The sequence below is a fragment of the Bombina bombina genome, chromosome 2, assembly GCF_027579735.1.
Source record: "Bombina bombina isolate aBomBom1 chromosome 2, aBomBom1.pri, whole genome shotgun sequence".
Classification (NCBI taxonomy): Eukaryota; Metazoa; Chordata; class Amphibia; order Anura; family Bombinatoridae; genus Bombina; species Bombina bombina.
In genome coordinates, this window is record NC_069500.1 from 424,305,321 (window position 1) to 424,449,499 (window position 144,179).

Consider the following 144,179-nt stretch of genomic DNA (forward strand, 5'->3'; position numbering starts at 1 on the left):
TTCTACCAGATGGAGGACCTCTTCTTGTCCCACTTGGATGAAGACTTCTACTGGATGGAGTACCTCTTGTTGCTCCGCTTGGATGAAGAATTCGGCTGGGTGAAGACGACTCAAGGTAGGGAGATCTTCAGGGGGTAAGGGTATGTGGGTGGTGGGTTTTAATGTTGGGGGGTGTATTTTTATTTACAGGTAAAAGAGCTGATTATTTTGGGGCAATGCCCCACAAAAAGCCCTTTTAAGGGCTGGTAAAATAGCTGATTACTTTGTAATTTAGAATAGGGTAGGGCATTTTATTATTTTGGGGGGCTTTTTTATTTTATTAGGGGGCTTAGATAAGCTGTAATTAGTTTAAACTTGTAAAAAAAAAATATTTTCTGTAATTTAGTGGGGGGGGGGGTTGTATTATAGATTAGTTTATTTAATTGTATTTTAGTTTAGCTAATTGTAGGTAATTTATTTAATTAATTTATTGATAGTGTAGTGTTAGGTGTATTTGTAACTTAGGTTAGGATTTATTTTACAGGTAATTTTGTAATTATTTAAACTAGGTAGCTATTAAATAGTTATTAACTATTTAATAGCTATTGTACCTAGTTACAATAAATACAAAGTTGCCTGTAAAATAAATATAAATCCTAAAATAGCTACAATGTAACTATTAGTTATATTGTAGCTATATTAGGGTTTATTTTATAGGTAAGTATTTAGTTTTAAATAGGAATAATTTATTTAATTATAGTAAATTTATTTAGATTAATTTAAATTATATTTAAGTTAGGGGGGTGTTAGGGTTAGGGTTAGACTTAGGTTTAGGGGTTAATAACTTTATTATAGTAGCGGCGACGTTGGGGCGGCAGATTAGGGGTTAATATTTGTAGGTAGGTAGCAGAGATGTTAGGGAGGGCAGATTAGTGGTTAAAACAATATATTATAGTGTTTGCGAGGCAGGAGTGCGGCGATTTAGGGGTTAATACATTTATTATAGTGGTGGCGAGGTCCAGTCGGCAGATTTGGGGTTAATAAGTGTAGGTAGGTGGCGGCGACGTTGGGGGGGGCAGATTAGGGGGTAATAAATATAATTTAGGTGTCGGCGATGTTAGGGGCAGTAGATTAGGGGTTCATAGCTATAATGTAGGTTGCGGCGGTGTCCGGAGCGGCAGATTAGGGGTTAATAGTATAATGTATGTGTCAGTGATAGCAGGGGCAGCAGATTAGAGGTTCATGTTAGGGTGTTAGGTGTAGACTTAGGAATAGGAAACAATGGGGCTGCGTTAGGAGCTGAACGCTGCTTTTTTTTTTCAGCCAGCTCAGCCCCATTGTTTCCTATGGGGATATCGTGCATGAGCACGTTTTTCCATCTTATCGCTACCGTAGCTTGGACGGCTGAAATTGATAGTATCCGAGAGCTTACCAAGCAAACTAGCCATCAACACAATGTGCCGCAAGTTTCCCTAGAGAAATATGCAGAAGAAGCTATCTCCCAAGTACACATCTCAAACTCACCAGACCCCTCGCCACAGGCTCAGGCCCTGGCGGAGACGGCTCAGCATCGATCTCTAAGTACTCCGGTGGGTAATGCCTCAGCTATGGACAACTCCTGCAATCACTCACCAAGCCTGAGATCACCAACAGGAGGTTCCTTCACAAGGCGGCCGAATGCAGGGAGAACTGCGAGCATAGCCAGAACGGAGTCTCATGTTGCTTCCTCCGGACTTAAAGGGCTCTTTAAGGAACAGATTGATAGGTGGAAGATCAACTCAGGACTCTCGCTATACCCGATGTCAATGAATGACACACTGGGGACACTTGTCTTGCCTAGATCTGCAGGCCAAAGCCATCGCACTCAAACTTACACGCCAATGAGGAAATTGTCTGCACCAGATCTCCACAGCACAACCAGCAACGAAATTATGCAGCGCAGTCCTCTGTTTTTTGGGTCTCAATCCCTGAGCTCCGGTAATGAAAATGCAGTAAGGAGAACAGGCATTGGATAAAATGGTGTATAATGTCCTACGCTGCTCTCTCTGGTTTGGATACAGGACACCCGGACAGACTGGTATTTTAGCACACACGTAGACCTTACTTTAAGGATCAATAGGCATATTTAATCCCTGCCTATATTATATCTGTGGTCATCTCACTAAGCCCTTGGATGGTTGCTTCTATTGTGCAGTTTTCCTTATTGCTTTTTATTTTATTTTATTATTATTATTATTTTTTCTTCTCTGTATCACTTGTAATATGTAAGCTACGCATTAGTACTACTAACCCTGTCTTGATGTATGTTTTTTCTCCCCCTTTTTTCTCCCCCTTGGCTCAATACAGGGTAACATAATGAACATTAACTGACAGCACAATGTAATGCCAGATTAATTTATAACGCAGGTATCATAATATATTTGTTACAGGCTATGGCTATGCTTCTTACTTTCACTCATGTGATTATAGATATGTTGTATCTAGTGATGTCGCGAACATAAAAATTTGGGTTTGCGAACGCGAACTTCCACAACTGTTCGCGAACGGGCGAACCGGGCGAACAGCCATAGACTTCAATAGGCAGGCGAATTTTAAAACCCACAGGGACTCTTTCTGGCCACAATAATGATGGAAAAGTTGTTTCAAGGGGACTAACACCTGGACTGTGGCATGCCGGAGGGGGATCCATGGCAAAACTCCCATGGAAAATTTCATAGTTGATGCAGAGTCTGGTTTTAATCCATAAAGGGCATAAATCACCTAACATTCCTAAATTGTTTGGAATAACATGCTTTAAAACATCAGGTATGATGTTGTATCGATCAGGTAGTGTAAGGGTTACGCCCGCTTCACAGTGACAGACCAAACTCCCCGTTTAAAGGGACTGTCTACACCAGAATTTTTATTGTTTTAAAAGATAGATAATCCCTTTATTACCCATTTCCCAGTTTTGCATAACTAACACAGTTATAATAATATACTTTTAACCTCTGTGATTATCTTGTATCTAAGCCTCTGCAAACTGCCCCTTTTTTCAGTTCTTTTGACAGACTTGCAGTCTAGCCAATCAGTGCCTGCTCCCAGATAACTTCTCGTGCACGAGCACAGTGTTATCTATATGAAATACGTGAACTAACACCCTCTAGTGGGGAAAAACTGTTAAAATGCAATCTGAAAGAGGTGGGCTTCAAGGTCTAAGAAATTAGCATATGAACCTCCTAGGTTAAGCTTTCAACTAAGAATACCAAGCGAACAAAGCAAAATTGGTGATAAAAGTAAATTGGAAAATTGTTTAAAATTACATGCTCTATCTGAATCATGAAAGTTTATTTTGGCCTAGACTGTCCCTTTAACACACCGCAAACAACCACAAACAGTCCATTTGCACAACCGCAAACTCCCCATTTGCACAAGGTTGGATACCAAGCTAGCCATGTCCCGTTCTTTGTCCTCACTGATGTCATTGAAGGACTCTTCCTCCACCCAGCCACGTACAACACCAAGGGTCCCCGAAAGGTGACAACAACAAGCCCCCTGGGACGCCTGCTGTGTTTGGTCTTCCACCTCCTCAAAGCCACCTTCCTCCTCTGACTCCTCTTCTTCAGACTCCTCTCTCTGCGTTGCCTCTCTCTGCATTATTATAAGGTGTGTTAAGTAGTACTATTCCTATCAGTTTAATCCCTGTTATGTCCCCTATCAGGGGACGTGTATATGGCATCGATTTTAGGAACCGGGAGATGGAAAAAGATGCTTGGTCGGACCTCCTACTTCAAATTTGGGGCACTGCGTGTGCAATCTAATATGCCACCAGATAGGAGTGGTGTGTTAAGTAGTACTATTCCTATCAGTTTAATCTCTGTTATGTGCCTTTTTTTTGGTTTGGTTTTTGAAGCCACAGTGCAGCACCAGAGGCCAGAAAAATTAGGCATGTAAAATATCAAACAGAGACAGATGCGCCACATGGCCCAATATTGTAGTTTCCAAATGTATGTAGATTTTACTATATAGTTGAACTCACATGTATTGAAGCACCTCACTTGGTGCAAATGACACAGTCTGGGATCTATAACAGTCACCCAGCAGACCGGCCTCTCGAGTTGTTCAGGGTCTATGTAAAATAGAAAACACAAAAAAGCCTATATGGCCTAGTATTGTATGACTAGAGTGATTCCACACCAGATAGTAGTATAAGATTTTGAACTCACATTTGGTGAAGCATCCCCAATGATGCTATAGAGACAGGCTGGGATTAATTCAGTCACCCAACAGACTTAACTCGTGGCATACAGCATGCAATAGTCCTCTCGGTGGTCTTTAGGTCAGTTATATCCTCAGATAAAAACCAATTCATAGGTAGCAAGTGTTTTTAGTAAAAGTTAAAATCACTTTAATAAAATAATAATAGATTGCGACGCGTTTCTCAGTCTCAGACTGTTTCCTCAGGCATAATAAAATAGTTTACAAACACTTGCTATATATTCCTAAGCAAACCACTTAACATAATTGGTAACACTTGTTGTGGGTGTGGTTTATGACATCATCAGTATCCTAGCTACTAATATGTTTTAGCAACAAATGTGACACAGTATTGTATACTTTAAACAATGTACATCAGAATTTACATTTTATGGGTCAAATGAAACAATCTACCTCATACTTTGTAGTACAAATATTAATCACAAAATTGGTTTAAACACATAAATAAATACAATATTGTAGCAATACATATATTTCCCATGCTACTCAGTCATATCTGATTCCTATCTCTATTTCTATATAATGTCTACACTGAGTCTGTTTTATATCTGAACATCTTCTTTTGTTGTATTGAGGCATGTACACATTGCTGAAAAATTAGGTATTGTTGCAGCCGCTGCTGTAGCAGCGGCCAGAAAAATTGATGTTTGTTTCCCAGGCAGAAAGTGCCCTAAAACATTGCGGCTTGAACCCTAGTTGGTGGCGGATAAGTCACGCAAGTCATCGGAATTCAGAGATAAAATACAGCAGCGTGTGGACCATTTTTAGCCCAAGGCAGCTCATCTCATCAGGCCTTTTTTAGTCGAATGTATCGCACACTGTCAGTCCCTTCGGGATCCATCCCTCATTCATCTTAATAAAGGTGAGGTAATCTAGACTTGTTTGACCTAGGCGACTTCTCTTCTCAGTGACAATACCTCCTGCTGCACTGAAGGTCCTTTCTGACAGGACACTTGAAGCGGGGCAGGCCAGAAGTTCTATCGCAAATTGAGATAGCTCAGGCCACAGGTCAAGCCTGCACACCCAGTAGTCAAGGGTTTCATTGCTCCTCAGAGTGTCGATATCTGCAGTTGAGGCGAGGTAGTCTGCTACCTGTCCGTCGAGTCGTTCTCTGAGGGTGGACCCCGAAGGGCTGTGGCGATGCGTAGGACTTAAAAAGCTCCGCATGTCCTCCATCAACAACACGTCTGTAAAGCATCCTGTCCTTGCCGGAGTGGTCATGGGAGGAGGAGGATTACTTTCACCTCTTCCCCTGTTAGATTCCCGTTGTGCTGTGACATCACCCTTATACGCTGTGTAAAGCATACTTTTTAATTTATTTTGGAACTGCTGCATCCTTTCTGACTTGTGGTAATTCGGTAACATTTCAGGCACTTTATGCTTATACCGGGGGTCTAGTAGCGTGGACACCCAGTACAGGTCGTTCTCCTTCAGTCTTTTTATACGAGGGTCCCTCAACAGGCACGACAGCATGAAAGACCCCATTTGCACAAGGTTGGATGCCGAGCTACTCATGTCCCGTTCCTCATCCGCAGTGATCTCACTGAAGGTATATTCTTCCCCCAGCCACGTACAACACCACGGGTACCAGATAGGTGCAACGAGCACCCTGGGATGCCTGTTGTGGTTGGTCTTCCTCCTCCTTCTCAAAGCCACATTCTTCCTCTGACTCCTCTTCCTCACAATCCTCTTCCAGCGTTGCCGCAGGTCCAGCAAGCGATGCTGATAAGGCTGTTTCTGGTGGTGATGGTGACCACAACTCTTCCTCTTCCTCTTCACGCTCATCTATGGCCTGATCCAGCACTTTTCGCAGGGCACGCTCCAGGAAGAAAACAAATGGTATGATGTCGCTGATGGTGCCTTCGGTGTGACTGACTAGGTTTGTCACCTCCTCAAAAGGACTCATGAGCCTACAGGCATTGCGCATTAGCGTCCAGTAACATGGCAAAAAAATTCCCAGCTCCGCACCCCGGTCATACAAATAGTCGTTAACGGCTTTTTCTTGTTGGATCAGGCGTTCGAACATTAGGAGTGTTGAATTTCAATGTGTCGGGCTGTCGCAAATCAATCGCCTCACTGGCATGTTGTTTTGCCGCTGGATATCTGAAAAGTGCGCCATGGCCGTGTAGGAACGCCTGAAATGGCCACACACCTTCCTGGCCTGCTTCAGGACGTCCTGTAAGCCTGGGTACTTATGCACAAAGCGTTTTACGATCAGATTACACACATGTGCCATGCACGGCACATGTGTCAACTTGCCCAAATTCAATGCCGCGACCAAATTTCTTCCGTTGTCACTAACCACTTTGCCGATCTCCAGTTGGTGCGGAGTCAGCCACTGATCCACCTGTGCGTTCACGGCGGACAGGAGTGCTGGTCCGGTGTGACTCTCTGCTTTCAGGCAAGTCAACCCCAAGATGGCGTGACACTGCCGTATCCGGGATGTGGAATAGTACCTGGGGAGCTGGGGGGTGCCGTTGATGTGGAGCAAGACACAGCAGCAGAAGAGGACTCAGCCGAGGAGGTTATGGAAGAGGATGGAGTAGGAGGAGTAGAGGAGGTGGCAGCAGGCCTGCCTGCAAGTCGTGGCGGTGTCACCAACTCCTCTGCAGAGCCACGCATTAGATGCTTGGCAATCGTCAGCAGGTTTACCCAATGCGCAGTGTAGGTGATATACCTGCCCTGACCATGCTTTGCAGACCAGGTATCAGTGGTCAGATGGACCCTTGCCCCAACACTGTGTGCCAGACATGCCATTACTTCCTTTTGCACAATCGAGTACAGGTTGGGGATTGCCTTTTGTGCAAAGAAATTTCGGCCGGGTACCTTCCACTGCGGTGTCAAAATAGCTACAAATTTTTGGAACGCCTCAGACTCCACCAGCTTGTATGGTAAAAGCTGGTGGGCTAAGAGTTCAGACAAGCCAGCTGTCAGATGCCGGGCAAGGGGGTGACTTTGTGACATTGGCTTCTTACGCTCAAACATGTCCTTGACAGACACCTGACTGTGGGCAGATGATCAGGAACTGCTCAAGGCGAGAGATGGAGTGGTGGATGGTTGAGAGGGGGCAAGGAGGACAGCAGTGGTTGACGTGGCTGAAGATGCTGGACCAGGGGGAGGATGGTGGCTTTGAGTTTGTGTGCTGCTTGTACTCATGTGTTGATCCCATAGGCGTTTGTGATTGGCGATCATGTGCCTTCGCAATGCAGTTGTACCTAGGTGGGTGTTGGACTTCCCACGACTCAGTTTCTTTTGGCACAGGTTGTAAATGGAATCGCTGTTGTCAGAGGCAGACACACAAAAAAAATGCCACACTGCTGAGCTCTGCAATGACGGCATTCTGGTGGTGGCAACAGCATGCGTTGATTGGCGTGCTGTCTGGCTGACCCCGGGTGCCGATGCATGCTGTCTGACTGTGCCACTAGCTCCTTGCGATGACCTCCCCCTCCTTCCAACTCGTCTCCTCCTCTCTGTCTCCCCATCTGAACTGTCCCCCTCTTCTTCTTCTCTTCTAGCGGGCACCCACGTGACATCCACGGACGCATGGTCATCATCAACCGCTTCACTTGTATCTGACAACTCAACAAAGGAAGCAGCAGCGGGTACAACATCATCATCATCACACTGTACGTCCATGTGTGTAATGCTGCCTGACTGAGACATATCCCTGTTATCTACATCCTCTGGCAATAATGGTTGCGCATCACTATCACTCATTTCTTCCAACTGATGTGTAAATAACTCCTCTGACAGATCAAGTGAAGCGGCTGTGGTGCTAGTGTTGGTGGTGGCGGCAGGCGGGCGAGTGGTAACTTGAGAGGTGCCCGAAGCTAAGCTGGAGGAGGATGGTGCGTCAAGGATCCGAGCGGAAGCTGTAGAAGATTGGGTGTCCTGTGTTAGCCAGTCAACTATGTCCTCAGAACTGTTCGAGTTCGGGGTACGTGGCCTCTGAACACTGGGCATTATTCTAGGGCCAAAGGGAATCACAGCACCACGAACACGATGGCCCCTGCGGGGTGGCCTGCCTCTGCCTGTCATTTTTTTTTCCGATTAGTGGTAATATGCGTGCAAGCTACTGTGACAACAGATACTGTGCACTGGCAGAAGTTGGCAGAGTTGATGCTGTAGGCCTGACACACACGCTTGCAGAGAACTAACTGCTATTCAATCTATTACAGTCAAAATTGTATTTTTTTTTAAATGTACACTACTGTTACACCAGATATGAGTTGCACTGGTGTGACACTGTGCCCTGGCAGGCACTGAAACGCACACGTGTGAAGGAAACTGACTGCTATTATTTAACACAGTAAAAAAAGTGTTGTTTTTTTTAAATGTACACTACTGTTACACCAGATATGAGTTGCACTGGTGTGACACTGTGCCCTGGCAGGCACTGAAACACACACGTGTGAAGGAAACTGACTGCTATTATTTAACACAGTCAAAAAAGTGTTTTTTTTTTAAATCTACACTACTGTTACACCAGATATGAGTTGCACTGGGGTGACACTGTGCCCTGGCAGGCAGGCACTGAAACGCACACGTGTGAAGGAAACTGACTGCTATTATTTAACACAGTCAAAAAAGTGTTGTTTTTTTTAAATGTACACTACTGTTACACCAGATATGAGTTGCACTGGGGTGACACTGTGCCCTGGCAGGCAGGCACTGAAACGCACACGTGTGAAGGAAACTGACTGCTATTATTTAACACAGTCAAAAAAGTTTTTTGTTTTTTTTTAAATGTACACTACTGTTACACAAGATATGAGTTGCACTGGGGTGACACTGTGCCCTGGCAGACAGGCAGGCACTGAAACGCACACGTGTGAAGGAAACTGACTGCTATTATTTAACACAGTCAAAAAAGTGTTGTTTTTTTAAATCTACACTACTGTTACACCAGATATGAGTTGCACTGGGGTGACACTGTGCCCTGGCAGGCAGTCACTGAAACGCATACGTGTGAAGGAAACTGACTGCTATTATTTAACACAGTCAAAAAAGTGTTGTTTTTTTTAAATGTACACTACTGTTACACCAGATATGAGTTGCACTGGGGTGACACTGTGCCCTGGCAGGCAGGCACTGAAACGCACACGTGTGAAGGAAACTGACTGCTATTATTTAACACAGTCAAAAAAGTGTTGTTTTTTTTAAAATGTACACTATTGTTACATCAGATATGAGTTGCACTGGGGTGACACTGTGCCCTGGCAGACAGGCAGGCACTGAAACGCACACGTGTGAAGGAAACTGACTGCTATTATTTAACACAGTCAAAAAAGTGGGGGGGGGGTTTTAAATCTACACTACTGTTACACCAGATATGAGTGGTGGCACTGGGCAAGTGGGCACAGTATACGCTGTGAGCCTGACACACACGCTGGCAGGCAGGCAACTGCAATAAGATTACACAGGGAAAAAAAAAAAAGCAGACTAATGTTCTAGTCCTAAAAAGGGCTTTTTGGGGTGCTGTCCTTACAGCAGAGATCAGATGAGTCCTTCAGGACTGTAGTGGACACTGAATACACTAGCCTAGCTATCGATTTCCCTATTAAATCAGCAGCAGCTACACTGTCCCTCCTCTCTCTAAGAATGCAGCTTCCAAATGAATCTAAAATGGATGCTGTCCAGGAGGTAGGAGGGTCTGGGAGGGAGGGTCTGCTGCTAATTGGCTGGAATGTGTCTGCTGACTGTGAGGTACAGGGTCAAAGTATTACTCAATGATGACGAATAGGGGTCGGATCGAACATCGCATATGTTCGCCCGCCGCGGCGAACGCGAACAAGCTATGTTCGCCGGGAACTATTCGCTGGCGAACTATTCGCGACATCACTAGTTGTATCACTACGAGACAGTAATTGATATGCTAGCTTCTATTGCTTGGACCTTAATGTAAAGATTCTGCTCTACTCGGTTGCACCCACTTAAGTGTTTCCCCTTGCAAGCTACCTATATGCCACAAAATAATTTATCTTAATGTTAAGTGTTGGGGGTAAGGTCTTGTAATTTCCCAGAGCGGGGATGGGCACTGTTACATTTTTATATATGTCCTGCGACAGAGGTGCGTAGCTGAAAGGGAGGATAGGCTCATCTTCCTCCATCAAAATGAGAGATATTAATTTACTTTGGTGACGTGCGGAGGAAAGATATTTAGTCATGATAGCGCCCCCCCCCACCACAAGTCACTGCTTTCTTCTAGGTAGTTATGTTAGTTGAACTGGAGGTTCGCTTAGAGCAAGGACTGTCTACCAGCATATTTATACACATGTCCCCTATAATTGATTACTATCCCCGCTTCCTATACCTTTAATTTGACATGGCAGACATAGGAACATTTTACTTTGTTGTACTATTAAGCTATACGGTCCAAAAGTGACTGTACCTATTATCTACGTCCCCCTATTGAGTTTTATGTTTCCATGGGCCCAAGAGCGGTCTTTTGAAGTGTTGGGGACACATACCTTTTATTAGTATATTACAGTTGTTCTTCATAAAGTTATCATATTATTTCAATTTTTAGGCCCAAGAGTGGCCTATTTGTTATTTTATCTCCTCCTTAAAGTCCCCCAGCATGTTTATAATGCAGTCCAGGATGTCCAAGAGAGGCCTCGTTAGTTCTTTGGGGGAAACAATTTAACTCCATATTATATATAATTATACTTCAGGAGGTCACTTTATACTAGAAAACTGAGGTTCATTGCTTAAATTGTATTTATATCTTCAAGCAATTTGTATGTTAAAGGACAATGTTCTACGATGATTTGTGCAATAACTTGGTTGTATCACTTATTTTATAACCTCAATAAAAAAAAAACTTAAAAAAAAAAAAAAGCAGCGTTGGGACCTCTCAACACTGCTTTTTAAGGCTAACGCCAAACTCGTAATCTAGGCGAATGTGTTTCCCCCTCACTCACTGGAAGCTGCAAAGCATATTCTGCAACACACAAATGCTGCAAATAAAATAACTGGTGCAGGCAGCATGTTGAAAACATAAGTACCAGATTTTGCTTTTTAGTTCTTTAGTGAGTGTAGGACAAAGCATAATTTTTACTCAAAACCAAGGCCTCTTATGGGTTCATACATAAAGGAGTTATGAAAAACTTGTGTAATTTAGTTTCATTATTAATTTACATCATGGGATTGTAGAATATCTTTGTATAATTAAGGTCTGTGATTCTGTTGACACTTAGGTTCATTACCGTGGTCTTTTCCTGATGATTAGTATCCTTGGCATTGGTGGCATGTTTCAGTATGGCTTCCATATTTCTGTCATGAATTCTCCATCACCTGTAAGTGTGACGTCTACTTTTCTCTTATGCATTATGGTAAACTGTTATGATCTAGTTTCCTGCACCTAGAGTTGCCACCTTTCCTCCACACAAAAACAAAACACTGGACAATCTGTCATTAACTGGGCACCATGGCAGGTTAAAGCTCTGCCCTAGCCTCCACAAAGTATATTTTTTACAACTAAGCCATCATTTTACATTTTGGCTGCCAACAACATAACATCAATGTCTTACCTCTTTGGCTGCCAGTAACATACATACACAGAGGTGATTTGACTCCCTTGACTACCCCTTACTTTTTTCTGCTCCGTAAGTTAATAAGACATAGGAGTCCTTTTACTTTTGGGTAACACTCAGAGACTTTACAAAAACAGGACATTTAAGTGAAGTTAAATACAGGTTACGTGACAACCCTACCTGCACCCTATCCAGATACTTGTCTTTCCTACACCCCACAATGCTCTCTCAAGGCATCTACTTATCTTGCACATCCAGAATCCATTATTCTGTTTAGATATAAACTTCAGCCTTAGCTTCAGGTCCTATGTTCTTTCAGTATATATTTTCTCCTGACAGTTACTTCATTTTATCCAAATACAAGAATAAATTACAATCTCAAGTCTCTAGAACATTGTTGATTTCATAATTCACTGGTCATTTTGTTGATGCTGTTGAAAGTCCATTTGTTTATCTTCCAGTACATCAAACAATTCATTAACCAGAGCTGGATAGAAAGATATGAGACCCCAGTTCCTGAGAGAACCCTCACCTTCATCTGGTCAATGATCGTATCTGTGTTCAGCATTGGGGGTCTAATAGGGTCAACAGCATCTGGATACCTTATGGGCATTGCTGGGAAGTAAGTAGATATGGATTGTACTAAATAACTTATCTTGCAGGGCATCCTGGTTCATTCTCTAAACCAGCGATGGCCAACTTTCTAGGACATTGGGGCCGTAGATCAATATTTTAGAAACTTTAAAGGGTGTATATAAATGTATGGCTATTAAGTACACAAACAATTATACATTTCCTAAAAAAATATCCAGTGGCACAGAGTTAGGTTATGGTAATTGTGCAGGGTAACTTTTGTTTGTTGTTCTCCCCTCCACATCACTTAGTTGAGTTATGGACACATTTCCCACTGCTTCCACAAAAACTATTGCGCACTTTGTTACTTCTGATTTTCCCAGGGGCTGCATACAATAGTAGACATGTAGCTTTTGAACTGCCAGTTAACCATGCCTGCTCTTAAACAAGATACCAAGATAGCAATAGTACGCCAGAAATCATTGAAAATTATTATTATGGATATATTTTGTGTTTTATGCATCATTAAACAAGATACATGGCATTCTCTATGATGTTAAAATATACAGAACACATTTCCAATATTACTGAAGTCTGAAAAACAAGAATATACAAAGATGGCTGCTAGGGTTTTCAACTGTCCGCCACAAAAATACTGTCCCTTATTTATTTTTGCTCCATATGCATAATGTATTGAGGCATATGAGACCTTCTATATTTAACTAAAACCGACATTAAATGGATAGGAAACCCCAAATTTTTCTTTTATGATTTAGATAGAACATACAATTTTAAACAACTTTCCAATTTACTTCTATTATCAAATTTGCTTCATTCTCTTGTTATCCATAACTAAAGGAACAGCATTGCACTACTGGCAGCTAGATGAAGACATCTAGTTAGCCAATCACATGAGACAAATGTGTGCAGGCATCAGCAGCTAGCTCCCACTAGTGTAGGATATGTGTGTATTCTTTTTCAACAATGGATACCAAGAGAACAAAGCACATTTGAAAATGGATGTGAATTTAAAAGTGCCTTAAAATTACATTCTCTATCTGAATCATGCAAGTTTAATTTTGACTTTCCTATCCCTTTAAGTGTCCAGTATTTTTGTGAAGATTTTACTGAACATCCTGCTATTGCAACCCTAATGGCAGCCTGGTTATGCAGTAGTAATCTGTATAAATTATTTAATTTTAAAGAGTTACTTTAACACCAGTAGGACTGTGGTACAGTAGAATTTTAACGGGGAGGAGCTACCGGCGAAGCTGTGCATGCAGCAAGTACTCTACTTGATCACTTAGAGCAGGTCTAGGCAGGAACTCCTTGCTGCACCTTTTCTGAGTGATCAATGTTTAAACTGCCACAAATCAGAAGAAAAACACTTACATACAGCTCCTCCACATTAGGTTAGGAGCTGTGCTGATATTTTGTAAAAGAGGGACGATTACTTGGCTACTACTGTAGATAATTTAACACACAGTGCAAAAATATGAAAATTGCTGTAAGACTTAATAATTCAAAAATCCTATTGCCCCCATCAGCTCACCCAGTGGAGTGCTGTGCATAATCACACAGTAAGATCAGCTGCACTGAGTGTTTGCTGTGTCTCTTCTACTGTTTAAAGTAATTTGACAAACTGCAGCATAGCCCCTCCCCAGCACCTTTGTCCTCAGAGTGTCATAGGAGTCTAGGATAATTTAGGAAGCATTGCTGTTGGCTATTAGGACAATGGATCTAAGGTAGTTTTTTGTCACTTCAGTTCTGTTTGTCTTTAAGCACTGAGCCCTGCCTAATTTCGATGCTGTGTTGTAACAATAACCATATGCCCAGAATGTGTTCCAGAGACTGGTATTGTCAATATTATGGGTAAGGTAAAATAGCTTGGTGCTGTAATTTGTATAATAAGATAGGAATAAGTCTAAATTATACTATTACTATCAAATGGGTGTGTTTTAATCGCAGAACTGAGTGGGCAGAGCAGTTAAAGAGTAGGCCGTCAGTACTCCAGTAACCTGTTGGCAACTATACCTTTTAGAGGAAAAAAAAAAAAAGATTATGTAAACAACTGCAGACTAATTAGGCCAAGAATGATCCGTTCTCACTGTATATATATGTATGTGACAGCAATAATTAAATATGTCCTTATAAAGTCCTTGAAAGCATTTTTTTCATATAAGCAATGATATATAAAGTAACTATTTGTTAGTTTGTGTAGAAATCAAAGTGCAACTGTATAGCTTTAATATAGATTAGTTGTACAAACCCATCTGTAATTTGTGTATGCACCAATCAAATGTTATTGAGCTTTTTAAATAGCATGTGTTTTGAATCAAGCACTATGTCAGCTATGAGTACGGCATGTAGCCGAAACACGTAAGCTGTTCCCTGTTTTGTTTTGGTTTACATACAGAATGCTGCTATATGGATACCGCTTTTAATATGCAATAACAAAAGTCAAGTTTTACTTTTATCCATGGAAGTTGCTCCTCTCGTTCTTTGTTTCACATGTACCTTTTGGCCTTTGAGAGTTGAGCAATAGAAGAGTTAATGTTGAGAAAGTGACCCCAGAGGTTCCCATGATCGAAGTGCTTTTGCCAGGACCCATTGCCAGTGCGGTACGCAAAACCCTGAAGCTGGCCGGCGTTGATGACATCATCATCATCCTGAGCGGGGTGGCATGCTAGTTGTGAGAGAAGCAAACGGAGGTCCCGTGTTTGGCCCTACTAAGGAGAGGTTTGTTGAGTGGAAAAGGCTCCAGCCTACAGCAACAGAGGTAGAGTCTCATTGTTGGCTCACATACCAGAGAGTCCAGAAGTCCCTGCACACAGCATTGGACTGTGTTAGGAATGATTGGCTGCCAGTGGGGGTAAGCACGGATGCGTTTACTACTACACATATTGCTTAAACGGATCACGGTAGAAACTACATTGTCCCAATTGAGGGTTATGCTATGAACTATACTGATTTACTTGTGTTACGGGCTGGAGTGCATACACGGTCTCCCTAAGGGAAACGTTCTGTTATTGAGCTAATTAAATGGACTGCTGTCATACTTTAAATGAAACACTTTACACGTCACATGCATGTATTCTCAAATTACAGTCCAATCTATTGGCCATTATAACTCTACAAAATAAAACTATGAAAACATGTTATACTCGACCATTTAGGTATTTTTTTATTGTTCGATTATAAATATATTTTAAATAAAACCACCCAATCACCTACAGTATGTTATATAAGGTGAAAGTATCTTTGTAACTATTAGCCATTTCTATATGAGCTGCAAGACATCTCAATATCAATGCCATTGAGTATGAGTTAAATACATGGAGTTCAGCATAGCAGTGAATTAATATATCTCATTGAAAAAGTAGACTAGTCATCAATGTATTTATAGGAAAACTCTCTTCCCCCCATCTCTCTTTTTATCCCTCGCTCTCTTTCCCTTTCTCTTTCTGTCTCCCTCACTCTCTCTCCTGTGTAATTTTAGTACAGAATCTTGGTAAGATTTAAATTGGTGTAAAAAAAATGCTCTAGGTTACTATTAATAAATCCACTTTCAGGGGTCATATAACAACAACTTGGCTGGCTTTACATATTCATGGTCAGTCAGTGGGCTCCATTTATATAGCTACAGATGTACCTTGGAGCCCTTGCAACGCAGGCTGTCTCAAACGAACCTACAAACTACAAAAAGTATGGATACAACAATCATAAAACCGATTTATCGGAGATGATTGACAAGCTCTGCCCTAACACAAGTGGTTGCTCAAGAGCAGAGGGCAGGGCTGCACAAGAATTTGTTTGTGCAATATTAAATACTTTCATAAAATGCTGCTGACTCACTCTGAACCCGAGAAGACAGGATCCCTAGCTGGTAACATTATCTACCCAGAGTTTTATAAATGGGGGACAATATTCATGAGGAAAATAATATACCAAGCAATATCTAAAAATAAAATAAAGCTACCATTACAAACAAACACCTAGATTACGAGTTCTGCAGTAACAGGGGTGCGTTGCTAACACACAGTTTCCCCTCACCGCTGAGGTGACAACGCTGGTATTACAGTTTTTTTTAAACTCGGCGTTATCCGCAAAAAGGTGAGCGTAGAGAAAAATTTAGCTCCACATCTCACCTCAATACGGTAGCGGTAAGCAGGTAAAACGTGCTCATGCACGATTTCCCCATAGGAAACAATGGGGCAGATTCAGCTGAAAAAAAACTAACACCTGCAAAAAAGCAGCGTTCAGCTTCTAACGCAGCCCCATTGATTCCTATGGGGAAATAAAGTTTATGTCTACACCTAACACCCTAACATGAACCCCGAGTCTAAACACCCCTAATCTTACACTTATTAACCCCTTACACTTATTAACCCCCCCGACATCGCCCACACCTGCATTATATTTTTAACCCCTAATCTGCCGCTCCTGACACCACCGCCACCTAAATTATCCCTATGAACCCCTAATCTGCTGCTCCCAACATCGCCGACACCTACATACTATTTATTAACCCCTAATCTGCCCCCCCAATGTCGCCGCAACCTACCTACATTTATTAACCCCTAGTCTGCCGCCCACATCGTCGCCGCTACTATATTAAATTTATTAACCCCTAAACCTAAGTCTAAACCTAAGTCTAACACCCCCCTAACTTAAATATAATTTAAATAAAACGAAAGAAAATTACTACAAAAAATAAACCCTAAGCTAGCTACAATATAACTAATAGTTACATTATATCTATCTTAGGGTTTATTTTTATTTTACAGGCAACTTTGTATTTATTTTAACTAGGTAACAATAGTTATTAAATAGTTATTAACTATTTAATAACTACCTAGTTAAAATAAGTACAAATTTACCTGTAAAATAAATCCTAACCTAAATTACAATTACACCTAACATTACACTATCATTAAATTAATTACCTAAACTAACTACAATTAATTACAATTAAATTAAATAAACTAAAGTACAAAAAAACCCCCACTAAATTACAGAAAATAAAAAAAATAATTAATTTTTTTTTAAACTAATTGTCAGGTTAGGAAAAGTCCAGAAGAAGACCCAAATGCTAGGGCGAACTTAAACAACACCCTTGCACTCTGAGTTTAATCCAGGACGTGACCCCACGACAACCTCTAAAAAACAATGTACTCACGATATGGAGCAGGGTTAGCCTGAGTCCAAAGTAATTCAAGATATCAGCCAAATAGACATCTGAGTAAGGAACTGGTTACAGGAAAAGTCTTCCACAGAATCAGGAGAGCAGGGATAGTCACTTATACTCAGACAGAGGAAGGGTAAACAAGAAACAGTTAATAATGCAGGAGTAGGATCCCTAGAGTATAAAATTTCTCTGAGAGAAATAGATCCTGACTCTAGATACATTATTATACAAATTATTATTAATAACACAGAATTCACTCTTTGTAATATCTATGGCCCAAATAAATTCAAGATTGAATTTTGGGATAATGTTAAAGCCAAATTATTTCCTTTTATTCAACAGAATCTCATAGTGGGGGGTGATTTCAACTTGACTATGTGTGTTGATTTAGACCGTTTTTCGCAAAAGAATGTTTCAGAGAATAGGAGAGCCTCTAAGTATTTTAGAATCTTTTGTCGGAAATTACAACTGTGGGATATTTGGCGAAATCACAACCCAGATAAGCGACGGTTTACCTGCGAGTCTAAGGCTCATAGAACCTTTTCTCGGATAGATTTGTTTTTCATTTCGGAAGGTCTGTCTATCTGGCGATCTGAGGCTGGAATTGGAGAAATCGCTATTTCAGACCATGCTATTATCTTTATTGGGCTGGATTGGCAAGATAGGTCTAATATAAAAGGCCCTGTGTTTTTTTCCCTCGCTATCTCTGTAATAATCTGAGGTTTATACTTTGGCTAAAGCAGAAATGGAAGGACTATTGCCAATTTAATATTGCCTATCTACAGAAAATTGAAACCTTCTGGGAGGCATCCAAAGCTGTTTTGCGTGGTGCTATTAAGGCTTACTTGGTTAGACTCAATAAGAGAAAAAGGGCACGAGAATCTCAATTAACTAACCAAGTTAGGAACTCTTATAAAACATACTACTCGAATCGGTCGGTATATAATTGGTCTAAATATCTAGAAATGAGGAAGGAGAGAGACGTTTTCTTGTTAAAAAAACATCAGGAAGAAGAAAACAAGTTTAATCTACGGTATAGGAGTTTCTATGGGTGCTCTGCTAAAAACCTTGCTAGATTGGTTAAGTCTAGGAAAAGGAAGAATTTTATTCCTGCAATACAGGTTGATGATACTCGCTACAACGATACTAAAAATATATGTAAGGTATTTTTTGAATATTATCAACAGCTATATGCGGAGGTCCCGGTCGATGGGAAGAATCAAGAGATTTTCTGGTCTAAAACTAAGGTTCCCTGAATTCAACAGGAAAATTTGGAGCTATTGGGGCCTAGTTATCAAGCCGTCAACCTCAAATACGCTGGAATTCCGCAGCGTATTTGTGGCGAGGCTGATTCGCCTTAGTTATCAAAGGCTCGAGACCGGCAAAAGTAGAATTTTGTGACGTAAACTTCGATCCGCCGGACTCAGTCCAACACAGATCGATTCTTACGTCACTCCAGATGTTCCACACACAAGTGCGGCACAATCTCACTACTTTTGCTAGTTATCAAAAAACTAGCAGGTACGCTCGGCACTTTTACGGCCCAGCGTACCTGGTTTTCAAAGCGCCAGCCTGGAGGTGATCAGCCAATAGAATGCGAGCTCAATCTGATTGGCTGATTGGATCAGCCAATCGGATTGAACTTGAATCTGATTGGCTGATTCCATCAGCCAATCAGATTTTTCCTACCTTAATTCCGATTGGCTGATAGAATCCTATCAGCCAATCGGAATTGAGGGGACGCCATCTTGGATGACGTCCCTTAAAGGAGCCTTCATTCGTCGTAGTCCGTCGGTGAAGAAGGATGTTCCGCGGCGGCGGAAGGAAGATTCAAGACCCGGCTTGGAAGATGACATCGCCCGGATCGAAGACTTCTTCAGCGCCGCCTGGATGATGACTTCATCGGATGGAAGATTTCTTCAGCGCCCCTTGGATGATCACTTCTGCCGGTCCGGATGTCCACTTGGGTTCCATCGCTGCTCAGCTGAGTGAAGACGACTCAAGGTAGGATGATCTTCAGGGGATTAGTGTTAGGTTTTTGTAAGGGGGGTTTGGGTTAGATTAGGGGTATGTGGGTGGTGGGTTTTAATGTTGGGGGGGTTTGTATTTTTCATTTACAGGCAAAAGAGCTGAACTTTTGGGGGCATGCCCCCACAAATGGCCCTTTTAAGGGCTGGTAAGGTAAAAGAGCGTTGAACTTTATTTAATTTAGAATAGGGTAGGGCATTTTTTTATTTTGGGGGGTTTGTTATTTTATTAGGGGGCTTAGATTAGGTGTAAGTAGCTTAAAATTGTTGTAATATTTGTAAAATGTTTGTAACTTATTTTTTTATTTTCTGTAACTTAGCTTTTTTTTTTTTTGTACTTTAGTTAGTTTATGTAATTGTATTTAATTGTAGTTATTTGTAGGTAGTTTATTTAATTAATTTAATGATAGTGTAGTATTAGGTTTAATTGTAACTTAGGTTAGCATTTATTTTACAGGTAATTTTGTATTTCTTTTAGCTAGGTAGTTATTAAATAGTTAATAACTATTTAATAACTATTCTAACTAGCTAAAATAAATACAAAGTTAACTGTAAAATAAATATAAATCCTAAGATAGCTACAATGTAACTATTAGATATATTGTAGCTATCTTAGGGTTTATTTTACAGGTAAGTATTTAGTTTTAAATAGGATTAATTTATTAAAGTATAGTGTAGTGTTAGGTGTAATTGTAACTTAGGTTGGGATTTATTTTACAGGTAAATTTCTCTTTATTTTAGCTAGGTAAGCTATTAAATAGTTAATAACTATTTAATAGCTATTGTACCTAGTTAAAATAAATTGAAAGATGCCTGTAAAATAAAAATAAATCCTAAGATAGCTACAATATAATTATTATTTATATTGTAGCTATATTAGGGTTTATTTTAAAGGTAAGTATTTAGTTTTAAATAGGATTAATTTAGTTCATAATATAAATATTATTTAGATTTATTTAATTAATATTTAAGTTAGGGGGCGTTAGGGTTAGTGTTAGACTTAGGTTTAGGGGTTAATAAATTTATTACAGTGGCGGCGTCGTAGTGGGGGGCAGGATAGGGGTTAATAAATTTATTATAGGTGGCGACGGTGTAGGGGGGGCAGTATAGGGGTTAATAAATTTATTATAGGTTGCGGCGGGTTCAGGGAGCGGCGGTTTAGGGGTTAAACTATTTATTTAGTTGCGGCGAGGTGCGGGATCAGCAGGATAGGGGTTAATAATTTTATTATAGAGGGCGACGGTATAGGGGGGGCAGGATAGGGGTTACTAGGTATAATGTAGGTGGCGGTGGGCTCCGGGAGCGGCGGTTTAGGGGTTAATACATTTATAAGAGTTGCGGCAGGGTCTAGGAGCGGCGGTTTAGGGGTTAATACATTTATCAGAGTTGCGGCAGGGTCTAGGAGCGGCGGTTTAGGGGTTAATACATTTATCAGAGTTGCGGCAGGGTCTAGTAGCGGCGGTTTAGGGGTTAGTAACTTTATTGAGTTGCGGGAGGCTCCGGGGGTGCCGGTATAGGGGGTAGAACAGTGCAGTTTAGTGTGAGTGCTTAGTGACAGGCTAGCAATAAAGCTGGGAAAAAGCCAAAGAGCAGCGAGATCGGATGAGTGATAACTGTGACAGTCCGCTGCTCATCGCCCCGCGGCTTTTTGACAGCTTTATTTGATAACTTAGGCGTATTTTTTCAGGTCCGCGGCGGCGAAGGTAGGCGAGCTTAGGCGGGCGTATTGGGCCGGCGAAGCCAGAAAAGTAGACGGCTTGATAACTACCCCCCAGAGAATGCTCCGATTAGTACCGAAGAGGTTGTTAAAGCTATTGAAGCATCCAAAATGGGGAAAGCAGCAGGCCCGGATGGGCTTCCTGCAGAATATTATAAGCTATTAGTTGAGGAGATCACCCCTATTCTAGCAAAGCTGTTTAACTATTATTTTTCCTCCGATAATTCTATCTCCAATCTCTTCGCGGCGGCTAATATCTCTTTAATCCTTGAAAAGGTAAGGAACCTACGGACCCTGCTTCGTACAGACCGATTTCAGTTCTTAATGCTGATTATAAAATCTTGGCATCAATCTTGTCTTCGAGACTTTCGTGCTGTTTAGATAAAGTTATCCACCCTGATCAGGCAGGATTTATGACTACTCGGAATCCGACGAAAAATATTCGAAAACTAACTACGCTGGTGGATTTCATGTGGAATTGTGAGCAACCTAAAGACCTTTCTAAGTTGGAAGACAGGGCAGTGCTAACATTGGGTGCTGTTAAAGCATTCGACAGTATATCTTGGTCTCATCTTTTTATATCTCTCTCCAAGTTTGGCCTCTCAGATAATTTTGTCAAAATTATCAGGAAAATCTATCGGAACCCAAGCTCATCTCTGTTGATTAATCAAACGGTGTCAGCACCAATTGCTTTACAGAGGGGTACGAGGCAGGGTTGTCCACTGTCCCCCCTCCTATTTAATATCGCGCTAGAGCCTCTGGCAGTTCGCTTAAGAGAAGTGTTAAATGGGATTTCAGTTGGAGCTCAAAATGTAAAGCTACTATTATACGCAGATGATATGTTAATATTTATGCAGAATACTGCTTCTGCAATCCCACAAGTAGTTCAAGTGTTAGAAGAATTCAGCTCTTTCTCTGGGTATAAAATTAATATGAATAAGAGAGAAATTATGTGGCTTGGTAGAGATGACCATAGGGTAATTTCAACCAAGTTCCGAATAGTGAGTAGTATTAAATACTTAGGGCTTGAAATAAATAAAACCCCCAAATTTTGGTACCGGGAAAACTTTATATCTCTCTTTCAGAAGATTAGAGCTATGGAGGATTTTCCCACTATCTATCTCAGATTCTATTAATCTCATTAAGACTATAATTTTCCCACGCATCTTATACCTGCTTCAAAATTTACCATTATTTATATTAAATAAAGATTTAAGTAGGTTGGCGTCCTGGTTCTCCAAATTTATATGGAAAGACAAAAAGCCACGTCTATCATTAAATAGACTCTCTCATAAATTCTCAGCAGCCGGTCTGGCTCTTCCCAACATCAAGCTTTATAATATGGCAACCCTATTGAAATTTGCTTTTGATTGGATTGCCCAATCAAATATCGTTACTTCCTATGATCTTGAACAACATTTGGTTACCCCTTGGTCTTTGAGTGCCCTTTTGCATTGTCCACCTCAAACTCTTTCTTTAAATGTTAGAAGATTATGTTCATTTAAGAACATAATATCTGCATGGCATAAAGGTGGCCATGTTCTTAAAATTGATCCACTATTTACTGAATTTTTACCAATTCGGGGTAACCCTCTTTTTAGCCCTGGTATAGATCAGAAAGTGTTTGGAGAATGGCAGGACAAGGGACTCAAAGATCTACACCAATTGTTAAACGATGAACGACTAATTCTCCTATGGGCCACATTGCGTCAACTCTTTGCTCTTCCTCCTCGAAACCAATATGCGTATTTCCAGATTCGACACTTTGTTTCCTCTCAGAAATGGTATGCCTCCCCGCTGGTTGACTGGACAGATATTAAGATGTGCATACAGAAATTTAGAGCCGGAGATGCGTCAATATATCTTATCTATGATGTTATGCTCTCCAAACAAAGTATTCTATCCATGGAAAAACTATGTAACTTTTGGAGGTTGATTATTGCTACTGTTGACTTGGATAGGATTTCAGATAGCTTGTCTCTGGTTTCTAGTTATTCTATATCCGTCAGCTGGAAAGAATCGCATCTGAAATTGATTAACAATTTTTATCTAACTCCAGCTAAAATAGCCAGATTCTATCCAGAGCAAGCTGTAGCTTGTCGCAGATGTTCCAGTTGCTGTGCAGATCTGGCTCATATGTTGTGGTTCTGTCCAAAGATCCAACAGTTGTGGCTTAAAATCCAATTCTGGATAAATAAGGTTTTGAATGTGAGGCTCTCCATCTCCCTGGAAGATATTATTTTCTTAGTGTCTGATTCTAGATTGAACTTGGGTAGGCGTATAGTTAATACCATTATACTTACAACTAGACATTATATTTTTAAGAACTGGATGGCCATAAATGCTCCAAGTATGACATCTATTTTAAAAGGAATCAAAGAACAAATTATATATGAGTCCTTTCACCTGCAACAGGTAAAGGAGATTGGAATTAAAAAATTCTTGACGGGGTGGGCCCCTATAATTATTACTTATCCAATGTCAGTTCAGAAACAAATTCTGTTTCCGTTTCTCTCCTCCATTAGTTTTGTGGAACTAGTTATATTGGAAATATTCCCTCATACATGGATAAGAAATTAAGGCCTAGATTTAGAGTTCGGCGGTAGCCGTCAAAACCAGCGTTAGAGGCTCCTAACGCGGGTTTTTTACGCACTCCGGTATTTAGAGTTTATTTACCGCGACTCAAAATACACCTAACGCTCAACTTTCTACCGCCACCTCAGACCCAGTAGTAAACATATACCGCACAAAAAAACATCCACGAATCACAAAACAAATATTACACAAAGTACACTTACACTCATACAAACACAACACTATCTTTATTTTTCGGAATTGTTATTTTTTCTTTAAAATACAAAGGATTAAAGTTGCGAGATCTCGGGTGTTTGAAAAAAATCCACACAAATCCATTTTCCCATTGACTTACATGGACATACGGGAAAAGACCCTCATATACCTACATCTAACGAATAACATTATCACAAACATACACTCATCGATGCATACAAACAATATACACCACATTACATACACAAAATATTTATTTATTACAAAAAGAACACGATTTAGTTACTTTTTCACACAAGCTCATGACGTCACTCACTTTACGAGGAAAACCAGTCTTAGAAAAAAAAATATAGAAATCTTTGGAGCCTCCATTGACTTCTATTGGGAAGACGTGCTCGTGCACGCGAAACCCTCATTTCCCTAACGCACGCAAATAGCGTAGACGGAAAAACTCCAAATACCAGCGCTAGAAAATACATGCTTTTATGCGTTAGACACAGCTATGATAAATAGATCAAGAAATGACTATTTCCCTATGGTGGATTTATGTTTTTTAATATTAAATATTCACCACACCATAAATATTTTTAACACTTTTAGATTACATCAACTACAAATCCCCATCACTAGTAACACATTATTATTTCAATAAAATTACATTTACAATTAAAATATAATTCAATACACATTTCTGGATTCACAAACACTACACAATGGGAAACATCTCTCATTTACCTTTATTATTGCATTTCTGTTATTCAACTCATATGCTTGCAGCAACTGCATATCTACATAGGCTTAACACATGATCACTCATGGATGCACATACATTACTTTTAACATTCACTCATACATGTGCATTCAAATGATGGGGGAAAAACACATTACATTCTCTCGAGGAATCACAAAACACAACATATGGATTTTACTGTACTTTTAACATCATGATTCCATCACCAGAAACCATTAGGAATTACCTACAACAAGAACATCATTACACCAGATTACAGATGTCACTTTATGGGAAGGAACAACAATGCCAGACCGCTATATAGAAGTCAGCATATGTGGGACACAATCACAATATATACGTACATGTACATAACACGCATCACCCATCACGCAACCACAAAGCACACATTTAGATTTTATTCAGCACACAATAACAATGTAGCACAATACAACAACACAATGAGGATTTCACAACTACATAGGCAGGTTAATAATATCATGACGTCATTACAAGATTCAACCATACACATCACAGATTCACCACTGTACCGCCCCTTTAGGAACTTTAACACTCAATACTACAATACAACATATACGTAAAACACACTTTTGAACAGCATTATTATGGAGATTTCAATGGGACAATTCAGAAATATTGTCAGATCGCACATCAATTATATATATAATACTACAGATGGCAGCCGGAAGTTATTCAGTATTCGTGCAATTTTTATGGGACGCATACAATATCGTCAGATCGAAAATCACTTATATATATAATACTACAGATGACAGACGGGAAGTTCGGAATTATTATTGCGATTTTAAAGGGACGCGTACAATATTCACATCTCGGCAATCACTTATATATACAATACTACAGATGACAGCCGGAAGTTATTCAGTATTAGTGCCATTTGAAAGGGACGCATACAATATTGACAGCTCGGCAATCACTTATATATACAATACTACAGATGGCAGACGGGAATTTCGGAATTATTATTGCGATTTTAAAGGGACGCGTACAATATTCACATCTCGGCAATCACTTATATATACAATACTACAGATGACAGCCGGAAGTTATTCAGTATTAGTGCGATTTGAAAGGGACGCGTACAATATTCACATCTCGGCAATCACTTATATATACAATACTACAGATGACAGCCGGAAGTTATTCAGTATTAGTGCCATTTGAAAGGGACGCATACAATATTGACAGCTCGGCAATCACTTATATATACAATACTACAGATGGCAGACGGGAATTTCGGAATTATTATTGCGATTTTAAAGGGACGCGTACAATATTTTACAGCTCGGCAATCACTTATATATACAATACTACAGATGGCAGACGGGAAGTTCGGAATTATTATTGCGATTTTAAAGGGACGCGTACAATATTTTACAGCTCGGCAATCACTTATATATACAATACTACAGATGGCAGACGGGAAGTTCGGAATTATTATTGCGATTTTAAAGGGACGCGTACAATATTGACAGCTCGGCAATCACTTATATATACAATACTACAGATGGCAGACGGGAAGTTCTGAATTATTATTGCGATTTTAAAGGGACGCATACAATATTGACAGCTCGGCAATAACTTATATATACAATCCTACAGATGGCAGATGTTCCTTTATCATTTACAAACAATATTGCAGCAACATTGATCGATCACATTCGATGCACATTATACACAACTATGCACTTTCATTCATGTTAGCCTGGACGTGTGCTTGTTACTATAACATCGCGTTTAGGAAATATTGATTACGCATATGAACAAACATTACAAACATGCACTGTATGTGTGATATTTGACACTTTCACATTGAGAATCATTGTTTGAAACTAACATTTCAGCAAACAACAAATAAACGCCCACTGTGAAAGCATTCGCGCCGCTCACATACAAACAGGTGAATACAATCAGCAATCATTACAAACTCACTACCATTGGACTAATTGTACTATAAATCCCCCAAACAACATGGCCAATGCATCACTTGTGATCCACATCAGATCAAGTGCTTACCTTGTTACGCTGTTTTGAAAGATGGATGACGATGACATGGTAGACGCTGCTGGTGGTGCTATTGGCGAACTAGCTGTTGGTCGAATCAGGCAGCCTCGGCGGCTCAGACCGAGACGAAGGGGTCGTCTGGTTCGAGGTCCTCGTGTCTACAGGGTGAGACCCACCTTGGAAAACATGAGTGACTTTGAGGTTTTTGATAAGTATCGGCTCGATCGCGAACAGCTCATTGGCCTTTACGAGCTTCTTAAACCTCATTTGGAGCCACGTATACAAATAAGGACTGCTGTTCCCCCCATGAGTAAGATGCTAAGCTGTCTATACGTCCTGGCCTCCGGGAGTTTTCAATCCGGAGAACTGTACATGCATGGCCTGGCTCAAGGTACATTCTCTGGGGTGTTTGATAACTTTCTGAACGCCATGGTACGTATCAGTAAGCAATACATAGGATTCCCACAGAATGATGGTGATTGGAGGCGCCTGAAGCGGGAATTCTTTGATATTGCTCAATTGCCCAATGTCTTGGGAGCCATTGATTGTACCCACATTGCGCTGCGTGCTCCAATTGATGACTTGCCCTTCAGAAATCGCAAACATTTTCATAGCCTCAACGTGCAGTATGTTTGTGACGCACGGATGAGGATTATGCATGTGTATGCGAATTTTGGAGGTGCTTGTCATGATGCCCGCATCCTCTCTCTGTCGTCCCTGTGGAGACAGTTTGAGGAAAGACAAATGCCCCCTGGTTATCTCGTTGGTGAGTATTTGTGCACAACATGGTTAATTATTTTGACAATTGCCCCTGTATTTTTTAACTGTTAGCGTCATGTTCAGCTATAGGATTAAATTTAACCATTTGTTATTTACCGACGCTAATGTCTATTTTTATTGAAATGCAGATATGTAGCATGTCTTACCTTAAGTGTTCAGATAGAGAATGCAATGTAAACATGTAGTTAGCATTTTACACAAGGTTTGTTTTAGGAGAAATACGCATATGTAGCATGTCTTAGATGAAATGGCAAGATATTATCTCATGCAATTTAACCCTGTCATTGTCTTTTTCTGCTAATGTCTATTTTTATTGAAATGCAGATATGTAGCATGTCTTACCTTAAGTGTTCATATAGAGAATGCAATGTAAACATGTAGTTAGCATTTTACACAAGGTTTGGTTTAGGAGAAATACGCATATGTAGCATGTCTTAGATGAAATGGCAATATATTATCTCATGCAATTTAACCCTGTCATTTTATTTTTCTGCTAATGTCTATTTTTATTGAAATGCAGATATGTAGCATGTCTTACCTTAAGTGTTCATATAGAGAATGCAATGTAAACATGTAGTTAGCATTTTACACAAGGTTTGTTTTAGGAGAAATACGCATATGTAGCATGTCTTAGATGAAATGGCAAGATATTATCTCATTCAATTTAACCCTGTCATTGTCTATTTCTGCTAATGTCTAGTTTTATTGAAATGCAGATATGTAGCATGTCTTACCTTAAGTGTTCATATAGAGAATGCAATGTAAACATGTAGTTAGCATTTTACACAAGGTTTGGTTTAGGAGAAATACGCATATGTAGCATGTCTTAGATGAAATGGCAAGATATTATCTCATTCAATTTAACCCTGTCATTGTCTATTTCTGCTAATGTCTAGTTTTATTGAAATGCAGATATGTAGCATGTCTTACCTTAAGTGTTCATATAGAGAATGCAATGTAAACATGTAGTTAGCATTTTACACAAGGTTTGGTTTAGGAGAAATACGCATATGTAGCATGTCTTCGATGAAATGGCTAGATACAGATTTAGATATAATTTTTTTTTTTTTTTTTATGTTTCTGACAACTTTTAATATGGATTATGGTTTTTAAAAAATATATTTATACAACAATATACTAGTTTAAGTATTCTGTTTGAATTATGTTCTGTTCTAAATTTATAGGTGATTCTGGGTACATGAGCCGGCCTTGGCTCATTACCCCCTTGCGTAGCCCAACTGATGTGTCTGAGGAGCGCTACAATAGGGCTCATAAGAGAACCAGGGCGGTGGTTGAAAGGATGTTCGGGCTCCTGAAGATGAGATTCAGGTGCCTGGACCGTTCTGGAGGAGCACTCCAGTACAACCCAAAGAAGGTGGCTAAGATCGTTGTAGCCTGTAGCGTCCTGCATAATATTGCACAGCGGGCTGGGATGCTGCAGGCCGTCCCGGTGGACAGAGACCTCCTCAGAGATGAGGAGGATGATCCTGTTCTAGAGGGGGAATTCCAGGACGAGGGACTTGATGTCAGAGCAGACGTCATCAACCGCCACTTTAGACGGTAAATAATAGAAGTTACACTGGAGTATTTTCAATAGATGTGAACTCTAGGGAAATGACAAGTAGAGAATTGTGCAAACATGTTAGTATTGATAAAATGTTATAATAATATTTATTTCTCATAATATAGGTGATGCTCTGGGCATTGGGTCCTATAGCGAGTCTTTGCCACCTGGTTTTTATAGAGGACATCAGATGGTAAGTAGAAATGTATGGACTGTTGCTGGCATGATTTGTACACAAATACATAATATGGCATAAATTTTTAAAAATATAACTTTGTTTACACATTACTTATGTACATAATCAGAAAGGGATACTCTAGAATGACTATGGTTCAATGTCACACAGAGGTTTGTTCTGCTCAATATGACTCATCTTCACACTTGATAGAAAATAACACAGGTTCATACACAGGCTTAGTAAGCTAGTGATAGATATTTATTATGAAATGGGGGGTGGGAGAGGGGTACAGAACTGATTCACACACTTGTATGAAATCTTTATATATAATTTCTTACATTAGGGAGATGACTTAATATAAAGACTGAAAGGGAACAATTTGAAGCCTGACAGTGAAGATTTCCAAGACTGACAGTGGGGAAAAAGCCAAGATTGAAATTGAAGTATACCAATGGGATCATGTCTGGCATATTTAAATTCTGCTGACCTTGAAAACCATACAAAGACATGTTCACATGGTAAGTGCAAACTATTTGATAGAATAAGGCTGTGGAGACATCCTATTGGAGACACTTAGATGATTTTCTATTTTGTAGATGGTATTTCCCAGTCCTCTATTTAATGAACTGATGAATAAGACACCTATTGAAGATCAACTGTTTACCCCTGAATTGACATTCAAAGACCATGCATTGTCCAGGTTGGTGTACCAATGCATGCTAGTGAAGACTGTAGAATATTAGTAGCTTACATACATTAGTCATATTTAGTTCTTAATTAGATATTTAGGGATCACAATCAGACACTTAGATGATTTTACTTTTTTAGATGGTATTTCCCAGTCCTCTATTTAATGAACTGATGAATAAGACACCTATTGAAGATCAACTGTTTACCCCTGAATTGACATTCAAAGACCATGCATTGTCCAGGTTGGTGTACCAATGCATGCTAGTGAAGACTGTAGAATATTAGTAGCTTACATACATTAGTCATATTTAGTTCTTAATTAGATATTTACGGATCACAATCAGACACTTAGATGATTTTACTTTTTTAGATGGTATTTCCCAGTCCTCTATTTAATGAACTGATGAATAAGACACCTATTGAAGATCAACTGTTTACCCCTGAATTGACTTTCAAAGACCATGCATTGTCCAGGTTGGTGTACCAATGCATGCTAGTGAAGACTGTAGAATATTAGTAGCTTACATACATTAGTCATATTTAGTTCTTAATTAGATATTTAGGGATCACAATCAGAAAAAGGAATACATATTATAGTTGATATAGAGGTATTTGAATGGACATGAAATATTACATTTATGTTCAGCATACATATATTGTTTACATGTGATATACATTATTATGTATAAATTTAATTTTTGAAATTTAAATATTATTTTTAATCAACAATATAATGGTGTATGTATTTCATTAATTTAAAATGAATGTAATGATTATCTTTAAAAAATGTTGATCAAAGTTAGAGCATAGACACCATATGATTTTAAATGTATTTTATGAATATTTTACAACGTGTGTATTAACTTTGTTCCATTTTTATTATTTGTCATTTCAGATTGGCATCTGATGACTTCATGGAATATTTATTTATTTTCTATTAAATATATATTTTTTTTTTAGCAGATTCTAATATATATCAATATAATCTGTAAATAAATAAAACTTGGACTCCCATGACTGGTAGTTGGCTATTTGACAAGCACATGCATAAGAGAAAATAATGCATTAATAGTAGAAAATAAAATTCTTCAGAGAATATTAAAAGATATATTTTAACATTAATTGGGGAGTCATATTCTTCAATGCTTTTATATTGAAAAAGTATATATTAAAAATATTTAGGATATGTATTAATATTATGATTGTTTTAACATTTAATAAGGTGAAGTGGTTCAATTACATGAAAGTGACAGTGTTGTTGAATGTAAAAAGAATTGTATAAGATCATGTATCTTCCTTAGGTATCTCAAAACATTATTAGAAAATATTTTACAATTATTACATTTATAAATGGTAGGTCATTTAACTTTATAATTTTTAATAATTAGTTATTGGATGCCAGGTTAATCTATGTAATTTTCTAGTGGAGTCATTTAACTATACTTAGTAATATTATGTATTTATTACAATCTTACCTCTTGGGTTAGACATCAAATATCTATATAGAATGTAATTTCCCCTTTAGTTTATTTTGTCAATGTTAAATAAAAATACAATATGTTTGGGTCCTTAAAGGGGTCATTCAAAATGTATATTTTGTATACATTGTTACAAATATCATACAAGAATTTAAACATATTTAGAATGTACTATAGAATTACATTCAGTCTTTAAATATACTTGTTAAAATAAAAATAAATGCACATATCTTAGTGAATGATATAAGGCATCTATATGCAAACAACAATCAGCATCAAAATAGCCTATGTAGAGATGTATTTAATCCACGAATATATATAATTACAATATAATGATTGAATAACAAAACATATTAAGTTGGTCAAATATAAGATTATGATACAAAATGCATACATAACATATAGCTTAATGTCCCTCTACGCTGAAGGCTAAAAAATACCTCATTTAATAAATATATTTCAGTCAGTGTGTAAAACAATCTAGAAGTTAATCTAAATTTGCTTTACTCATATGTTAGACTCATTTAGCAAAAGGAAGGTGCCTAGGTTTATGATATATTAAGCATTATTGTGAAATGTTTATTTAAAGGGACATGAACTCAAAATATACTTAAAGGTAGCCATTTAAAAAAACCAATGATTTATACATTCTGAATGAGTATTCTATTTTAATCAACTTTAAAACTTGTCTCATATTATGAATGCTCATTGTGATGTTGCTATCATTACTTTAGAAATAAGGCAGTAAATAGCTAATTTATTTGCTTCAGTACTCTGGACAGAACTTGATTGTTTGGAATAATTGATGCAACAATCGTCAAGGACAACCCAGGTTTTTATTAAACAATTGTCCGTAATATAAAATATCATTATTGATTTTCAAAGAAACATAACAAGATAACTTAACATTTGATAATCGTATTAAATAATAAAGTTGATTAACATTTAATGCTCAATCACCAATGGTAAATTTGTTTGGACAGTGTCCCTTTAAGAGCTTGAAATAGTGTATTTACTTCTCTTCCTATCTTGACATACTTTGCTTGAAAAGCATATCGAGATAGGCTCAGTAGATGAAGATTGGTGGATGCACAGAGATGCCTTATGTGATTGGCTCAACCATGTGCATTTAAATTTCTTATGTTGAGGATATATAAATACTAAGAGAAAATGATTTACATTTTAAAGTCTAAACAATCTTCTATCTCTACAGATCATTTGATACAATTGTTTGTAATGTCTCTTTAAAACTAAAGACGCCATTGCACAATAACATATATGAGCACTTCAGAGAAATACAAGCTCGAGGTTTATTTGCGAATAACAAAGCTGTAGTTTAACATTTATAAACAGATTATCAAAGTTACTGACATTCTTCCCGGAATTTTAACATTAATAAATATTGCGTGGGAAACGCATCTTCAAACACCAGATTAGCATATTTAAACATTAGTGTAATGTCACGCAATAGCACACAATCAATGTGCATTATAAATACATTTAATAGAGCAATGTCAATACTTCACAATCAATTTATTTAAAGAACAATAAAGACATACAATATTAAATGTGTATTTGTATTAAAGAAACAGACCGTTATTAAACCGAGAAATGTCTACAACATTAATAATGTGACAGGATGAGATTTTAAAGAGTATTTAATCATTAATATTTCACGGATCACGGATATTAAATCTGCGTCACACATATCCGCATGACAGGCCCATGAGTTACAAATAAGTCTACATGAAAAATGAAGTTACAGCACCACCAAGCGGTATGTGTAAGGAAGTTACTAAGATATGAAACATTAAGGAACGGCCAATCAGAGTTCATCACACAAACACAACTTGAGTCAGGATGGTCTCACAGACATTATAACAATATTTCAAACTTTTATCCAATCAGATGTACAGATAAATTGTCCCATGGTGCATCTCATGTTTACTTCACCATATAAAAGTCCATTACACGTTGCCATCTTTGTCAGTTCTCTAATGCCTGCAGGCAGTCTTATATATTAATATTATTATAATATATTTAGTAGCCAACCGAGCAGGCATGTCAGTTCCCAGGTTCACCAAGGAGGAGAGCGCTGCACTGGTCCACGCCGTCAAGGACTTTTATCCCCAGCTGTTTGGGAACAAGAGGAGCTCGACAGATGCGCCTGTTAAGAAGGCCCTCTGGGAGTCTATCACCAATGCGGTTAGATTGGTGTGTGACGTCCAGAGGACCCAGGATCAGATCATGAGGAGATTCGGAGATATGAGGTTGCGTTTATCGAAAAAAGTCAACCTCATAAGGGACTGGGTACAAGCCCGTAAAAGAGGGGGCCAAAGAAAGGCCCCGCGGAAACTGTACCTACTCCCTTATGAGGTGACTTTATGCGAGCTCCTCAATCTCCGGGTCCCCAAAAGATTTAGATCCTCGCCATCCTCGGCCTCCTCTTCTTCCCTCCCAGCTGCGGGATCTGAAAGTCCTGACGCGGGGGACAGGGCAGATGCTTCTCCGTCCGGTGGCCTGGGAGGACCCGATAGAGAATCTGAACCAGGTAATTATCCAACTTCATATAATATTTATAATGTTAAAAATCCAAAATGTGTATTTAGTCAGATACTAAACCTATACAGATCTCACAACATACACTACATATGATGTTTAGATATCTGATTTTACATTAGTGATACATGAAATTGGAATGATGTTTATTGCGCTCTACAGAATATGCGTCACAGAGCGGAAATCTAATTTCGCATCCACGTTAACATGGGTTTGCGGAAAGTGGCATTGCTTTATACATGTTGGTCAAATGACGGATGCGTAATTCCGCTTGGAATCATTGCGCAATGATCGCGAAAATGGCATTTCTCATCCACGTTAACATGGGTTTGCGGAAAGTGGCATTGCTTTATACATGTTGTTAAAAATTAAATGGAAAATCTTAGATTAGTGAAGAATACAGTATTCTTATTTTAAATATTATATCTAATAAAAAACGAATAATACTAATAAATTATAACATATGGCCATCAATTGATGATTATGTAATAACAAGCATATATTCTTAAAGATACAGTAAACAACACAACTGATTGAAAATAAGAGTCCAGGATATATTTATCATTCATTTAATTTCGGAAACTATTAACTCATGGGACTACCAAAGGATTAATATTTTTCTATTGATTTGTTATTAATGTAAATATTTTAAACATGGCATGATTAGTATTAATGATATGCAATCCTCATTTAATATATTACAGATATGGATGTGGCTGCTGGATCCTCAAGCCAGGGCTTGTCACAGTATGGTATGTCTCATTTTAATTGACATTTGTCTTAGAAACATGGAATGAACATTACATACTAAATACACATTGTTCTATATTTATATGTAATGTCTATTTAATAGATGAAAATTATATAATTATTCGGATATACTTAAATAACATATTTGATTTTAATTGCATGCTCAATACCATTCATTACATCAACATATGGAGTAGATAATTCATTAACAAACAACAACATTGTGGAATCTATTTAATTTTAGATTAAAGGGATACTGAACTACAATTATTAATATTGTCTTTCACATACAGTATGCAATATTAATAAACATAAAATATAATACTATCATCATATGTGACATATTCTATTGCTAAATGTATTTTAAAATAAATAAAGTACGTTTATGTGCATCTAAATATTTGTTGACCAACCTGGGTTTATATTGATGATTGGTGGATACCTTCAACAAACAATATTTATTGAATCCAATATTCCTTATCTGCCTTTAAGATTAATATCGAACAACATTCGAATTATAATAGGAGTCAATGTTAAATCATTTTTTACAGTTTGAACATAGAAATCAATTATTTTAATTAATCATGTCAGTGTCCCTTTAAGACAAAATAGATTCATTCATCATTACATTATTTTTATTAAAAACTATTGATATATAAATCTAATTATCTGTTGGAGTTACTTTATATATATCTGCATACTCTAACAGCACCATGATTACATATTTGTAATAATAAAGTTTGTTATGTATTGTGATAAATATGTGTTGTGTCCTAAACAAGATTACTGTACATTGAAAAAATGGCTCGATGTGACACATGTTTGTTTAGATTTGTCAACAGATGCTCCTCAATATGTGGTTTGTGTGTATTCTTGTAACTTCTTAAGGACATATGACGGAATTATTCCGTCATAAAACAATTGAGCTAAGTGAAAGCTGTGTCCTTAAAGGGTTAAGAACATTGATCATTGGGTATATTTAGATATGCAATAGCAGCATCTGAGATGAATTTGATGTCTAATGTAGTCTGACATTAAACATATGTTGAATACAGATATGTTTACAGAATCCCCTTGATTCAATCAAGCATTTTCTGGTGTAATGACTGCTCTATTCTTCACATTTTAAAGTTGATTAATGTTAAAATTCTAGACAGATGTGATTTAGTGATATCCAAAATGTGTTTAATAATATATATCTATATCATTCATAGAGAGAGTTGGTGTGGGGAGCCCACAGGAATCCAGCAGTGACATAGAGCCGCCTTTGCGGTCTCCTGGTAAGTCCATTGACTCATTTATATGTAATTGAAGGTGTATTGCTAATCAATATTATGATCATGATTCCGATGAAGCATAACATTATAAAAAATCATAGAATTTATCTTCTGATTATATATTTATTTTTTATATTGAGCGATTAATAATTTCTACTTTATTATTCTACACATTTGTTATTCATAAGATGTCTAACATATGTTTTTTTTAATTTTTTTTTTTAACAACAGTCATCAAGTGATACACACATGAGAAATCTTAAATGTTCTATGTACTATGCTTTTATGAATTTAACATTAAGACAAACAATACATTAATATTCTGATTTATTGACAATAACAAATCTATTGTCATTGGTATGCTCCATCAAAATGATGTAAATCATAACTTTGTGTGTGTATATCTTTAATGCAACATTGATGTGCGTATTTGAGCAACAGTAACATATGTTATAATATCTGATCTTAAGGTGTACACAACATGTTATGTTTTACAGAGATTGATGTCACATGTGGGATGGAGGAGGAAGAGGCTGCCTTGGAGTCTGATGGTATGTGAAATATATCTATCATGTTTCCAACATGTTTCTTTTTTTGAAATCATTTTATTGAAGACATTCAAAGTCTACAGCTTTTTCCCTTTAAAAAGGAATATTATTTGTCTGTTCAAATACACTACTGCCCCCTTTCTATATCAGGCAGCATGAAAATCTGCTTGTATATATTTTTTTAAGAATATATAATTCATGCCATCATTATGTCACATGCATATTCCATGCCAAAACACAATAATAAGTTTCACATTGTACAGACAGTCATTGAGATTCATCTGAGTGCCTATATAGATACCATATCCTCATTTCAGAATAGTTTACAGATTCAAACACACTTCGAGGTATATTGAAAACATAATCAATTTTAAATGCGTTGATTTGATGTCAGGATGTATGAGATGTTAATATATTTATTTTACATTTTCAGATGGATCCACCACTTCTGGTCATCTGGATTCCGCCCCTGCCCAGTCACAGACCCCTCCCCGTGCACACACCCCTGACCATGGCCACACCTCTGCACACACCCAGAGCCCTTCCCATCACCAAACCCATGACCATGCCCCGACCACTGCCAGCCCTTCCCATATTTCATATCCTGTCCCTCCCAAAAAACGCCCATACACCCCCCTTCGCCGCTCTCCCCGTATTCTGGCCCGTACAGCTGCCCAGACCCAAACTCCCCACTCCCCAGCTGTACGGCCTACCCTGGAGCAGCAGCTCACCACTCCCCAAGCCATTCCCATCCCTCCCCGAGCCAATCCCATCCCTCCCCCCCTGTTTAAACCTTCATTGTCCTGGGTGTCAGATTGTCCTTCCCAGGCACAGCTGTAAGTATCATTCTAAATACACTTTATAAGATACTTAAAGGTACAGTGAAGTTAAATTGGTTAAATTGTGATTCAAATCCAGCATGCAATGTTAAGCCAATGTATAATAGAATACTCTTATGAATTATTCGTCATTCTCTTGATATATTAATTGAAAACAACTTATTCCTATAATTAGTTTAAACAATAAAATAAATGTGGCCATCATTTCTTTATTGTTGGATGAATGTATCCATCAACCAGCATGCACAAACAAGGTTCATCAACAAATATTGGCTTCCATAAAAACCAACATTCTTGCATTCAAAATATAGCTTGACAATTAAAACATATAATGAATATGTGTAATTTCTAAAGATTTGTCATGTCATGCTCTATCTGAATCAGTCCATTAAATATTTAGGTTCAGTGTCCCTTTAATTGGATATCACTACATATACCAAACACCACTACTTGGATACAAAATTTTATGTCCAAATGTGGATACATTATCTCTTGTCTAACCCAGTGGGAATGTAATTTCTTCTGGTTGCTATGTTTACACAGCTTGTCCTCAATGCCAAAATGTTTAAGGATATGTGTGCCTACCACAGTCTAAATTGAATTTTTAAATTGCTAATGTAAGTACAATGTAAATCCTTTAACAAGATTTGATACACTCAAGCTGTATAAGTGGATCATCTAAAACCAATTAAAGGGTTCAACATGTTTGAGTAACATGAGCCTTTAATGATTTCTGTCTGTCTGAATAACCTAATTCATGTGTAAAGAATATATGAAAAATAATTGATGTAAATAATTATTTGTCTTTATGATGACAATGTATGTATTAAAATCTTTTATTCTGTTGTGTAATTATCCTTAATATTAATTTTTATTTTATTTTAGGCTGTGACTCAGCATGGCTCATGCTAGAAGGGATAGCAAGAGTAGAGCAGGCCGTGTTGAGGAACGCAGCTGTCCTGAGAGGGATGAACGACACCATGCAGGCCCAGCTCCGGGTTCAGGACTTGACTCTGCGTGAAATTATGCAATTACGTTCAAGGCCTGAATCTGGAGCTGGACATGCACAGGACAATGAAGAGGATGACCAGTAAGTGGAGGATCTGGATATGCTCCATGGTGGCAGATAATAATCCTCTGTCCACATGTTGAATTTGTATTTATATTGTTGCCATTTGGCCTTTTTATCAGTTTTTTGTTGTGCCTGTTGCACTCTTTTACCTTGTCATGTGTCTCCAATGAGGCTATGCTGGCCCTTGGCAACTCTCTTCATGGACTGTGATGCACTGTGTTACCTTGCCATGTGTCTCCAATGGGGCTATGCTGGCCCTTGGCAACTCTCTTCATGGACTGTGATGCACTGTGTTACCTTGCCATGTGTCTCCAATGGGGCTATGCTGGCCCTTGGCAACTCTCTTCATGGACTGTGATGCACTGTGTTACCTTGCCATGTGTCTCCAATGGGGCTATGCTGGCCCTTGGCAACTCTCTTCATGGACTGTGATGCACTGTGTTACCTTGTCATGTGTCTCCAATGGGGCTATGCTGGCCCTTGGCAACTCTCTTCATGGACTGTGATGCACTGTGTTACCTTGTCATGTGTCTCCAATGGGGCTATGCTGGCCCTTGGCAACTCTCTTCATGGACTGTGATGCACTGTGTTACCTTGCCATGTGTCTCCAATGGGGCTATGCTGGCCCTTGGCAACTCTCTTCATGGACTGTGATGCACTGTGTTACCTTGCCATGTGTCTCCAATGGGGCTATGCTGGCCCTTGGCAACTCTCTTCATGGACTGTGATGCACTGTGTTACCTTGCCATGTGTCTCCAATGGGGCTATGCTGGCCCTTGGCAACTCTCTTCATGGACTGTGATGCACTGTGTTACCTTGTCATGTGTCTCCAATGGGGCTATGCTGGCCCTTGGCAACTCTCTTCATGGACTGTGATGCACTGTGTTACCTTGTCATATGGCTCATATATTCCTTATTTTTACAAGATTATTTATAAACGTTGTGTATGTTTTCTTACATACTAATAAAATAAATTTTATTTCACAAATCTTTGTCCTCATTCTTCCTGTTATTTTTTGCAAGCTCTAGTTTATGTTGTTTATCCTTAAAGGGACCTAACAAATCTATTTGTTATAATGAAATCATATATGTAAGACAATAGTAAATGACTTTAAGATTAACATCTCCAATGTAATCTTATTATTTGTGTTTATATTATTTTCTCTTAGCTCTATCATTGCCTGATTATGATTAGCAGAGTAATTTCTTTATATATGTATATATATTTTTGTATTTGTGTATATATGTATATTTAAATGTTCATATCCATGTGTGTATTTATAAACTCTGCATGAATTGATGCACCTTTACCAAATGATCTGAGTATTGATACAATGATATAATCCCTGTAAAGTGTTCATTTTATTTAAATAGTATTGACTATGTGTATGCTCTTTTTAAAAACAAAATAATGTCCCTTTAAGTGATGTTGATCACTATTGTAAATGAATGTATTTCCATTTGTAAAGCGTTTTTGTCCTTTTTACAAGAACAAGGACATATAGTTTTATTAATAAACAATCTTATTGTAATGTTGACAGCACCTGTATTTCATTTTCAAATCTATATTATTGTCAAAGTGTAACCAAATCAATCTCTGTGTGTAATACAAATAATGTAGATGATGAATATTAGTTAACTAATATGTTAACAAAATACATCTCCTCCCATATATGGCTATAGGTAGGCTGACCATAATTAAACTTGAATAAATGACACGTTTAATCAATACATGTATAACTATTGTTATTCAACAACAATCCAAAGATATCTTAAAACATCAATGGCATATGTATTTCTCATGTGTATCTTTTAAATGTTAAAGATATACACCATAGCTATAGTTCAAGGGACAGTCAAGTCCGAAAAGATGATTCATAATTTGGTGACATTCCTAGATAGCAATCTACACACATACTAGTTCCTAAAATATAAATACGTTTCTTAATGATATGCCAAGATGTCACTGAGTCCTTGTATTGTCTGCGGTTTTTCAGCGATCTCGGATGCGCCATGTTGCTTAAGACGTCACCTGCCAGGCTGTCCAATGATTCCTTGTATTGACTGACGTTCTTACGTGATCAGGAATATGCCTTTTATTGGATTGCGTTTTGACGCGATCAAGGATGCGCCTTTTTTTTTTTGGGCGTTCTTACGTGATCAATAATGTGCCTTTCATTGGATGGCGTTCTTACGTGATCAAGGAAGCGCCATGTTAAGACGGCACATGTAAAGTTAAAAAAACGTGTGATTGGATTGCGTAGTCCCGCAATATTTGTGCACGTTAAAAACGTTTGTGACTGCATGCAATTTTAAAAAGCTTGCGAATATGTATTATTTGCATCATGTTACATTGTTGACCCGTAGCTGATAAAGACCAACACATTCTCTTTTGCTGGATGTCTGGTTGAATCAACGAACGAAAGCAAAATGTTTTCATGCATAGGATATTTCTAGGCAAGTGCAAATCTCTACAGTCCATGTTTAATATGTTTGTCAACAATGTTCCTTTTTCTTAAAAATTAATGTTGTGTTTAATGTTGAACATATCTAATTAATAAATATGCGCTATTGTGTTTGAATAAAGTAATCAATATGCATTTATCATATGCTAAATATATGATGCCGACTTCTTCTAAATGTAATTTCGTTGTATATTTTATGAAAGGTTCATTAGACACTCACATTATAAATAAAAATATTTGATTTTGTCTCTAGTTAGATAGTCCATTGTTTAACCAATAGGTTTATTTTGTCTTGTGTTGTAAGAAAATGTAAGTAATTTTCTTACTCCTCGCAAAGCCAATGAGTTTCATGTGAGTACCATCTCCAGCTTTGTCCAGTTTGTGTAAAGGTTCTTTTCATATGTTAATGATGGGGTATTGTGTTTTACGGTTGTAATGGTGGTTCATCTATATTTAAAATATAGCTAACCCTATTTTATTTGCAAGTGTTTGAAGCTTTTTAATATTGCTATCAGTATATGTTAATCTTGTTGTTTGTAGTAGTGTCTATTACATACAGTTATGTAAAAAATATAGGATACTGTCCCTTGAATGCAAATGTTGTTTTTTTTGTATCATGTATGAGATCCACATAGTTTAATCTTCAAATATATTTTTGTTAGCATATTTCACCCCCCCACTCCTAAAAGGACTTTAAACCATATTCATTGTTAAAATATAAATAGTTACAATAAAATATTAACACAATAATGTCTCTTAAAGAAAATAGACTTTATTTAACACGTCAATATAAATGTGATTTTCAAATATTTTTTTTGACAAAGTACATGTAGATATAGCAACAAGCTTAAAATGTGTTAGCATATGTAATGTTGTTAAAGGGACAGTTTCGAAAAAAAATATTTTTACATTATTCGAAAAGTCAATTCTGTAATAACAAGGATATCAAATGTTTCTCAACAATTGAACATTTGCTATCTAAATTTGCTATCTAAACCTATGAGGTTGGTGTGCTCATTTCTTAAATCTTGAAGAGTGCTTGTAATCATTATACAATTTGAGCACTAGAGGGCATTTGGATAGCATTTGTATATGTAAAATCTTGTGCTCATACAGCATATTATTGACCATGTATTGATCATTGATATCTAAAATGTTGTTATGTCAGAACAACAAATAAGTGGTCATTTTTCATAGTCATAGATACAAGGGTAAGCACATAAGTCACACATGTATTTCTCCATGTTTTGTTGTTTCAAACTTTATAATGCGTAATACAGTGTTTTCTTTGTAATCAATAATTTTCTGACTGTCCCTTTAAGCTGTGTTATTGGCATTCAAACAGTAATATGCCATCATGGATAATTGTTATGGTAATTTAGTTAGCGATTCGGGAAACAGTTTGGACATCACATCACAGAAACCAATCAATATCATGAACAAGGATAGGTATGTGATGATGTGGTTTTCACACACTTATAACCCACACTCTGCAAAGAATCTTCCTCCATGGACCCGGTCCCATAGAAGTCGATTATATACAGAGTGTGGTCCACAAGTGTATGAAAACCACATCATCACATACCTATCCATTACACAAAAAACAAAATTTAAGATGGAAAAAAAAACTTACTTCCTCTTCCTTCCCCTCTTCCCACGGGGCTGAGGCTCTGGGAGAGGCAACTGCCGACTCCGAAGAGTCCTCCTTGGAGCTGTTGTGGGAGGAGTGGAAGGAAGAGTACTGGGACGACCAAGGTGAGGAGTAGATGGCTGAGGAGGAGGAGGAGAAGATGGCTGAGGAGGAGGAGGAGAAGATGGCTGAGGAGGAGGAGGAGTAGATGGCTGAGGAGGAGGATGAGATGGGCCGGCAGGAGGAGATGGCCCAGCAGCAAGAGGCCCAGCAACAAGAGGCCCAGCAACAGGAGGTAGACCAGCATGCGCCTCCCGGAAAAATGTGAACATTTCCTGATGAAGATTGAACATTCTTGTTTGTCCTTCTTGTATTGTATTCAGTATACTGATTATTTCGTTTTGGCCTTGAATTATTTGATTCTGCCCATCAAGTATTCTGCGTCGTCCTTCTATGTTTTCTATCCGGGAGGTACGCATCTGGTCTATGTACTCCAGTAGAACCCGCACCTCCGCTATTTCTTCTTGTTGTGCCTGTTGAACCCGTGCACGGCGGGGTGCCCGTGCACGGCGGAGTGCGGGTCTTTGAGGGACCTCGGGTTCCGCGGCTTCAGCGGCATCCTCCTGTGCTTCCGGGGCCTCTTGATCATCTCCCGTGCGCTGTTCGTCACGGGGGGCCTCTTCCCTCCGAAGTGGGAATTCCTCACCACCACTCTCATCCCGGGGAGATGCAGGAGGCTGTGCTGCCTCGTCCCCAGACTCTGTATATTAAAAAAAAAAGAAAAAAAGAAATGTATATATTAGCATATTTGCAAATAAAGGTTTAAATGACTTAGCTTACGATACAATTACAAATGCAGAATCATTAATCCACTTTGAAATCTAACAAACAATCAATACGATTTCCGCTTTTTCTAAACAGTGTTTGTGATATCTGGTCAATGTGAATGTTTTTGCGTTTGTTTTCAGTCTGTTTAAATGCACACCTAACCTATAGCCTAGATACTGATGTAACCGCTAAGTAATAGAATGCGTGTAAACAGCGTAATAGCATTAATCTGATCCTTAACACATGAAAGCCAATGTTTTATCTTTCATGATTTATAAGCATACATTTAGTATCAACTTTCGAATGTACTTTTGTTATCTAATTAGCTTCATTCTCTGGATATTCTTTGCTGAAAAGCATATCTAAATATGTTTATAAGATTCTGATTGTTAGCTGAATATAGCTGCCTCCTGTGATTGTTTCACCGTGTGCATGGCTATTTCTTCATTAAAATATATCTCAAGAATGAATCAAATTATGTAATATAAGTACATTTGAATGTTTTGTCAAATTGTATTCGCTACCTCAATCATGAAAGTAAATGTTTGCGTATAGTGTCCATTGAAATACATTCGTATGTGAAATTATTGTTAAATGAGCTTACCGTCAGATGAGAGTGGCAGGTTCCCGGTATCGATTCCTCCGATACCGACTACTTCCACCTCGGAGATGCTGGGCCGCAACATTTCCTCCCATCTGCAGTACTCCATTTCAAGGGCAGGGCCGCCACCGGTCCCTGCGGCATGTCGGGCCTCCAGGCTTAACTTTTTTTTAAGTTCAAGTTTACAGTCCCGGTACCGATGTTTGATGGAATCCATATCCCTGTTCCGGCAACCCACTGCATTGACTGCATTCCGAATCTCGTTCCAGAGCCTCCTCCTGTCAGTCGGGGTAGTCTTCTGGTGCTGCAGCATCCTATACCTGGCCATATAGGCCTCTACGAGGGCCTCCTTCTCCTCCATCGTAAACCTCGCCTCCCTAGTCGCCTTGGCCTTCCCCTGTGACGATGCCCTCTGTTTCCCGGACTGTGAAGCCCTACTCTGACCGCCACTGGGCCCAGCCACTTGGTCATCTTGAACCAAGTGGCTGGGTCCACCCACCGCTTCCACCCCCGCTTCCTGCCCCCCTTCCTGCCCCCCTTCCTGCCCTGTTCCTCTCCCCCTCCCTCTACTCCCCCCTCTACCTGTCCCCTGCCTGGCCTCCATCTCCTCCCTAAACTAAACCCCAAATAATCAAAAAAAATTGAGTGTGATGAAATGAAAGGGGGTCAAAATAAAGAACTAAAAAGACAAAAAAGGTGCTTAAAGTGTGAGGGATGTAAAAAAAAACAAAGAGGGTAAGGAGTATTTAAATAAACGAAAAGAATAAGACTAAAAGGAGGATATGTAAACTAAATGTAACTAGGGGATGGGTATGGGATGGGTATGGGGTATGGGATAAGAGTAAATGGGATGAAAGGGAATGGGACTACAAGGAATGGGGTATGGAGTGTAGTATGAGGGGGTAGGGGGTATGGAGTGTATGTAGTGTTATTGATAAGTGTATGTATGTATTGAATGTGTTTGCGTGTAAATGTGTTAAGTGTACAGATAAATCACTCGCTCGCTAACTAACACTACTTCTAATTCTCAATAACAAACACTCCCACTAACGCTCACTAACTACCACTAACTGACGCTCACACTAACAACTATCACTAATAACTCCCACTAACTCACTCACGCTCCCACTAACAGACTCTCTCCCACTCCCGCTACCTCCCACTAACTCACTCACTCTCTCACGCTAACACTACCAACTGACTATCTCACGCTAACACTACCAACTGACTCTCTCACGCTAACACTACCAACTGACTCTCTCACACTAACACTAACTCACTCTCAAAAAATCGCAAAATCTCTATTCTTAACTCTCCAAAGACCCACCAGCAACACAGTCAAAGAAGCCCTGCTTGTGTGGTGCTTATATACCCTGTGTAAATGTTTAATGATGTCCCAATTTCCATTGTAATTAGTGTTCAGGTGTGCTTTATTAGCAATTAATATTATTGCAATGTGTATTAGGTGTGTTAATTTGCGCATGCTCATTTTGAGTTGGTATTTGTGGAATGTGTAGAATGCGATGATGTCATAGTGGTCGTTTTCTCTAACATTGTCCAATAGTATTCTTTTTAAATGTGAATTTGCGATGGTGTGTTCTTCGTGAAGTGTTGTATATGTATGTTTTTCATAATATATAATGATATTGAATGCGATTTTTTTTTTAGTGTATGTATATATTTTTTAATCCTTGTTGTTATTGTGCGATTTTCCGCATCTTAAAGTATATGCGTATTCCACGTATAAATAGTATTAAAACTTCCCCCGCTTGTGAATGTGTAATGCTTGTGTGCTTTGTTGATTGATTGATGTTGTGACATTTGCGGCGTGTTATTGTTGTGCATGATGTGGTATGCGTCATATGACCGAGCTGTGCGTATTTCTCGCGAGATCGAGTGTTAGGTGAAAAAAGCTATTTTTTGCCTTTCCCATTGTTCTCTATGGGAGACTGTCTAACGCGGGCAGGATTACGCGTGTGACATACACGCGTTAGGAGCATCGTTAGATGGTCTTATATTAACTCTAAATACCGGAGTCAAACAATGCCGTGCGTTAGACATAAAACACGCGTGGCGTTAACAGCCCATCTACCGCCGAACTCTAAATCTAGCCGTAAGAGACCTATAGAAGATTTTGTGGACCATGTGTGTGTGTGGGGGAGGGCTTTCTCCTTGCCCTCCCTTTCCCTTCTCCCCCCCCCCCTTTTTTTGTTGTTGTTGTTGTTCTGTTACTTTTTCCCCTTTTCCCTCCCTCCTTAATCTAGGCCCGAAGTGTCTTAGGACATCTAGGGCCCCACTTGAAAATAATAAGGAAATTATTAACAAAAAAACAAAAACATTGCTGTATTAAGTCTAGACAGGACTAAATGAGATATGCTTTACTGTTTATTTAGTAATTTTTATGTTAATGTCCCTGGTAGCTCGGGATGGTGGAACTCATGCTGAATGATTTTTTCTGATGTAATGAGTCCTGCGTGACGCAATGTTTATTCTGTTTTCTGTTTACTCCTGCTTTTGATTTTCCTTAATAATAAAAATAATTTAAAAAAAATAATAATAATGCAGGAGTAGGTAACTTGTTATCAGGCAGTTTGAGGGTTAATACTGTGTAGTCAGTCCTTGGAGAGTTTGGCAACAGGTTATCAGGCAGTTTGTAGGTTTATACTGAATAGGCAGTACATGCAGAGTTAGATAACAGGATAACAGGTTGTTTGAGGGTTAATACAGATTAATCAGTACTTTCAAGGATTGGCAACAGGTTGTCATGCAGTTTGAGAGTTTCACAGAATAGACAGTCTTTGCAATGTTTGGCAACAGGATATCAAGCAGTTTGAAGGTTTACACTGAATTACCAGTATTTGCAGAGTTTTGGCAACAGGTAAACATGCAGATTGAGAGATTCACAAAATAAATAGTACTTGCAATGTTCGGCACAGGTTATCAGGAAGTTAGAGGATTAACCCAGGGTAGTCAGTCTTTGCAGAGTTTGGCAGTTAGAGAGATTCCACAGCGAAGTCCTCACAGGAGCCACAAAGAGAAACAAACAAACGGGCACTGAGGAAACAGGAAGCCCGGAATAAAAAGCCTGGTAGTGACATCATCAGGAACGGGCGGCTCAGACTACCTGTCAATCAAGCACACAGAGAGGACAGCTGGAGCTTCCCAGCGGCCGAGCGTGACACTAATTACACCTAATCTAATCCCCCTAATAAAATAAAAAAGCCCCCCAAAATAATACAATTCCCTACCCTATACTAAATTACAAATATCCCTTAAAATGGCTTTTTGCGGGGCATTGCCCCAAAGTAATCAGCTCTTTTACCTGTAAAAAAATACAATACCCCCCCAACATTAAAACCCACCACCCACACACCCAACCCTACTGTAATTTAGTATAGGGTAGGGAATTGTATTATTTTGGGGGGCTTTTTTATTTTATTAGGGGGATTAGATTAGGTGTAATTAGTTTAAAAAAATTGTAAATATGTTTTTTATTTTCAGTAATTTAGTGGGGGGGTTTGTACTTTAGTTTATTTAATTTAATTGTATTTAATTGTAGTTAGTTTAGGTAATTAATGTAATTATAGTAGTGTTAGGTGTAATTGTAACTTAGGTTAGGTTTTATTTTACAGGTATATTTGTACTTATTTTAACTAGGAAGTTATTAAATAGTTAATAACTATTTATTAACTATTGTACCTAGTTAAAATAAATACAAAGTTGCTATAAAAAAATAAATAAACCCTAAGATAGATACAAATGTAACTATTAGTTATATTGTAGCTAGCTTATGGTTTATTTTACAGGTAAGAATTTAGTTTTAAATAGGATTCATTTATTTAATTGTAGTAATTTTATTTAATTTTATTTAAATTATATTTAAGTTAGGGTTAGGTGTAGACTTAGGTTTAGGGGTTAATAAATTTAATATAGTAGCGGCGACGTTGGGGGTGGAAGATTAGGGGTTAATAAATGTAGGTAGGTGTCGGCGATGTTAGAGACGGCAGATTAGGGGTTAATAAAATTTAACTAGTGTTTGCGAGGCAGGAGTGCGGCGGTTTAGGGGTTAATATATTTATTACAGTGGCGGTGATGTCCGGTCGGCAGATTAGGCGTTAAAAACTTTATTTTAGTGTTTCCGATGTGGGGGGCTTGGTTTAGGGGTTAATAGGTAGTTTATCACTTTAGTTAAGAGTTTTATGTTACGGCGTTAGCCCATAAAACTCTTAACTACTGACTTTTAAATGCTGTATCAGTCTTGACAGGAGAGGGTGTACCGCTCACTTTCTCCAAGACTCGTAATACCGGCGTTAGGAAAATCCCATTGAAAATATAGGATACGCAATTGATGTAAGGGGATTTGCGGTAAGCTCGAGTCACGGAAGAAAAGTGAGCGGTACACCTGTACCTGCCAGACTCGTAATACCAGCGGGCGTTAAAAAGCAGCATTGGGACCTCTTAACGCTGCTTTTTAAGGCTAATGCAAGACTCGTAATTTAGGCGAAAATTATTCAAAATAATAAAAATTATTCCTATTCTAATAGCCCCGTTTAAAAAGAAAATACCCCAAAATAAAAAAAAAAAACTAATGTACAAACTACTAATAGTGATGAAAAAATTAAGCACAAAGTCTAGTGGAACATATTAGCCATCAGGGATAAACGTCACTTCAGTATAAAGTTGCCAGTATAGACAGCCTTATGATAGGGTGAGACTCTAGGAGACAGAAAATAACCCAACTCTTAAATAAGCATAGCATAGAGTAGACATGTGCAACGCAGAAAGATTTGTTTAGTTTCGTTTTCATTAGTTAAATAAATTAAAAAATGTCGGGAAATTAGTTTAGTTAAGGTGAAAAAAAATTTGTTTGGGCAAATTAGTTATTTTAAGTTAAATCTTTTTTCGGATCCATTCATTATTTTCGGATTTGTTCGTTATTTTGGATCCATTCTTTATTCATATTCATTATTCTATTCTGAAGTTTAGAATAGAATAATGAATATGAATAAAGAATGGATCCAAAATAAAGAATGGATCCGAAAAACTATTTTACTTTACATAAATATTATGCTTATTCCCAAAACAAAATTATCTTAAAAACCGCCGTCAACCACATGGCAGACACTAACTAAACCTATTATCCCCTAAAACACCACCCCCAACATTGCCAACACTAGCTAAACTCCTAAAGCGCTGCCCCCACATCGCCGACACTACATAAAGCTATAACCTCTAAACTGCCGCCCTCCACATCGCCAACACTAACGAAACCTATTAACCTCTAAACCACCCCCCCCACATCACGACACTAAATAAACCTATTAACCTCTAAACCGCCACCTACCCCCACATCACAACACTAAATAAAGCTATTAATCTCTAAACTGCCCCCCCACACTGCCGACACTAAATAAAGCTATTAACCTCTAAACCGCCACCCCCCACATCCTGACACTATATAAAGCTATTAACTTCTAAACCGCTGCCCCTCCACATCGCCAACACTAACTAAAGCTATTAACCTCTAAACCGCCGCCCCTCCCACATCGCAGCTACCTAAATTAAACTATATTAACCCCTAAACCTAATACCCCCTAACTTTAACATAATTAAAATGCACCTAAATTAAAGTTACAATTATTTACTTACCTATTTAAAAATAAATATAAACTTACCTGTGAAATAAAAATAAAACCTAAGCTTAAACTAAAAAAAACTAAGATTACTAAAAATAAAAAAAACTAACATTGCAAAAAAATTAAAACTACAATTACAAAAAATAATAAACATTAAAATTACAAAAAATAAAAAAACTACCATTACAAAAAATAACAAACAAAAATCCAATATAATTTAAATTATTCCTATTCTAATACCCCCATTTTTTTTAAACAAAAACACCCCAAAATAAAAAAAAACTAATCTATAATAAACTACAAATGGCCCTTAAAAGGGTCTTTTTTAGGGCATTTGCAAAAAATAAAACAAACCCCCTAACATTACAAACCCCCATACCCCAAACCCACAAAATAAAAATAAACTAATTGCCTCAAAAAGGGCATGTGTATAAGTATTGCCCTTAAAATGGCATTCAGCTCTTTTTCAGCCCATTAATAAAAAAAAGCCCTAATCTAAAAACACCCCAAAAATAAAAACTCCTATTGCAAAAAATAACAAAGGAAATTATCCAAAATAATAAAATTTATTCCTATTCTAATACCGCATTTTAAAAAAAATACCCCAAAATAAAAAAAACTAATCTATAATAAACTACCAATAACCTTTAAAAGGGCATTATGTAGGGCATTGCCCTAAAGTTAAAATGAATGTTAATTTTCTTAGTTTTGATGGCACATCTTAAATCCTTGTGTCTATATCAGTAAAACCGCAACTTTTTTTTTTTTAAATATATATAAATGTTATAATTATATCACCAATTTTTGGCTGTTTTGAAGACCAACTCCTCCCATCCGCTACTTCCTTATTTTAATCCCTGTTACATATAGAGCGGTCCTACCCGCTATTTACGTAGTGGCAAAGCACGCTCCTGTTTCTGACTACAACCGCGCGTGCGTTCCACGGCGACTCAGTTGAATAGCAACATAGTATTGAATGAATGAATACATTCATTGAATACTATCGTTGCATCGAGTTCAGCAGTTTACATTGTACATCTGTACATTTTAAACTACTTCATTTGCTACAAAATTGATTGGTTATTGAAGTATAATAATGTATAAATGTAGTTTAATATATAAATATATTTAAAATTAGTATAAATAACATATAAGTACAAGAATAGACTTTGATTAATTAAATTATCAGATCGATGCTTTCAATAATAGTTAAAATAATTGTATATTTTTTATTGTACAATATAATATTTATATACATAAATTGCTCTAATAGATGTTTGCAATTTTTGCCCCGAAAATAAAGCTTACAATTCTATTTATTACATTACTGTTATATCAAATTATTGTAAAAAAAAAAAATATATAAATGATTTATTTATAAATATTGCCAAAGATCATATTAATTTTTGTATCCAGCGCAATATTGTTAACTGTTGTAGGCTTACAAAGTCATTAAATTTCTTTTAAAATAAGACCCGGTGCGATCACTACTTACCTGGCGGTAGGAAGATTGTGGAATAAATGACTAGGACCGAAAAAAATTCAACAGCGCATGCGCGAAGCGTGAACATGAGTCCGAGCTCAGTGGAAGAATAGCGTTCTAATGCATGCACATTTTGAACGAGTGACGTTGTAAAAAAAGGGGGTTGGTCCCCCCAGGGGGGATTCAATGATTGGTTGACAATATATTGCATAATATGTCAATCAAAAATCAAAGATGGCGGGCGGAGGAATAGTATATCGAGCGCAGGGATAGAAAGGTAAAATACAAGGCAATAAAATATTTATTAAAAGAATGATGAATTAAAGTACACCTATTTTTACATAGTATCACCTCTGATGAAGCGCAGGTACATGTCAGGTGTTTAATGTCTGCTATGGCTCTTTGATTGTGGACCTGATTAACAGCACTACTATTGTGGACTGCAGTGTTTTCTTTCTTCTCACATTGTATTTTTACATAAAGTTGAATGCGGTGTTTATCAGGCTGACTGTCTTTACATTCACTTTAAAAGCTCTTTTGCAAATAAATTAAAAGAAACACCCCCTAACATTACAACCCCCCAAACCCCCAAAATAAAAAAAAAACCTAACTAAAAAAACACACCTAATCTACCCATTGCCCCAAAAAGGGCATTTGTATGGGCATTCAGCTCATATGAGAGCTGTTCAAATCAGCCAATAGGATTCAAGCAGCTCTCATTCATATTGGCTAATTTTTCAGTCAATAGGAATGCAACGGTACCCCAATATAAAAGGGGTACCTTGCATTGAATCCTCAGTGTGGGGTGGATGATCTCATGAAGTGGACCTCCAAGTCAGACAGATGGACCTCTGCCTCTGCACATCCACTGACTGCTCCGCCTCCACAGGGATGAAGCAGATAGAAGATGCCGGTCCAGCGATGGATGAAGATGGAGCCGTCTGGATGAAGATGCTTCGCCGCTGGGATGAAGATCTTTCGTTGGACTTCAGCAACTGTGAGTACCAATTTTGGGGTTAGTGTTAGTTTTTTGTTTTTATTTTGGGGGTGTTTTTTTTTTTAGATTAGGGCTTTTTTATTTTTAATGGACTGAAAAAGAGCTGAATGCCATTTTAAGGGAAATACCCTTACAAATGCCCTTTTCGGGGCAATATGTAGATTAGGGTTTTTTCTTAGTTTTTTTATTTTGTGGGTTTGGGGGGTGGGTGTTTGTAATGTTAGGGGGTGTTTGTTTTAATTTTTTTGCAAAAGAGCTGTTAACTTTAGGGCAATGCCCTACAAAAGGCCATTTTAAGGGCCATTGGTAGTTTATTATAGATTAGTTTTTTTTTATTTTGGGGTGTTTTTTATTTTTAAATGGGGTATTAGAATAGGAATCATTTTTATTATTTTGGAGAATTTCGTTTGTTATTTTTTGTAATGGTAGTTTTTTATTTTTTTGTAATTAACCCCTAACCGCAGTTCCCCGACATCGCCGACACTAACTAAACCTATTAACCCCTAAATTGCCCTCCCACATCGCCGACACTAACTAAACCTAATAAACCCTAAACCGCAGTTCCCCCACATCGCAACTACCTAAATTTAACTATATTAACCTCTAAACCTAACACCCCCTAACTTTAACATAATTAAAATACACCTAAATTAAAGTTACAATTATTAACTAACTACCTATTTAAAAATAAATACAAACTTACCTGTGAAATAAAAATAAAACCTAAGCTAGTTACAATAATACTATTTACTAACTACCTAGTTAAAATAAATACAAACTTACCTGTGAAATAAAAATAAAACCTAAGCTTAGACTAAAAAAAACCTAACATTACTAAAAATAAAAAAACTAAGATTACTAAAAATAAAAAAACTTAAAATTACAAAAAATGTCAACTACAATTACAAACAATAATAAACACTAAAATTACAAAAAAAATTAAAAAAAATACCATTACAAAAAATAACAAACGAAATTCTCCAAAATAATAAAAATGATTCCTATTCTAATACCCCATTTAAAAATAAAAAACACCCCAAAAAAAAAAAAAAACTAATCTATAATAAACTACCAATGGCCCTTAAAAGGGCCTTTTGTAGGGCATCGCCCTAAAGTTAACAGCTGTTTTGAAAAAAGATAAACCTAACTAAAAATAAACGAATCTATCCATTGCCCCAAAAAGGGCATTCAGCTATTTTTCAGCCCATTAAAAATAAAAAAAGCCCTAATCTAAAAAAAACAAACACTACAAAATAAAAAAACAACTTACACTAACCCCAAAATTGGCTCTCACCATTGATGAAGGCCGGTGAAACATCTTCATACCAGTGGCTCCATCTTCATGCATCGGGGGACCATCTTCTTCAATCTTCATCCAGGCAGCGATCCATCTTGTATTTTCATCCCGGTGGTGGCTGCGAAGTGCTCGGCGATCCTCTTCATCCACACGACACGGAGGACCTCTTCATGCGGTCTCTAGCCTCACACTGAAGATTAAATGCAATGTACCACTTTTATATGGGGGTACCCTTGTATTCATATTGGCTGATTTGAATTTGTCAGTCAATAGGAGGAAAGCTGCTTAGATAAGGACTTTTTATTTTTAATGGGCTTAAAAAGAGCTGAATGCCCTTTTAAGGGTAATGCCCATACAAATACCATTCTTTGGGCAATAGGTAGATTACGTTTTTTTAGTTAGGTTTCTTATTTTATTTTGGGGTTTTGGGGATTTTTATGTTAGGGGGTAATTTTTTTATTTTTTGCAAAAGAGCTGTTAACTTTAGGGCAATGCCCTACATAAGGCCCTTTTAAGGGTTATTGGTAGTTTATCTATAGATTATGGGGTTTTTTTTATTTTGGGGTGTGTTTTTTTTTAACCTGGGGTTATTAGAATAGGAATAATTTTAATTATTTTGGATAATTTTGTTTGTTATTTTTTGTAATGGTAGTTTTTTTTATTTTTGTAATTTTAATGTTTATTATTTTTTTGTGTTTATTTTTTTTGTAATGGTATTTTTTTTTGTTATGTTAGGTTTTATTATTTTTACTAATATTAGTTGTTGTTTTTTGTATTATTTGTTTTTTTAAAAGAAGTATTGTTAGTTTTTTTTAGTTTAAGCTTAGGTTTTAGTTTTTATTTATTTTCTTAGGTAAGTTTTTATTAATTTTAAAGTAGTTAGTATATTGTAGCTTTAATTTAGGTGTATTTTAATTTTGCTAAAGTTAGGGGGTGTAAGGTTTAGGGGTTATTAGTTTAATTTAGGAAGTTGCAATGTGGGGGGATGGCAGTTTAGGGTTAATCATTTAATTTACGTAGTTGCGATGCGGGGGGTGGCAGTTTAGGGGTTAATAGGTTTTTTTTTAGTTACGATGAAGGGATGTCAATTTAGGGGTTAATACATTTATTAGTTGCAATGCGGGCAGATGGTGGTTCTAGGGGTTAATAGTGTAGTATATGGGTGTTAGTGTTCTTTGTAACATATTTTTGGGAACCTTTTTGTTTTGCAAAACACATAACTACAGGTCTTTTAATGCAAAATGCATTGTTGCAGTATAGGCCATAAAGATTGTGGAAAAGCCATACCACATGACTTGTAATATCAAGTAGGTGACCATTCAGCCCGCAAAGACCATTTTGCATGTGGTAAAGCCATACCGCACAACTGGTAATCCAGGCCTCTGTTAGCTACTGTATATCATTCGATTTTGAAATTATTTATGTGATTCGATATTTAAACATTCGATTTTGATTCAAATTAATGTATGCAATTCAAAATTTCAACATTATATTTTGAATGTATATGTTTGAACATTTAAAATCGAAACCAACATTTCAAAATATAAAATAACATTTGATTTTTAAATTTTAAAGAAATTTCATTCTTATTTATATTTGATTGTGTAAAACAAATATACAATCACCTAGATTACGTGTTTTGCGTTAGAGGCTGTGCGGTGCTAACGAGCAGTTTATGCTCACCGCTCACTTACAGACAGCGCTGGTATTACAGGTTTTTACAACCCAGACAAGAAGTGAGCGTTGAGCAAAATTTTGCTCCTTACCGCACTCCAATACCAGCGCTGCTTACGTTAGCAGTGAGCTGGTGTAACGTGCTCATGCACAATTTCCCCATAGGAATCAACGGGGAGAGCCAGCTGGAAAAAAGTCTAACACCTGCAAAAAAGCAGTGTAAAACTCCTTAACGCAGCCCCATTGATTCCTATGGGGAAATACATTTTATGTCTACAACTAACACCCTAACATGAACCCGAGTCTAAACACCCCTAATCTTACACTTATTAACCCTAATCTGCTGCCCCCGACATCGCCGCAACCTACATTATATTATTAACCCCTAATCTGCCACTCCGGACACCGCCACCACCTACATTATACTTATGAACCCCTAATCTGCTGCCCCCAATGTCGCCGCCACCTACCTACATTTATTAACCCCTAATCTGCTGCCCCCAACGTCGCCGCCACTATATTCAAGTTATTAACCCCTAAACCTAAGTCTAACCCTAACCCTAACAACCCCTAACTTAAATATAATTAAAAGAAATCTACATAAAATTACTATAATTAACTAAATTATTCCTATTTAAAACTAAATACTTACCTGTAAAATATACCCTAAGCTAGCTACAATATAACTAATAGTTACATTGTAGCTATCTTAGACCTAGATTTGGAGTTTGGCGTTAGCCGTGAAAACCAGCGTTAGAGGCTCCTAACGCTGGTTTTAGGCTACCGCCGGTATTTGGAGTCACTCAAAATAGGGTCTAACGCTCACTTTTCATCCGCGACTTTTCCATACCGCAGATCCCCTTATGTAAATTGCATATCCTATGTTTTCAATGGGATCTTTCTAACTCCGGTATTTAGAGTCATTTCTGAAGTGAGCGTTAGACATCTAACGACAAAACTCCAGCCGCAGGAAAAAAGTCAGTAGTTAAGAGCTTTCTGGGCTAACGCCGGTTTATAAAGCTCTTAACTACTGTACTCTAAAGTACACTAACACCCATAAACTACCTATGTATCCCTAAACTGAGGTCCCCCCATATCGCCGACACTCAAATAATTTTTTTTAACCCCTAATCTGCCGACCGCCACCTACGTTATCCTTATGTACCCCTAACCTGCTGCCCCTAACACCGCCGACCCCTGTATTATATTTATTAACCCCTAACCTGCCCCCCACAACGTCGCCTCCACCTACCTACACTTATTAACCCCTAATCTGCCGACCGCAAAGCGCCGCCACCTACGTTATCCTTATGTACCCCTAATCTGCTGCCCCTAAAACCGCCGACCCCTGTATTATATTTATTAACCCCTAATCTGCCCCCCTCAATGTCGCCTCCACCTGCCTACACTTATTAACCCCTAATCTGCCGACCGGACCTGAGCGCTACTATAATAACGTTATTAACCCCTAATCCGCCTCACTAACCCTATAATAAATAGTATTAACCCCTAATCTGCCCTCCCTAACATCGCCGACACCTAACTTCAATTATTAACCCCTAATCTGCCGACCGGAGCTCACCGCTATTCTAATAAATGTATTAACCCCTAAAGCTAAATCTAACCCTAACACTAACACCCCCCTAAGTTAAATATAATTTAAATCTAACGAAATTAATTAACTCTTATTAAATAAATTATTCCTATTTAAAGCTAAATACTTACCTGTAAAATAAACCCTAATATAGCTACAATATAAATTATAATTATATTATAGCTATTTTAGGATTTATATTTATTTTACAGGTAACTTTGTATTTATTTTAACCAGGTACAATAGCTATTAAATAGTTAAGAACTATTTAATTGCTAAAATAGTTAAAATAATTACAAATTTACCTGTAAAAGAAATCCTAACCTAAGTTACAATTAAACCTAACACTAGACTATCAATAAATTAATTAAATAAACTACCTACAATTATCTAAAATTAACCTAACACTACACTATCAATAAATTAATTAAATACAATTGCTACAAATAAATACAATTAAATAAACTAGCTAAAGTACAAAAAATAAAAAAGAACTAAGTTACAAAAAATAAAAAAATATTTACAAACATAAGAAAAATATTACAACAATTTTAAACTAATTACACCTACTCTAAGCCCCCTAATAAAATAACAAAGCCCCCCAAAATAAAAAAATGCCCTACCCTATTCTAAATTACTAAAGTTCAAAGCTCTTTTACCTTACCAGCCCTGAACAGGGCCCTTTGCGGGGCATGCCCCAAGAAATACAGCTCTTTTGCCTGTAAAAAAAAACATACAATACCCAAGCCCCCCAACATTACAACCCACCACCCACATACCCCTAATTTAACCCAAACCCCCCTTAAATAAACCTAACACTAAGCCCCTGAAGATCATCCTACCTTGTCTTCACCTCACCGGGTATCACACCGATCCGTCCAGAAGAGCTCCTCCGATGTCCTGATCCAAGCCCAAGCGGGGGGCTGAAGAGGTCCATGATCCAGCTGAAGTCTTCATCCAAGCGGGGCAGAAGAGGTCTTCCATCCGATTGAAGTCTTCATCCAAGCGGCATCCATCCGGAGCGAAGCGGCAGCATCCTGAAGACCTCCACCGCGGAACATCCATCCTGGCCGATGACTGACGGTTCCTTTAAATGACGTCATCCATTCTATCAGCCAATCGGAATTAAGGTAGGAATATTCTGATTGGCTGATGGAATCAGCCAATCAGAATCAAGTTCAATCCGATTGGCTGATCCGATCAACCAATCAGATTGAGCTTGCATTCTATTGGCTGTTCCGATCAGCCAATAGAATGTGAGCTCAATCTGATTGGTTTAGTGGTTTATTTAAGGGGGGTTTGGGTTAGATTAGGGGTATGTGGGTGGTGGGTTGTAATGTTGGGGGGCTTGGGTATTGTATGTTTTTTTTACAGGCAAAAGAGCTGTATTTCTTGGGGCATGCCCCGCAAAGGGCCCTGTTCAGGGCTGGTAAGGTAAAAGAGCTTTGAACTTTAGTAATTTAGAATAGGGTAGGGCATTTTTTTATTTTGGGGGGCTTTGTTATTTTATTAGGGGGCTTAGAGTAGGTGTAATTAGTTTAAAATTGTTGTAATATTTTTCTTATGTTTGTAAATATTTTTTATTTTTGTAACTTAGTTCTTTTTTATTTTTTGTACTTTAGCTAGTTTATTTAATTGTATTTATTTGTAGCAATTGTATTTAATTAATTTATTGATAGTGTAGTGTTAGGTTAATTGTAGATAATTGTAGGTAGTTTATTTAATTAATTTATTGATAGTCTAGTGTTAGGTTTAATTGTAACTTAGGTTAGGATTTCTTTTACAGGTAAATTTGTAATTATTTTAACTATTTTAGCTATTAAATAGTTCTTAACTATTTAATAGCTATTGTACCTGGTTAAAATAAATACAAAGTTACCTGTAAAATAAATATAAATCCTAAAATAGCTATAATATAATTATAATTTATATTGTAGCTATATTAGGGTTTATTTTACAGGTAAGTATTTAGCTTTAAATAGGAATAAGTTATTTAATAAGAGTTAATTAATTTCGTTAGATTTAAATTATATTTAACTTAGGGGGGTGTTAGTGATAGCGGGGGCGGCAGATTAGGGGTTAATAAGTGTAAGGTTAGGGGTGTTTAGACTCGGGGTACATGTTAGAGTGTTAAGTGCAGACGTAGGAAGGGTTACCGCATAGCAAACAATGGGGCTGCGTTAGGAGCTGAACGCGGCTTTTTTGCAGGTGTTTGGTTTTTTTTCAGCTCAAACAGCCCCATTGTTTCCTATGGGGGAATCGTGCACGAGCACGTTTTTGAGGCTGGCTGCGTCCGTAAGCAACTCTGGTATCGAGAGTTGAAGCTGCGTTAAAAATGCTCTACGCTCCTTTTTTGGAGCCTAACGCAGCCTTTATGTGGTCTCTCAATACCAGAGTTATTTTTATGGTGCGGCCAGAAAAAAGCCGGCGTTAGTTTTTCGGGTCGTTACCGACAAAACTCCAAATCTAGCCGTTAGGGTTTATTTTTATTTTACAGGCAAGTTTGTATTTATTTTAATTAGGTATAATAGTTATTAAATAGTTATTAACTATTTAATAACCACCTAGCTAAAATAAATACAAAAGTACCTTTAAAATAAAACCTAACCTAAGTTACAATTACACCTAACACTACACTACAATTAAATTATTTCCCTAAATTAAATACAATTAAATTATCTAAAGTACAAAAAAACCACACTAAATTACAGAAAATAATAAACAAATTACAAGATTTTTAAACTAATTACACCTAATCTAATCCCCCTAACAAAATAAAAAAGCCCCCCCAAAATAAAAAAAGCCCTACCCTACACTAAATTACAAATAGCCCTTAAAAGGGCTTTTTGCGGGGCATTGCCCCAAAGTAATCAGCTCTTTTACCTGTAAAAAAAAAAGTACAAATCCCAGCACCCACACAACCAACCCTACTCTAAAACCCACCCAATACCCCCTTAAAAAAAGCTAACACTAACCCCTTGAAGATCACCTTACTGGGAGAAGTCTTCATCCAACCGGGCCAAAGTCCTCAACGAAGCCGGGAGAAGTCTTCATCCAAGCCGGGTGAACTGGTCCTCCAGACGGGCAGAAGTCTTCATCCAGACGGCATCTTCTATCTTCATCCATCCGGCGTGGAGCGGGTCCATCTTCAAGACATCTGACACGGAGCATCCTCTTCTTCAATTACGATTGGCTGATAGAATTCTATCAGCCAAATGGAATTAAGGTAGAAAAAATCCTATTGGCTGATGCAATCAGCCAATAGGATTGAACTTCAATCCTATTGGCTGATCCAATCAGCCAATAGGATTGAGCTCGCATTCTATTGGCTGTTCCAATCAGCCAATAGAATGCAAGCTCAATCCTATTGGCTGATTGCATCAGCCAATAGGATTTTTTCTACCTTAAAGGGACAGTCAAGTCCAAAAAAAAACTTTTATGATTTAAATAGGGCATGCAATTTTAAACAACTTCCCAATTTACTTTTATCACCAATTTTGCTTTGTTCTCTTGGTATTCATAGTTGAAAGCTAAACCTAGGAGGTTCATATGCTAATTTCTTAGACCTTGAAGACTGCCTCTAATATGAATACATTTTGACCACTAGAGGGCATTAGTTCACATGTTTCATATAGATAACTTTGAGCTCATGCACGTAAAGTGACCTAGGAGTGAGCACTGATTGGCTAAACTGCATGTCTGCCCTGAAATAAGAGGGCAGTCAGCAGAGGCTTAGATACAAGATAATTACAGAGGTAAAACGTGTATTATTATAACTGTGTTGGATATGCAAAACTGGGGAATGGGTAATAAAGGGATTATCTTTCTTTTTAAACAACAAAAATTCTGGTGTTAACTGTCCCTTTAATTCCGATTGGCTGATAGAATTCTATCAGCCAATCGGAATTGAAGGGACACCATCTTGGATGACATCATTTAAAGGAACCTTCATTCAGTCTTAGCCGTCGTCAGAAGAGGATGCTCCATGTCGGATGTCTTAAAGATGGACCCGCTCTCCGCCGGATGGATGAAGATAGAAGATGCCATCTGGATGAAGACTTCTGCCCGTCTGGAGGACCACTTCGCCTGGTTTGGATGAAGACTTCTCCCAGCTTCATTGAGGACTTCTGCCCGGTTGGATGAAGACTTCTCCTGGTAAGGTGATCTTCAAGGGGTTAGTGTTTTTTTAAGGGGTTATTGGGTGGGTTATAGAGTAGGGTTGGGTGTGTGGGTGGTGGGGTTTAATGTTTGGGGGGGATTTGTACTTTTTTTTACAGGTAAAAGAGCTGATTACTTTGGGGCAATGCACCGCAAAAGGCCCTTTTAAGGGCTATTTGTAATTTAGTGTAGGGTAGGGCTTTTTTATTTTTTGGGGGGGTTTATTTTGTTAGGGGGATTAGATTAAGTGTAATTAGTTTAAAAATTGTAATTTGTTTATTATTTTCTGGAATTTAGTGTATGTTTGTTTGTTTTTACTTTAGATAATTTAATTTAATTGTATTTAATTGTATTTAATTTAGGGAACCCTAACAACCCTTAACTTAAATATAATTAAAAGAAATCTAAATAAAATTACTATAATTAACTAAATTATTCCTATTTAAAACTAAATACTTACCTGTAAAATATACCCTAAGCTAGCTACAATATAACTAATAGTTACATTGTAGCTATCTTAGGGTTTATTTTTATTTTACAGGCAAGTTTTTATTTATTTTAATTAGGTACAATAGTTATTAAATAGTTATTAACTATTTAATAACCACCTAGCTAAAATAAATACAAAAGTACCTTTAAAATAAAACCTAACCTAAGTTACAATTACACCTAACACTACACTACAATTAAATTATTTCCCTAAATTAAATACAATTAAATACAATTAAATTATCTAAAGTACAAAAAACCACACTAAATTACAGAAAATAATAAACAAATTAATTAATGAATAATTTAGTTAATTATAGAAATTTTATTTAGATTTCTTTTAATTATTTTTAAGTTAGGGGGTGTTAGGTTTAGGGTTAGACTTAGGTTTAGGGGTTAATAACTTTAATATAGTGGCGGCGACGTTGGGGGCGGCAGATTAGGAGTTAATAAATGTAGGTAGGTGGCATCGATGTCAGGGACGGCAGATTAGGGGTTAATAATATTTAACTAATGTTTGCGATGCGGTAGTGCGGCGGTTTAGGGGTAAATATATTTATTATAGTGGCGGCGATGTCCGGTTCGGCAGATAAGGGGTTAAAAATTTTATTTTAGTGTTTGCGATGTGGTTTAGGGGCTAATAGGTAGTTTATGGGTGTTAGTGTACTTTTTAGCACTTTAGTTAAGAGTTTTATGCTACGGCTTTGCAGTGTAAAACTCTTAACTACTGACTTTAAAATGCGGTACCAGTCTTGACAGGAGAGGGTGTACCTCTCACTTTTTGTGAGACTCGGCACTATGAAAGTCCCATTGAAAAAAGAGGATACGCAATTTACGTAAGTGGATTTGCGGTATTTCCAAGTCTGGACAAAAAGTGAGCGGTACACCTGTACCTGCAAGACTCGTAATACAAGCGGGCGTTAAAAAGCAGCATTAGGACCGGCCAACGCTGCTTTTTAAGCATATTTGTTCTAACATTGAAATTTTGATTTAGCCACATTCACCCATCCCTACTGCTGAACCAACAGCTATAGAAGAAACCATTAACCTCGACAATCTCCTATTTCTCTGAGTATGTAGTTACTTGTTACTTGTATGTTTGATAACAGACCCAGGGACGGATAAAGCACGGGTATAGGATCAATATTCTCATCTTCTATCAAATCTCTTCTCTTTAGCCTCTACCTTTTGCCTCTAGAGTGAAATCTCTTGTATTTGCTACAGAAAGAAATGCCAGCTCTTCAACTGCTTCCTGCCACTTATCAGCACTGGGCTCATGGGTCTGAGTCTCAAAGCCGGCTACTTTGAGATGATCATGGTTGGACGTTTCCTGTCTGGGTTTTATGCAGGTACATGATCCATTAAACTAAGAACTGCAGGTTATTACAAGGATAGCTCATGCAAGAATACAAAATACTTCAGTTTTACAAAAAATAAATAGTTAAAGGGACTGTCAACAACAGAATTTTTATAGTTTTAAAAGATAGATAATCCCTTTATTACCCATTCCCTAGTTTTGCATAACCAACACCGTTATATTAATACACTTTTTACCTTTATGATTATCTTGTATCTAAATTTCTGCAAATTGCCCCCTTATTTCAGTTCTTTTGACAAACTTGCATTTTAGCCATTCAGTGCTGACTCCTAGGTAACTCCACTTGCATGAGCACAGTGTTATCTAAATGACACACATGAACTAACACCCTCTAGTGGTGAAAAATTGTCAAAATGCATTCAGATAAGAGGCAGCCTTCAAGGTTTAATAAATTAGCATATGAACCTCCTTGGTTTAGCTTTGAACTACGAATACCAAGAGAACAAAGCAAAATTGGTGATAAAAGTAATTTGGAAAGGTGTTTAAAATGACATGCCCTATCTGAATCATGAAACTTTATTTTGGACTAGACTGTCCCTTTAATACATGTGTGAATAAAATAATTATATATTCAGCACTAGAATACTCAGCTTCACACCCAGGTACTGCACTGTGGTATCTTGATCCAATGTTGTCACCAAAACCACACACATCATTTGAGAGAACTCACAATGTCACAATTCGAATTTTCCAAGCATCAATTCTGAGAAACTGAAATTGTACAGGAAAAATAAGCAACAATGCAGGATTTAGATTATCATTAAAGGGTTAAAGGGTGCATGGGAGTTAACCTGCTGGCTCTTAGATAGGGCTTCATTGCATTCCTTAGCAGAATGGCAATTCTCAATGACTGCCAGGCAGCTAACATGAATGTGTAACCTTTTAAATTACACTAATACTGCACGTACCTTAGATTACATTATTATGATAGAAAACCATGTACTGTTATCCCAGAATTATTTGCAACTGTATAATGTTATCTGTGACGGATCCCCTGCTACCCCGACTGGGTAGCTCCACCGAAACAATCTTCCAACACCTAGAACCAGCCACTATGTAGAGGAGAGAGAGTGATTTCAGCAATCCCCACCCAAATAACTAGACAACTAGCATTTAGATGGAACAAAGAAGAACATTTTATTGAGACAAACACACAACATTTACACAGGAACTCATCTTGATAAGACAAAGGACAATCCCACAGTTTTCCCACTATTCCCACCCCTCCAGACAGGCCAGCGCCTCCATAGCAGCCACAGTCCCACAGAGCTCTCAGTCCCCAGATGCCACAGTTCAAGCGGCATGATTCATTACTGGGGACTGGAGTTACAGCCCGGTAAAGATTGGGGGGTAGGGGTGTCCAAAACCCCCAGTTCCCCAAGTAGCTCCCCTCTGGTAATTCCACCACTCCTTGTCCTCCCTAGGGGTTACACAGCCCTAAAAGAGCGGAGCTCAGGGGCAAAGAGCCACTAGGGCAACCAGGGGCAAAGTTAGCGTGTGTCCTGCTGTTCTGTGGCCGACCGGGAGTTCCAGGAGCCCGGCCAGCCTGAGAGGGGTTAGGCAAGTGTCCGTTGTGAGGTGGCCGACCGGGAGTTCCAGGAGCCAGACCAGCCTAGGAGGGATTTTCTGGTCAGAGACCAGCTCTTCTCTGACAAAGTAGGAACACAAAAACAAGCAAAGACTCCTAGAGATCGCAGTTGCTCTGAGGATCCCAAATCCACTGAGAAACAACAGGGGTGAGGTTGTAGGGGGGGTAGGGTTTTAACCCTTGCAGCCCGGTGCCTGTGACAACTCCCCCCTTCCAGTTTGGCAGACCCAGCTAGATCCACAAGGGTCTACTTGGGGCTGTCCGAGGAGCACTCTACTTCAGTCTGCTGGGAAAGTCCATCAGCATTCCCATTGCTTTTTCCTGGCCTGTACTGAAAGTTGAAGTTGAAGGGCTGCAGAGCTAAACTCCACCTTAACAAGCATTGATTATCTCCCGATACTCGGTTCAGCCACACCAGAGGGTTGTAGTCTGTGAGGACAGTGAAAGCCCTTCCATATAGGTACGGTTGCAGTTTCTTGAGGGCCCATACCAGGGCCAGGCATTCCTTTTCCACCAATGCGTAGCCTACCTTTCTGGGTAACAGCTTCCTACTGATGTAGGATATGGGATGGTCTTGTCCTCCTTCATCCACTTGGCTTAGGACTGCTCCCAATCCAAACATGGAGGCATCTGTATGAACACAAAAACATTTGTTGGGTTAGGAATGGCCAGGACAGGGGCAGAGACCAAAGCAGCCTTGAGGCTCTGTAAGGCAGTCTCTCATTCTGGGGACCACAGGACCTGTCGGGGTAGTCTTTTATGGGTCAGGTCGGTCAGGGGCTTTGCCAAGGTACTATAATAAGGGATGAACAGTTGATAATAACCGGCGGTTCCTAGGAATGCTAAGACTTGGTTCGAGGGGTGGGCCAGTTGCCTCAACTTTGGCCGGCTCTGACCGGTGCTTCCCACAGCCCAGTCGGTGGCCCAGGTACTGGACCTCCGAGTGCCCAATAAAGTGCATTTGTCAGGCTTCAGAGTGAGCCCGGCAGCCCTGAGGCAATCTAGGACAATGCCTAGGTGGACCAAATGGTTCTCCCAGGTGTCGCTAAAGATGGCGATGTCGTCCAGATATGTGCAGGCATAGTCCTGGAGGCCATCCAGCAGGCGATCCACCATTCTCTGGAAGGTGGCTGGAGCATTCTTCATCCCAAATGGCATTACCGTGAACTGGTAGAGGCCAAAAGGGGGTGATGAAGGCAGACTTGGGGGCTGACTCGGGATCTAGAGGGATCTGCAAGTATCCCTTGCAGAGGTCAAGAGTGGCCAGGAAATGACCTTGGGCAATTCTGTCCAGGAGGTCATCAACTCAGGGCATGCAGTAGGCATTGGTGGTGGTTCTGTTATTGAGCTTACGGTAGTCAATGCAGAACCGGGTAGTGTCATCTTTCTTGGGTACCAGTACCACCAGGGAGGCCCAGGGACTGTTGGACGGTTCAACAACACCGAGGTCCAACATTCCCTGGAGCTCCCAGTGCATACTGTCTCTGACTGATTCGGGGACTCTGTAAGCTGCCTGCCTCTGGGGGGTCTGTCCCAGAGACCCCCCTGAGAACATCTTTTGCTGGCCTTGTAGTAAATGCTGGAGTTGCTGCCTCTGGTCAGCCACTAACCTCTCATCTAGGGCAATATCAGCTATTCCCTGTGGGGTTTCGTTGGGGAGGGGAAGCTCCGGCATGGGGAGACTCTCTGAGTCCTCCACAGCCGGGGCACATATCGCAGCCACATCTTGGGCTCGTCCGAAGTATGCCTTCAGCATGCTCACATGGAAGGTTCTCTGGATCCTGCCATCTGAGCATTTGGCTACTAGGCAGGTGGTGTTATTAATCTGTTCTACTACCCAGTAAGGGCCTTGCCAGGCAGCCTGTAACTTATCTGTTTTGATAGGTTTCAGGGCAAGCACCTTCTGTCCCACTATCAGTGTGCAGGTACGAGCATTTCTGTCGTACCACCGCTTCTACTTACTCTGAGCACTCTGGAGGTTCCCCCGAACTTGGTCAGGGAGATCCTTCAGCCTATCCTGGAGACGGAGGATGTACTCCACAATGGAGTGTCCTTCCTCCCTGGAGCCCCCTTCCCAGTGTCGTCTAACAAGGTCCAAGGGTGTGGATTCCAAAGGTCCAAACCCTGTGGATTCCTGAGCCACCTCTCTGTAGGCAAAGAGGAGGTGCGGCAAGAACCTTTCCCAATCTTTGTGGATGGCTTTAAGGTTCCATTAAACCTCTCGCATAACCCATTAGTTTGGGGTGATATGGGGTACTGTGCAGGGGTTTAATCCCCCACAGCTTCCATAGCTGCCTAATAATTTCCGCAGTGAACTGTGTTCCCTGATCGGGGATCAATTGCCAGGGGAAGCCTACCCTGTGGAATATCCAGAGCAGGGCATCTGCCCCTGTTTCCGCATGGATATTGGCCAGAGGGACTGCCTCCGGGTACTGTGTGGCATAGTCCACCACGGTGAGAATATATTTCTTTCTGGAGGGACTGGGTCGGTCTAATGGACCTACTATGTCCACAGCAACTCTGCTGAAGGGTTCGTCGATAATGGGGAAGGGATGCAGGGGAGCTTTCTTGTGGTCGCTGGTTTTCCCTACCTTCTGGCATACTTCATACTACAATATTCCTTAATTTCTGCTCCAATTCCGGGCCAGTAATAGATCTGATCTAGGTAATGATGGGTTCAGGACTTCCCTAAGTGCCTGTCTAGGGGAATTTCATGTCCTATTCGTAGCAGGTCGGACCGGAATTTTTCCGGTACAACTAGCTGTCATTTAGGTCCCTTTGACCCTTCTGTCTCTTGGAGATCTGGTACAGGAGCCCTCCCAACCACTGGAAGTGCTCCTCACTGAGTCCTTGAGGGTTGAACCCTACTCAGTACAGGGCTAGTGTCGGGTCACTCAGGGTGGCCTGGGTAAAGTAAGATGAGGACACCCAGTGAAGTTGGTCAGGGGGAATAATAGGCTGGTCGGGCAGTAGGTCGGGGGATGGAGGGTGAGGCAAGGTGGTAGCCAGGACGGTTCATCTGGGATGGGTAGAGGCCAGAAAGGAGATCGGGATGGGGGATGGGGTTGAGAGGTAGTCGGGGATACTGGTCTTACCTGTGGTCCCAGTCCTGGAGAAATGCCTTGCTGTTGGGTCTGCTGGTGGGTGACAACTGCAGCCACGTCCGGGAGAGTATCTCCCACAAAAGGCAGAGACAAGGTGGTCATTGCCTAAAAGTACCTCGGCCGGCAACTTCCTCATAATGCCCACCTGCACAGCATGGGCACCTGCACCCCAGTTCAAATAGATTGGTGCTACGGGAGCCTGGATAACAGCACTGCCAGCCACTCGGATACCTATGGTTTTCTATGAGCGGCTGGAATTAGGGGCCAGGTGAGGCTGGATCAAGGTAAAAGTAGCACCCGTGTCCCTTAATCCCTGGGCAGCCTGTCCGTTTACCAGAACTTCCTGGCAATGATGCTGGCGATTGTTTGCGGATGCTGTTCCCACCTCCTGCAGGACCCCAATCTCTTTACTGACCCATTCAACAAAGGGATCGGGGTGGTCCTCATAAGTGTTGTGGGCGGCCGCTTGGTATCTTGGGGCTGTAGCTCGAGCCCACTGCGGGGTTAGGGGGTGCCTTTTCTGCAGGTGTGGAGAGGCTGCAGCTGTCTTGTGCAGGCAGTGGTGTCGGAGGTGTCCCACCTGTCCGCATTCAAAACAATTGCAAGAGTCCATGCGTCTGACCAGGGGAGCAGGGATTGGATGAGGTTGCAGTTGTTGGGTAGGTATTGGGGCCAGCCTGGAGCCAGGGTGGCACAGGTCTGGTGCTGGTCATCCCTGTATTGGTCAGCCAGGATGGCTGCCTGATCAGCAGTCCATGGTTTCCTATTCTTAATCCAGTCCTGGATTTCGGCCGGGATGCGGGAGTAAAATTGCTCCAGGAGGATGAGCTGCAGTGCCTCCTCCAGTATTTTTACGTGGCATCCTGTAATCCAGGAGTTCAAGGAATGGGCTAACCGGTGGGTCCATTCGGTATACTGCTACCCATCTTGTCTTTGTACATCCCTAAACTTCTATCGATGGGCCTCTGGGGTGAGCCCGTACCGGGTAAGGATGTCTTCCTTCACCCAGTCATAGTCCTCCTCCTTGGGAGGAACAGTCTGGAAAGCTTCCGCCGCATTGCCGGTCAGCTTTCCAGTGAAGATTGGGACTCAGTCTGTTACGGCAATCCCATGCAATCTGCACTGGGTCTCGAAGTACTGGAGGTAGCAGTCGACTTCTTCAGCCCCATCATCCTTAAATGCTCGTAAAGCCTCATAAGTAGCTTCCTGGGTCTTGGATCTGGTTCTCGGGGGGGCTAACACGGCTCCCCCCAAATCTTTCTGGAGCTCCAGCAAACAAATCAGGATGGTCTCGGATATAGTCCTAGTGACAGCTTCTGGGGATGGGTTGGGTCCCAGGAGGGATATTCTCCATCGGATTTGATCATCCAGACTGGAGGTCGTAGTCCCCTGGGAGGAGGTGTCTATGGTGCCACTGTCTCGACTACCACCCGCTTCCATATCGGGGGCTCTAGCCTGTTCATCCCCCATTAGCTCGGCTATAATGGCTTCTCTTGTCTTGCTGCCGGCAGCTATTCCTCTAGTATGCAGCAAGCCTTTCAGTGCTTCTTTCCATGGCCGATCATAGCGCTCCATACACAGAAGTCTTCAGTTGGTGGTTTGTACGTTTCAGGTATATGGAAGCATCTCACCGCTGCCACCCCTGTGACAGATCCCCTGCTACCCCAACTGGGTAGCTCCATCGAAATGATCTTCCAACACCTGGAACCAGCCTCTATGTAGTGGAGAGAGAGTGATTTCAGCAATCCCCACCCAAATAACTAGACAACTAGCATTTAGGTGGAACAAAGCAGAACATTTTATTGGGACAAACACACAACATTTATACAGGAACTCATCTTGATAAGACAAAGGACAATCCCACAGTTTTCCCACCATTCCCGCTCCTCCAGACAGGCCGGTGCCTCCATAGCAGCCACAGTTCCACAGAGTTCCAGTACTCAGGGGTGGCGGGTTCGGGGTGATCCCTGTGGAGCAGCAGCACTTCCAGGTTGTCATTTAAAAGCTCTCAGTCCCCAGATGCCACAGTCCAAGCGGCATGATTTGTTACTGGGGACCGGAGTTACAGCCCGGTAAATATTGGGGGTAGGGGTGTCTAAAATCCCCAGTTCCTCAAGTAGCTCCCCGTCCGGCAATTCCACCACCCCTTGTCCTCCCTAGGAGCTACCCATCCCCAAAAGAGCTGAGCTCTGGGGCAAAGGGCCGCTGGGGCGACCAAAGGCAAAGTTAGTGGGTGTCCTGTTCTGTGGCCGACCGAGAGTTCCAGGAGCCCGGACAGCCTGAGGGGGGTTAGACGGGTGGCCGCTGGGGCGACCAAAGGCAAAGTTAGTGGGTGTCCTGTTCTGTGGCCGACCGGGAGTTCCAGGAGCCTGGCCAGCTTAGGAGGGTTTTTCCAATCAGAGACCAGCTCTTCTCTGACAAAGTAGGAACACAAAAACAATCAAACAAAGACTCTTTGAGATCATGGTTGCTCTGAGGAGCCCAAATCCTCTGAGAAACAACAGGGGTGAGGTAGTAAGGGGGGTAGGAGTTTACCCTTGCAGCCCGTTGCCTGTGACATTATCTTTATTTAAAAAGCAGGAATGTAAAGCTTAGGAGACGGCCCATTTATAAGCAAGTGCTATCCAGGGTTCTGAACCTAAAATGGCCCTGCTTCTAAGCTTTACATTCCTGCTTTTTAAATAAAGATAACAAGAGAATGAAGAAAATTGATAATAGGAGTAAATTAGAAGGTTGCTTAAAAGTACATGCTCTATATGAATCATGAAAGAAAAAAATGGGTTTAGTACCCCTTTAATATTACACTAATGTGAAAATTAAATACATACCGGCATAGGTGTTTGCACAACGTTTTTTTCTAGATGTTCCGATTGCGATATTTGTATTCACATGCTACATCATAACTTGTGCAAGTGAATTTTTATGCTAGACTTGTAATACGGATTAGAGAGGTAAAATTATTACAACCTCACAATATTGTTTGCATGACTCGCAATAACAATAGTGCTCCGCTTAATCTAGGCCTAACACTCATATACTGATTGTGACTTTTAATTTTTCCAATGTAACATTTGGATATATTATTGAGTCCTACAGACTTATATTGAAGACTATTCCAGTCCAGTAGCAAGAGATTTTACTGGCTTTTAAAATTCTACACTATTCCAATAAATCAAAAAACCTAGTTATTGTATTGTTTTCAATTGATTTGTAACTTTGTAACTGTAAAAACCTCTCAGATACATACATACACACACACACACACACACATATATATCTATATATATATATATGTGTGTGTGTGTGTAATCTAATCAATCAGAAAACACTTTTTGTATTTGGTTTAACTTTTTTATGTCTCTAGTTTTCACCCATAAGCCACCATTTAAAGTAAAATTTAATTTAACTTGGACATTTTAAGAGTGCTATTGCATTGTCTTTTTGTTGTGTGTTTGTCAATTCTTAAATTATACTTTATTTAGTGGTCCTTTAACAAATGCCAGGGGGACAGGGTCCGTAGCATTGTGGTGAGCGGGCAACACCCACTTTGCCCACAGTTATCATTGCACAAGCAAATGCTTGTGTTGCCCTGCCCCCTGCTATTGCACAACCAATCATACAAGACCAGTGATTTAACATCCCCCAGTCTTGAGGTAGCAGTGATGTTAAGTAGCAGAGGACCTAGGATCGCAGCTACTTAACTAGTGTTTCAGGCCTGCTTGCAAACAAAATGAATGATTCTCAGGGTTAGCGCAACTGTAGACATTGTGTAAAGGCTAAGACTTAAAAAAAAAATATGTGCATCAAACACAACGTAAATATATTAAAATAAAATGTTACACTCATCTATACACTATCTGATCAAATGTATTCATATAAATATATATAACATTTTTTAGAAGGGTTCAAATGTATATGACCAGGTGTTTGAATGGAAAGAGCTATAATGAATAAATAAATGTCTAAATATGTTTATGTCTGTGTGTGTAATTATGTATTTATATTTGTATATACATACATATGTACACATATAAATACAGATATGCACATGTGTGTATGTATATATATATATATATATATATATATATATATATATATATATATATATATATATATATATATATATATATATATATATATACAGTATGTTATGGAGCCCTTTCCACTAAAATACCTGAAAACATGAAAAATCATTGTTTTTAATTGTGTATGTACTGTAAATATTTACATTCCAATGTTGTCCATTTTTAAATATATATTCCTATATATATATATCTGTGTATATATCTATACCTGTGTGTGTGTATATATATATATATATATATATATATATATACTGTATATACGTATATGTGTGTGTGTTCCAAATGGATTAGGCACTCCAAAATTTATAAAGGTATATTGCCAAGTCTTTGTATATCAATATTCAATTCATGAAGACTCAGCTCTATAATTCAACTCAATCTTTATTTTAGTGAGTACATCTGACGTTTCAGCCCACACCTGGGCCTTTCTCATGGTATCCTTGAGAAAGGCCCAGGTGTGGGCTGAAACGTCAGATGTACTCACTAAAATAAAGATTGAGTTGAATTATAGAGCTGAGTCTTCATGAATTGAATAGATATAAATAATCATATATATAACATTTTCTTCTATGTGAAGAACATTGTAATGTAAAATATGTAATATACTACTTTTGAGTTTAGCGCAGTTGGTCTAATGCGTTGTCGGGTTAGCTCATGAGAGATGAGTTTTTTTTAAAAGCGCGCTCCATTGAAGTCTATGGGGAGAAGAAGTTATCATGGTTGCGATATCCGAAACCTGAAGTTACTACGCATCAGGTTTTGCTCACATGCAAAAAATTTATTTTCAACTTGAAATACGCGCGCTAACCTGCGCACTAGTAAAAGCAGTAAATAGCGCACTACTTGTAGTCTGACGCATATAATTTAACCTGGCGCTTTCTTTACAAAGCTGCCATGCTGAGATTTAAAGCCCTTTTCATATTCCTAAAATGTTCACTCTACATCATACTAACTTGACCAGAATATTGGATCCTGCAAAAACAGTTTTTCTTAAAATGAGCTTTAGAACCATTGAAAACAGATTTTCAATGGGTCAATGCTGTTGAAGTAGATTAAACCAAAAATCATGTGAAAATACATTATAAAATGTATTAGATGGATTAAAATTCTGGGGGGGGTTGTGAAAAAGCAAAAACATTTTTAAAAAGTTGAAAACATGTCTCATTGATCTTCTAATGCAGTACAATAGGAAGCCGAAGAATGCACTCTACCTTGGCAGCTATAGTTCAGTAATTTGTTGAGTGCAGACATAGAATTACCGCTTTGTGTAAATGTAATCTCTGTCTCAAAACACTTACAATGTACAAGATCTTTTGCTTAACTTTGTGTCTTTCTCTGTCAATCTCTTATTTCAGGTTTAGGAGTTAATATTCATGCTCATTATGCGGGAGAGTGCGCACCCCGAAAACTACGTGGTTTCCTCAATACCACTGGGCCACTTTTTGTAACACTGGGCAAGCTGTGTGGTCAGATAGTTGGACTAAGGTAAATATTGTGAGGAGAAAGCAAAAAGTCCTTTACAATATGAACAGTGATTTTCAAAATAGTAGTGAGAGTTAAAGTTTACTCAATGAACTAATATACCAGCATAGTGAATATAACCCATATGTAACATGGTGTTGTTTCAAATAGGCTTGTTGTAGAATTGTGGAATTTATGAGTCTGTCTTCATTTATTACAACTGTGACTAAAGAATAAAGAAATCCCATTGTCATTCCTTGTCACTGAACTTTTACACTATACAGAGAGATCTTTGGGACTGAATCCCGGTGGCCTTTGCTTCTGCTAGTCACTGGCGTAACTTCGCTTGTTCAATTGGTTGCCTTGCCTTTCTTCCCAGAGTCTCCTCCATACCTCCTCCTGAACAAGGGTGACAAGGAAGGCTGTGTAAGAGGTAAAGGAAAGATACCTGTCATGACTTAAAAGTTATCAACAATTCCTACCATACAAAACCATAATGTTGGACCTTATTTACTTATTTTATATAGAGATAATAACAGACAACTTCTTGGCTGCCCTACTTTAAAAAGACTGACCCAATCTCTTTCTTATCTGATTGTACTTTTTATTTCACTTACTTTATTAAGCATATAGCAATGGGTATAGTGGCCCTTAAATTAATCATTTATATAGTTGTCAAGGTTAATAATAAGTTATGCAAAAACATATGATTGCCTCACAGGATAAAGATAAAACAGACTATCCTATTTACTGGTCTCCAGATTAATGCAAACCGATAACAGTGATTGTATGTGCAAGATGTGTTCACTTGTAATTTAAAATTGGTTGGACCACTGACAATAAAGATTTAGGAATTAATTTGAGGATCCTACTGAGAGCATGAAATCTATATGTGATAATAGATGTATTAGGTAAACCAAAGGAAATGGTTTAAAGGGGACAAAAATTAGAATATGTTTTTAAGGTGACTCAGGGAAGAGGAAGGTAAAAATGTGGAAAGAGAAAAAGTAATCAATAAATTAGCAGGCAATGAGACAATATATTAATAATATTGGTACTTTTCCAATATTGGATTGCCCCTCTGTTGGTGAATACAGAATGCCAGCAGATGGCTCTATAGAGTCTTGGTCCATTAATGGAAAACTACCATAATTTATAGAAGCATAACTTCCCTCTCGGGTGCTTGATTCTCTTTCCCCCCCATTGTTCTTGCTGCTCTTAAGTTTGTCACACTTAACAGGGCACTCCGCCGATCCTCTGGCATCCACCCCAAGTGAACCTTGGGGACTGACATTTACTCCACCCTCAGACGGAGGCAAAAAATATAGTGGAGATGGGTGAATTTCTTCACCCATGGCTACTTTTCCATTAATGGACCAAAACTGTATAGTGCCATCTGCTGGCATTCTGTATTTACCAGCAGTCCGTTAATGGAAAAGTACCATCATTTCTTAAGAAACTTTTCAGTAGAGCAAACAACATTTTTTTCTGACAGAATGTGCTTCTTTTTTGCTTCTCACATAAACTTGTTATCTTTTCTGTCCAGCCTTGAAGCAGCTGTGGGGGGACAGAGACCACCAGGTACACATTGAAGAAATGTTGAAAGAGCAAACCGCTATCAAGAAATCAAGAAACATGAGTGTCCTAGAGCTGCTAAGAGATCCCTCCCAGCGCTGGCAGCTCTTTGTTATGATTGGCATGATTCTCAGTCTTCAACTCAGTGGTGCCAATGCAGTTGAGTAAATTCAGTTCCTAGATTATTTATGATCCTTTGCATTTTCTTCTGTCTTCTTCTGATATTAATTTATTTCCTTACATTTTTCAGATTTACTTTTATTCTTATGATGTGTTTCAAGGGGCTGGTTTCCCTCAGGATCAAATAACTTATGTATCGCTGGGAGTTGGAGCCTTTGAATTTGTGTCTGCCATGATCTGTGTAAGCTTTTTCTGTAAATATATAAATATTTCTCACAAGAATTCTTGTCTTAGATAACAACTCCAGGTAACACTTTTTTTTGTTGATCAATTTAACAGTTGTTGTATTTTCTCCTCTTGCCTTATAAAGAAGCACCCCACATCTTATTGTTGTAGCTGCAACACCTCATAGTGTCTCATATAGCTTCTCCTTGATAAACCCTTCAGTAATGTATAAGTGCTTTCTGCAACACAAGCATCTATTGCTTCCTATAGTTTCACCCTTCACTATCTTATGTAAGTGCTCTCTGCAATAATATCAACTCTTTTATCTTTTCATTTCTATACTCCTGCCTCATAGCACCACCCTCTATACCATATAGCTTCGCCTGATGTAACCCTTATGCCTCATTAAAGTGAAGGTCAATTTTGATGAATTAGTGCTCGGTTTTCAATAATACTATTAAAAACAAGGGCACTTTAATTCATCAAAATTGACATTTCACTCCTTTTCTTCAAAAACTCACCTTTTAATCCTGACAGCCGCTGCAGCGCTTCCTCCGCCCGTCGCAAGCCCTCTTTGCGGGCCCAAAATGACGAATCCGGCTGCCTCCAATCACGGCATTGCATCAGACCATGATCCCCCCGGGGGGAAACCATGATTGGAGGAATCTGGATTCGTTATTTCTGATGTAAGAAGAGGCTTCCGACGGCCGGGGGAATCGCTGGAGCGGCCTTCAGGATTAAAAGGTACGTTTTTGAAGAAAATGAGTGAAATGTCAATTTCGATGAATTAAAGTGCCCTTGTTTTTAATAGGTTTATTAAAAACCGGGCACTATTTAATCAAAATTGGCCTTCACTTTAAGGGCCAGAATACAAGTGGAGTACAAAATATTGCTTTCGTTAAAGTTTTATTAGTGCTCCACTTTGTAATACCAGCGCACGCTAATGGGCGCTGGTATTACAAATTTACAGCAATGCAAACGCAAGCTCTTGTTCGCATTGGTGGGAAGCATTGTGCTCAAAAGAGCACGCTTCCATAGGCTCCAATGGTTGCCTCGTTCTGATGAAAGTTTAAATTTGACTTGAGTGTCCCTTTAAGTCTTAATTTAGAAGTAATTTTTTTACTTAAATATTTTCATCTATTACTTAAACTGCCATTATAGTCAAAAAATGACATGTTCTAATCTTATAGAGCTTGTCATCGACCATACACTACTGTGTGTTTAATTACCACTAAGGGGTTAAACACACAGTAGACATACTGATTGTGATTCCCAGAGCACTGCTGATCCCGACCGTAAAACACTGCTGATCCAATCCGCAGGGCTAGTCGCACGATCAACTGCGTTTTCTGCTCAGTACCAGCAGTGATCTGCAAGTCCCAATTGGTATTTCTACAGGTTTATTTACAAGTAAAATATTTAGATTTCAAATCTTCCTGGAACAGTTTAGACTCAAAAATATGAAACGGCCATTATGCAAAGGGTTAAACACACAGTAATCTAAGGTCAATAGTCTTAAAATTACTTGCTCTAATGGATTATTTTTTTACCATAATGGCCGTTTCATATTTTTGAGTCTAAACTGTTCCAGGAAGATTTGAAATCTAAATATTTTACTTGTAAATAAACCTGTGTGTTAAAAAGACATCAGACTCAACAGTTAATCTCTTCATAATTGGTTACATAAAGGGAAATAAAAGTGCAAAAAGAAAATGCTAATGTCTTAGAACATTTTATTAGTGTGCTATTGTTTGTATATAACTATAGATTTAAAGTGATGGTAAATTAAAACTGTTTTAAAGTTACCAGTATATTATAAATGAAGTAGAGAATATAGAAATATGACTTTAAATGTTATAAAATATAAAGTTTCATTCTCTCTGTTGCGTAGCTTTCATCCCCCCCCACCATTGAATTCTCTGTTTTGTAGTGCAGTGACGTAGATAGTGACCCCACCCGCTCTCTATATAGTAGGCAATGCGCACTCTTGCATATAACTGTAATAGCACTCAATTAACAGCACAGGATAGTAGAAGTTTCTTCAGTAATCCCAGGTTATATCTGAACTCTTGTTCTCGGGATTCCCATTAGGAAGTAAAGACACATGAGTTAGGTTTTACAGGAATGTGCGCAGGCAGTATTGACGGGCAGCTTCACGCCTGCTTGTTAATGTGTGACAAACCCACACATAGGAAAAAGCATGCCGTAGGGCTAAGCAGCTGATTGGTTGCCAGTGACAAACGTCACGCTAAAAAATTCTAGAGCAAGGGGGGCTGGCGGCAGAATGAGTAGTAAATCTGAAATAAGATTAAAATTAAAATATTTAGAATTATTAATTAAAGGAACAATCTAGTCAAAATTAATCTTTCATGATTCAGATAGGGCATGCAATTTTAAATAACTTTCCAATTTACTTCAATTATCTAATTTGCTCAATTCTTTAGATATCCTTTGTTGAAGAAATAGCAATGCACATGTGTGAGCCAATCACACAAGGCCTCTATGTGCAGCAACCAATCAGCAGCTTCTGAGCATATCTAGATATGCTTTTCAGCAAGTGATATCAAGAGAATGAAGCAAATTAGATATTAGAAGTAAATTAGAAAGTTTTTTAAAATGGCATGCTCTTTCTAAATCACGAAAGAAAAAATTTGGGTTTCATTAGCTTTAAAAAACAAGACATATTTATAATATTTCACACATCATTTTTTCCAAATATGATTTGCTGATCACTTTAACCCCTACAAAGTCAGCTACAGAGCAGCAATGCACTACTGGCACCTAGAAAATTGTTCTTCCTAGGATTTATTTAATGGCCACACCCTCTGGCTGATTTTTTTGACCACCCTGCTAAAATGTAATCCAATATTAAGTTTAAATTAGCTTTTTTTTCTGTTTGTTGCTCAAATTATCATTAAATCAATTTATATTAATATATGCAATTAATCAGTGCTTTGGATAACTTAAAGGGGTACTAAACCCACATTTTTTCTTTCATTATTCAGATAGAGTATGCAATTTTAAACACCATTCCAATTTACTTCTATTATCTAATTTGCTTCATTCTTAAGATATCCTTTGTTAAAGAAATAGCAATGCACATGGGTGAGCCAATCACACGAGGCATCTATGTGCAGCAACCAATCAGCAGCTACTGAGCCTATCTAGATATGCTTGTCAGCAAAGTATATCAAGAGAATAAAGCAAATTAGATAATAGAAGTAAATTAGAAAGTTGTTTAAAATTGTATGCTTTTTCTAAATCATGAAAGAAAAAATTTGGTTTGAATGTCCCTTTAAGTAACATTTCTAAATAACAAAAATGTTTTAAAAAATATTGCAAAGTATTACACTGCCACAACCTGGCTACTTCATAATGCCACCCATCTGCCAACAGCTAAGCACGTGTTGACCCAATGACAAGACACAAATGTGTGTAGCCACTTGCCACTAGCCACCAGTCACAAACTAGTTTCCAGTTATGTATAGCTGCTCCTGAGCCTATCTAAGTATGCTTAGAATACAAAGAAAACAAAGATAATATAATTAAATTGTATATATTAAAATTGTTCTGTCTAAATCACACAAGGTTAATACTGACTTTCATGTCCCTTATAGAAAATAAAGCAACATTGCAAGCTAGGTACATAATTAATGTTGCCTTCTTTTACTGTAAAATACCTCTAAAAAGCTTGCTTGTTCTACTTACTCCCAAAGTGACTGGCATTCATGCATCACACTTACAGGGACAGTCTACACCAGAATTTGTATTGTTTTAAAATATAGATAATCCCTTTATTACCCATTCCCTAGTTTTGCATAACCAACACAGTTAAATAAATACACTTTTTACCTCTGTGATTACCTTGTATCTAAGCCTCTGCAAACTGCCCCCTTATTTTTTTAGTTCTTTTGACAGGCATCCATTTTAGCCAATCAGAGCTGCCTCACTGGAACTCCACGTGCGTGAGCACAGTGTTATCTATATGACACACATGAACTAACACCGTCTAGTGGTAAAAAACTGTCAAAATAGAGAAGAGGCGGCCCTCAGTGGCTTAAAAATTAGCATATGAACCTCCTAGGTTTAGCTTTCAACTAAGAATACCAAGAGAACAAAGCAAAATTGGTAAAAGTAAATTGCGGCTAGATTACGAGTTTTGCGTTATGAGTGAAAAAGCAGCGTTATGGCACTTTTTCACTACCGCTGGTATTACGAGTCTTACAGGTATATCTGTACCGCACACTTTTTTGGCCGTAACGCAACGTAACTACCGCAGCTTTCAAAATGTCCTTTTTCTATGGAACTTCCATTTAAAGTTACCTGTAAAATAAAACCTAAGCTAGCTACAATATGACTAATAGTTATATTGTATCTAGCTTATGTTTTATTTTTATTTCACAGGTAAGTTTGTATTTATTTTAACTAGGTAGACTAGTTACTAAATAGTTATTAACTATTTACTAGCTACCTAGTAAAATAAATACATATTTACATGTAAAATAAAACCTAACCTGTCTTACACTAACACCTAATATTACACTACAATTAAAGCAATTACATTAATTAAATACAATTAACTAAATTACAAAAAAATAAACACTAAATTACACAAAATAAAAAAGAAATTATCAATTATTTAAACTAATTACACCTAATCTAATAGCCCTATCAAAATAAAAAAGCCCACCCAAAATAAAAAACCTAACCTAAACTAAACTGCCAATAGCCCTTAAAAGGGCCTTTTGCAGGCCATTGCCCCAAAGAAATCAGCTCTTTTACCTTAAAAAAAAAATACAAACAACCCCCTAACAATAAAACCCACCACCAACACAACCAAACCCCCCAAATAAAATCCTATCTAAAAAAACTAAGCTCCCCACTTCCCTGAAAAGGGCATTTGGATGGGCATTGCCCTTAAAAGAGGATTTAGCTATTTTTCAGCCAAACCTAACACTAACCCCCGATGATCCACTTACAGTTTTTGAAGACATCCATCCTCAACGAAGCTGGGAGGAGTCTTCATCCAAGCGGCAAGAAGTGGTCCTCCAGACGGACAGAAGTCTTCATCCAGACGGCATCTTCTATCTTCATCCTTCCGACATCCTCATCCTCTTCTGTTGACGGCTACTGAAGAATGAAGGTTCCTTTAAGGCATGTCATCCAAGATGGCGTCCCTTGAATTATGATTGGCTGATAGAATTCTGTCAGCCAATCGGAATTAAAGTTGAAAAAATCCTATTGGCTGATGCAATCAGCAAATAGCATTGAGCTTCAATCCTATTGGCTGATTGGATCAGCCAATAGGATTGAGTTTGCATTCTATTGGCTGATTGGATGGATTTCCGGTCTTCAAAAACTGTAAGTGGATCTTCGGGGGTTAGTGTTAGGTTTTTTTAAGGGTTTATTGGGTGGGTTTTAATTTTAGCTTTTGGGCTGAAAAAGAACTAAATGCCCTTTTAAGGGCAATGCCCATCCAAATGCCATTTTCAGGGCAATGGGGAGCTTAGTTTTTTTTTTAGATAGGATTTTATTTGGGGGGTTTGGTTGTGTGGGTGGTGGGTTTTACTGTTGGGGGGTTGTTTGTATTTATTTTTTTTTACAGGTAAAAGAGCTGATTTCTTTGGGCAATGCCCCGCAAAAGGCTAGGATTTTTTTTTATTTGGGGGGGGGGGGGCTTTTTATTTTGATAGGGCTATTAGATCAGGTGTAATTAGTTTAAATATTTGATCATTTATTTTTTATTTTGTGTAATTTAATGTTTATTTTTTTTTTTTAGTAATTTAGTTAATTGTATTTAATTAATGTAATTGATTTAATTTTAGTGTAAGGTTAGGTGTTAGTGTAAGACAGGTTAGGTTTTATTTTACAGGTAAGTTTGTATTTATTTTAACTAGGTAGTTAGTAAATAGTTAATAACTATTTACTAACTAGTCTACCTAGTTAAAATAAATACAAACTTACCTGTGAAATAAAAATAAAACCTAAGATAGATACAATGTAACTATTAGGTAGCGACAACATTGGGGCGGCAGATTAGAGGTTAATAAGTGTAGGTAGGTGGTGGCGATGTCGGGGGCGGCAGATTAGGGGTTAATAACTGTAATGTAGGTGGTGGCGATGTCGGGGGCAGAAGATTAGGGGTTAATAAGTATAATGTAGGTGGCGGCGACATTGGGGGTGGAAGATTAGAGGTTAATAACTGTAATGTAGGTGTTGGTGTGTCGGGGCGGCAGATTAGGGATTAATAAGTATAATGTAGGTGGCAGCGATGTCAGTGCGGTAGATTAGGGGTGTTTAGACTCAGGGTTTATGTTAGGGTGTTAGGTGTAAACATAACTTTTCTTTCCCCATACGAATCAATGGGGCTGCGTTACAGAGTTTTACGCTCCTTTTTTTAGGTGTTAGACTTTTTTTTAGACGGCTCTCCCCATTGATGTCTATGGGGAAATCGTGCACGAGCACGTAAAACCAGCTCAAAGCAGTGCTGGTATTTGGGTGCTAAATCGGCATTTAGCTATGTCAGGCTGTCAGGAAATCACCTTTACTAAACTCCACCCACTTTCCCTATAAAGCCTGTCAGTTTAGTGCAGACAGGTGCTTAGTATTTTGTGTGCAGGCCTGCATGTCTCACCTCCCTGCAGTTCCTGTCTGTTTCCTCATTTCAATACAAGCTAAACCGCTAAACCAGATTTCCAATATATCCTGATGCTAAGGATTTAACAACGGATATCCATCTACTTTCTACTCACTGATACTGGAAATCACTTCACTTGGATTCTGCCTTTTTTCTACTACTGCAAGGTGTTACAACGTCTCAACTTGTAACTCAGCTTATCAACTGAAACATTGTGGCAAACGCTTTACTTCCCACAATCAATTGAGTGACTCTTTTGCACCAACCTCCATTCCTCATACGGTTTTCAGCCTAAAACAAACATCCTTACCGGATTCTATTTTGCTCGCCGTTACACGGCACTTCAACACGCCCACCTGTGACGTAACAGGTAACGGCTCACTGATTCAGTAACGAACCGCTGCTACTGTATGCGCTGTCTGCGCTATCCCTGCTACACAGTATTCACTCCTCTTAGAGTGCAGAGACTCTAGTGTTCAGTGCAACTTTTACTTTAGTTGTATACTTTCTCCTGTGAAGAAACAGGTATCCGTTCCTATTTACATTTAGGTGTCAGATTTAAATTAGACTACCATAGGGTTATTCTTAGGATAGTTATTCCTTATGTTTATTTTGCTGCTGCTATATTTTTCCCAATTGTGCTAAAATTAACATTTGGGAATAGTAGCAATTTAATATATTAATATCACAACATATTCCTTGATGTTACCTTCCCGTATGTTACAGCCTGAATACACTGTGATACACTTCAGTACCAGTTCCGCAGTTGAGAATCCAACTCATATTACAAGTGCAGCTGAGAAAGGTAATCAGCACCCTGACACAGGCGGTCGCCAGTACTTTTATTTTCCTGGAGTAATGATCTAAAGCCACGGGGTGTCTCGCTAAGGAGCATCTACTGCTACTGCATTTTTGTATGGGGAGGAGATGCAGACATTAGAAAAGTTCACAAGGAAATTTGTATTTTAAAAATCTTACAAAACGAATAATTGAACCATTTACACAAAAATATGCAGGAAAAAATTGTATTGTTAAGGTGCATCAAAAGTCGTAACAAAATTCTTCATCAAAAATCATATTTGTATGTAAATCACACAGGAATAAATCATATTAAATATGCACAGCTTAAATCGTAATTTAAATACACAGGATGCGCAAAAATCACATGGGAGCTCCAGGGGCGTATATGAAATTGTCTCTCTAATCCCAGCGTAATTATGTAAAGATTTTCTCGCTACAGATCTCACAGTTTTTTCTCGCAAACTAAAAAGTAGTGAGCTTTTCTCAAAACACTCAAAATACTTATAGCCCTAATAGAAAAACACATAAATACGAAAATATAGGTGATGCTAAACTCAAAAAGCAGCATAAAGGGCTTTATATTGGCTGTAGGATTTCCTTTTTAAAGTGTCCCCCTGCTCACTTCGCTCCAGTGTCCTTTTCCAGCGAGCTCCATTACTTTACAAGGCCGACATCTCACCACTTGCAGGGACTGGCCCTTTTTTGCGATAGTTCCACCAGAGCAAATCCTGCGAGGTTCGGAAAGAAAAACCACATCTAATCTGGTGTAGTTTAGATATGTCTGATAAAGTGACTTGACAGCTCTGCATCTCCCATGATAAGACAGCAGCTCATTTGAATACCTCTTTGTGATTCACAGAGTCTGCTCATTGATAGCTTTGGGAGAAAGATCCTTATCTTGGGAGGTTACGGCCTTATGGTTCTCACTCTAGGACTCCTCACAGTAACTTTGTCCCTACAGGTAAGTCATATTAATTTGTATCAGGAGTAGACTGGGCTGGGGGGCAGGATGCAATTGGTGGTGGAATCAGAGCCGGTTTAGGTGCAGTGTTTGGCAAACAGTTTATTTTTCATAGGCATGCCTATGGGATGTGCCTGCTGTGCTCAGTAAATTACCATATAGGAACATGACAGTGCATTTGTAGTGTTCACAACCCAATCACCTTTTTACTTTAGCTTTTATCAGTGCCCACAGTAATCAAAACTCTCTGTACTTAAAATTTTATATTAAGAAAGACACATTTTTAAGTTATATATAAATATATATATATATATATATATATATATATATATATATATATATATATATATATATATGCACAGTATATATATATATATATGGGTGTGTGTATATTTCTTTCATACAGGTGGTACGAGTCTATGATCCGTTACTCCTGGGAATTACTCTTTCTTACCACAAGGAGGAGGCAAAGATTCCCAAACCCTAAGAGCCCTATAAAACCTCCTCCACCTCACACATACCTCATTCTTTACTTTGCCTCTACTGGAGGTGGTCGAAGAATGAAGGTGTGCATTTGATTCTACAGAGAGAGAAGTTTTCAGTATATATTGAGGCTCGGTTTCCCCTCAGAGTACACTGCTTGTCAGAGTGATGCATATGGGGTATGATTTGTGATTCTTTTTTTCACCTCATGGGAAATTTATCATAAACCTTCCATAATTGGTCACAGGGACTTGTCTTTTACCTCCATTTATGGATCATCAAAATACTCCTATTTCATAAACCTCTGCTGATATATTTCAGTACTGGTTTGCCTGTCTGCTGCTTATTTGCTGGTGGACGAGTGTATTATTATTTTTCCCTTTCCTGTTTTGCGCACATCTGCTTTTTTGGCGCGCTTAGTATTAATTTTCGGGCATTGGTCTTCTGGTCTGTGCAAGTTGGGTTATTGCTGTCGGGTTAGCGCACGTCCCTTTGGTATTTTAGCGTTTTGGCTGGCTTACACACGTTGGGTTAGCGCACATATGTTCTCAGCTATGCTCACACCAAGTTTGGTGTGTAAAATCCTTTATAGCTGTTAGTCTTTTTCGTGTATGTTTCTTGAGCGCTATCTATCCTTCGGATGTGTTTTTAATATCTCCTGCTATGTTTTGCAGTTCAGCTTAGCGGGCATTGTAGCTATGAATTTATTTTAAAAGCTACTAAGGGATTATAGAGTGTATTGCTTTGCTTTGTCAAATGCTATAATGGAGCAGTCTGATTCTGCCCCTAAATCTACCCTAGAGCCGAGCTCCCTAAACACTTTTCTACCATTATTAGGTGTGTGTATTGTAAGAGCTGAGGTACCTGCTCCAGCTCATTTATGTGACTCATGTTTAAATGTATTATTGCAATCAGACCATCCTAATGCTGCTTCTTTGGGTATTAATCCTCCTTCTGTTTGTTCCTTACAGGAGAATGTTAATGATGTTTCACCCAGTGTTAAAAGACTCATCAAAGCTGCAGTTTCTGAAGCGCTGAAGGCTCTCCCACCTTCAAACAAGAGTAAAAGGTCAGTTCACAGTTTACCTTCTACTAGTACAATGTGCCCTGAAGCCAGGGATATACTGTTATGTCGTCAGATGGTGAAGTTTCCACTGGTGAGGAGGAGTCTTCATCTGATGTTGAACCTGATATTTCTTCTCTTTTCTATAAAATTTAACATATTTGTTTACTTTTGAAGGGGGTCTTAATTACTTTAGAGGTTAAAGACCCTAAGGTTTCTGTTAATAAGCCTTGTAATCATTTAATTTCATTTTTTTAAGACTGTTGTTAAACTCCCTTAAGTTTTCCCTATTCCTGATGCTGTCACTGACATGATTTCTAGGGAATGCTCTACACCAGGTAATTCATTTAATCCTTCTGCAAGGTTTAAAAAAGTTATATACTATAAGTTATAACTGCTGCTAATGTTGAGTTGTGTGAAACTGCTCCTAAGGTTGATGGGGCCATTTCCCCTTTAGCTAAACATACTACTACCTCTTTAGAAGATAGTGCTTCTTTTAAAAAAAAACACTGGATAAGAAATTAGAGTCTTTTCATAGAAGGGCCTTTTTACAAGCAAGATGTTTACAGCCATTTCTATAGCTGATGTGGGTGTTGCTTCTATTTGATGATTCTGTCAGTGAAAATCTTTTGGGTCAACTTAAAAATGCTAATTTATTTATTTGTGATACTGTGTTTGATATTATGATGATTAATATTAAAATCATGACTTTGGCAGTCTTTGCCATGAGGGCATAATGGCTTAAATCCTGGTCTGCTGACAGGATGTTGAAATCCAGATTATTGCCTCTTTCCTTTCAGTGAAATAAACTGTTTGGTTCTAATTTAGATTCTATTATATCTAATGTTACTTGTGGTAAAGGGGCTTTTCCTCCTCAAGACAAGAAGTCTAAAGGGAAATCTAAAGCTTCCAATTGTTTTCATACCTTTCATCAGAATAAGGAACAAAAGTTTGACTTCTCTGCTCAGAAGCAAGGAACCTCTGGCCAAGTCTGGAGGCCTAATGCTAACTGGAACAAGTCAAAGGTGGCTAAGAAATCTATTCCTACTACCAAATCTGCATGAAGGTGTGGCCCCAGGGGCATATTACTGCCTAGGCCAACAAGGCATGGGCCTAGAGCGGCACTTTGGAGGGGGCAGCACTTTTTGCATAATTCCTATAGTTGATTTTATCAGTTATTTTTTTTATTGTTGAAACTTTATCGAGCTGTATTTATTTGACTCCTGTTTACACCCGGAAGGAAGAGAACAGAGTGGAGGCAGCAGCGAAAGTGTAAATCTGAATCGATCGGATATCCACTTAAAGTAAATGTAAAGTTTGATGAATGTGTGCCCGGTTTTTAAAAATCCTATTAAAAACAGGGGCACTTTCATTCATCAAATTTTACATTTTACTCGTTTTGTTAAAATACTTACCTTTTATTCTTAAAATCCACTCCAGCACTTCCCCCAGCAGTCGCAAGCCTCTCCAATCTCCATACGTCAGCAATAACGAATCCGGCTTCCTCCGATCACAGCTTCCCCCCCAAGAGCAAAAATTGCCTGAGGCCAAGCCATGATTGTAGGAAGCCAGATTAGAAGCGCTGGAGAGGCTTTCAAGAAGAAAAGGTAAGTATTTTAGCCCACTGTTCTTCAGAGAGCACTGCTATGCAGAGTTAGTGTGATCGGCCACACTGTCTTTTTTATGGCTTGTTTCACAGTGTTGTTAGCTAGTGTGGCTCTTAGAGCTGCAGCAGGAAGGTCATTTAACATCCATAAATCCAAGCGATCCTCTGACCTCTCCCAGCACAGCACTCGGTGCTTGACAAAGTTTTACACTGCTGTGCTGTTGCATGAAGCGTGTGGTTGGAGCTAGAGAGGTAAACTTGCATTCAACTTTGAGTTACTGTCAGTTAATTTCTTGAAAACATTCCTGTTGGTGCCATAATGGATAGCAGCTACCGATTCACTCAGTCTAGATTTATAGAAGGGAAGCAGTGTCCATTCATATAGTGATACTTCCCCTGCTCTTCTTATTTTCCCCCCTCTACCTCAGTGCTGCATGTTATCTTCCTACTATGTGAAGCATATTCACTGCAGGGATCCCTCTTAAACCTTTAGCTCCAAAAATGGTTCCAACTCAAAGCATATGGTTGCCTGTATATGTATGTTTTCCATATAAAGTCATTATGTATTTCTTTTATTTATAGTAAGGTTTCGAGATGTGTGCTGAAGAGTTGAATTGCTGTTCAAAATGTCACTTTAAATAATAAAAAGAAATCTTGATATCATGTGAATTTTTATGGCACTTCCAAAGTTTCCAAAGTAACTGTTCAAAATGGTTTGCAATATTATCATCCAGTAATAGTCCAGATTCTCTGGATGATAATTTTGCAAACCCCTTTGAACAGTTACTTTGGAAACTATGGAAATGCCATAAAAATTCACATTACAATGACCAAAAAATAAAAAATATTATGGCCAAAAAAGGCCTAAAGCTTAGGGGGTAGGGGCAGCAGAATTTTGAGTGCCTAGGGCAGCACAAAATCTAAATACACCCCTGTGCTCTCCCCAATCCAGAGGTTCTGGTAGGGGACAGGTTAAGCCTTTTTCAGAAGGCTTGGTTTCAGTCTGTTCCAGATCCCTGGGTTCAAGTATTGTCTCCCAGGGGTATTGAATAGGATTCAGAACAAGGACTCCCAGAGAAAAGTTTTGTTTCTCTCCAATGTTCCAAGGACTCCTTTAAAAGCTCAAGCTTTTTTTCCAATATGTCTTAGATCTGGAAGCTATTGGAATGATTGTACCATTTCTTTTGAAGGAACAGGGAATGGGATTTTATTCAAATGTCTTTGTTGTTCTAAAGAAGTAAAGTACTTTCAGACCAGTTCTAGATCTGAAAGCTGTGTACAAGTTTGTAAGGATTTAATCTTTTGATGCTTACCTTCATGTTCCAATTCACAGAGAACATTACCAGTTTCTGAGGTTTGCCTTTCTGGAAAGGCATTTTTAGCTTGTTGCTCTTCCTTTTGGTCTGGCTACAGCTCCAAGACTATTCACAAATGTTCTGGATGCTATTTTGTCTGTGATCAGAACTCAAGGTGTTGCAGTGTTTCCCTTCCTGGATAACATCTTGTTTCAAGCTCTGTCTTTTCCTTTAGCAGAATCTCCCACCAACGACTCTTGTTGTTTCTTCAAAAACATGGTTGGAGTTCTTTGATTCCTCAAACAAAGGTAACTTTTTAGGGGTTTCAAATAGATTCAGTCTCCATAAATCTAACAAAGCAGAGAAGGTTAAGATTGGTATCAGCTTGTCTGAACATTCAGTCTCTCTCTTTTCCCTCTGTTGCTCTCTGTATGAAAGTTCTAGGTCTTATGATTGCAACTTCAGATGCAATTCCGTTTTTTCATTTTCACATGAGATCTCTTCAGTTTTGTATGCTTCATCAATAGTGCAGACATTATACTAATATGTCTCAAAATATATTTTTAAATCCCAGTACAAGTAAATATCTTACTTGGTGGCTGGACCATCAGTTTATTATTCAGGTGGCTTCTTTTGCTCGTCCTTCCTGGACTGTGATCACTATAGATACAATTCTCTCAGGTTGGGGAGCTGTCTTGGTGTCTCTGAGAGCACAGGGAGTTTGGGATCCTTGGAAGGCGAGGTCACCAATAAATGTTCTATAACTCTGCTGTTTTAAGGTCTCTTCAAGCTTGGCCTCTGTTGAAAACAGAAAATCTCATCTCCGTTTTCAGACAGACGTCACAGCAGTAGCTTATGTTAACCATCAGGGGAGAACTCACAGTTATCTAGCCATGAAGGAAATGTCTTAAATTCTCCTATGGGCAGAAACCAATTCCTGTCTAGTCTCTGCAATTCATATTCCAGGTTAAACAACTGAGAAGTGGATTTTCTCAGTTGTCTACCAGAGATAGATCTGATGGCTTCTCGTTTGAACAACAAACTTTCCAGGTACTTTGTGAGGTCCAAGGACCCTCAAGCAGAGTTTGTGAATGCTCTAGTAGCTCCTTGGTCATTCAATCTTTCTTATTTGTTTCCTCCTCTGGTTTTTCTACCCAGAGTGTACTCCAAGATAAACCTAGAGAAATATTCAGTAATCCTGATCGCCCCAGCTTGGCCTCACAGGATTTGGTATGCAGATCTAGTTTAGATGTCTAGCTGGCCTCTTCCTCTAAGGTCTGCTATTTTGTCTCAAGGTCAGTATGGAAATTGAATGGTTAGTTCTTAGACTAACCTTAAGTCAGGCCCGTAAGGCTGTAACTAGGAAAATGTATCATAAGGTCTTGAAGACCTTTATTTCTTTGTGTATGGTTCATGTTTTTTCCTGGCATTCTTTCAGAATTCCTAGGATTCTGCAGTTCCTATAGGATGGTCTAGATAAGGGTTTATCTGCCATCTCTCTGAAGGGGCAGATTTCTGCCCTTTCAATCTTGTTTCATTGGAAGATTGCAAATCTTCCAGATATTCATGGTTTTGTTTAGTCTTTGGATCATATTAAATCTGCAATCAAGACGATTTCTCCTCTATGGAATCTTAACTTGGTATAAACGGTTTTACAGGCTTCTCCTTTTGAACCTATGCATAAGGTGCATATTATGCTGCTTTCTTGAAAGGTTTTATTCTTTTTGGTCATTTCTTCTGCTTGAAGAGTTTCTGAGTTATCTGCTCTTTATTGTGATACTCTTTATCTTATTTTTCATCAGGATAAGGCAGTTTTACAGACTACTTTTGACTTCTTGCCTGAAGTTGTTTCTTCAATAACATTAGCAGAGAAATTGTTGTCTTCTCTTTATGTCATGATTCTAAGAATGCTTCAGAGAGATCTTTGCATAGATGTTGTTAGGGCAATGAAGTATCAAAGTGATGCTACTTTAGACAAACTTCTAGGTTGTTCATTCACTTTTCTGGAACTTCTAATATGCAGTTTCTTTGGCTTCTTGGTTGAAACATTTGATTTACAACTCCTCTTTTTGAACCTATGCATAAGATTTACATTAAGCTACTTTGGTGGAAATTGTTGTTTTTTTTCGCTATTTAATCTGCTAGAAAAGTTTCTGAACTATCTGCTCTTTCTTCCGATCCTCCTTATCTGATTTTTCATCAGGATAAGGCAGTCTTAAAAACTAGTTTTTATTTCTTGCCAAAGGTTGTTTCTTCTGATAACCCCAGCAGAGTAATTGTTGTTCCTTTTTGTGTCCTAATCCCATATCTGCTTCAGAAAGATCTTTGCATAATTTTAATGTTATTAGAGCATTAAAGTATGACATTGATACTACTAAGGACTTTAGACAAACTTCTAGTTTGTTCATTCCTTTTTCTGGCTGTAAGAAATGACAGAAGGCTTCTGCCATTTATTTGGCTTCTTGGTTGAAACCTTTTATTCACAAGGCTTATTTGGAGGCAGGCCAGCCTCCACTGCAATGGATTACTTCTCATTCTATTAGGTCAGTTGCCACTTCTTGGGCCTTCAAGAATAAGGCTTCTGACCAGATTTGCAAGGCAGCTATTAATGGTGGTGAGAGTCCATGAGATCCCACCCTTTACTTTTGATTTTACTATTATCTTTTCCCCTGCACCTTTTATGGCTCTTATTCCTTTTTGTTACCTCACTATGCTTGGATATATGTTAGACTGAGGTAAGTGTGAGGTGGGAGGAGTTTTATAGAGCTCTTGGGGTTTGGGAATCTATGCCTCCTTCTAGTGGTAAGGAAGATTCATTCCCAGGAGTAATGGATTGTGGACTCTCACCACCATGAAATAAATGAAGTTCTTGTGCTGATGTTGCTTCCAGTTATCGTTTGGAACTCTGTAGTGAGTGATGCAACATATACAATGATGAAATGGTTGTTTCAGCACTCAAAGGCCCTTCATTACACTGTGGCTGAAACACATGAACTCAATAATTAGTAGGGGTGCCCACATGTATATATAAAATTCTTCCTGAGTTGATATACAGCGGAGGCGACATTCACCAGTCTTGCAATCTTCACTATTCTATTCTGTATGTGTACTCATGGAGAATTTTCTAAAATTATGGGCTAGATTGCAAGTGGCACACTAACAGGTGTGCGCGAGCGATAAGGGGTTTATTGTGGGTGTTACAAGTTAAAAGTAAACGCGTTCGCTCAAGCACATTTGAATTTAACTAACATCAGGATAGCACGACTTTAGAGCTATAGTTAATTGTTAAGCTTGAGTAATTAAAAGTTGCACAAAATACCTTACAAAATACATTGCGTGGTACCTGACGCGCAATAATCATACTTCTAGCACATATTTGGTATTGGGTTATTTATTATTTTTGCCTTATTCATTATTAAACATTTGTTATTCCCTTGTAGAGCACCTATACCTGGATGCCAAACTGCAGTGTTGCACTCATCTTCCTCTTTATATTCTTGTATGGTGCTGGACCAGGTTAGTGTCATTCTAAAAAGGTACAACCCTATGTAATGTACAGTGTTTATAAATATAGTATCTCAATGGCCGGCTCAAGATATTGCACTGCCTTGATAGATGAAGGAAATGAAGCCCCTTTTATATTTCTTCATCCCATACAGTCTCTAAACCCAACCATAGTCAGCAGTCTGAGATTTCACATAAGAGCATACTGATACCCAACTGATGGACCCCATACCCGACTGATGGACCCCATATGACCCCATACCCGACTGATGGACCCCATATGAGAGTAATTTCTCTTAAAAACAAACAAAAAAAACCTTTTAACCAAAATATGGTCTCACTATGTACCAGCCCTATCAAGTCCCACCTCTTCTAGTTATAAAGCTGACCCTGGACATCTAATTGGCTTCTCAAGATTCACCAGTCAGGAACCAAAAATAATACTTTAATTGGTGAAAACAGAGACATCCTTAACCATAAGTAATTTCACCTGATTGTTATGATTACAGCTATCAATATTGATATCTGTTTAAAAAGAACACCCTCTGTCAATAAAATACTTTGAATAGCCATCCATAAAGAAGCTTTAATTTCTTACTTAGGTGTCACTGGTTTCTTTCAACAGCTGGTGCCACTGTAAGTACGTGTGTTGAAATCTTCTCCCAGACTCCTCGTGTACCAGCATTTGTCATTTCTGGTTGTTTCAGCTGGGTGGGACTCTACATCCTTGGAATGATCTTCCCTTATGTTGTGGTAAGTACTGTAATGTAGTTTCAAGAAGCTCTAGATGGTTCTTCTGCTACTTGTACACAGACCAAAAATACAGTAAAAACAAGTAACCAATGAAAAAAAACACCAATAAAATTAATAAGCAAGCATAAGCAAATGTACAAAAACATTCTTAAAATGACATTAAAGGGAATAATAGCAGGCTTTAGTATACGGCTCATGTTTAGTCAACTCAGCTCGGCGGTGCAGCTTCCTCCACTAGCACTAAAAGGTAACTGGAACAATGTTTATTCAAATTAAACTTGTATTTCTTTCTGGTTTTGTATTCGTTATTTTTTCTGTAACTACAAACTGGCTTTGTATTTGAGGCTACCTTGAAGGCACTAAAATTTTGGGCTGCAAGGAAACTTTAGACACATTTTAAGTATTGCCCTATGTATCACAATCATTAAAGTCTTAAAGGGACAATCTACTCCAAAAATGTTATTGTTTGAATCCCAGCTTATTCCGACAACAACGGAGGGGTGTGTGCGTTGATACGTCAGCACGCAACGTGAAGGTGCAAACCCAGAGAGAGAGCAGACACAGAGTGGCGGTGGAGACGAAACCGCGTTAGCCGCTAAAGCTGGGGTTTCCATGGCCGAGGAGGGCTGATTTTCTCAGCAGAAGACATCAGGGCCGTTACCTCCTATCTGGCGCAAAGTGGAAGTTGAAGGCGGAAGTGCGGTAATCGCACTGGACATAATTCTGGGGGAGTTAAAAATCCAGGCGGAAAGAATATCAGAAGTAGAGTTGAGAATTTCTAACTGGGAAGACTCTCATAATGCTATGCAATCTCAAGTTGAACTTCTTTTAAAGCAAAATGCTACTTTAACCAGCAAATTGGACGATATTGAAAACAGGACAAGGCACAATAATTTGCGCCTAATTGGAATTACTGAATCAATGAAGTTCCAAGAGCTGAAGAAATTTGTGGAAGAGACTCTCCCTGATCTATTAGATCTAAAGTCTGGAGAAAAATCTTTTTACAATTGAAAGAGTACATAGATTGGGGAGAGAGTGAGAGGATTTCTCACAGAATTCTTGGAAACCGCGGCCTGTGATTTGCAAAATGTTTAAATTTTCAAGAAAAGAATGAAATTCTAAGGGCCTATAGGAAACAGCAATCTTTACAGTTTCAAGGAGTGAAAATCTTACTCTTTTAGGACTTTTCCATCGAAACGTCATCGAAAAGAAAGCAATTTTCTGCAGTGTGTTCCCGTCTAGTCTCTGAAAAGAGATTTTTTTTTTCCTTGCTATATCCAGCTAAGCTGAAGTTAAAATCTGGCTCAGTCTTTTTTTTTTTTTATTCACCTGAAACAGCTCAAAACTTCTTGGAAAATGAAGCAAAGAATTGATGTGTCTGATGAGAGTCCTCTATTCCTCCTTCACTCTCCATTTGTTGTATATTTTAGCCTAAGTCCTTATAAAAATATTCAAGTTGAAGTTTGCTTTGAATTCAGGCAGAAAGGGAGAAATTGAGCTAATAAGGATTAATGAGAGTCTATGCTTCTTTTATTTTGCACATACTGTATGTATGTTGTATTTTTCATACAAAATGTTCACAAGTATGAATGTTCTATATAGTACAACATGCACAAGGAAAAAGAAAAGAAAGGAGGATTTATTTTTTATTTTTTTAGAATGCTTCCAATATTCGTGCATATAAGAAGTATGTTTTATATATATATATTTTTTTGTTTGTTTGTTTGTTTGTAATTTATGCGTGAGAAGTATTCAAGTATGCTGTATTTTCTGCAAGATCACATATGGGTATTATTGTACTATATTGTATTCTATGCCTAAAATTATACATCACTATATTATGTTTGGTACCATTGGGTTATATTTTAATGGAAACTGTTACAATTTTTGTTAGAGTTAGGAGGCGCTGTTGTTTGATGCCATATAGTAGGTGCCATGTAAGTCATGCACATAATTATAATATTTTGATAGAGTTTATAGTAAATTCTAGTTATTGTTATTTTATGCACAGATTTTTTACAAGCAGTGATGTTTTCCTTTTTTTAAAAATGTTGTATGCACTTTATGCACGAGATATACTCAAGTGTGTTGTATTATTTTTTTTTACGCAATTTTTGCACGACGTATCCAAATATGCTGCATTTTCGCAAGAATTTATATGGGTATTATTGCACTATATTGTATTCTATGTCTAAAATTATATTTCACTATATTATGATGTTTGGCACCATTGGGATATATTTTAATGGAAATTGTTAAAACTTTTGATAGAGTTAGGGGGGCACTGTTGTTTGATGCCATATAGTAGGTGTTATGTAAGTTATGCTCATAATTATAACATTTTGCTAGAGTCTATAGTAAATTCTAGTTGTTGTTATTTTATGCAAAGACTTTTTACAAGCAGTGATGTTTTCTTTCTTAAAATTTTGTATGCACTTTATGCACAAGATAAATTCAAGTATGTTGTATTATTTTTATTTATTTTTTATTTATTTATTTTTTCCCTCCCTTCCCCTCCCTCTTGTTCTTTGTTAATTAGTTAAATGGTAAAAATATTAACATGGAATGTGGGAGGGATTCATTCCCCAGTAAAAAGGAAAGCAGTAATGAATCATCTAAATCTCCCGTACTGCTGAGCGTGTCTGGAGGAAAACTCACTCTGAACCTGACTTCATACACTATAGCCTCTATTTATCAAAGTCTGGCGGACCTGATCCGACAGTGTGGATCAGGTCCGCCAGACCTCGCTGAAAACGGAGAGCAATACGCTCTCCGTATTCAGCATTGCACCAGCAGCTCACAAGAGTTGCTGGTGCAACGCCGCCCCCTGCAGAATCGTGGCCAATCGGCCGCCAGCAGGGGGGTGTCAATCAAACCGATCGTACTCGATTAGGTTGAATTGTGGTGATGTCTGTCCGCCTGCTCAGAGCAGGCGGACAGGTTATGGAGCAGCGGTCTTTAGACCGCTGCTTCATAACTGGTGTTTCTGGCGAGCCTGCAGGCTCGCCAGAAACATGGGGCCTCAAGCTCTATCCGGAGCTTGATAGATATGCCCCTATAAGTTTATTCTTCGTTCATACACTTCTGCCCTTCACTTAGCCAAGCAAACCTACTTCTCTTCTCTTATATCTACTCTTTCCTCAAACCCTAAACGACTCTTCTCCACCTTTAACTCTCTCCTCTACCTTCCTGCTCCACCCCCCTCATCTGTCTTTAGTGCTCAAGCCCTGGCAGATTACTTTTTAAACAAAACATGTTCTATCCGGAGCAACATCCCAACACCAACCTGCAATATTCCATCAACAGGCCCAGTTACTCCCTCTACCACCCTCTGCATCTTCCATCCAGCCACTGAGAATGAAATTTCCTCCTTACTATCTTCCTCACGCCTCACTACCTGCCCACTCGACCCTATCCCTTCCCATCTAATACCCTCCCTATATTCCACCCTCACTCCTGCTCTTACCCACATCTTCAACCTATCTCTTTCTACCGGCTCATTCCCATCTTCTTTCAAACACGCAAAAGTCACTCCCATACTCAAAAAACCCTCCCTTGAACCTAATTCTCCTGAAAGCTACCGCCCCATATCACTGCTTTCACTAACATCAAAACTCCTTGAAAAACTAGTTTACAATCGCCTAACCCACTTCCTGTCTGCCAACTCCTTGCTTGACCCCCTGCAATCCGGATTCCGCCTCAAACACTCAACTGAGACTGCCCTTACCAAGGTTACTAACGATCTTCTCTCTGCTAAAAATATTGGCCACTACTTCATACTCATCTTACTTGACCTCTCAGCTGCCTTCGACGCAGTTGACCACCCCCTCCTCCTACAGACCCTTAGCTCTTTTGGCCTCTGTGACACTGCTCTTTCCTGGATTCACTCTTATCTTTCTCACAGGTCCTTTTCTGTGTCATTTGCCGGCGACTCCTCCTCTCCAATGCCTCTGTTGGAATACCTCAAGGATCTGTTCTGGGTGCTCTACACTTCTTCATTTATACTTCTTCACTGGGTAAACTTATCAACAGTTATGGCTTCAAATATCACCTCTATGCTGATGACACCCAGATCTACCTCTCCACCCCTGCTCTCTCTCCCTCTGTCCTTTCTCATGTCAGTGACTGCTTATCTGGTATTTCTTCCTGGATGGCCTCTCACCACCTAAAGATTAACATGTCCAAGACTGAGCTCCTTCTTATCCCCCCTCAAGCTCTACGCCGACTTGTGACTTTTCTATCCCTGTTGACAGCATCACCATTTCCCCATCGCCCCAAGTCCGCTGCCTCGGAGTTACACTTGACTCAAATCTATCCTTCGCCCCCCATATTTAATCACTTTCTACATCCTGCCGCAACGATCTACGCAACATTTCCAATATTCAACCTTTTCTGTGCGCTAACACCACAAAGCAAATAATCCACTCCCTTGTTATTTCTCGACTTGACTACTGCAATAACCTACTTACTGGCCTTCCTCTTTCCTGCCTCTCCCCCTTCAATCCATCCTAAATGCCTCTGCCAGGATGATCCACCTTTCCCGTTGCTCTGTATCTGCTGCACCTCTCTGCGAGTCCCTTCATTGGCTCCCCATACGCAGCAGAATAAAATTCAAAATTCTCACCCTTGCATACAAAGTGCTCACCAACACCGCTCCCCTCTACCTATCCTCTCTAATCAACAAGTATACTCCAGCCCACCCACTAAGATCCAACAATGACCTGCTCCTTGCATCTGCGATGATCACCTCCTCTCATGCTAGACTGCAAGACTTCTGTCATGCAGCACCTACCCTATGGAACACTCTCCATCGTGCTGTCAGGCTTTGCCCTAATCTTTCTTCCATTAAATGCTCTCTAAAGACTTTTCTGTTCAGACAAGCCTACCACCCAACTCAATAATATTTCTCTTACCTAACAACATTTCCCTCATCTAACTCTGCATTTACATCTTTATCAATCTTGCAGTCCTCACCTCCTGTTTCTCAACCTCCTACCCTTCTAGAGTGTAAGTTCCCATGGGAATAGGGCCCTCGATTCCTCCTGTATGTGTTTGTAAATTCTGTCCTGTCTCTTAGAAGTTTTATATTATTGTTTTATTTAAATGATCTGTATCCATGGACAGCGTTGCGGAATATGATGGCGCTTCATAAATAAAGTATAATAATAATAATCTAAATAAAAAGGACTTTGATATAGTGTGCCTACAAGAGACTCACTTGTCAGATATAGAGCATAGAAAGATCAAAGCTAAATGGCTGGGAGAGTCTTTTTTTTCTTCATGCACGCATCTGGTTCCAAGCCAGCTTTCCTCTATGGTGGTTGTATTTTAATTTTGGAAAATAAAGATTGAACTTTTAAATCTTTTTATGCTGCTACCGCTTTTCACTTTTTTGGATCTATATTGCTTTGGCCTGTTTGGTAGTGGCATCCCCTCTGCATTTGTGGCACTGTTCAATATTGGAGGAGGTCCGTGAATGTATTCCTACCCTTCTACCTGCCTGGCCGGGAACTGAGCAGAGGAACGGATTGAGAAGTGACGTCAGGGATACCACGAGACAGGAGCATCTCAACACAAACACACGGAGTGTGAGGAGGCCACGCATGAGTGCAAGTTTTCACTTTCTTCTCCACTAGAGATGGCTCATACCCCCGCACTGAGTGGTTCCTGACTCGGTTTGACACAAACCGCTACCCGAGGCTACCGGAGCTTCTGCTTACGAAGGTATAGTTGGAGGGTTTGTGAATACTGACATGGTACCGAGCTACCGAGCTAGCAAGGACTGCTGCTTATTTCTGGAATCATTGGGTCTGGACTTTCTCTTTCTTCGTGTGACAGGTAACTCTGTTTACTTTATATGTACCAGTTATGGTAACGCTACAACGGTGACAAACAAGTTTGAGAGTACAGGACATTCATATCAGAGTCCAATATTTATCTATTTATGGAACAGTATTGTTATGTTATTTAACTGCAAGCCACATACAGTAATTACTCAGTCCAGCTCTTTTTCTGGTATTTTTGAGTCTTTTTTTTCCGTCTTATATAAAATCTTCTAGAGGAGTAATGATCTTACTCCATACAAGACTTAGTTAGAAAAAGTATGAATGTTTCAAGGGATAAGGAGGGAAGATATTTAATTGTTAGGCTCCTTATTCAAAATGATGAATATCAAACAGCCCTAATGAGAAATTCTGGAATTTGTTAGTAAAGAAGATGCTTACATTTTCCAAAGCTATGGTGTTAATGATGGTGATTATAATATCACTCCTAATTCATACTTAGATAGACGGAAAATGCGGGGTTATAAAACTTAATTTTAAACATAAAACCTTTCAGCTTAATTTCGAAAAAAAGATTTTTAAGCTACTCCGTGAGTCAGTGAATTTGGTTGACATATGGAGGCTCTTAAATCCTGATAGCCTTGAGTATACCTGCTGCTCGAAGTCCCATGATACCCTATTGAGGTTGGATTTATTCCTTATTTCTGAATCCTTGATTCCCAAGGTTCTGAGGTGTAATATTCTTGACTTTGCCTTGTCAGATCATGCTCCGGGTGACTCTATCACTTGTAGTTAATAAGAAATTTACATTCAATTCTTTTTATTTTCCAATATATCTACGAGACTCAATGAAATTTAGAACCTTTTTGAGTAATGCTTGGGGAGAATTCTCATTGTTTAATAATCATTGTAGAGAGAATTTGCAATTATTTTGGGAAACTGCTAAGGTCTATCTAAAGGCAGAAATTTATACTTATGTGGCTAAATTAAAGAAGGAGAGAACAAGGAAGGATAAAGATCTATCAGACAAAGTAAAAGAGGCATATATTTTATATCAGAAAAATCCTAGTAAGGTTAATATAGAGAATTATTTTTTGAACAGAAAGAAGACAGATTTATTTCTTTTGGGCGAAGCACAGGAATCTCTATACAAAAGCGCTGCTAGGTTTTCTTGGTATGGCAATAAAGTAGGTAAGCTTATGGCCTCAATGTTTAGGAGTCAAACTAAGAGGAAGCCAGTAGCAGCTCTGAAAGTAAAAAATATTATTTACAAGGAACAAGATCAAATATCACGTTTATTCCTTAGTTTTTATACTGACCTTTATACTTCCCAGTCTCCGGATCTGGAAATTATTAAAAAAATTCTGGACAAAGTAAATATTCCTAAGATCTCAGACTTTGATTGTAAAGCTTTAAATCTGCCAATAAGTGAGAAGGAGGTTAAAAAAACAATTTAAAAACTCAATTAAAAAACTCCAGGTCCGGGCAATTTACTGTTAGAGTTCTATCAAATTATTCTGTCAGAAATAACTCCTGTTCTAACTGATCTTTACAATGCCTATTTTAGAATGAACCATACTACATCTGTAAGCTTTAAAAGAGCTAATATCATTTTAATACCTAAGAACAATAAGGATCCCACAGACATTACTTCATATAGACCTATTTCCCTGCTCTGTCTCTACTATAAAATCTTAATTCTTTGGCAGAGAGGTTAAAACCTATACTGCCCAAGATTATAAAGGTAGGGTTTGTTATGGGAAATGCAAACAAGAGAGAGAGAGTGCCTAATAGTGTAATAATTATTACACTATTAGGCGCTCTCTCTCTCTCTCTCTCTTGGTTGCATTTTCTAGATCTTCCGACTCACCACCGGTTCTGGAGAGAAGCAGCCTTTACTTTGCAGAATCTATCAGTGACTATATCACTTTCTAAGATTTTTTTCAGATTAACTTTATTTTTCAGACTTATATATTCATTTGTTTTTTCCATTTTTTATGGATTTATTTTATTGTATGTTTTTTTTATTTTTTATATATGGTATCTATTTTATAGTATAAGAATTTATTGTTGCTTTGAGAAAGAACTCACTGATCACCTCTCTGCACTGGTTTGACACAGTTCAGTTAACTTTTCATGGTTAGAATACTTTTTAGTTATTAGAAATATTAGTCCATCTAGCACCAACCAGTACTTGTGCGCCTTCACATTATTTTACTTACACTATTATATTTTTTTGTTGTTGTGCATATATTTTATATATTTTCTTTTTAGGAACTGTCCAACACTAGCATGCCTACTATAGTGCACACACCTGTTAGTACGATAATACCAATTAGACTAGTCTTTCCCAAATATATTTTTTGCTTTCATTTTTTACTTTTTTTTATTTTTTACATATAGCGCACCCTATTGTATGCTTTCTGGTATACTTTTTTTACTTAATTTGTTATGGGAAGAATGTCGGAAATAAGTATAAGGAAAATTCTGCAGGTAGTATGTTACTATAGTGGTGACAGCTCTGCTCTGCCTGAGGCCTTCCTGCTATCTTTGGATGCAGAGAAGGCCTTTGACAGAGTGGAGTGGTCCTTTTTGCTACAGGTTCTGGAGAGGTTTGGTTTCGTGGGGCAATTTAGGGACTTTGTTGCAAATATTTATTCGGATATAAGGGCTTCTATATTGATTAATAATGGTATCTCAGATTCATTTTCTTTGACAAGAGGAACTTGTCAAGGTTGCCCTCTGTCCCCTTTATTATTTGATTTGATAATAGAGCCTCTGGCTATTAAATTGAGGGAACTGGTAACTGGAATTAGTATAGGTAATATTACACTTAAAGCCGCATTATTTGCGAATGATCTTTTATTATTTGTATCCGATCCAAGACATCAGATCGAGAAAAAAGTGAATCTCTTAGAGCAATATAGTGAAGTCTCAGGTTACAAGACTAACTTGACAAAATCTAAAATTCTTTGGCTAAAAAAGGACCCAGAGGCTTCTTTTATCTATCAATTTATAGAAACTAAAACATTGGAATATTTGGGATTAAAAATTTCAGCTAATCCAGCAATTTGGTATAAGGATAATATCTCAACTATTCTGGTTGACAGTGGGGATAAGTTGAAGAGCTGGGCGACACTCCCAGTTTCCTTGACAGGTAAAATAGCTCTTTTTAAGATGTTTATTGTCCCCAAGATTCTTTACATGCTGAGGATGCTTCCTTTATTAAAGGGACATAATACTCATATGCTAAATCACTTGAAACTGATGCAGTATAACTATAAAAAGCTGACAGGAAAATATCACCTGAGCATCTCTATGTAAAAAAGGAAGATATTTTACCTCACAATTTCCTCAGCTCAGCAGAGTAAGTTCTGTGTAAAACGTTATACTCAGCTGCTCCCAGCTGCAGGTAAAAATAAAAAAATATGAATAAATGAACAGCAGCCAATCAGCATCAGCAGTGCTGAGGTCATGAACTCTTACTGTGATCTCATGAGATTTGACTTAACTCTCATGAGATTTCATAGTAAGCTTCCTTTACCTGATTGGTGAAATAATATGAGAGTTCACGAGGCTCATCCTTTCAGCTGTCCAAGGACAGACATACTAAAATGCTGCTTAGAAATCCTTTACAATGGGAGGTGGCTACTGAGGAACTTTTGAGGTAAAATATCTTTCTTTTTTACATAGAGATGTTCAGGAGATATTTTCTAGTCAGCTTTTTACAGCTATACTGCATCACTTTCAAGTGTTTAAACATTTGGGTATTATGGCCCTTTAATTAAGAAACTTGATCTTTGGTGTGTCAATCAATCCTTGAGATATGTTTTATGGAGGGGGAGGAAAGCAAGAATTAAACTTGCTAACTTATATCAACCAAGTTGTAAAGAAGGCCTGGCTTTATCTAACGTGGAAGATTATAATTATGCTTCTATTTTACACTTCCCAGTGGATTGGATACTGCAATCCTTCAGATTTTCTGATGAGTCTTTAGAATTGCAGATCTGCTCCCCGTTCTCTTTGAACTTTGTGGTGCATGCGTCAAATAAGGAATTGGGGGGAAATATTTTGAATCATCCCCTATATAGGGATATGTTGTGGGTCTGGAGAAATTTGTCTAAACGTATGGGTATAATGTCAAATGTTTCTAAATGGTTACCGATAAAGGGAAATGGACACTTCCCTTTGGGCAATATGGTGGATATATTCGATAGATGGTCACCATCTAAATCATTGATTGTGAAAGATTTTTACGACAATAAGTCGGATAGATTATATCATTTTCGTGAGTTTCAAAAACTGTTTCCAGCGGTTCAAAAAAACATGTTTTATTTTCTCCAGATAAAAAATTATATTTCAAGTTTAAAAAAGATCTGCCCTTATATATGGGCGGATCATCCGCTTTTGGATTCTTTTAGATTGGGGAAATGGTCTCTATCATCAATTTATAAAATTCTTCTGACCACAGAAGAATTATACCTAGTGTCATGTTTAATGCGTTACCCGACGAAAACGGTAGACATAGCAGACCTAGATTTAATATTACTGAGAAGTTTTAAAAAAACTCAAAGGTGTTTTTTCATCATCATATTTCAGAGAAACACAATTTAGATTGCTAAATAGGGATTATTTGACTCCACGCAGAGTTTCCAAATGGAATAAAAATGTTTCTAATGTCTGCCCTAAATGTTGCCTGCAAGATCCGGATTTAGGACATCTGATGTGGGATTGCCCTAGGTTGAAACAATTTTGGTCAAAGGTTGAATATCTTCTACCTTGAACCAAAGGTACAGTTAGGGAGGGAATCTGTCCTACTTTTGACTAGTCATGCTTCTTGGGGTAATAAGGTTAATTTTGTTCTTACTGTAATAATAATTTTTAGAAAACTTATTTTTAAGAATTGGATTACCCCTAACATACCTTCAATTGCTGAAGTAAGGACTGTTATTAAACTCAGCAATTAGGGCAGCCTATGGTTTTAAACTAGAAGGGAGTAAAGCTGACACGTTTTGTAAAATTTGGAAAGATTTTGTCTGCCGTCAGGAAAAAGATTTTATAATTTATATAGAACAAATTGCTATTTTTTTTATTAAGGAGCTACAATAATAATATAGGGGTGGAAGGGGTAAGAGGGGATGGTTAGACTGATATTACATCTATAGGGATTTGTACACTGCTAATTGACGTATAATTGATTGAGCTATTGTCAACTTATGTGTTTTCTTTGTATGTTTGTTTTTTGTATATTGAATAAAAATTGAAAAAAAATGTTATTGTTTAAAAAGATAAATAATATCTATATTACCCACACCCCAGTTTTGCATAACCAACACTGTTATATTAATACACTCTGCAGACTGCCCCCTTATCTCAGTTCTTTTAACAGACTTGCATTTTGATTTTAGCCATACAGTGCTGACTGGAGTGTGCACAATGTTATCTATATGGTACACATGAACTAGTGCTGTCTAACTGTGATAAACTATCAACATGTAATCCAATGGCTTACAAACTAGCATATTAGCCTACCTAGGTTTAGCTTTTAACAAAAAAGTCCAAGAAAACACAGCAAATTTGATGATAAAAGAAAATGGTAAAATTGTTTAAAATTGCACGCCCTATCTGAATCATGAAAGTTTAATTTTGACTTGACTGTCCCTTTAATTTTAAGACTTGTCAGTACTATTATTTAAATGTTTTTGTCAGAAATATGAAACAAGAACAAGGCAATTAAAATATAACTTAAAATCAAGTTTAATTGAAAAATACATTTCGCGTAAAAATTAACTTTTTATACTCTGCTTAATTTGGTGAAAAGATGTTAATTATTCTTTTTTGGAAATTACGAGAGATCTCTCAATATTTCTGTGTGCATATGTCATTGAAGTGGTCTGATTTAAAGGGACATTAAACACTAAATACACTTTATGTTCATAGTATTGAGGTTATTCCCTGCATTCCTCTAGTCAGCCATATTGAAATCTATCTTTCACTACATTCCAGTTTGCACACGTGCAGCAACTCTCCTTCAGATACCTGCATTGTAACTAGGTTCCAAATTGGCTGCACTCGTGATTAGAGGGCGTGAAATGTATTTAGTTTCCCTTTAAGATAATTCTAATAATAATGTATCATTCTAAATGTGAAGAAATATATTAAAATGAATTACATGTTGTTATGTTACATACTGTATTATATGCTGTTATGTGTTAGGTCATCTGATGAACTCCAGCCACTCAGATTCCAGCACTTCCACAGCCCCCATAGGCAGCATTTATCTCTTTATTTCTAGGAGTAGCTGTTACATTCAACATTTAATCTCCATGTAAAATGTTTAATTGAGGAAAACGACTGCAATACATATCCATTATTTTTGAGATTTTGAAGCTGCAACATTCTACTATTCAGTTGTTGGTTGGATCAAAGCATTAAAAAAAACAAAGGCTGCAGCACTCTCCAGTTTACTTCAACATGCATTCTACAAGGCTTTTCAAATGGTGTATCCTTGAACTACTCTTGATTTACAAAACTTTGTAAATTGGTCTAAAAAAACCCTAGTTCAATTGTTTTTGTTTGTTTTTTTGTAATGTGGTATAAAAAGGTTATATATGCCATGAATTTAATATCCATTTAAGTAAACTCAGTGTATAGGGTCAAAAAGCTCTTAATATCCATTGCAACAAACATCATTTTAGGAAATAAGATATTAAAGGGGACAGTCAACACCAGAATTTTTGTTGTTTTAAAAGACAGATAATTTCTTAATTACCCATTCCCGAGTTTTGCATAACCAACACAGTTATAATAATATACGTTTTACCTCTGTGATTACCTTGTATCTACCTCTGCAGACTGCCCCCTTATTTCAGTTCTTTTGACAGACTTGCATTTTAACCAATCGGTGCTCATTCCTCATGAACTAAAAATTGTCAAAATGCATTTAGATTAGAGGCGGCCTTAAAGGTCTAATAAATTAGCATATGAACCTCCTAGGTTTAGCTTTCAACTAAGAATACCAAGAGTACAAAGCAAAATTGGTGATAAATTGGAAAGTTGTTTAAAATTGCATGCCCTATTTGAATCATGAAAGTTTCTTTTGGACTTGACTGTCCCTTTAACCCATTCGAACCTGCATAGTTAGTCAATCTCACAAGCCATCCTGGGGTTGTGTTTTAATACTAAGGCCTAGATTTAGAGTTGGGCGGTAGCCGTCAAAACCAGCGTTAGAGGCTCCTAACGCTGGTTTTTACCGCCCGCTGGTATTTGGAGTCAGTCAGGAAAGGGTCTAACGCTCACTTTGCAGCCGTGACTTTTCCATACCGCAGATCCCCCTACGCCATTTGCGTATCCTATCTTTTCAATGGGATCTTTCTAACGCCGGTATTTAGAGTTGTGGCTGAAGTGAGCGTTAGAAATCTAACGACAAAACTCCAGCCGCAGAAAAAAGTCAGTAGTTAAGAGCTTTCTGGGCTAACGCCGGTTTATAAAGCTCTTAACTACTGTGCTCTAAAGTACACTAACACCCATAAACTACCTATACACCCCTAAACCGAGGTCCCCCAACATCGCCGCCACTCTATTAAAGATTTTTAACCCCTAATCTGCTGCTCCGTACACCGCCGCCAGCTACGTTATCCCTATGTACCCCTAATCTGCTGCCCCTAACATCGCCGACCCCTATATTATATTTATTAACCCCTAATCTGCCGCCCCCGCTATCGCTGACACCTGCATATTATTATTAACCCCTAATCTGCCGCTCCGTACACCGCCGCAACCTACATTATACCTATGTACCCCTAATCTGCTGCCCCTAACACCACTGACCCCTATATTATATTTATTAACCCCTAATCTGACGCCCCCAACGTCGCCTCCACCTACCTACAATAATTAACCCCTGATCTGCCGACCGGATCTCACCGCTACTATAATAAATGTATTAACCCCTAAAGCTAAGTCTAACCCTAACCCTAACACCCCCCCTAAGTTAAATATAATTTAAATCTAACGAAATAAATTAACTATTATTAAATAACTTATTCCTATTTAAAGCTAAATACTTACCTGTAAAATAAACCCTAATATAGCTACAATATAAATTATAATTATATTGTAGCTATTTTAGGATTAATATTTATTTTACAGGCAACTTTGTAATTATATTAACCAGGTACAATAGCTATTAAATAGTTAATAACTATTTAATAGTTACCTAGTTAAAATAATTACAAAATTACCTGTAAAATAAATTCTAACCTAAGTTACAATTAAACCTAACACTACACTATCAATAAATTATTTAAATACAATACCTACAATTATCTACAATTAAACCTAACACTACACTATCAGTAAATTAATTAAATACAATATCTACAAATAAATACAATGAAATAAACTAACTAAAGTACAAAAAATAAAAAAGAACTAAGTTACAAAAAATAAAAAAATATTTACAAACATTAGAAAAATATTACAACAATTTTAAACTAATTACACCTACTCTAAGCCCCCTAATAAAATAACAAAGCCCCCCAAAATAAAAAAATGCCCTACCCTATTCTAAATTTAAAAAGTTCAAAGCTCTTTTACCTTACCAGCCCTGAAAAGGGCCATTTGCGGGGCATGCCCCAAATAATTCAGCTCTTTTGCCTGGAAAAAAAACACATACAATACCCCCCCCCCAACATTACAACCCACCACCCACATACCCCTAATCTAACCCAAACCCCCCTTAAATAAACCTAACACTAAGCCCCTGAAGATCTTCCTACCTTATCTTCACCTCGCCGGGTATCACACCGATCCGTCCTGGCTCCGATGTCTTGATCCAAGCCCAAGCGGGGGGCTGAAGATGTCCATGATCCGGATGAAGTCTTCATCCAAGCGGGAGCTGAAGAGGTCCATGATCCGACTGAAGTCTTCTATCAACGGCATCTTCAATCTTCTTTCTTCCGGATCCATGTTCATCCCGCCGACGCGGAACATCCATCTTCACCGACGACTTCCCGACGAATGACGGTTCCTTTAAGGGACGTCATCCAAGATGGCGTCCCTCGAATTCCGATTGGCTGATAGGATTCTATCAGCCAATCGGAATTAAGGTAGGAAAATTCTGATTGGCTGATGGAATCAGCCAATCAGAATCAAGTTCAATCCGATTGGCTGATCCGATCAGCCAATCAGATTGAGCTTGCATTCTATTGGCTGTTCCGATTCGTGGATCCGGAAGAAAGAAGATTGAAGATGCCGTTGATAGAAGACTTCAGTCGGATCATGGACCTCTTCAGCTCCCGCTTGGATGAAGACTTCAGCCGGATCATGGACATCTTCAGCCCCCCACTTGGGCTTGGATCAAGACATCAGAGCCAGGACGGATCGGTGTGATACCCGGCGAGGTGAAGATAAGGTAGGAAGATCTTCAGGGGCTTAGTGTTAGGTTTATTTAAGGGGGGTTTGGGTTAGATTAGGGGTATGTGGGTGGTGGGTTGTAATGTTGGGGGGGGGGTATTGTATGTGTTTTTTTTACAGGCAAAAGAGCTGAATTCTTTGGGGCATGCCCCGCAAAGGGCCCTTTTCAGGGCTGGTAAGGTAAAAGAGCTTTGAACTTTTTTAATTTAGAATAGGGTAGGGCATTTTTTTATTTTGGGGGGCTTTGTTATTTTATTAGGGGGCTTAGAGTAGGTGTAATTAGTTTAAAATTGTTGTAATATTTTTCTAATGTTTGTAAATATTTTTTTATTTTTTGTAACTTAGTTCTTTTTTATTTTTTGTACTTTAGTTAGTTTATTTCATTGTATTTATTTGTAGATATTGTATTTAATTAATTTATTGATAGTGTAGTGTTAGGTTTAATTGTAGATAATTGTAGGTATTGTATTTAAATAATTTATTGATAGTGTAGTGTTAGGTTTAATTGTAACTTAGGTTAGAATTTATTTTACAGGTAATTTTGTAATTATTTTAACTAGGTAACTATTAAATAGTTATTAACTATTTAATAGCTATTGTACCTGGTTAATATAATTACAAAGTTGCCTGTAAAATAAATATTAATCCTAAAATAGCTATAATATAATTATAATTTATATTGTAGCTATATTAGGGTTTATTTTACAGGTAAGTATTTAGCTTTAAATAGGAATAAGTTATTTAATAAGAGTTAATTTATTTCGTTAGATTTAAATTATATTTAACTTAGGGGGGTGTTAGGGTTAGGGTTAGACTTAGCTTTAGGGGTTAATACATTTATTATAGTAGCGGTGAGATCCGGTCGTCAGATTAGGGGTTAATAATTGTAGGTAGGTGGAGGCGACGTTGGGGGCGGCAGATTAGGGGTTAATAAATATAATATAGGGGTCGGCGATGTTAGGGGCAGCAGATTAGGAGTACATAGGGATAATGTAGGTTGCGGCGGTGTACGGAGCGGCAGATTAGGGGTTAATAATATGCAGGTGTCAGCGATAGCGGGGGCGGCAGATTAGGGGTTAATAAATATAATATAGTGGTCGGCGGTGTTAGGGGCAGAAGATTAGGGGTACATAGGTATAATTTAGGTTGCGGCGGTGTACGGAGCGGCAGATTAGGGGTTAATAATAATATGCAGGGGTCAGCGATAGTGGGGGCGGCAGATTAGGGGTTAATAAGTGTAAGGTTAGGGGTGTTTAGACTCGGGGTACATGTTAGAGTGTTAGGTGCAGACTTAGGAAGTGTTTCCCCATAGGAAACAATGTAGCTGCGTTAGGAGCTGAACGCTGCTTTTTTGCAGGTGTTAGGTTTTTTTTCAGCTCTAACAGCCCCATTGTTTCCTATGGGGGAATCGTGCACGAGCACGTTTTTGAAGCTGGCCGCGTCCGTAAGCAACGCTGGTATTGAGAGTTGCAGTGGCGTTAAATATGCTCTACGCTCCCTTTTTGGAGCCTAACACAGCCATTCTGTGAACTCTAAATACCAGCGGTATTTAAAAGGTGCGGGAGAAAAAAAGCCAGCATAGCTAACGCACCCCTTTGGCTGCAGAACTCTAAATCTAGCCGTATATGTCATAACCTTAGCAGTACCTATAAAATGACTGGATAGCTACCATATTAACCATGTCTAAAACATCCACTGTGCCAATGCTGCTATTTTACTTTGCAGTAAAAGTCCCATTTTAATTTGGGGTCCATTGTTTTTATTGTAATTTATTATGATGTTTTTCTAATTTTTGGCTCTTTTGATTCAAAGGTTGTTTTATAAAAAAAAAAATTATGACAGCCAGAATACTAATCTCACAGACTCTCTCTTTGTGTCTTCCAGGAAACCCTTCAGCAATACTGTTTTATTCTATTTATTGTTGTTATTCTCATTTCATCAACTTTAATATTCCTGCTTGTTCCTGAAACTAAAGGCAAATCCATATCACAAATCTCAGAGGAATTCAACAAGCTGAACTTTAGGAAGAAGCGCCTGCTAAACAAAGCCACAGATTTGCAATATGACCTGAGCACCAAACTGTGACTCCTATGCACAAAAATGTGTTTAGGGAGCGCAAATCTGTACACAACAAGGCAACCTGTATAGAATGCTCCAATGAAATGTGACTCCCAAACACAACTGGGAACAATCAGCAATAAACTATATGACTCTCAAACAGATCAGGGAAGTTAAAGCAGTTTGTTCAGGTACTATTTACCTGCAAGTGCAAGAAAACAACCAAAAGATACTCCAAACTAGCAGAGCAGTCTAACAAATGAGTGCACTCTGCAACAAAGTCTCCTGAAAACCAGAGGGAAAGAGATTTCTAATCAGACTTTAACAATGTTAATGAGGCGCAAATGGAAGGCAAGTAAAATGATATGTCACAGACACATGAGTAGGCACTGCTTAATGCTGTACAGAGCAAGGCCTGGACTGTGCATCATAATGCTGTACAGAGCAAGGCCTGCAGTGTGCATCATAATGCTGTACAGAGCAAGGCCTGCAGTGTGCATCATAATGCTGTACAGAGCAAGGCCTGCAGTGTGCATCATAATGCTGTACAGAGCAAGGCCTGCAGTGTGCATCATAATGGTGGAATACATGTACAGAGCAAGGCCTGCAGTGTGCATCATAATGCTGTACAGAGCAAGGCCTGCAGTGTGCATCATAATGCTGTACAGAACAAGGCCTGCAGTGTGCATCATAATGCTGTACAGAGCAAGGCCTGCAGTGTGCATCATAATGCTGTACAGAGCAAGGCCTGGACTGTGCATCATAATGCTGTACAGAGCAAGGCCTGCAGTGTGCATCATAATGCTGTACAGAACAAGGCCTGCAGTGTGCATCATAATGCTGTACAGAACAAGGCCTGCAGTGTGCATCATAATGCTGTACAGAGCAAGGCCTGCAGTGTGCATCATAATGCTGTACAGAGCAAGGCCTGCAGTGTGCATCATAATGCTGTACAGAGCAAGGCCTGCAGTGTGCATCATAATGCTGTACAGAGCAAGGCCTGCAGTGTGCATCATAATGCTGTACAGAGCAAGGCCTGCAGTGTGCATCATAATGCTGTACAGAGCAAGGCCTGCAGTGTGCATCATAATGCTGTACAGAGCAAGGCCTGCAGTGTGCATCATAATGCTGTACAGAGCAAGGCCTGCAGTGTGCATCATAATGCTGTACAGAGCAAAGCATATAGTGTGCATCATAATGCTGTACAGAGCAAGGCCTGCAGTGTGCATCATAATGCTGTACAGAGCAAGGCCTGCAGTGTGCATCATAATGCTGTACAGAGCAAGGCCTGCAGTGTGCATCATAATGCTGTACAGAGCAAGGCCTGCAGTGTGCATCATAATGCTGTACAGAGCAAGGCCTGCAGTGTGCATCATAATGCTGTACAGAGCAAAGCATATAGTGTGCATCATAATGCTGTACAGAGCAAGGCCTGCAGTGTGCATCATAATGCTGTACAGAGCAAGGCCTGCAGTGTGCATCATAATGCTGTACAGAGCAAGGCCTGCAGTGTGCATCATAATGCTGTACAGAGCAAGGCCTGCAGTGTGCATCATAATGCTGTACAGAGCAAAGCCTGCAGTGTGCATCATAATGCTGTACAGAGCAAGGCCTGCAGTGTGCATCATAATGCTGTACAGAGCAAAGCCTATAGTGTGCATCATAATGCTGTACAGAGCAAAGCCTATAGTGTGCATCATAATGCTGTACAGAGCAAGGCCTGCAGTGTGCATCATAATGCTGTACAGAGCAAAGCCTGCAGTGTGCATCATAATGCTGTACAGAGCAAGGCCTGCAGTGTGCATCATAATGCTGTACAGAGCAAGGCCTGCAGTGTGCATCATAATGCTGTACAGAGCAAGGCCTGCAGTGTGCATCATAATGCTGTACAGAGCAAGGCCTGCAGTGTGCATCATAATGCTGTACAGAGCAAGGCCTGCAGTGTGCATCATAATGCTGTACAGAGCAAGGCCTGCAGTGTGCATCATAATGCTGTACAGAGCAAGGCCTGCAGTGTGCATCATAATGCTGTACAGAGCAAGGCCTGCAGTGTGCATCATAATGCTGTACAGAGCAAGGCCTGCAGTGTGCATCATAATGCTGTACAGAGCAAAGCCTATAGTGTGCATCATAATGCTGGAATACATTTACAGAGGAAGACAGCCAGTCTGGAAGATACAGTGAGCATGATTGTTAATGAGAGTGTATATTTCATTGTCATTTATGAGATACTATTTGATTATTATTAATCTGTACAAACTAAATAATGCCTTTTTATATGCATATTATATTTGTTATTGTTAGCTGGATAGAATTCATTAACTTTTATATGCTTCCTGTAAAGAGGCCAAAACTATGTTTCTTTTGGATTGTAAAAAGTGACCTGACATTCAATTTGGTAATATTAAAATTTAAAGGGACAGACTACTTCAGATTTGTTATTGCTAAAAAAAAGATAGATAATCCCTTTATTATCCATTTCCCAGTTTTTCATAACCAACATGGTTATATTAGTACACTTTTACCTCTGTGATTACCTTGTATCTAAGCTTCTGCACACTGTCCCCTTATCTCAGTGCTTTTGACAGACATGCATTTTAGCCAATCAGTGCTGATTAGGGTTGCCACCTTGGCCATGTTTTCCTGAACACTTATTAGTTACACATGCTGCAGGGTGTGTAGAGAGGAACATGAATAGTGCTGTTCAGGGTCACTATCCATGTGCTCAATGCATTTTGCCTTCTGCGAGCCCTGCTGTATGTGTAACTCATTAGTGTCCAGGAAAACATGGAGAGTTGTTTACAATTGCATACCCTATCTGAATCATTTAAGTTTAATTGGGACTAGACTGTCCCTTTAATAAAGAGATTATTAGATGATAAGAAAGATTAACCCCTTAACGACCAAGGACGTACGCCATACGTCCTCAAAAAAAATACACTTAACGCCTGAGGACGTATGGCGTACGTCCTCGGTCTGGAAAGCAGCTGGAAGCGATCCTGCTCGCTTCCAGCTGCTTTCCGGTTATTGCAGTGATGCCTCAACATCGAGGCATCCTGCAATAACCCCCCTTGGCCATCCGATGCAGAGAGAGCCACTCTGTGGCCCTCTCTGTACCGGACATCAATGGCCGGTTTCGTTGGTGGGTGGGAGCCAGTCTGGGAGGCGGGTGGGCGGCCATCGATGGGCCGTATGATGTGGAGGGGGGCGGGATTGTGGGCGGGAACGCCGGGTGCGCGCGCGGGGGTAGGGAGCGGGTGGGAACCGCTACACTACAGAAAAATGATGGGAGAAAAGTGGCAGTGAGGGCCAAATATATGTAAATATATGTCGATCTAAGAGATCTGGGAGGGGGTGGTGGGTTGGTCTTTTGGGGGGGGGGGCAAGCTACACTACAGAAAATTATTTTAAAAAAGAATAAAAACATGTTTTACTATAAACTGGGTACTGGCAGACAGCTGCCAGTACCAAAGATGGCTACTAATAAGTTAGAGGGGGATGGGTAAAGAGCTGTTTGGGGGGTATCAGGGAGGTTGGGGGCTAAGGGGGGATCCTCCAGAGCAGCATATGTAAATATGCTTTTTTTTTTTAAATTTTTTATCAAGGATAGCTTTTTTTTTTTAGTACTGGCAGACTTTCTGCCAGTACTTAACATGGCGGGGACAATTGTGGGGTGGGGGAGGGAAGAGAGCTGTTTGGGAGGGATCAGGGGGTGTAATGTGTCAGGTGGGAGGCTGATCTCTACACTAAAGCTAAAATTAACCCTGCAAGCTCCCTACATGCTACCTAATTAACCCCTTCACTGCTAGCCATAATACACGTGTGATGCGCAGCGGCATTTAGCGGCCTTCTAATTACCAAAAAGCAACGCCAAAGCCATGTATGTCTGCTATTTCTCAACAAAGGGGATCCCAGAGAAGCATTTACAACCATTTGTGCCATAATTGCACAAGCTGTTTGTAAATGATTTCAGTGAGAAACCTAAAATTGTGAAAAATTTTACTTTTTTTTTTATTTAATCGCATTTGGCGTTGAAATGGTGGCATGAAATATACCAAAATGGGCCTAGATCAATACTTAGGGTTGTCTACTACACTACAATAAAGCTAAAATTAACCCTACAAGCTCCCTACATGCTCCCTAATTAACCCCTTCATTGCTGGGCATAATACACGTGTGGTGCGCAGTGGCATTTAGCGGCCTTCTAATTACCAAAAAGCAACACCAAATCCATATATGTCTGCTATTTATGAAAAAAGGGGATTCTAGAGAAGCATTTACAACCATTTGTGCCATAATTGCACGAGCTGTTTGTAAATAAATTCAGTGAGAAACCTAAAGTTTGTAACAAAATGTGTGAAAAAGTGAAAAAAAAAATTTATTTGATCGCATTTGGTGATGAAATGGTGGCATGAAATATACCAAAATGGGCCTAGATCAATATTTTGGGATGTCTTCTAAAAAAAAAATATATACATGTCAAGGGATATTCAGGGATTCCTGGAAGATATCAGGGTTCCAATGTAACTAGCGCTAAGTTTGAAAAAAAGTGGTTTGGAAATAGCAAAGTGCTTCTTGTATTTATTGCCCTATAACTTGCAAAAAAAAAGCAAAGAACATGTAAACATTGGTTATTTCTAAACTAAGGACAAAATTTGGAAACTATTTAGCATGGGTGTTTTTTGGTGGTTGCAGATGTGTAACAGATTTTGGGGGTCAAAGTTAGAAAAAGTGTGTTTTTTTCCATTTTTTCCTCATATTTTTTTTTTTTTTTTTTTTATAGTAAATTATAAGATATGATGAAAATAATGGTATCTTTAGAAAGTCCATTTAATGGCGAGAAAAACGGTATATAATATGTGTGGGTACAGTAAATGAGTAAGGGAAAATTACAGCTAAACACAAACACTGCAGAAATGTAAAAATAGCCTTGGTCCCAAACGGTCAGAAAATGGAAAAGTGCTGTGGTCATTAAGGGGTTAATAGACAATAATGAGATAATTGGAAAAAATAGACATTTATAAGGACATGAAAGTAAAATATTCAACTTTGATGGTTCAGAGCATCCCATTTTATGTAACTTAAAAAAAATAATTAAGTCTCTTGATAACCTTAGTTGAAAAGCATACCTAAATAGGATCAGGAGCCGCAATGCACTATTGGGAGCTAGCTGGTCATGTGTCGATCACAATCCTTTAGAAAAGCTTCTTAAAGGATTTATCTACAAAATTCCCCACAGACATTAAAGTGATGGTAAATCCTAGTGTTTGTGAAATGCTAGGATTTACCAGTGGAACAAATAAAGGGAACTTTCATTCATGAAGTATAAAATACTTTATGGTGAAAACTCCTTAATTTGTTTCAAGCGATCGCCGCACTGAGCTGCTAAGGCAGCCCACTGCAGAACGCTATTTTCGCCATTTGGCTGAGAGGTGACGTTTCCTTCCACCTCTTAGCCAATAGCCGTCCGGGAAATCCTATGGTAAATCCTAGCATTTCACAACTATAAATCCCATAGTGTTACACTTCATATAACCACCAGTTTACTGTATTTAGGATCTAGCCCAGTGTGATTAAAACATTTTCTTTTCTGTTTTTGGTCTCCATTGAAATCCATCATAATTTCTGTTTCAAAATACTGTCTGTGATTTTCTGCAAATTAGAACTGATTAAAATCATTGAAATCAACAAACAATTTGGTTACTCAATCTATTTAAATCATAGGCGTGTACAGCCTTGTGCATTAGTGTGTGCACCCAAAAGCAACGATCAAAAGAGGAAAAGAGGCTAGGACGGCTCAGAAACACACACGGTATCTTATTGTATAAAAAATCTATAAGTTAATAATTACCTGCAAAGGCTGAACAACATACAAAAAGTTAAAAACAACAAAAGAGCAGCAGACATCCCAGACAAAGGACGCGTTTTGGGTTTCCCTAGTCACCGGCCTTGTTGGCATATGCATTAATATGCGCCCGGGCTCAATGTTATCTATATGACACACATGAACTAATTCCCTCTAGTGGTGAAAAACTGTCAAAATGCATTCAGATTAGAGGCGGCCTTCAAGGTCTAAGAAATTTGCATATGAGCCTACATAGGTTTAGCTTTCAACTAAGAATACCAAGAGAACAAAGCAAAATTTGGTAATAAAAGTAAATTGCAAAGTTGTTTAAAATTACATGCCCTATTAGAATCATAAAAGTTTATTTTGGACTTGACTGTCCCTTTAAAGTTGGCAATTAAACTATTCTAGACAGACATTTTTACAGATGTACCTAGCTGTAAATATTTAGACTTGAAAAGAGAGAGAGTAAAATAATGTATCACTGTTTTATTGGTTGTTTTTATTATGCAGAATACTTGTGAAGCATACTTGCATATACCTTGTGATATTGGGTTTATTGCACCTGTTTGCGAGCTTAGGAATTGGAGCACATATTACAAGTTGAAAGTAACGCGATTGCCTGAGCACAATTTAATGTGCATAAGGTTAGGACGACTTTAGAGCTCTGGTTAACTATTACACTCGAATAAAAGTGTCACCAAACATTAAATATACAGGGAGTGCAGAATTATTAGGCAAATTAGTATTTTGACCACATCATCCTCTTTATGCATGTTGTCTTACTCCAAGCTGTATAGGCTCGAAAGCCTACTACCAATTAAGCATATTAGGTGATGTGCATCTCTGTAATGAGAAGGGGTGTGGTCTAATGACATCAACACCCTATATCAGGTGTGCATAATTATTAGGCAACTTCCTTTCCTTTGGCAAAATGGGTCAAAAGAAGGACTTGACAGGCTCAGAAAAGTCAAAAATTGTGAGATATCTTGCAGAGGGATGCAGCACTCTTAAAATTGGAAAGCTTCTGAAGCGTGATCTTCGAAACAATCAAGCGTTTCATTCAAAATAGTCAACAGGGTCGCAAGAAGCGTGTGGAAAAACCAAGGCGCAAAATAACTGCCCATGAACTGAGAAAAGTCAAGCTTGCAGCTGCCAAGATGCCAACTGCCACCAGTTTGGCCATATTTCAGAGCTGCAACATCACTGGAGTGCCCAAAAGCACAAGGTGTGCAATACTCAGAGACATGGCCAAGGTAAGAAAGGCTGAAAGACGACCACCACTGAACAAGACACACAAGCTGAAACGTCAAGACTGGGCCAAGAAATATCTCAAGACTGATTTTTCTAAGGTTTTATGGACTGATGAAATGAGAGTGAGTCTTGATGGGCCAGATGGATGGGCCCGTGGCTGGATTGGTAAAGGGCAGAGAGCTCCAGTCCGACTCAGACGCCAGCAAGGTGGAGGTGGAGTACTGGTTTGGGCTGGTATCATCAAAGATGAGCTTGTGGGGCCTTTTCGGGTTTAGGATGGAGTCAAGCTCAACTCCCAGTCCTACTGCCAGTTTCTGGAAGACACCTTCTTCAAGCAGTGGTACAGGAAGAAGTCTGCATCCTTCAAGAAAAACATGATTTTCATGCAGGACAATGCTCCATCACACGCGTCCAAGTACTCCACAGCGTGGCTGGCAAGAAAGGCTATAAAAGAAGAAAATCTAATGACATGGCCTCCTTGTTCACCTGATCTGAACCCCATTGAGAACCTGTGGTCCATCATCAAATGTGAGATTTACAAGGAGGGAAAACAGTACACCTCTCTGAACAGTGTCTGGGAGGCTGTGGTTGCTGCTGCACGCAATGTTGATGGTGAACAGATCAAAACACTGACAGAATCTATGGATGGCAGGCTTTTGAGTGTCCTTGCAAAGAAAGGTGGCTATATTGGTCACTGATTTGTTTTTGTTTTGTTTTTGAATGTCAGAAATGTATATTTGTGAATGTTGAGATGTTATATTGGTTTCACTGGTAAAAATAAATAATTGAAATGGGTATATATTTGTTTTTTGTTAAGTTGCCTAATAATTATGCACAGTAATAGTCACCTGCACACACAGATATCCCCCTAAAATAGCTATAACTAAAAACAAACTAAAAACTACTTCCAAAACTATTCAGATTTGATATTAATGAGTTTTTTGGATTCATTGAGAACATGGTTGTTGTTCAATAATAAAATTAATCCTCAAAAATACAACTTGCCTAATAATTCTGCACTCCCTGTACATGAAAAAGTACAGTTACACTCATAATAACACTAGCTAATAAACATTATTTAAAAAAATATTGCACAAAACAGTTATAAGGGCTCAAAGACATGAGAGAGATCCCAAATTAAACCAGCACAGTCCTTAAGAGAACTACTGTGGGCAACTGCCAATCCCACAAACAATAATCCAAAAATCATAAAACCGGTAGTCTCAAATAGTATAAAATATCCCTTTTATTAATTACACATGAGGATCCGACAAAAGCACAATGTTTCCTTGAAACTCCCCTTAGTCATGTGTCATCTGTTGCTTTTTATAGCCACATACAAAGTTTAACCCTTTCTAAGGGGAACACTATTTATACATTTCTTTGGATAGCAAAGATTAAAAACATTTCTGTAAAAGGCCAAAGATCACAACATTATTTTCAGTCCTAATAAATTGTATCACTTCAAAACCTCAATCAAAAGGAGCACACAAAAAACAGACCAATGTATCACAGAGAGAGAGAGAATGAGTGAGAGAGAATATATATATATATATATATATATATATATATATATATATATATATAGCAGCTCTCTACTATATAGAATTGGGAGATCCTGCAATATGTGCTCATACTGTGTACTTTTATATTTATATATATATATATATATATATATATATATATATATATATATATATATATATATATATATATATATATATATATATATATATATATATATATATATATATATATATAAAATGTGTTTGTGTGTATATACAGGTAAAACTCGAAAAATTAGAATATCGTGTAAAAGTTAATTTATTTCACTAATGCAACTTAAAAGGTGAAACTAATATATGAGAGAGACTCATTACATGCAAAGCAAGATAGTTCAAGCCGTGATTTTTCATAATTGTGATGATTATAGCTTACAGCTCATGAAAACCCCAAATCCACAATCTCAGAAAATTAGAATATTACATGCAATCAATAAACCAAGGATTGTACATAGAACAATATCGGACCTCTGAAAAGTATAAGCATGCATACTGTATGTACTCAGTACTTGGTTTGGGCCCCTTTTGCAGCAATTACTGCCTCAATGCGGCATGGCATAGAAGCTATCAGCCTGTGGCACTGCTGAGGTGTTATGGAAGACCAGGATGCTTCAATAGCAGTCTTCAGCTCTTCTGCATTGTTCGGTCTCATGTCTCTCATCTTTCTCTTGGTAATGCCCCATAGATTCTCTATGGGGTTCAGGTCAGGCGAGTTTGTTGGCCAATAAGCACAGTAATCCCACGGTCATTGAACCAAATTTTGGTGCTTTTGGCAGTGTGGGCAGGTGCCAAGTCCTGCTGGAAAATGAAGTCAGCATCCCCATAGAGCTCGTCTGCGGAAGGAAGCATGAAGTGCTCCAAAATCTCCTGGTAGATGGCTGCGTTGACCCTGGACTTAATGAAGCACAGTGGACCAACACCAGCAGATGACATGGATCCCCAAATCAACACAGACTGTGGAAACTTTACACTGGTCTTCAAGCATCTTGCAGTGTGTGCCTCTCCATACTCTGGGTTCTTGGTTTTCAAATGAGATGCAAAATTTGCTCTCATCAGAAAAGAGGACTTTGGACCACTGAGCAACAGACCAGGTCTGTTTTTCTTTAGCCCAGGTAAGACACTTCTGACGTTGTTTGTTCAGGAGTGGCTTGACAAGATGAATACGACATTTTAAAGCTCATGTCCAGGATCCATCTGTGTGTGGTGGCTCTTGTGAAAGTCCCCAACACTTTTTTGAATGGCCTTTTTTTGACAATCCTCTCCAGGCTGCGGTCATCCCTGCTACTTGTGCACCTTTTTCTTTCACACTTTACCCTTCCACATAACTTTCTATTAATGTGCTTTGATACAGCACTTTGGGAACATCCAACTTCTTTTGCAATTACCTTTTGAGGCTTTCCCTCCTTATGGAGGGTGTCAATGATCGTTTTCTGCACAGCTGTCAGGTCAGCAGTCTTTCCCATGATTGTGATTCCTACTGAACCAGACTGAGAGACCATTTAAAGGCTCAGGAACCCTTTACAGGTGTTATGGCTTAATTAGCTGATTAGAGTGGGACACTTTGAGCCTAAAATATTGCACGTTTTCACAATATTCTAATTTTCTGAGATTGTGGATTTGGGGTTTTCATAAGCTGGAAGCCATAATCATCACAATTATGACAAATCACGGCTTGAACTATCTTGCTTTGCATGTAATGAGCCTATCTCATATATTAGTTTCACCTTTTAAGTTGCATTAGTGAAATATATATATATATATATATATATATATATATATATATATATATATATATATATACACTCATAGTGTTTTAATGTGTTAATTTAAATGGTTCATGCGGCTCTCTAATTCTATTGGCTAGCAGTGCCGAGCCCCTATGTCCACTGATCAACATATCCTAATTTATGTTTTTTAATATTAATACTTTTTATCTGACTTTTAACCAATACTAATACTGGAGGATTTATTTATTTCTTTATAATTATTCTCCATGTAATATAGCATTTGTATACTGTTACAATTCCACCTGCTGTCTGTGTCACATTATACTAATCTAATCATTTCTAACCTATTTCTCTGATATCTTGAAACATTGTAACATGTTAGACGCTGGCTACAATATATCCTGGCAAGTTTAAAGGTATGTACACATGGTGTTATACAGAGATACTGATACACAGTGTGATTTTAAACTAGGTTATTTTGTCTGTTGGTTGCTATGGGAACCCCTTTTGGTGCCTTTTTCACTTGTGGGAGGGGTTTAGGGTCTAAATACACTGTACATTATACTGTTGGTCTGACGAAGGGGAGATTATCCTCAATGTCACTAGGATAAAGAAATACTGAAGTTTGTCTGAAACCCAGCCAGTGCGGTCTGTATGATTTCTATTTATGGCTAATGCCGGCACCCTGATTGTTGTAATTTTTGGTTAGTAAGAGTGCAGTTCCTAATATATCTATACCATAATCGCGTTTGTAACGCGTCCGTTGCCGTCGTCGGTTGCGCGCACAGCCTGCAGCACGAGACAGCTTCAGGAGCTCCAGCTCTCAGCCGGAGCTGGAGCCAGAGCAGGAACTCGATCGGTGCTCTGCCTCCATATGAGGCCAGATGTCTGATCGTTGCAGATGGTGACACTGTGTGTGTCCCCATCTGTAACGATATTCTGCTGGTGCCGGCGCAAGATGTGGGCGGGAGGCGGCTGTGTGGCTCAGCAGCGGAGGGGGGAGGGAATGGGAGGGCCCTACTACAGAAAGAAGAAGGAAAAAAAAAAAAGGACAGGGAGGGATGGGGCAGCTACACTACAGAAAAGGGGTTTGGGGGATAAATAGCGATTGCAGGAGGGGGAGGTGGTGGGACCACTACACTACAGAAGAATATAAAATTTAAAAAAAAGAATAGAAAAAGGGGTCTATAGGTACTGGCAGACCTAAGATGGCGGCAATAGAGGGGGAGGGTTAGAGAGCTGTTTGATAGGGACAGAGGTTTAGGGACAGGACAGAGGGACAGGGATAGAGGGACAGAGAGATAGGGATAAGGATAGGGACAGAGGGATAGAGACAGAGGGACAGGGATAGGGATAAAGGGACAGGGACAGAGGGGTAGGGACAGAGATAAAGGGATAGGGACAGAGGAATAGGGACAGGGATAGATGAATAGGGATAGATGGACCTCACTTTTTATAAAATAGACTGCCCTCTGGGCAGGATATACAGGGAGTGCAGAATTATTAGGCAAATGAGTATTTTGACCACATCATCCTCTTTATGCATGTTGTCTTACTCCAAGCTGTATAGGCTCGAAAGCCTACTACCAATTAAGCATATTAGGTGATGTGCATCTCTGTAATGAGAAGGGGTGTGGTCTAATGACATCAACACCCTATATCAGGTGTGCATAATTATTAGGCAACTTCCTTTCCTTTGGCAAAATGGGTCAAAAGAAGGACTTGACAGGCTCAGAAAAGTCAAAAATAGTGAGATATCTTGCAGAGGGATGCAGCACTCTTAAAATTGCAAAGCTTCTGAAGCGTGATCATCGAACAATCAAGCGTTTCATTCAAAATAGTCAACAGGGTCGCAAGAAGCGTGTGGAAAAAACAAGGCGCAAAATAACTGCCCATGAACTGAGAAAAGTCAAGCGTGCAGCTGCCAAGATGCCACTTGCCACCAGTTTGGCCATATTTCAGAGCTGCAACATCACTGGAGTTCCCAAAAGCACAAGGTGTGCAATAATCAGAGACATGGCCAAGGTAAGAAAGGCTGAAAGGCGACCACCACTGAACAAGACACACAAGCTGAAACGTCAAGACTGGGCCAAGAAATATCTCAAGACTGATTTTTCTAAGGTTTTATGGACTGATGAAATGAGAGTGAGTCTTGATGGGCCAGATGGATGGGCCCGTGGCTGTATTGGTAAAGGGCAGAGAGCTCCAGTCCGACTCAGACGCCAGCAAGGTGGAGGTGGAGTACTGGTTTGGGCTGGTATCATCAAAGATGAGCTTGTGGGGCCTTTTCGGGTTGAGGATGGAGTCAAGCTCAACTCCCAGTCCTACTGCCAGTTTCTGGAAGACACCTTCTTCAAGCAGTGGTACAGGAAGAAGTCTGCATCCTTCAAGAAAAACATGATTTTCATGCAGGACAATGCTCCATCACACACGTCCAAGTACTCCACAGCGTGGCTGGCAAGAAAGGGTATAAAAGAAGAAAATCTAATGACATGGCCTCCTTGTTCACCTGATCTGAACCCCATTGAGAACCTGTGGTCCATCATCAAATGTGAGATTTACAAGGAGGGAAAACAGTACACCTCTCTGAACAGTGTCTGGGAGGCTGTGGTTGCTGCTGCACGCAATGTTGATGGTGAACAGATCAAAACACTGACAGAATTCATGGATGGCAGGCTTTTGAGTGTCCTTGCAAAGAAAGGTGGCTATATTGGTCACTGATTTGTTTTTGTTTTGTTTTTGAATGTCAGAAATGTATATTTGTGAATGTTGAGATGTTATATTGGTTTCACTGGTAAAAATAAATAATTGAAATGGGTATATATTTGTTTTTTGTTAAGTTGCCTAATAATTATGCACAGTAATAGTCACCTGCACACACAGATATCCCCCTAAAATAGCTATAACTAAAAACAAACTAAAAACTACTTCCAAAACTATTCAGCTTTGATATTAATGAGTTTTTTGGGTTCATTGAGAACATGGTTGTTGTTCAATAATAAAATCAATCCTCAAAAATACAACTTGCCTAATAATTCTGCACTCCCTGTGTATATATATATGTGTGTGTATATATATATATATATATATATATAAATATGTGTGTATATATATGTGTGTATATGTATGTATATATATATATATATATATATATATATATAATGTGTGTGTGTGTATGTGTATATATATATATATATATATATATCTCCTCTCCAAGAACACAGGCACTCACTGGTCTTTATAAAAGGTAATCCTTTATTCAATCCATTAAAACGATAATAATACCATGACGTTTCGGCACACCATCGTGCCTTTATCAAATGTATCAAAATATTAAAAAGCTTCATATCAAACTTACCCCTAATCACCTCTTAAATACTATTGGAATATAGCACATGCCGCCAGTCCATCGTGTGTAAAATCGGCGTCTGACGTCATCAGGGAGCGCTGATCTGTGCGCCCTGTGAGATCGTAGGGCCGACGTTGCCATGGCAACATGTAAACTGTACATAGTTACTCGGCGAATGTGCAATAGACCAACAAATATATTTGCATATCGAGTGTGTCGCCGATTACACATATTGACGGAGTTCCCCATACTTATTATAGTGGGGCAAAGTACCGCAAGTCTCCAAAATATTGGACAAAAACGATGTCTATATCAGCGCAACACTCCCAGCAAATAATACTAAAACAAAGTGCGTAAAAAACGTAGTGTATAAAATTAAAAAATGTATCAGAAAGGAGCATCTATATAACATTGTATCCATATCATAATGAGTGAAAAGTATCAAAAAAGTATTTGATGTCATAGTGACAGTAAACTACTTCAATTTACATGTAAGGTGAGATACTAGCTCGCATTCGTGCCTACTAGTATTATGGTAGAAACATGGGAACAATATGTGAGAGAAGATTATATGTCCATTTTTAAGACCCATACGCTATAACAGGACAAATCTGTGTACTCTGATTATGTTGCAAAAACAGAATTTATCTAGTAGAAAGGGCTGAAGTCCAGTGAGGTATTGAGGCCACATGGAGAGATGGTATTTAGCCTGTAGATCCACTTGGTTTCGCATTGTAGTAACAGGTTCCCCCTGTCACCTCCCCTTGGGAGTGGGGGTATATGATCTATAAGCATTGTGCGTAAACTTGAAACTGCATGTTTATGTTGGATGCAATGCCTAGCTACTGGTTGTTCTGATTCACCAGTGCGTAGGGCCTCCCGTATAGCACACCGGTGGTTTGCCATATGCTCGCGGAAGGTTGTTACAGTTTTACCGATGTATACACTGGAACATGGGCAAATAATCATGTATACTACATATACGCTGGTGCAGGTAAGGCGATGCCTAATGTTGAATCTTTTGTTGCTGTGAGGGTGCTGAAACGAATTGCCCCTAAGCATACCATTGCAAGTTACACATCCAGAACAGGGAAAACAGCCCATCTTCGTGGGTTTAAGCCAAGTATCCTTTTTGTAATTCCTTATTGGATCTGACTTAACCAATATGTCCCTTTAGGTTATTTGCTCTTCGGTATGCTATTCTGGGGGCAGCCACCCTCCCAAATGGTAGTGTGGGATCACTGCCTACCACTGGCCAATGCCTCCGGACCGCCTCAGTGAGGTGTCTCGAATCTGATGTATATGTAGTAACCATGTTGATCCGGTCAGGGTCTGACTTGGTTGTCCTTTGCCTTTTTTCCAGATTAGTGGGATCCATAAGATCATCACGTGCCTTCTTAACCCTCTCTCTAGTATAGCCTCTCTCCACTAGTTTCGTGTCCATTTCTTCCAGTTGTTGATGTAGCATAGGTATCTCACTATTGTTCCTAATGACACGAGTGAGTTGGGAGGTGACAATCCCTTTCTTTTGGTGCAGAGGGTGAAAACTCCTCGCATCCAACAAGGAATTGCGGTCATTTGGTTTAGTATAAAGAGAGGTACCAAAACGAGTGATACCCTCTGCATCAACTTTGAAAATATTAAGATCCAAAAAATGTACAGATACTGTACTGTATTCCAACTTAAACCTGATTGGACAAGCCATGGTATTCAAATGTGACACCCACTCAAGCAATGCTGGCTCACCACCTCTCCACACCAAGAACACATCATCGATATAGCGTGTGTAGTACATGATGTTGCTATTATCATGTGGCCGCATCAGCGTGCGTTCATACCACGCCATGTAGAGGTTTGCATAAGTGGGTGCCACATTCAAACCCATGGCTGTACCTGCGATTTGCAAAAAATAGTCATTTTCAAATTTAAAATAGTTCTTCTCAAGACAATGTGTTAGCATTTCGCAAAGGAACTCTATGGGTGGACCATTGTACAAATCATTTCCCGTCACCATGGACCTGACAGCCTCCACACCCTCATGATGAGGTATCACAGTGTAAAGGCTGTCCACATCCATGGTGACAAGCACATCATCCACACCTAAACCAACATATTCCTTGAGAACACAAATCATATCTGGGGAATCCTTTAAGTAAGATTCAGTATGCTTAAGAACATGCTGGAGGTGCGAGTCAATGTATATGGCCAAACTGGACAAAATTGAACCCCTGGCAGACACAATCGGTCTGCCAGGTGGATTTTGTAAGGTTTTATGCACCTTTGGCAGTAAGTAGAGTACAGGAACCTTTGGATAGTCTGTAGTGAGAAATGTCTGCTCCTGTTCACTAAGTATACCTGCCTCAAAGCCCTCCTGTAGAAATCTGTCAATGACCCTTTTATAGGTTGATGTAGGGTTACCAGATAATTTCTTGTACGTTTGGCTATCTCTTAGCTGTCTAAGTGCCTCATTCCTGTACTCTGCATAGTCTAAAATGACAACAGATCCCCCCTTATCTGCAGGGCGGATAATGATGGATGTGTCATTTTTCAGGTCCGTGAGTGTTTGGGCCTCAGCCTTACTCAAGTTAGAATATATCTTGTGTTGGGGTATTTGTTTGATATCATGGCTAAGAGCCCATGTGTATCCTCTGATGGAGTTATGTGTATTTGCAGGTTCAAAGGTGGATTTTTTCTTGAATGGAGTGGGGACATAAGTATCATTTCTAAAATGATCTCTTAGTTTCAGCTGCCTTTGTAACTTATGTATATCCACCAGCATATCAAAAGAATCAGTTTTGGGGGTCGGTATGAATGATAGCCCCCGATTTAACAGGGATATTTCAGCTTCATTCAAATGTCTGCTACTGAGGTTAAATATAATATCTACTTTTTCCTTGCTAACTGTTTTTTTGTGGCCCCCCCTTCTGATTTTTCTTCCCTCACTTCTCTTTTTGTAGTGGGAATAGTTGGTGGTTTTGCTGCCGAGCGTGTCCCCACTCCTAAAAAAGAATTGGAGTGTTCGCTGTTGTTAGTATTACTCTGGCTAGAGGTGATACCCTCCGGGCCTGAGGAGTCTCCTCCACTGCTATCAACTATACTTAGTGTGTTTCTAGGGCGCAGATTACGTCGCCGTCTATTCTGTGTAGTATCATCTTTGCCATATAGCCACTTATATACACGTTTCTCTCTATAATCAGTTTCAACACTGTTAAGTTTCTTATTTTTGAATGCAATAAGATGACTACGGTATTTACTGACTATACCTTCCAGTTTGGTAACCCAATCCTGACTCTTATCCTCCAGCAGGATGTGCATACTGTTTTGTTTAATGATGTCAGTTTCATTTTTAATTTTATTCTCTAACCTAGTAACCTCTTCTATCACCAACAACATAAGGTCATAGGAATATTTGTTTAACACGGAGCACCACCTCCTACAAAATTCAACATTATTGCGGCCTAGGGTGGGTATATTTTTCACTCTAAATCCCCTTGGGATATATTTCTTCCTATGATACCCAGATAAAAAAACTGCATGTAAATGATAATCTATTTGCTTCCTCCTTAAATTTAACAATTTATGATATACGTTAATGGGGGTGTCACCCCCCAACTCACTCATTTCGTCACTTATTCTGATTCTCTCCGCATCATCATCTGTAAACACCAATGGCTCTGTGTTGAAATCTTCATCCTGATACAGATTATCGAACTGTGCTGACTCAGCCATCTTTAACAGGAATTTTAACAGTTAGTGCATAAATAGCAAGTATATAAGACTGTAAGCCGGTAGTTTAGTGTCACATACAAATAAACATCAATCAATGTATATGTATATTTATGCACTAACTAACCAACATAGTCAGAGTACACAGATTTGTCCTGTTATAGCGTATGGGTCTTAAAAATGGACATATAATCTTCTCTCACATATTGTTCCCATGTTTCTACCATAATACTAGTAGGCACGAATGCGAGCTAGTATCTCACCTTACATGTAAATTGAAGTAGTTTACTGTCACTATGACATCAAATACTTTTTTTGATACTTTTCACTCATTATGATATGGATACGATGTTATATAGATGCTCCTTTCTGATACATTTTTTAATTTTATACACTATGTTTTTTACGCACTTTGTTTTAGTATTATTTGCTGGGAGTGTTGCGCTGATATAGACATCGTTTTTGTCCAATATTTTGGAGACTTGCGGTACTTTGCCCCACTATAATAAGTATGGGGAACTCCGTCAATATGTGTAATCGGCGACACACTCGATATGCAAATATATTTGTTGGTCTATTGCACATTCGCCGAGTAACTATGTACAGTTTACATGTTGCCATGGCAACGTCGGCCCTACAATCTCACAGGGCGCACAGATCAGCGCTCCCTGATGACGTCAGACGCCGATTTTACACACGATGGACTGGCGGCATGTGCTATATTCCAATAGTATTTAAGAGGTGATTAGGGGTAAGTTTGATATGAAGCTTTTTAATATTTTGATACATTTGATAAAGGCACGATGGTGTGCCGAAACGTCATGGTATTATCGTTTTAATGGATTGAATAAAGGATTACCTTTTATAAAGACCAGTGAGTGCCTGTGTTCTTGGAGAGGATACAAATTGGCTTGCAGTGCAACTTGGCAGTTGAATTGGCGTAAGATTGTGCTGTCCTTTTTCTGAACTGTATGTATGTATGTATGTATATGTATATATATATATATATATATATATAATGTGTGTGTGTGTTTGTGTGTATATATATATATATATATATACACACAAAGTTCAAAGTAGACAAGCACTCCAGAAATCCTAAATCACATGCCAGGGGTGCAACAGATAGGCAAATAGAAAGTAATGAAGAGTGCACTCGCCAGGACTTTTCAAAGTTTTAATCCATATATGTGAAAGTTTTCGGGGGATTAGCCCCTTCCTCAGACATACAAAAATACAATATGAGCAAAACCCACACCAGACACCCTTACATAGGTAGGCCAGCCAATCACATGCTCTCCAACGTAGGGTGCCACCCACAAGTGGAGACACCCCCTGGCAACGAATGAGGCTGGCCCAATACAACAAATAAATAGTGAAATAAAATAAAATAAACAGCAGGACAAAATCAAGCATAAACAGAGATAAATCAGGCCCATGGAATCATTAGAGCAATACCGTATGTATAAGGCACACGGGGGGCCATTAAAACACCAAGGAACAGTAGCATAAGCAAAAAAGTGGCAAACAGTAATAATCAAGAAAGTATATGGCATATTGCAAACTCATTGCGCTTGAATAGTATATAAAGAATGTCAGATGTCTATATTCAAATCGTACATGAAATATACAGAGGCAATTAGCTGACAGTATATCACAAGCGTATATGCCAGATTGAAACACCTTGCTGAATGTGTAGAATGTTAAACGTGCTAAATGTTAAGGGAAGCCTAATAGGGCCAATTGAGCCTTGGATCGTAAAAAAAAAAAAATGTAGAGGGATCATAATTCTAAAGGGATCATAAATCTAATAGCTGTCAAGCCCAAAAAGCGGAAGAATCATAGTAATACCTAGCAATAGAATGTTATAGTCCAGCACAATCCGTAAACACAGAGTGGAACAGAGGCCACTAATATACAAGACACAAGTATCTTTGTGCAAATGTTTGTTGCAAATATATGTTACAGATATTAAGGCAGTGTACAGTCAAATGGAGATATAGTAAAATCATGCAATAAGAGTCCAATAGTCAAAATTCACAAACACACCTGCCAATCTAGATGTGTGTTGAGCCCTTTTGGTATGAGGGTCTCCAAAACCTAAGTCCAACGAGCTTCCTTCCTAAGTAGAAGGGTATTTCTGTCTCCTCCCCTACTAAGAGGGGGAACATGGTCAATAATAGTGTACCTGAGGTCTTTGACCATATGATTGTAGTGAGCGAAGTGGCGTGCCACCGGTTGTTCAGAAGTCCCATTTTTAATAGCCATTCTAATGGCAGACAGATGGTTGGCCATTCTTGTGCGTAGATCATCCGTCGTTTTACCCACGTAAAAAAAGGCCACAAATGCAGTGTAACAGATTATGTGGGTAGTGGTATAAATCAATCTGTATTTGTGGAAGTACTTTTTCTTTTTGTATGGATGCGTAAAGTAGTTGCCAGTTGTCAAGGCGCTGCATGTAGTGCAGCCGATGCACCTAAATACACCTTTTTTCTCCAAATTCAGCCAGGTACCTTTACTGTAACTCTTTACTGGGTCGGTTTTTACCAATATATCCCTTAGGGATCTGGTAAGGCAGGATCCGTGCTGATGACATGCCAATTGCCCTGTAAATGTTTGTTAATTCTTTGCTTGTCCCCAGTGTAAGTAGATTATTTTGGAACTATCGAGGCGCAATATCATCTCCGAGAACACTTTGGAGTTTTTACTAGTGAGCCACCCCATCATTCCAATCCTTTATACTCTACCCAAGATCCACAAAAACATGGTGTCCCCTCCTGGCAGACCCATTGTCTCTGCTATGGGCTCTATTCTTCAACCCATCGCACAATTTGTGGATTACTACTTGCAGCCTATGGTCAGGGACATGGAGAGTTTCCTACGTGATTCATCAATGCTCCTGGATTGCTTATCCACCATTTCTTGTACTGATAAAGACCTGCTGGTGACCCTGGATGTTACCAGCCTCTATACTGTAATACCTCACCATGATGGCATGGAAGCTACAAGACAACATCTCCTCCATGATCCCTATGTGGGGCCACCAGTGGAGGTACTAATCCACTTACTGGAATTCTGCCTGAAAGCAAACTATTTCAAATTTGAAAAGCATTTCTACCTACAAAAACAGGGGACCGCCATGGGGTCTAATGTGGCACCCTCATACGCCAACCTTTACATGGCACAACTGACACTGACCTTTTCAAAGACCAGCGGATTAAATTTTACAAACGCTACATTGATGACCTGTTGCTGGTGTGGAGCGGATCAGAACAGGAACTACTATTTTTGTTCCAACAGCTCAACAGTGCATCTATGGCCTTGAAATTCAAAATTAATTACTCACTAGTTTCTATAGATTTCTTGGATGTACGCTTATTTAAGGATTGTGAAAGACTCCAGTCCACTTTATTCAGAAAAGAAACGGATAGGAATTCTCTTTTATCCTATACATCCTGCCATCCCCCAGCGCTTAAAAGCCCTTTGCCTAAATTGCAGTTACAACGAGTCATTAGAAATAACACACTGGACTCGCATAAAGACCTACAATTAGTTGAAATGGCCAATAGGTTTACACAACGGGGCTATCCTCCAAAACTACTGGCACAACAAAAATCACAACTACTGACTAATCAAGATACCGGTAGGGATGACAAAAATACCCCTAGGATGAACTTTGTGACTACTTACACTGGGGACAAGCAAAGAATTAACAAACATTTACAGGGCAATTGGCATGTCATCAACACGGATCCTGCCTTACCGTTCCAACAGATGCCCCCACCCCGGATTGGTTTTAGGAGATCCAGATCCCTAAGGGATATATTGGTAAAAACCGACCCAGTAAAGAGTTACAGTAAAGGTGCCTGGCTCCATCAATACCTATTATGGAAGGCCTGACTTTGCACTACTACTATAAATGCAAAATAATCCTAACCGAGTGTGAAAGTAGACACCAATATAGTGCAGTTAACACCTCGGAGCATAATTTTTCCCATACTTGGTATGATAACACCCTGCAACATCCCCTAGACTCATTGATGCAGTTAGCCAATATCTATTTATGAGTATGTTTTGTATTGTTTTGTATAGTTTTGTTCTCTTCAAAGTTCTAATTATGCAGTTAACTTGACCGCTCCACATGGCTCAGGAAAATCTGATGGACACAATTCAGACTCAGATTCCTTGAAAAGATCATGTTACACCTCATATTGTTATTGCCTTATGATGACAAGATATTGTACAATGCTGTGTGGCAGTGTTTAAGCTTACCTGTAAAAAAAAATTTCAAAAATAAAGTTATTAAAAAAAAAAAAAGGTGCCTGGCTGAATTTAGAGAAAAAAGGTGTATTTAGGTGCATCGGCTGCACTACATGCAGCGCCTTGACAACTGGCAACTACTTTACGCATCCATACAAAAGGAAAAAGTACTTCCACAAATACAGATTGACTTGTACCACTACCCACATAATAAATTATATATATATATATATATATATATATATATATATATATATATATATATATATATATATATATATATATATATATATATATATCATAATAATAATAATAATAATAATAATCTCTACTAGCAATCCCAAACCATTAAAAAATAACCAAAGTATATTATTAGGGAGGTATTTATTGATGTGACATAATTTTAATCAGACTTGTATGCAACATGGAAAAAAATACTTTACAGATTGTTTGTTTGTATTCAAGTTTAGAGCAGGACTGTGTGATTTGACAGGCTTGCACAGGGTGATTAGGGTGTGCCCGGGCCCGTCTGGACGCCTATGATTTAGTTGAAATAATCTTTATTGTCAAAAAGGAAGACAAGAGACATATCTAATACATCATGCCCCTAGTTCAGATAAACATATTTATATTCATTGTTACAGTCTCAGGACCTCTTATCATGTTCGATAAAGTTTTATAATTCCATATATCTGTCTCAAACAACATGAAAAAGAGTTGGAGGATGAAATAACTTCTCTCAGCAATTAGTATATCCTTCCGGCTTTCCCAATGTACCGTATTTTTCGCTCCATAAGACGCACCTGACCATAAGACGCACCTAGTTTTTAGAGGAGGAAAACAAGAAAAAAAATATTCTGAAGAGAGCTTGTGTGTGATTGAGAGTGTGTGATAAAAATGTGTGTAAGTGTGTGTGTGAGAGTGTGTGTCAGAGTGTGAGAGAGCTTGTGTGTGATTGAGAGTGTGTGATAAGAGTCAAAATGATACACATAGGAAACACTAAATCAGTACCAGACATAGCCAGTATATCCTACTAATGTGTACTGAATATTTTGTTAAGCACTTTCAAAACGGTTAAACAAACTGAGTTACTAACACAGCCATAAATAAAAGACAAACTACCATAAGCACTAAAATGCTATTGATGCTATAAAAGTGTCATTCTTCAAGATTTTGACCCCTAAAATAGACACCGTTTCCAAATATCCAGCACCAAGCTAAAAAAAACTTGTGTAATAACAGACAAGCTACCGCTATTTTCCCCCAGATACATGACCTGCGTCTATATTGTCCAACAGCTTCTCAACACTCCCCAATCTACGGTATATTCCTTTTTCAGACAAATATTTATATATTTCTCACCCGGATTTTTAGCATACCTCCTGACTAGAACCCCAGCCAAGCGGCCACCGTTCACCGCAGCTACAAGCCTCTCAACACTGACCTCCAGGTCATGTCACCAACACATGTGCGTGCCAGAACTTCCAGGGCACTGACGTTATAACTAGTATCCCCACGGAGTTATGGGAAGTGTAGTCCTAGTTTGAGTGACTACTAAGTTGGAGGCGGAGCCGAGCGGAGCGTGACATGAGAAGTTATGGGAAGTGGAGGCGGAGCAGAGTGGAGCGTGACATGAGGAGTTATGGGAAGTGTAGTTCTAGTTTGGCTGCATTCGCTCCATAAGACGCACAGACATTTTCCTTTACTTTTGAGGAGGAAAAAAGTGCGTCTTATGGAGCGAAAAATACAGTATCTCCATCATTACTGAAATCTCTGAAAGTTCATAGAGTCCTAGGAAAAGCTCCCACCTACTGAAGTTGCCTTCAGGCATAGGAAATATATGAGGTCCTGTTTATTTTCCTGAAGTAGGAACGAAATTATCTATAGTCTTCCTTCCCCTCCCTTTTCTAATGTGTTTTCCTTTTATTTTAATAATTATAAACATTAAACATAAACTTTTGAAACTGTAAAACAATAAACTCATAACTGTATAACCTTTCCCATCGAGCAGAGAGAGAACCATCAAATTGTATCTAAGATGTATATAAGTTCCCCATAAAAGACTTAGTGGCAATAAGTTTAGGAGAGATCCCCTATCGTGTTATAACTCTTGAAAGACTTAAATTTCCCTTATCTCACTTCTATCTCTGTTCATGATCCAGTGGACCCAAATCTTTTGGAAATGTGTTGTTGTATCCTGCAACCAAGAGGCAGATTCTGACATAGCATATATATTATCTAACCTGTTAATCACTTCTGACCACGTTGGTGAACCTGTTCTCCAGTGTTTGGCTATACATATCCTCGTGGTTGTACAAAGTATATTTATGAATATATTGGTAGCTAAGTTTAAGGATTCATCTGAAACATGCAAGAGGGCCTGCGCCGCCATTAGCGTCATAGATTTATCTAATAGGATACTTATCAATTTAGAAAGTTTGTTCCAAATTTGTTTAATCTCCCCACATTCCCACCACATATGCATATAATTTCCAATTTCTGCACAGCCTCTGTAACAGAGTCTACTTTTCTGCAATGTATAATGTGCAGTTCTTATGGGTGTAAGATACCACCTGTAAGATGTTTTAATAGAATTTTCGATAAGGTCTGCGCATCAGCCCCTTGCTAATCCTAGAAAGTATTTGTGTCCATCTGTCATCATCATATGTTTCACCTAAGTCTCTTTCCCAATTCTCACGAAGCAGCAATTTGGAGCCTTTTTTTCCATCTTGTACAGTTGTGATATTAGTTTTTTATTTCTACCTGGGGTTGCAATAATGCGTTCTGTTGTAGTGTATGGGTTTAATGGTTTGTTTTGTCTGTATTTGTATATTGTGGTGGATATCTGAAGATATAGGAACCAATGTAAGGTGTCCGGCTGAAGTTTATCTTTCAGTTGGGTGTATGTGAGCATTTTACCTTTATCTAAAAAGTCTGCAACTCTGTAGAGGCCCTTATTTTCCCACTTACATATTAGTGTTTGATGGACGCCTATGATTTAAAGGGACACTCAATCAAAATTAAACTTTCATTATTCAGATAGAGCATGCCATTTTAAACAACTTTCTAATTTACTTCCATTAACTAAATGTGCACTGCCTTTTTATATTTAAACTTTTTGAGTCACCAGCTCCTACTGAACATGTGCAAGAATAAGTGTGTATGCATTTGTGAATGGCTGATTACTGTCACATGGTACGTGTATGCATTTGTGATTGGCTGATGGCTGTCACATGGTACAGGGGGAGTGGAAAAAGACATAACTTAAAATTGTTAGAAAAAAAATCTACTACTCATTTGAAGTTCAGACTAAGTGCAATTGCATTGTCTTGTTATCTTGCAATTGTTGATTATACAAATCTACTGTGTTGACTCGTCCTTTAACCAAACAAACTAACTCAAAATCAAAGTAATAGAGGGTTTGCAGACTTTTAATGGGATTTTCACAGACCTTCACTGAAGCAAATGATACACGGCTAAAATGTAATGCACAGCAGATATTTCATTCAATATTGATGATGACTGTATAAGGCTAATGTATTGTTTATCTTTTTTACTTAGTCATTAATATCAGTTCATGATGTATGCAATTAATAATTTCAAGTCATTTGGAATCATTTTATAATTAACATGTTTAACCCCCTAGTTGCTCTTAGTACTGCTGCAACATCCATTTGGCTCCCTGGCATACACCATTAGTGGGCAGTCCCTTAAGAGGCAAGGAGCCAATAAAAGTGGTTCATTGAAACATTTTTTTTTAAATTCAATGTTATCTATTTTTTTTTTTTAACATTAGTAATATTGGTCCCTATATTTTGCTCATACCACAAAAAAATCTTTTTTAAAAGCTAATATTTTTTTAATATTGCCCCATATAGATGTGATTTAACCTATAGATTACTGTACTATACCACAAAATACATTTTTTAAAATGTGATTTTTTTCAATTTTTGTTTTGTTTATTTCACCTATAGGTTATGTACATTATGTAACAAACAGCTTTTATAAAAGCTAATCTGTTTTTTGTGTGTAATATTGCCATCTATAGATTGCTGTCCTAAACATAATAAATATATTTTATAGATTACCTACAATATCCGAAAAAGCTTTTTCTTTTTTGTATGTGTTGTGTACAAATAACTACAGTTATGTGCAAAAGATTTAAAGAAGTGTGAAAAATGCTGGAAAGTAAGAATGTTAACATTTTATTTTATTAACAAAATGCAGAGTGAGTGAACAGAGGAAGAATCTAAATCAAATAAATATTTGAGGTAACCACCCTTTGCCTTCAAAACAGCATTAATTCTTCTAGATACACTTGCACAAAGTCAGAGATTTTGTAGGCATATATATAACTATACCAAACAGGTGCTAATGATCTTCAATTTAATATGTAGGTTGAAACTAAACATGTGCAATTCATTTCGGCCAAATTTTGATTTTGGCTGATTTGGAGATTCAAATGAATCCGAATTTCCAAATCGGCACCATAACTAAAATTAATAAATCAGTTTCCGAATTTTTCAGATCCATTCTTTATTCATAGTTGGAATTTTTCATTGTTCTAATCTAAACCGCAGTTTCCCGACATCGCCAACACTAACTAAAACACTTAATAAAGCTAATAACCCCTAAACCGGCGTTCCCTGACATCACCAACACTAACTAAACCTATTAACCCCTAAACCACAGTTCCTAAACATCGCCGACACTAACTAAACCTATTAACCGTTGAACCACAGTTCCTAAACATCGCAGACACAAACTAAACCTGTTAACCTCTAAATCGCAGTTTCCAAACATTGCCAACATTAACTAAATCTATTAACCCCTAAACCACAGTTCCCAAACATCTCAGGCACTAACTAAACCTTTAATTATGTTAAAGTTAGGGGGTGTTAGGTTTAAGGGTTAATATAGTTAATTATGTGGGGTGGGCGGCGGTTTAGAGGTTTAGTCAGTGTTGGCGATGTGGATGTATGGCAGTTTAGGGGTTAATGGCTTTAGTTAGTGTTGGTGATGTGGGTCTACAGTGGTTTAGGGGTTAATAGCTTTATTTAGTGTTTTCGTTTGTCATGGAACGGCTATTTAGAGGTTAATAGGTTTAGATAGTGTTGGTGATGTGGGGGTACGGTGGTTTAGGGGTTAATAGCTTTATTTAGTGTTTTATTTAGTGTCGGCGATGTCTGGGAACAGCACTTTAGAGGTTAATAGGTTTAGTTAGAGTTGACGATGTGTGGGTACAGCGGTTTAGGGGTTAATAGGTTTAGTTAGTGTTGGCGATGTGGGATTTTGTTCTAAACTTTAGAATAGAATTATAAATAAAGAATGGATCCAAAATAACAAACGGATCTGAAAAAATTAATTAACATAACTAATTTGCCGAAACAATTTTTTTTTAACTTAACTAATTTGCCGAAACAAAATTATTTATTTAACTAACTAAAACTAACATTTTTAGCGTTGCACATGTCTAGTTGAAACACAATCATTATCTACAACAGAAACAGCTGTGTAGGAGGAATAAATCAGGGGTGAGGAACAATCCAAACTCTTTTAACAAAGTTACTGAAGACCAGTTAATTATCAAGTCATACACCATGGCAAGACTGAGCACAGCAAGGCACACGGTTTCCAGATGTGCTGTCCAACCTCTTCTAAAGTAGCACAAAGAAATGGGCAACTTTGAGGACCATAGACACAGTGGACGGACAAGTAAACTTAGTGCAGCAGATAAGACACATCATGCTCACTTCCTTTCACAATCAGAAGATGTCCAGCAGTGCCATCAGCTCAGAACTGGCATAAACAATGTAACCCTGGTACACCCGTCTATTGTAAAGAGAAGTCTGGTCAGAAGGGGTCTTCATGGAATACTTGTAGCCAAAAAGTTATACCTTCAATGTAGAAAAAAAGGCCAATCGACTCAACTATGCATGAAAGCACAGAAACTGTGTTGCAAAGCAATGGCAGCAGGTGCTCTGGACTGATGATTTAAAATTTTAAATAATTGGCTATAGCAGAAGACCGTTTGTTCGCCAAAGGGCTGGAGAGAGATATCAGAATGAGTGTCTACAGGCAACATTGAAGCATGGTGGAGGTACATTCATGTCTGGGGCTTAATTTTTGCAAATGGAGTTTAGGATTTTGTCAGAATTAATAGTCTCCTCTTTAATGCTAAGAAGTACAGGCAGATCGTTATCCATCGTACAATACCATCAGGGATGCATACGATTAGCCTCAAATTTATTCTGCTGCATGACAATGACCCCAAAGCCTAAAGACGTACGCAGTCTTGAGCCTACCTAGGTTTACTCTTAACAAAGGATAACAAGAAATCAAACAAATTTGATAATAGAAGTAAATATAAATCTGTTTTTGTTTTTTTAATTACATGCTCTTTCTGAATTAAGAAATAGTTTTTGGACTTTCCCTATTAAATGTCCAACCATTTTATTGCAATCTTTAATGGACAATCCTTTTGTTGCATTTAAATTGACTTTAAGTTGTATAATTTAAAATGTGAGTTGAGCTGAATTTAACTTTTTATTTAACAAAAAAATTATCATGTTTATTAAAGGGGGAAACAAGCTATAAAAACAGCCCAAAAAATGCAGCTCAGACGGCAAATAACATTTGTCATCATTTCAAGCATATAGAATTTGATAAATCCAAAATTTGTGAGTAACTGATGCTTCAAAAGTATTTTCTTGGCTCACTGTACATACACTAATGGACAACCAACTCCTCCTGGGAACTTAATCTTCTCCTGACCATCAACCTTAGTTCTATCCAGGCTCCAGAATGGAAACTTGCTCCCCCCAGGACATTGGGTTCTTCCTCTATACCTGCACTATCCAGCTCCTTCTCTGTTAAGTCATTTAAGGGTATGTTTGTATTTTCTTTTTGCTTGACCTCAGTTACAGTTGGTGCTGTACAATATGTGTGAATCTGCTGATGACATCACTAGATGGCTGCCATGTTCTGTAAGGGCTTGTGTCCATTAAGGATTCTGGGTTGGCCAGATTTGTTGTGTGGATATGTGTCAACATGTATTATTAATTTTTGGGGGCACAATAGAGGCTAAGGGGCCGAGTTATCAACGTGTCTACTTTTCCTGCCTTCGCCGGCCCAATACGCCCGCCTAAGCTCGCCTCACATCGCTGCCGCGGACCTGCAAAAATTCGCCTAAGTTATCAAAAAAGCTGTCAAAAATCCGTGCACCAAGTACGGGGCGATGAGCAGCGGACTGTGAGAGTTATCACTCATCCGATCTCGCTGCTCTTCGGCTTTTTTACAGCTTTATTGCTAGCCTGTCACTAAGCACCCACACTAACTACACTGTTCTACCCCCTATACCGGCGCCCCCGGAGCCTCCCGCAACTAAATAAAGTTACTAACCCCTAAACCGCCGCTCCTAGACCCGGCCGCAACTCTTATAAATGTATTAACCCCTAACCCGCCGCTCCCGGACACCGCTGGCAGCTACTTTATACCTAGTAACCCCTATCCTGCCCCCCCTATACCGTCGCCCTCAATAATAAAGTTATTAACCCCTATCCTGATCCCGCACCTCGCCGCAACTAAATAAATAGTTTAACCCCTAAACCGCCGCTCCCTGACCCTGCCGCAACCTATATTAAATTTATTAACCCCTATCCTGCCCCCCCTACACCGTCGCCACTTATAATAAATTTATTAACCCCTATCCTGCCCCCCACTACACCGCCGCCACTGTAATAAAATTATTAACCCCTAAACCTAAGTCTAACACTAACCCTAACACCCCCCTAACTTAAATATTAATTAAATAAATCTAAATAATATTTCTATTATAAACTAAATGAATCCTATTTAAAACTAAATACTTACCTTTAAAATAAACCCTAATATAGCTACAATATAAATAAAAATTATATTGTAGCTATCTTAGGATTTATTTTTATTTTACAGGTAACTTTCAATTTATTTTAACTAGGTACAATAGCTATTAAATAGTTATTAACTATTTAATAGCTACCTAGCTAAAATAAAGAGAAATTTACCTGTAAAATAAAAACTAACCTAAGTTACAATTACACCTAACACTACCCTATAATTAAATAAATTATTCCTATTTAAAACTAAATACTTACCTGTAAAATAAACCCTAAAATAGCTACAATGTAATTATTAATTACATTGTAGCTATTTTAGGAATTATATTTATTTTACAGGTAACTTTGTATTTATTTTAGCTAGTTAGAATAGTTATTAAATAGTTATTAACTATTTAATAACTACCTAGCTAAAAGAAATACAAAATTACCTGTAAAATAAATCCTAACCTAAGTTACAATTAAACCTAACACTACACTATCATTAAATTAATTAAATAAATTACCTACAAATAACTACAATTAAATACAATTACATAAACTAACTAAAGTACAAAAAATTAAAAAATAAGTTACAAACATTTTAAAAATATTACAATTTTAAGCTAATTACACCTAATCTAAGCCCCCTAATAAAATAACAAAGCCCCCCAAAATAAAAAAAATGCCCTACCCTATTCTAAATTAAAAAAGTTCAAAGCTCTTTTACCTTACCAGCCCTTAAAAGGGCCTTTTGTGGGGGCATGCCCCAAAGAATTCAGCTCTTTTGCCTGTAAAAGAAAAATACAACCCCCCCAACATTAAAACCCACCACCCACATACCCCTAATCTAACCCAAACCCCCCTTAAAATAACCTAACACTAATCCCCTGAAGATCATCCTACCTTTAGTCGTCTTCACTCAGCCGAGCAGCAATGGAACCGAAGAGGAGATCTGGAGCGGCAGAAGTGATCATCCAAGGGGCGCTGAAGAAATTTTCCATCCGATGAAGTGATCCTCCAGTCGGCGCTGAAGAAGTCTTCCATCCGGGCGATGTCATCTTCCAAGAGGCGCTGAAGAAGTCTTCTATCCGGGCGATGTCATCTTCCAAGCGGGGTCTTCAATCTTCATCCCGCCGACGCGGAACATCCTTCTTTCCCGACGGACTACCTACGAATGAAGGCTCCTTTAAGGGACGTCAGCCAATCAGATTGAACTTCAATCTGATTGGCTGATTCAATCAGCCAATTAGATTTTTCCTACCTTAATTCTGATTGGCTGATAGAATCCTATCAGCCAATCGGAATTGAAGGGACGCTATCTTGGATGACGTCCCTTAAAGGAGCCTTCATTCGTTGGTAGTCAGTCGGTAAAGAAGGATGTTCCGCGTCGGCGGGATGAAGATTGAAGACCCCGCTTGGAAGATGACATCGCCCGGATAGAAGACTTCTTCAGCGCCTCTTGGAAGATGACATCGCCCGGATGGAAGACTTCTTCAGCGCCGACTGGAGGATCACTTCATCGGATGGAAGATTTCTTCAGCGCCCCTTGGATGATCACTTCTGCCGCTCCAGATCTCCTCTTCGGTTCCATCGCTGCTCGGCTGAGTGAAGACGACTAAAGGTAGGATGATCTTCAGGGGATTAGTGTTAGGTTATTTTAAGGGGGGTTTGGGTTAGATTAGGGGTATGTGGGTGGTGGGTTTTAATGTTGGGGGGGTTGTATTTTTCTTTTACAGGCAAAAGAGCTGAATTTTTTGGGGCATGCCCCCAAAAAAAGGCCCTTTTAAGGGCTGGTAAGGTAAAAGAGCTTTGAACTTTTTTAATTTAGAATAGGGTAGGGCATTTTTTTATTTTGGGGGGCTTTGTTATTTTATTAGGGGGCTTAGATTAGGTGTAATTATTATTGTTGTAATATTTTTAAAATGTTTGTAACTTATTTTTTTTATTTTTTGTAACTTAGCTTTTTTTTTTTGTACTTTAGTTAGTTTATGTAATTGTATTTAATTGTAGTTATTTGTAGTTAATTTATTTAATTTATTTAATGATAGTGTAGTGTTAGGTTTAATTGTAACTTAGGTTAGGATTTATTTTACAGGTAATTTAGTATTTCTTTTAGCTAGGTAGTTATTAAATAGTTAATAACTATTTAATAACTATTCTAACTAGCTAAAATAAATACAAAGTTACCTGTAAAATAAATATAATTCCTAAAATAGCTACAATGTAATTATTAATTACATTGTAGCTATCTTAGGGTTTATTTTACAGGTAAGTATTTAGTTTTAAATAGGAATAATTTATTTAAGTGTAGTGTTAGGTGTAATTGTAACTTAGGTTAGTTTTTATTTTACAGGTACATTTCTCTTTATTTTAGCTAGGTAAGCTATTAAATAGTTAATAACTATTTAATAGCTATTGTACCTAGTTGAAATAAATTGAAAGTTACCTGTAAAGTAAAAATAAATCCTAAGATAGCTACAATATAATTATTATTTATATTGTAGCTATATTAGGGTTTATTTTAAAGGTAAGTATTTAGTTTTAAATAAGATTTATTTAGTTCATAATAGAAATATTATTTAGATGTATTTAATTAATATTTAAGTTAGGGGGTGTTAGGGTTAGTGTTAGACTAAGGTTTAGGGGTTAATAAATTTATTACAGTGGCGGCGGTGTAGTGGGGGGCAGGATAGGGGTTAATAAATGTATTATAGGTGGCGACGGTGTAGGGGGGGCAGATTAGGGGTTAATAAATTTAATATAGGTTGCGGCAGGGTCCGGGAGCGGCAGTTTAGGGGTTAAACTATTTATTTAGTTGTGGCGAGGTGCAGGATCGGCAGGATATGGGTTAATAACTTTATTATAGAGTGCGGCGGTATAGGGGGGGCAGGATAGGGGTTACTAGGTATAATGTAGGTGGCGGTGGGCTCCGGGAGCGGTGGTTTAGGGGTTAATACATTTATTATAGTTGCGGCGGGGTCAGGGAGCGGCGGTTTAGGGGTTAATAACTTTATTTAGTTGCGGCGGTGTAGGGGGGACAGATTAGTGGTGTTTAGACTCGGGGTACATGTTAGGGTGTTAGGTGTAGACAGCTCCCATAGGAATCAATGGGATATCTGGCAGCAGCAAACTTGTACTTTCGCTATAGTCAGACTCCCATTAATTCCTATGGGATCCGCCGCCTCCAGGGCGGCGGATTGAAAACCAGGTATGCTGGGCCGGAAAAGTGCAGAGCGTACCTGCTAGTTTTTTGATAACTAGCATAAGTAGTCAGATTGTGCCGCACTTGTGTGCGGAACATCTGGAGTGACGTAAGAATCGATCTGTGTCGGACTGAGTCCTGCGGATCAAAGTTTATGTCACAAAATTCTACTTTTGCCGGTCTCTAGCCTTTGATAACTAAGGCGAATCAGCCTCGCCACAAATACGCTGCGGAATTCCAGCGTATTTGAGGTTGACGGCTTGATAACTAGGCCCCTAAGTGTGAGTCGTCTTTCCCCTGCATGTATCACTAAGATATGTTCAACCTATATGAATTAAGGAAGATATAGAGTATCTAACAGCAACAAGTGGGAATTCCAATGCAAATGATACTTCACAGTGGAAAATAAGGGAGACTTTTCATTAAAATAAGGTGTACCAGGCTTCCAAATTTGACATGGTTCCTTTAAAAGGGACAGCTGAACACATCTGGTGAACCAATGACTACAGACATGTTTGTTACCACTAATCACCAGCTAGGGCCCAGTTGTTCTTTGCTCCTGAACCTATCTAGTTATACTTTTCTGCAAAATATACAAAGAGAATTAAGTATATTCAATAATTGAAAGTAAATTGTTTATTTGAGAGCTAATATTTAGATGGGATACTAGACTAGAGAGGTTATACAGGGTCTTCTAATTCTCATACACCTGTTTAAAGGGCTGGATCATAAGAAATATAGTGACGTCTGTTAATCGCCCTGGTTTGAAATGGGAGACACCTGTTGCTCTACATTATGCCTCACAGGTTTATTTAAATCTAAACTAAAAGGGATAGTCTAGTCGAAACTAAACTTTCATGATTCAGATAGGGCATGTAATTTTAAACAACTTTCTGATTTACTTTTACCATCAAATTTGCTTTGTTCTCTTGGTATTCTTAGTTCAAAGCTAAACCTAGGTAGGCTTGAATGCTAATTTCCTAGCCCTTAAAGGTCAACTTTATCTGAATGTATTTGACAGTTTTTCACAGTTAGAGGGTGTTAGTTCATGTTTGCAATATTGATAACATTGTGGTCACGCCCATGGAGTCAGCACTGATTGGCTAAAATGCAAGTCTGTCCAAAGAACATGGTGTATTAATATAACCATGTTGATTATGCAAAACTGGAGAATGGGTAATAAAGGGATTATCTATCTCTTTTTTTTTTTTTCTCTTTCTCTCTTTCTTTCTCTCTCTTTCTCTCTCTTTCTCTCTTTCTCTCTCTTTTTCTCTCTCTTTCTCTCTCTTTCTCTCTCTTTCTCTCTCTTTCTCTCTCTTTCTCTCTCTTTCTCTCTCTTTCTCTCTCTTCTCTCTCTTTCTCTCTCTCTTTCTCTCTTTCTCTCTCTTTCTCTCTCTTTCTCTCTCTCTTTCTCTCTTTCTCTCTCTCTTTCTCTCTCTCTTTCTCTCTTTCTCTCTCTCTCTCTTTCTCTCTCTCTTTCTCTCTCTCTTTCTCTCTTTCTCTCTTTCTTTCTCTCTTTCTCTCTCTATTTCAGTGTTTTCAGAGACAGTCGATACTGTGAATTGTTTATTTATTCTATGACTAATACATTTTTGTATATATTAGCTTGTTGTTAAAAAGAGTCCTGAATTCAAAGTCCTTTTTTAGGGCAAATTTTATCTGATTTGCCCCTTTCTGCTCTATTTAACTGTTCGGTTCCAGAACCCCGCAATAAAGTGAGTCATACTATTTTTTTTTGTTTCCCAATGCATATAAAAGTTATATTTACACTATAGTGTAGTCTAGACATGTGCAACGCTAAAAATATCATTTTGTTTCGTTTTCATTAGTTAAATAAATTATTTTGTTTTGGCAAATTAGTTTAGTTTAAAGGGACATAATACTCATATGCTAAATTACTTGAAACGGATGCAGTATAACTGTAAAAAGCTGACAGGAAAATATCACCTGAGCATCTCTATGTAAAAAAGGAAGATATTTTACTTCACAATTTCCTCAGCTCAGCAGAGTCAGTTCTGTGTAAAAAGTTATACTCAGCTGCTCCCAGCTGCAGGTAAAAAAAAAAAAAG

At 38.6% G+C, this 144,179-nt stretch overlaps 2 protein-coding genes across 2 annotated transcripts in view; both read left to right on the forward strand.

The window, feature by feature from the left end:
• The first annotated feature begins 10,825 nt into the window (after window positions 1–10,825).
• LOC128646980 (solute carrier family 2, facilitated glucose transporter member 9-like) lies at window positions 10,826–109,353 on the forward strand. The gene is made up of 12 exons (XM_053699792.1): window positions 10,826–10,855; window positions 11,436–11,534; window positions 12,233–12,393; window positions 62,654–62,778; window positions 72,940–73,069; window positions 73,330–73,478; window positions 74,592–74,779; window positions 74,871–74,981; window positions 83,263–83,364; window positions 91,252–91,327; window positions 91,941–92,068; window positions 109,153–109,353. Exons 1-12 carry the CDS (start codon window positions 10,826–10,828, stop codon window positions 109,351–109,353), a joined length of 1,500 nt encoding a protein of 499 aa, XP_053555767.1.
• Window positions 109,354–129,553: 20,200 nt separating this feature from the next.
• The window catches only part of LOC128646981 (solute carrier family 2, facilitated glucose transporter member 5), a 93,174-nt gene continuing 78,548 nt past the window's right edge, over window positions 129,554–144,179 (forward strand). Inside the window, exon 1 of the mRNA XM_053699793.1 lies at window positions 129,554–129,841. Coding sequence (XP_053555768.1) covers window positions 129,554–129,841 — 288 coding nt within the window. The remainder of the gene's footprint in view (window positions 129,842–144,179) is intronic.

Excerpts from the sequence above, each read along its gene's own strand:
- LOC128646980 (XM_053699792.1), top strand. The coding sequence starts at position 10,826 with ATGCAGTCCAGGATGTCCAAGAGAGGCCTC. Across the intron at positions 10,856-11,435 it reads GGATGTCCAAGAGAGGCCTC|GTTCATTACCGTGGTCTTTT; the intron begins GTTAGTTCTTTG and ends GTTGACACTTAG. Across the intron at positions 74,780-74,870 it reads AACTCAGTGGTGCCAATGCA|ATTTACTTTTATTCTTATGA; the intron begins GTTGAGTAAATT and ends TACATTTTTCAG.